Below are 144,179 nucleotides of genomic sequence, written 5' to 3' on the forward strand. Positions count from 1 at the left end.
AAAAATGAGGTTTCCCCATAAACCTCCTACAAGAAAATATAGGCAGTACATTCTTTGACATCAGCCTTAGAAGAATCTTTTTGAATACCATGTATACTGTGGCAAGGGAAACAAAAGAAAAAATAAACAAATGGGACCTTCATCAGACTAAAGAGCTTCTGCAAGGCAAAGGAAACCATGATCAAAGACAACCCACCAACTGGGAGAAAATATTTGCAAATCATATATTTGACAAGGAGTTACTTTCCAAAATATATAAAGAACTCAACTCAACAACAAAAAACACACAACCCGATTGGAAGATGGGCAGAGGATATGAACAGACATTTTTCCAAAGAAGCTATACAGATGGCCAACAGGCACATGGAAAGATGTTCAACATCACTAATTATTAGGGAAGTGCAAATCAAAACTACAATGAGATATCACCTCATTCCCGTCAGAATGGCTATAATTACCAAGACAAAAACACAACAAATGTTGGAGAGGATGTGGAGAAAAGGGAACCCTCATACACTGCTGGTGGGAATGCAAACTGGTGCAGCCACTATGGAAAACAGTATGGAAATTCCCCAAAAAACTAAAAATAGAAATACCATATGACCCAGCTTGAAATCAACAATTCAAAGAGATTTATGCACCCCTGTGTTTATTGCAGCATTATTCACAACAGCCAAGACTGGAAGCAACCTAAGTATCCAGCAACTGAGGAATGGATAAAGAAGATGTGGTATATATATATACAATGGAATACTCCTCAGCCATGGAAAAAAGACAAAATCGTCTCATTTGCAACAACATGGATGGACCTTGAGGGTATTACATTAAGCAAAATAAGCCAGAGGAAGGCAAACACTGTATCATTTCATTAATATGTGGAAGATAAACAAATCCATGGACAAAAAGAACAGATTAGTGGTTGCCAGAGGGGAAGGGGATAGCGGGGTCAGCAAAAGGGGTAAAGGGGCAAATACATATGGTGACTGACAAATAATAATGCACAATTGAAATTTCACAATGTTATGAACTATTATGACTTCAATGAAGTAAAAAAATGGGGTTTCCTATGACAGCACAGATGTTCTGAATTAACCATTCATTCAGTTCTTCACTCATTCTCAACACATCCATTAAGTACCAAACATTGATATTTAAAATGAGCAGCACCCTGTTTCTGCCTATAGGGAGATTACAGCAGAGCACAAAAACATAAGGGAGGTTAGCAACAGCTTCTCAGAAGAGATGACAAGCCAACAGTGGCAAGGTAGTGTAGTGGTGAAGAACTCATAGTAAAGTTAGGCTGCTTGCATTGGAATCATGATTCAACCGTTGACCTGCTGGATGAACTGGGGTCAGTTACTTATTTATTTGGACTTCATCTGTAAAATGGAGGTAATAATGGTATCTGCTTCACAGGGTTTTTATGAGCATAAAGTAAGCTATTATTTGTAAAGCACCTAACTGGTGCCTAACACATACTTAACATAATGTAAGTGTTTTGTTTCTTTAGAAACATGCAGGAGAAAAATAAATGTGTAGTATTTTAGAAATCAGGGTGAGTGCCAACACAGTACTTGGCATACAGCAGATATTCAATAAAATGTTTTCAAACCAATGAATCTATTGTTTGTCAATGTTTTGTCTTAACAAAGCACACATACCTTTGAAATTGGTAGATAGAGTTCATGTTTCATTCAAGAAATATTTCTTGAGCACTGACTATATGATGCACTGTGCAGTACACTAGAGATAAGAACTAAATTAGAAATAATCTTACCAAGGAAGAAATCACATTCCAATGGGGAAAACTGACATGCAAACCAAAGAAACATAAAACTTTATCAAATGAAGGTTTGTCTTTAGATCAGGTTGGTGGACAGAGTAAAATCATTTGGCAATAATCCTTCCATAATACTACTGAAATAAAATTATAGGAGAAAGAGAGAGAGAGAAACTCATGATAGGTAAGACTATATTACACACTTAGCTCAAGAATAGCCAAGCCATGAAATTAACATATAACTTCCCTGAGGCCAGTGATACCCTAGGGATATCCGGCAGAGAAATAAGTCTTTGCAGGGACATTACTCAACACTGTCCAAATATGTAAATATGTAAACCTCTTTTAAAGATGAGCTCACGTGTGGAAAAAAAAAATAAGTGAACAAACCACCTTGACCTTTAGTCAGCAAAGGCAAGGGGAATTTTCAACATTAGAATCACAAAATTAAATTAAAATATTATCAAATTGAATATAGCAATCTGCATTGCAAACTACCTTATATAGGGTAGGCTATATGCCAGAAACACAAGGCTGGTATGATAATAGAAAATGTGTTAAACTAACTCAGAACTTTAATAGATTTTTTAAAAAACTATATAGTTTTCTAAGCAGATTTAAAAAAGTTATAAAATTCATCATCAAATTTCTGATAAAAACTCTTAAACTAGGAATAAAGGAAACTTTTGCTATTTAAAGATTGTCTACCATAACTCTACAACAAATGTCATTCTCATTTGAAACATTTAAACAATAACTTTTGATATTATGACAAGACAAGCGTGCCTCCTATTACCACTTATAGCAAGCAGTTCTGGAAGTCCTAATCAGAAAAATAAGGCATGTAATACAAGTAAAAATTTATGAGAATTAGAATTAAAAAACTTTCTCTGTCATTTTTCATGGATATTTTATGAGTGTTAATACATAGAAAATAAAAGGTCATCTAGAAATGATTAGAATCAGTATGAGGAGTTAGCAAAGTTGTTTTCAAAATCAAAATATAAAAATCAATAGTTCCCTCTATAACCCTGAGGAACAATTAGAAAATGAATATTTAGCAACAAAATTCAAGTTGTCTAGGAATGTCATACATATAACATGTAAAAATACAAAATTTTATGGGGAAAAATAGAAGATGTTATTGAAGGACTTAATGAAGTTCTGAATAGATGAATGAATCCTCCAGGTTTATGGAGCTTTTCTCATAATGTTAATCTTGAATGTTATGTGAGGAGTAAAGTAAAGAAACAAAAAGTACGAAGGCACTTTGTTAGGAGTTAATGGAAAACAGCAAAGTTGATAATATAAGAGATGATCCTAGAATACCAGGGTGAAAAATAATATTGCAAGCCATTAGCCAATTGTCCTGGAGCAACAGTTGCTGCTTTTTAGTTTTTCTCTAGCTCTCACACTGTGAGAAAAGTCCTGATCAAAATATCTGCAGTTTATAAAGGCTTCTTCTAGGTAGGATGATGTTAAACAAAAAACAAAACACCTGCTAAGTCTACTACTGGAAATAGTGAGAAAATTTAAAGAAACTGGAAAATATTGGAAATTTAAGTGGTCCCATTTCCCAGATTGAATTGGTAGGAAAAGTGATTTATTACGTTTTTCCATCCCCTTATACCTCTTTCTTCTTTCGAAATAGTTGCAAATTTGAAATTTGATCAGGACATCGGGAAAAAAAAGACTTAGATGAGATCTCTACAGTCAAGTAAAACCAAGGATAGAGGCAAGTCTCCAGAAAATTTACAACTGTAAAAAGTGTAATTTTATTTAATTACCCAGAACATTGCCTCAGTTCTATGCTTTTGAATATGATTTTGAGACAGTTCCTTTTCCAACTTTTGTCTGAAACTAAAGAGGAAAACACAAAAATTGAAATAACATTTAAATAGAGTTTAATGGAAAAAGTAAAATAATGTTCCAAATTTATTTTCTTAGAGTGAATTTGTGCTTGGTCTATGTGAATATAAAAATGCAATTACATAAATTTTATATTTTTAAAATTTCAACTTAGGTAAGTTTTTAAAATTAATCTCATTGAAAATATTGAAAATCATTTTTATTGAGAGTATTTTAAGATAATTATTATTTTGATGTTGTTTTATATTTAGTCTTTCCTTAGGATTTGTTTCATAGTCCGTGGTTTAGAAATGACACCATCACGTGAATCCAAAGTAAAGTAGGCAGTAGCATTAACTGAAGAACTTAATATTAAAAACTTAAAAACACACAAACACAAATAGTTAATATTTTATTTAAAAAGCATGGAGTTTGAACTGACAATCTTGATGAAGTTATTTGTTAAGACCTAACTAAACCAAAGTTAATTTTGTGAAGCCACTGCCCATAAAATAAATGCTAAACTTTCAGTTCCAGACTTCAAAAGTAATCTGAAAATTCTTTTACATTTTTACTTGTATTTTTTCCAAAGGTTTTTATACTTAAGTATTAGAGCATTTTGGTAAATAACTATCAATGGTTTTATAATTACTTTACTTTCTAGTGTTACATGTACAGGTTTTTCTAATATATAAAAAAGTCATTCCCTCTTGTATCACGAAGTATATCTAAAGGAGGTACACACCCCAAATTATTTGGAAGAAGCCATTTGATCTAATCTCTGTATTGATTTTTCTGTATGGCTCAAGAAGATATTGCTTTAGACAAACACATATTTTTATGGACACCAGCACTCTGTTATTATCACTCATGCTTATAACTAGGCTCAGTTTCAAGATGAATATCAAAGATTCTTAAAAGGATTTTATAAAGACATTATACTTTTTAAAAATTTACACCCAGCTTCTGGCCCAAAGGACAAAATAAAACTTGGGAGATATGATATCTAATGTGATTTCCAAAAAGACACCACAGCCATTTTGATGGGCATATTCAGTAACTTTTATTTGTCTATAAGTAAACAACCAAAGTTGGCTTGTGTTAGACTAAAATCCAGTAAATATTCTTATGAAAAATCTCATTTTCTTTGTTTCTGCTCTTATTTTTACAGTTTTGAATTTGTTAAAAAATTATCATTTTCCAAATCTTATTTTGTTTTCATTTCCAAATGACTTTTACCACAAAATCTAGATACTATACATTTTAGTTGTAGAGAATATACATGTAAACACATAATTATAAACGATGTTTACATAGATACCCACCCTCCATAAACATGCACATATCTGCACATATCTGGCCTAAACCCACACCTATATCCACACACGCTTAACACACATATCCCCATATCCTGACCCCATGTCTCCACACAGTCACACACCCACATACATGGAGCTTCTGAACCTGGTAAACCAGAAATTATATTTTTGCTGTGTTGTCATCTGTCCTCACTCTAAAATTCACATAAGCAAAGAAAAAGAAAAAAGAAAAAAAAGAAACTAGGAGAGCTTATCAATGCCTCATTATAATTAGGTCATCAGAAAAATTATATACAGACTAAATTCTCTGGCAAATTTCCCCCCTAAACTTTCATTTCAACCATATTCCCAGGCGATATTTATGAGACAGCTGTCAGAGTAAGTATGAACAAATGGAAAAAACTCAGTTTGCTCTAAAGAGAATTAGACTAAGAAACACAACATTTAGGGCAGAATATTCCAGTGTACTAATAAGATTTATAAAATATTGTGTTATCAAGAAATCAAACCTTTTCTTACAAATGTAATTAGAATACAGGTCATATGTACACCACAAAAATTTCTGCAAAAATCTAGAGTGATGAATTATCTTGTATTTCTTCTTTACCCTCTCTTAATCCACAACAATTTTGTCATCTATTATTTATTAATTCTCTATACTTTATTAATTATTACAAAATCAAAAATAATGTTAAGATATAACATAGCCTTTATTCAAATTATGTGTATAATAAAGAAAATGTCTGATCGGGGATGAATAAAAGGCAATGAAAAATTAAAGACTATCTTCTCAGTTGTGTAAATGTCACCAGATACATGTGAAAAAATGTAAGTTCTAGTTTTCAAAAGTGTTTTCAGACCATTCAAAGTCTATTGCTTTCATTTTCAAGTTATATCATTTTAGTCTGTGTTACTATATTCAAAGGTTTAAATTCCTCACTTCACTTCTATGACCACCATAGGATATTAAGAGTACTTTAATTCAAAGTCTGATGAAATAATTTTTTGCTCATTGAAAGTCTGAGCACTCTGTATTTTTTAATCAAAATTGGAAAAAAAAAAGTAGATGATAAGAAAACACTTCAACTTCTTGTCCTGGATCTGGATCTCTTGCAAGAATCATATATATAAAAGCAGATGCAGGAACATTATCAGGAACAAACTCTGAAACACCTATACAATTATATAAACCATGAACAATAATTTAAATTGAAACAGTCTTCTGATATTTCTTGCTTCATATTGGCGCCATAAGTTGGCATGCCATAAGTATTTCTCCCTATAGCAGTTTTCGTTTTTTTTTTAATTTTTTTTTTTCGGACGTACATATTTCAAATTCTGTATACATTACATCATGTTCACCACCCGAACACTAATTATAGTGCATCCCCTCACATGTGACCCTAATCACCCCTTTTGCCATCCCCCCTCCCCTCTTACCCAATGGTAACTACCAGTCCAATCTCCAATGCCATGTGTTTTTTTTTTTTTGTCATTTTTATCTTCTACTTATGAGTGAGATCATATGGTATTTGACTTTCTCCCTCTGACTTATTTCACTCAGCATAATACCCTCAAGGTCCATCCATGTTGTCACAAATGGCTGGATTTCATCATTTCTTATGGCTGAGTAGTAGTCCATCGTGTATAAATACCACATCTTCTTTATCCATTCATCCCTTGATGGGCACCTAGGTTGCTTCCAAGTCTTGGCTGTTGTGTATAATGCTGCAATGAGCATAGGGGCGCAAGTAGCTTTATGCCTTTGTGTTTTCAAGTTCTTTGGATAAATACCCAGCAGTAGAATAGCTGGATCATATGGTAGATCTATCCTTAATTTTCTGAGGATACTCCCAATTGCTTTCCATAGTGGCTGCACCAGTTTTCACTGCCACCAGCAGTGAACAAGTGCTCCCTTCTCTCCACACCCTCTCCAAAATTTGTTGTTTCCTGTCTTGTTAATTATAGCCATTCTGACTGGAGTGAGGTGATCCTCATTGTAGTTTTGATTTGCATTTCCCTGATAGCTAATGATGTTGAGCATCTTTTCATATGCCTGTTGGCCATCTGTATATCTTCTTTGGAGAAATTTCTGTTCAGATCGTTTGCCTATTTTCTAATTGGATTGTTGGGGTTTTTTTGTTGAGCTGTATGAGTTCTTTGTATATTTTGGATATTAACCCCTTATCTGATATGTGGTTTGCAAATATCTTCTCACAATTGTTAGGTTGTCTTTCCGTTTTGTTGATGGTTTCCTTTGCTGTGCAGAAACTTTTTAGTTTGATGTAGTCCCATTTGTTCATTTTTTCTTTTGTTTCCCTTGCATGGTCAGACATGGGACTTGAAAATATGCTGCTCAGATGAATGTCATAGAGCGTACTGCCTATGTTTTCTTCTAGAAGTCTCATGGTTTCGGGTCTTACATTCAAGTCTTTAATCCATTTTGAGTTGATTTTTGTACATGGTGTAAGGGAATGGTCTACTTTCATTCTTTTGAATGTGGCTGTCCAGTTATCCTAACACCATTTATTGAAGAGACTCTCCTTTCTCCATCGTATGCTCTTGGCACCCTTGTCGAATATTAGCTGTCCATAAACGTGTGGGTTTGCTTCTGGGCTCTCAATTTTGTTCCATTGATCTGTGTGTCTGTTTTTGTGCCAGTATCATGCTGTTTTGGTTACTATGGCTTTGTAGTATAATTTGAAATTGGGGAGTGTGATACATCCAGCTTTGTTCTTTTTTCTCGGGAATCCTTTGGCTATGTGGCTATATGTTGTTCCATATAAATTTTAGGATTCTTTGTTCTATTTCTGTAAAAACTGTTGTTGGAACTTTGATAGGGATTGCGTTGGATCTATAGATTGCTTTAGGAAGTATGGACATTTTAATGATGTTAATTCTTCCAATCCAAGAGCATGGACTATTTTTCCACATCTTTGTGTCTTCTTCGATTTCTTTCAACAATGTCTTATAGTTTTCAGTGTACAGGTCTTTCACCTCATTTGTTAAGTATATTCCTAGGTATTTTATTCTTTTTGATGCAATTGTATATGGGGTTGTATTCTTAATTTCTCTTTCTGCTACTTAGTTGTTAGTGTATAGAAACGCAACTGATTTTTGCACATTGATTTTGTATCCCGCAACTTGACTGTATTCCTTTATTATTCCTAAAAGTTTTTTAGTGGACTCTTTAGGGTTTTCTAGGTATAAAATCATGTCATCTGCAAAGAGTGATAGTTTCTCTTCTTCTTTTCCAATGTGGATCCCTTTTATTTCTTTTTCTTGCCTGATTGCTCTGGCTAGGACTTCCAATACTATGTTAAATAAGAGTGGTGACAGTGGGCATCCTTGTCTGGTTCCTGTTCTTAGAGGGATAGCTTTCAGTTTTCTCCATTGAGAATGATATTTGCTGTGGGTTTGTCATATATGGCCTTTATAATGTTGAGGTATTTTCCTTCTATACCCATTTTATTTTGTTTTTATTATAAATGGATGCTGTATCTTGTCAAATGCTTTCTCTGCATCTATTGAGATGATCATGTGATTTTTATTCTTCATTTTGTTAATGTGGTGTATCACGTTGATAGATTTGTGGATGTTGAACCATCCCTGCATCCCCGGAATGAAACCCACTTGATCATGATGTATGATCTTTTTAATGTATTGTTGTATTCATTTTGCTAGTATTTTGTTGAGGATTTTTGCATTAATGTTCATCAGTGATATTGGCCTGTAATTTTCTTTTTTTATGTTGTCCTTGTCTGATTTTGATATCAGGATAATGTTTGCGTCGTAGAAGGAATTAGGAAGCCTCCCATTCTCTTCAATTTTTTGGAATAGTTTGAGAAGGATAGGTATTAGGTCTTCTTTGAATGTTTGGTAGAATTCACCAGGGAAGCCATCTGGTCCTGGACTTTTATTTTTTGGGAGGTTTTTGATTGCTGCTTTGATCTCCTTACTGGTGATTGGTCTATTCTAATTTTCTACATCTTCTTGGTCTAGTTTTGGAAGGTTGTATGTTTCTAAGAATTTATCCATTTCCTCTAGATTATCCAATTTGTTGGCGTATAGCTTTTCATAGTATTCCCTTATTATCTTTTTTATTTCTGAGGTGTCCGTTGTAATCTCTCCTGTTTCATTTCTGATTTTATTTATTTGAGCCTTCTCTCTTTTTTTCTTGGTGAGTCTAGCTAAGGGTTTGTCAATTTTGTTTATCGTTTCGAAGAACCAGCTCTTGGTTTCATTAATTTTTTCTATTTTTTTTTAGTCTCTCTCATTTATTTCAGCTTTGATTTTTATTATTTCCTTCCTTCTGCTGATTTTGGGCTTTGTTTGTTGTTCTTTTTCCAGTACTTTTAGGTGCACTTTTAGATTGTCTATTTGGAATTTTTCTTCCTTGTTAGGTAGGCCTGAATTGCTATAAACTTCCCTCGTAGAACCACTTTTGCTGTATCCCACAGATTTTGGCACGTCGTGTTTTCATCTTCATTTGTCTCCAGGAATTTTTTTGTTTCTTCTTTGATTTCTTCATTGACCCAATCATTGTTCAGTAGCATTTTGTTAATCTCCACATTTTTATGGCTTTTCTGGTTCTCTTTCTGTAGTTGATTTCCAGTTTCATACCTTTGTGGTCAGAAAAGATGCATGGTATTATTTTGATCTTCTTAAATTTATTGAGACTTATTTTGTGACCTAATATGTGATCAACCCTAGAGAATGTTCCATAGGCATTTGAAAAGAATGCGTATTCTGTGGTTTTTGGATGAAATGTTCTGTATATATCTACTAAGTCCATCTGGTCTAATGTGTCCTTTAAGGCGAGTGTTTCCTTACTGATCTTCTGTTTGGATGATCTATCCATTGGTTTAAGTGGAGTGTTAAAGTCCCCTACTATTACTGTGTTACTGTCTATTTCTCCTCTTATGTCTGTTAATAATTGCTTTATATATTTAGGTGCTCCTATGTTGGGTGCATAGATATTTACAAGTGTTATATTTTCTTGTTGGATTGTTCCCTTGATCATTATATAGTGCTCGTCTTTGTCTCTCATTACAGTTTTTTATTTAAAGTCTATTTTGTCTGATATAAGTATTGCTACCCCTGCTTTCTTTTCTTTTATAGCAGTTTTCTTAATGGTACTTATTTCAGGGAAAAAAAAGATCACAAATTATTAGTCCCATTAAATATCCATTTTAAGAGAGCCATCATAATAATATCAGTTTACTATTTCCACAATTAAATTTTGGACTGGTATGTGGAATGGGATAAAATTGCTCAGTGTCTGGCAGAAAGTCAATGGTCATTAAGATGTGATTTCAACTTTGACTGTTTTTTTTTAGAAGAGCTGAAACTTTTTTTTTTTTGCTGAGGAAATTGGCCCTGAGCTAACATCTACTGCCAATCTTCCTCCTTTTTTTTCTCCCCCAAACCCCAGTACTAGTTGTATATCCTAGTTGTAGGTCATTCTTTCCTTTATGTGGGGTGCCACCACACCATGGCTTGATGAGCAGTGCATAGGTCCGTGCCCAGGATCTGAACCTGCAAACCCTGGATCAACAAAGTGGAGCATGCAAACTTAACCACTCAGCCATGGGGCTGGCCGCTGACTCTTTTATTTCAGATAATTGAAGCTTTTTATCTCTTTTCACATTATAGGGCACAGGTTGTGAAATTAGCAAGAAATGTTTTTGAATTTCTGATCTACTAATTATCTCATCTGTACAACGGGGATAAAGTATATTTTCAACCTTAGAGTAGTTCTAAGGATTAAATAAAATATTATACATAATACATCTCACAAGAGCCCAATAAATGTTACTTTCCTTTCTCCAACCACTGTTCCTATTTTCTTTTCAATGTCACCAGTTGTGATTCTGTTTCACCTCAAAATCAAATAACACAAATGTACACACATTTAAATCATAAATAGTTTCTTCACCTGTTGTGTGATTTTACAGATGATATTCTTTTTTAAAAAAAAGGATTCCTGCTTTATGTACACTTGAATCTTGGATACCAAGTACAGCGAATATTGTACTATAATCTAGACTAGGTAGTCCTGCAAAAGTCTCATATAGTTTGACTATTTCTAAGAATTATGCAACTGTTTTTGTGTGAACAGGTGTTACTTATTTTGAACCTTTGTTTCAAACTGAACATATGTAAACAGATTCCCTAATTTAGTGGTTTGCTCTAGTTCCTTAAGTCAACTAGGTAATTTAACGCAGTAAGTGAGTTGTATACGTATGTGTCACGTTAGCCTCCTGAAAATAGTGTCAATACCTTGTTTTGGGTAACCTCAAAGAGACCCACAGATTTACCTTATTTTTGATAGAAAGTGATATTTTCTTTTCTGCTATTCCTCTGTCCCAAGGACCGTAAACCCACATGTTAGAAGGGAAAGATATCTTGATCTTGATGCTGCATAAGCAGCTTATGCTGGTTCAGCCAAGTCTGTGGTGGAATTTATGTTGGAATAACCTCCTTGGGATCCATGTGTATCTTTTTAAAGCTTCTATAATCTGGGGGAGACCAAAAGGAGATTACAAAGAACATCAGTTAAATTGTCTCAAAATGATCCAAAAGATAATCTTTTCACAAATACCAGACCTATAAGCTGGTTCATTGCCAAGGTCTACCTAGGATACTTTCCTTTCCTAAGCTTAACCTCTGTGAACACGTCCCTTTATCACAAATTGTTATTTCAGCTAAATTTATTATTACACATGCCAGAAGATACGTTTTGGTTCAAAGTAAGAAGCCTGTGTGTGGGTGTTTTGGAACTTTTGAGTTTCCAAAGGAGTAGTGTTTCTTAAAAGTGGAGAAGGGGTCTGGTCCTGTGGCCGAGTGGTTAAGTTCATGTGCTTTGCTTCAGTGGCCCAGGGTTTTGCAGGTTCAGATCCTGAGCACAGATGTGTCACTGCTCACCAAGCCATGCTGAGGTGGCATCCCACAGAGCACAACCAGAAAGACCTACAACCAGAATATACAACTATGTACTGGGGGGCTTTGGGGAGAAGAAGGAAAAAAAAAAGAAGAAGAAGATTGGCAACAGATGTTAGCTCAGGTGCCAATCTTTAAAAACAAAAAAAATTGTTAGAGTAAGAAGGCCCTACCTGAGGTTGACAAAAAAAAAAAAAATGTGGAGAAGGGATAATGCTGGTGGTGAGAAATGGACAGAGAGCAGTGATGGACAGGAATCCAGAAAAAAAACCAAAAACCTATTTAACAAAGTTTGCCTTGTTCCATTTGCCCTCAACTTTACTTTTCTCTCATTATCTCCCAGTTACGTGGGTAGTTTCTCTTAAAAGAAACAGCAAGAAAAAGAAAAGGAGCTGAAACAGAGAAGGTAGAAAGAGTAGTTAGTGTTTTAAAATGACAGGTAAGCAAGTAAGTTTAGAAATAAATGGATGGAAAAGAGTGGAGAGACTAACTAGCAGAACAGTTGTAATTGGTGAGCTCGAGTTAACCCAATCAAATTTAAATCAAGGCAACTTGTGTTTTCTGAGATTCTACAATGTGCAAAGTCTCTAGTACACTGAAATGTTTAAAAGCTTTTACTTTCAGTAGGTCTTCACGAAAAACACAAAAACACACAAGGGTGAAATCTGGGAATGGTATATGAGGTTGTGGTTTGTATAGCATTAATGAGAAGAACATACTTCATTATCTTATATACATGGGTATACTGATTCCAATTAATACATTACAAATGTTTTACTTAAAAAATGAAATACAATCGACAAAATTTTAATTTATACCAAACTTTTAGGAATACATCTATTTTACTCATACTGAAGGATACCTCCATATATTAGTTTACATATCTATTCTGTTATAGTTGATATAATTGGAAACCTATTATAAGCAAGTACTCTTTTGGAAGCAAGAATATCAGATGAAATAATTACATACTATTAAGAGTAATGGTGATTCTCATTCAAAAAGTTGAAATTTTTTAACCAAAGCTACAGTTTTGAGAAAGATTAAAGAAATTAACAGTAGAGAACATTTATTAAAAGTGTTGGGAAATAAAGAATAATTTCTTGCAATCATACAAAAAAAGAGATAATAATGGTTATATATAATGGTGTGTGTTTGTAATTGTCTGTTAATATCACATATACAACAAAATTAAGGAAACGGGTTTTATAGTTTGTATTATCCCATGCTTACTATTTTTTGAAAGGATAACTTTTAATAGCTAGATAGCATTTTATCAAATGGATAGACTGTCTTTTAACCAATTTCCTATTGTTAGACATTTTGGTTATTTCAAACATTATGCTACTACAAATTTTGCACATAAATATTGACCATATCTCCAATAATTCTGTAAAGATGAACTCTAAGAAACAGACATACTAGAATAAAGATTATATTCATTTTAGTACTCTCTATAAATGCTTACCAAAATTATATTTTGGGTGGTTATTCAAAATCCCACTTTATGAAAGTGTTCATTTCTTAATATTTTAGTCAACACTGCTTTTTTCCCTTATTATTTTTAAACCTTGCTCAATTTAGTAGTTGAAAATTATATTTTATTGTTTAGATTTTCATCTATTTGACAATTTGTGAGGCTACTTGTTAATTTCATATTTTGCAGATAAACCTAAAATAATTTTGTCATTGCTTGTCTCCAATATGCCAAGCAAAGAAATAATTATTTGAACGTTAATGTAAATTATACTAACTCTATTATTTTTTCTTTTTAGGAGTATATCTCTCATTTTAGCCAGTTCTTTTATCTACTTTTCTTTTATATAACTAAAAAAACAAAAAAACACTAGAACTACAATTCCAAGTTTTATTTTAAAATTTTCCTACTCTATCATTGTTTCATGAATGTTATCAATAAAATTGACCTGTAATATATCTGCTCCTGTTGAAAAACTTGAGTCACATGCAATAGCATTAACTACATTCTCCACCAAAACTATAAACATATAGGTACTGGTATTAATTCCAAAATCTCTGGCCTCAATTTCCAAAGAGTAGATTTTAGGGTTATTTGGGTTGATGAGATTCAAAGGCTGAAAAAGACTGATTATGCCTGGGACTAATGAAAATAAATAAAATGAAGAAAAATTACTGAACTCAAATAATTAAGTATATGTTAATTTATTCATATTGATATTTTAATTCACTTGATATACATTATTAGTGAATGAAAAAAGTGATGTTTAGCAATTCTATATTCACTGAAAATATTTCTTTAAAAATGCCTGCTTGCTTATGTTTTCCTTTAAAATATAATTAAATATTAAAAATGGTTTCATCACATTTTCTTCCAAGTCTCTAAATTGTCACTTATACCAAACATAGGTAGCATCTTTATTTTTAAAAGCGCCAGACACAAATCACTATCTTGGATTTAATTATAATAGTAAAGAGTTATTAATGTTTCTGAGCCTGAAAAAACTAACCAAACCATATTAAAATCCTAATCATGTATTGCTTCTGCCATCCAACCTCACTCAAAGTTATTGTATACAAAGATGAAAAATGAGCTCGAGTGTCAAACTTAGGAAAATTTGTAAAGATGGAGATGACTGTTCATCCCTGGCACCACCAAGGGAGATTCATACTTGGCTGGGAGGGTGGAAACACAGCAGCTGCCATTTCATTTCTTGTATATGTTTTTGCTGGTCCACTGTTTCCCTATTGATGTGAAGTAGCAGCTGCGTCTGCTCTAGCTCTAGATCCTCTTTCAGCTTCTCTGACTCCTAGACCAGGTATGTGTGCTCAGCCTTGTGATGAAAGGCTCAGCTTCTATAGGACACCCACAACACCAAAGTCTGAGGCAACAAGAACTGACAAGGGTTTTAGTCTATCCTCATGGAATCCATGCCTACTTATGTGTTCCAGTCTACCCTTAATCTTCCCCACTTTTCGTCTATCTTCCCATCCTGACTTCCTGCTTTGTGGACTCCAAGCTCCAGCATCAGACACAGAGACAATAGCCTTGCAGTGACTGCTTAACCAGCTCTCACAGTTGTGTTCCTGGTAGTTTTTTTCCACTGATTGAATGCTGACCAATTAAATCAGGTACTGTGGTGGGCCATAGGAAAACAATATTTCAGAAGAGTAATCCTACCTTAATCCATGGGCAGAAATCTGTCCATACCAAATATCCAAAATCAAATTATTCAAGAAAAGTCTCAATTTCCACAAATGAAATTAAGGAGATTAAGTCAAATATATATGACTTACTTGTCCTATAGTTTACAAGCACTTGTATTCACTGTCTCTGAAAGATGATAGCCAGTTATAAAAATAAGGTACTATGACACTCATTATTTCACAAGAATGTCATTTTAACAAATAGAAAAATACCAATTGTCAAGTGCCACATATTTTTGCTATGTTTCCTTCTCCATATTTAATTTAATTTATAAAGTGTAGTTTTACCATCCCAAGTTATGCGGAGATTAGCCAGTGAATGTTTAACCAAAGTAGGCTAGAAGTTTGCATTTAAAACTTACAAGGGTCCAAACCAAACATTTCCTGCTAAGTTTTAAAGGAATGAGTGATGCTGCTATCTTCATCTCGATCTGTTGCTTTTATTCTTCCTGTAATTTCTCCAACAGGTTTTTTTCAGTCACATTAACAGAATTCAGAGGAAATGGTCTAAAGAAAAAAAATATGGTGAAAAATGTTGAAAATGCAAAATTCATATGCACTTATCTGTCGAGTTATGATAACTTGCAAAGAATCCTTTGGATTTGTGATAATATCACCTTTATCTTGTTAAGAATTTAAAAACTTTACAGTATATTATTAGGCAATACATATATATCTTTATAATATGTTTCCTGTTATGTTTTTTGGCTTTCTTAAATTAGATATATCTTTTTATTTCTCTTCTAGGCAGTTAAAAGAAACATAAATGCTTTCTTAGTTAACTAGGTTTGTCATATATTTCAAAATAGCTTCATTTTGTATATCATTAAATTTCACTCAAAAGTCTTTGTAGCTTGGCCGTATGCCTAAATATAGAATAAATTGAACGAAAAAGATAATGAGCAAATTCCAGATTGAATCATAAACCCTAAATACAATACACTGAAACTATTCACAAAGTGGGGAGTTTGATGTTAACCCCCAGAAACAGGACTATGAGTTATGCTTTGCCGTCAAGGACAGGAGGTAATTTCTGAAGAGTTGAGAAAGCCATCAGATGTCAAGTATTTTCCTCATCAGCCTGTCACACATCTCACCCTTTAGATATCATTCACACATATCAGTAGGTGTCCTTCTGGAAAAGAAAAACAAACCACTGCTGAGACAGTGAGGTATCTACTCTAAATCTCTCTTAAGCAAACATTCAATAAGCCCTTACAATGTGCAAAAATCCAAGCTGTAGAGGGGCTGACAATGATTGTACCAAACTTAAATCTCTCGGATGGGTACCAGCATATCAAATGTCAAAAAATGAATTGGTTATTTACGTGGTGGAATATGTCTTAAAGAACTTAGTAGAGGTTTGGTTGAATGTGTGAATCAAGGGTCAGAAGTAAGGGGCCAAACTGCTTAATATGTGGCTCATATGCATAATCTCCAATTTTTTCTGCCTAATTTTAACCTCATATTGTAGTCCTAAGACTGAAATTGCTTAAAAGGTAAGTATCATTAACTCCTCCACCATCCTGTAACATTCAACATACCCAATTAAAATTGAAATAGAAATCATTGGCTTCTTCTACCATTTATGTTATTTTAGGCTAGAAAGTTGAGATCCTCTTTAATTTTTAATGCTTCTTTCTTGCAAGGATATTTTCAGAAGCAAATTCTCTATTTTTTTCTATCAATTCTTACATTCTCCCCTTTATGGCTATTTTCTCGATAATACATGTGGAGGATTTCTGAAAATAGGAATGTTTTAACAGGAATAAAAAATAATTTATCCCTTTATTTCTCAAATTTCATACTTTGTTTCTCTGTGGACAGATTGTCTCAATAGCCTTCTAGCTGCCTTCTTTCTAGTCAGTTGTTCCTGGTTACACATCCTTCATTTTTCACTCAGAAAAATCTTCCCCAAAATGCTTTCCTTAAATTATCTTTCTTATGGAATTATCAGAAATTATTCTTCTTGCTACTATATTAATTTCAAATTCATCTATATGATTTATAACTGATCTTACCTTGTCTACAAATGTATTTTGCCATTCTAAGTGGGGCAGGATATGAACATTCACATAGTTTCAATATGAAAACTTGACTGTTTTAAGTTTCTTCCATTACTTTTGTGTTTAGAAAAATTTAAATTTTAATGATTTAATTTTCCCTGATTAGACAGCCATTTACATTTTTTTTTTTTTACCTTAAACTTCTTTAGATAGATCTAAAAAGTTAAGGTGTGATTTCTATGCTTTGAGTAACACACAAAGACTGGATCTAGACTTGGTTAACTGTACTAATTCTCATAAATGAATCACAAAATATTACTCTTCCATTAAAGTAATAATGTGTTTAATTTTTCAGGCAGAGTTCAAAGCTATAAAAATTCCCTATCACTTTCTGTAGAATAATTAGTAAATATATTAATTAAATGATAGCCAGCATCAAAGTCAAAGAGATCTTTGCCTTTCAAGCTAACAATGACACTTATCGAATCCACTGCAAAAGAATTTGCTCCTTTGTTTCGTCCAGATAACTGTGTCTCAATGGAGTACTAGAAAAATAAAATATATTACTCACACCTAAATAAATGAAAAGATCTATTATATGGAAGATTATTATGATACAATAATAGAGCAAATATGTAGAAAGTTCTCTATTTTCACAGTGATCAATTTCAGTCTTTCTTTATTATCTAGCTTGTATTGAAACCACTGGCATATACTGATGCAGAGTATAGGAAAAATAAAAGTTGGTTAGCCTATTAACATGACCAAAAGATTTGCTATTATTTTATAGATAGCAAAATATAGGTACATGACTATACATATTTTTCTAAGAGAATTTAAAAAACTACTTAATTCTGATTCTGCAAATTAATACAACTCTGAAAGAATGTACAAAATAAACTCACTGTAACTAAGTTTGAATTTTAAGAAACAAAAGGATTATAATGATATAAACTAATTTCAAATGTTAATGCAGTTTATAACTTATCTTACTTCTTGATTCCACATTTTATTTCTTTGCCACTACCTCTGAGAAGAGGTTAGATCAGATAAATCTCTTCTGAAAAGCATCTGAAAAAAATGTAGTTTAAAATGAAGTAAAATTTGATTAAAGAAAAGTTAAATTATACCTGCGTATTGTTTTAAATGTCTGAGGGGCCAGCCTGGTGGCTTAGTGGTTAATTTTGCGCACTCCACTTCAGTGACCTGGGGTTTGCGGGTTCGGATCCCGGGGTGGACCTACATACTGCTCAGCAAAAGCCATGCTGTAGCATGTCCCATATGCAAAATAAAGGAAGATTGGCACAGATGTTAGCTCAGGGCCAATCTTCCTCACCAATAAAAGAACCAAAATAAAATTAAAAACCTGATATCTATCTAGCCTCTAACAATGGAACCATTTCCAAAACACTAAATTTTAAAACTATCACCTTCTGGGTCCATATCACGTTCCTGCAAATGACAGAACTGGTAATAACTATTTTCAACTGGACAATAAATTAATTCTTAATCTATTGGAATGACATCATCTAATAGGAAAGTTCTCATCTTTCTTAATTTCATGTTAATTTCATATTGATGTCTACAACAAAATACTTTTGAGCAGGGATTTTGAGTAATTTGACTGACAATAGCACATATATCACTGAAGGTTAACTATGTAAATCAAGGGCAAGAGGGATTAAGTGACTTCTCCAGGATCACACACTAGTTAGTAGCAAAGCCATAAATTTATCCAAAATCACCTGACAGCTCCATTACTTCACCCTCATTTGGCGCTCCATTACTGCATACTGTGAGTTACTAAATTAGAAGTAGTAAAGTCTTTCAATACATATTTAAAAAGAATAGCTGCAGAGCAAGCTTGCTGACTTTTCTATTCCAATGTACCTCAATTCTCGAGATAGAGCTTTATAGGTTCTTTTTATTTTGCAAAATTTCTAGGACACTTTATAACGATGAATCAATTATGAGAGTAGTCTCTTACTGTTAGATATGTAGTAATTAGGATACTGAAATATCAAAAGTTATAATCACATTCACATGTATTATTGAAATGCTAGAAAACTGAAAGAGTTCTGAATAGAATCCAAAAGGCAAAAAGGCTCAGTTTTTGGCTCAGCATTAACATCTTCTTCCCAGCTACCTATCCATTAGAAGTCATTGCATAATTTTTTTGTACATATCAAGAAAATATCTTTTTCTTGGGCCAGCCCAGTGGTGCACTGGTTAAGTTCGCCTGCTCTGTTTCGGTGGCTCATGATTCACCAGTTCAGATCCAGGGCACGGACTTACACACTGCTGATCAAGCCATGCTGTGTCAGGCGTTCCACATATAAAGTAGAGGAAGATGGGTACCGATGTTAGCTCAGGGCAAGTCTTCCTCAGCAAAACGAGGACGATTGGTGGTGGATGTTAACTCAGAGCTAATCTTCCTCAAAAAAAAAAAAGACAAGAAAATGTTTTCTTAAAAATGCTATTTTCAACATTAATACAAATATGGTTGTCAACTTCATTAGATTCTCTTTAATTATCAAATTAAATATCTTAACTACTCTCAAAAAATATCTCTGAAGCATAGTGTTGTATGCTGAAGTGATATACTCATCTCACACAGTAATTGTACCAATCAGCAGTCTATCACCATTTGCAGAGTATTCGTCTGTGGCTGTCATTCTATAAATGGACTGAAATAATGGATAGTTCTCATCAATTTCCAAGCCAGCTGTGAAGCAAAAATCAACACATTGTATCAAAAATTAAAGTACATGATGCAATCGTTAGCTCTTTATATAATAAAAACAGAGCAGTAATAATTTTAGATTGGATTGTGGAGATGAGATAATATAGATAAGATAGCTGTCTATTTTTTTTCTCATTTTTGTTTTTTTTCCTTTGGCTTCCTATCATCTTTCCTTTCCTTACAGGGTATCTTTTCCTTACTTCCCGGCTCTGTCTGTGGCAACTATAGCTTAAAGAAAAAGAGCATGACACACACCCTGACAGACCCCCATGGGGAGCCAGCAGAGTAGCTTCACAAAAGATTCTGTACTCCAATTTCTAGACCTGATGGGACTATGTGTAGAGGAACTCTTTCTTATAGAAACGCATTTGTGGACAACTGATTGACTTCCAACTTTCACACATCTCCTAACATCTCCCTGTAACCTTGACTATAGGTAAAAAATCTAAACTTCAGTACAACATGGATGGAGTGACCTCAGGGAAAACTCAGATTAACTGTTTTATTTGTTTTCTGGTGCTTTGTCTGTCTCTCAGTCTGTATGTGTGCATGTTTCATTACAGCCCATGGAGTATAAGTTTGAAATACGGTTTAACTTAAATTGACATAATAAGACCTTTAAAAATTTTCCCTTTTGAACACACATGAATTTGTGGGCCAAATTTATACGTATTACAATAAATTTAAACTTTTACAAGTTGCCCAACTAAATTCAATTGATCTTTGTTTTTCTAAAATAGTTACATTTAAAGTGAATAACCAAGAGATTTTTGGGTAGGTGAAGATAATAAGATGATGAAGATAATGGCAGTTGCCTAGAAACGTGTCTTCCAATATTTTCTCCAAAAACAATACAGAAAAAAGGACAAGAAATAAGATTACACAAAAGCTTGTCCTCAGCATAACTTGAAGAAAGAACATGACCATGACATGACTTCATAATAACTTCAAGTAAACTTTTTAAAAAGGAAAAGAAACAAGCTTAACAAATCCTGGCATATAATGTCCCAAGTTTCCATCCCACCATGAGGCCTTTCGTCAAGCAAAGGGTAACCCAGAACAATTATCGGTAACAGAAAAAGAGAAAGTGAATTACAGGCCTGTGATTGATGTAAAATTACTGCCGGAAAGAGTCAGTCAAAAGTGTAAAAAAAAAACCCCAAAACTTCCATTATGTTGAAAGTACCCTGCGTAGTACTGTGGGGAGATACACAAGTGAAAAAAGCAAGTTTCAAATCCTCCAATTTATTATTTTTCTTAAAGGCAAATACACAGAAACAAAGCATTTTAAGATAAATATCTTTAAGCAGAACAATGAATGAAGTAAAATGTGTACTAGAGATACACTGGCATTTATAACTTGTTTTTGACTCAGATAATCAGAAAGTTGGCCTTAAAGGTTTTTTTCATTTTCCAACATTTAGATAAATGTCATATTTTATGACTCTTCGTAAGTATAAGCTTGAATTATTGATTGCAAAGAAAATTAATAGAGGAATAAATGTATTGGATCCTCAGTACTCTTAAGCAAGTCTCTGTTCTATTAAATAGAAATTCTTTAACTTTCTACAACAATTATTTCAAACCTTACCCTTTTCCCCCAACCTCTCACCACTTGCATTCTATCTCATTTCCCATTGAGGCTCTCTCTTCTTACTGCATAGAGTATATAGAAACCATTAGACTAGTCATAGCTCACCTTTTTGCATAAGCTATACAACCCCACTTACATCTGCACATTTTCCCCTCCTTTTATAGTAAAAGGAGAGAACTTGTTGTCATTAATGATAATCCCTGTCCACTGGGAGTGTTTCTACTTTCTCAGGAACTTGACTCTAACTCTATTTCCCATTTTCCAATACTCCCTCACTATTGTCTACTTTCCATTAACACATGCTCGGATGGCTTCCATTTTTAAAAATAGCAGCCTGACCCAAGCACACTTTAACTGTGGTCCTGAAGGGTCCTTAACAAATTAAAAATTCCTTCATGCTTTAAGTTTTCTCCTTTCAGATTGTACTTGCAGCTCTAGTCTCCAAAAAAGTGCTACTGAATTGAGGGTACCAGTTTATTTGGATGTGTGACTGAAAGAAATGTTCTTACCATCGCGGCAATTAAAATACAATATTTTGAAAACATGCATATTGTCCCTTGACTTGAAAAATCTCTCTCCTACCCTTCAGGACCAGAGTTTTGTATATTTCTTCACCTCTCGCTCAGTCTTTAGTCCACTCAACCAGATGTTCTGCCCCCCTAAAAAACACCAAAACTTCTCCCCCAAAGCCATCAAAGCCTCCATGTTGCCAGACCCAATCAACAATCAGTGTCCATCTTATTTGACTTCTCTTCAACATTGTACACAGTAGAAGCTTGATTTTTCTCTTGTCAGAAAAAAAGATCAACACGAATCTATAGGATTTGCTCTAAAACTTTTAAGTGCCTCTGGAAAAATTGCCTGGGAAAATCAAACTTGGCAATGTTTCTGAATAGCCATTAAGTTCTCTGATAAGACAAAATCCTTATTATAGCTTTTCAAATCTTAACCAACAACTTCATAATATTCTGCAGTCTCCTTTAGTTAGCATCCTATTTTGTCATCTTTGAGGGCATATCTTCTACCACCTCATATCCTGGACAGAGCCAGCGCTGGGAATGGAAAACATGAAGGACTCAAGGACCCTCAGTGTGACACAGAAAGGGGCCCAGGAAAGCTTGGGAGAGATGATGTGGAGTCTTATCCCTTGATCAAGAGAGAAAGAAAAGAAAACCAGGAAAGGATTCTAGTTACTCATTCCCATCGATAGCCAATATCATTATTGAAAGTGTGCGTGTTTGTGTGCACATGCGGATGTGTTTGCTTTGAAAAGTAAGTGCATATGGTTATCAGAGAACACTGCCTTTAATAGTGAAAATTAGAAAAAAGAATGCTTTTGTGTCAACATAATAGAGTATACATTATATTTCTGAATGTAATCAATGCCTTCTCTACAGCTTTAAAAAAATGAATGTGATATTGAGTACTATATAATATAGAAAAATCCTAGTTTATTTTTATAATCAACCTAAAAGCTATTTCATATGGCAGTTTAATTAAATGAATTATTGGTTTTGGTTTATATGGCCAAAATTTCAAAATGGTAATTTTGAAATTCTTTTATATATTAAAAGAAATTTATAGTTTACATTCATGATTTTCCAAGTCAAGGGATAATAATGCATGTTTTCAAAATATTGTATTTTAATTGCCGTGATGATAAGAACATTTCTTTCAGTCACACATCCAAATAAACTGGTACCCTCAATTCAGTAGCACTTTTTTGGAGACTAGAGCTGCAAGTACAATCTGAAAGGAGAAAACTTAGAGAATGAAGGAATTTTTAATTTGTTAAATACTATAAAAACAAATTGAAAATGTAAATATAGGTATATAAATGTTTAGAAGACAGATGAGTAGATTATATTGATAGATGATTGATTGATTCCACCTGGGCTTTGATCCCATCTCTCTCTCTCTCTCATATGTTCATATGTCTTCAAACATCCAGTCAAACGAATTCTCTCCATTTGTTTGTAAAATTCCCCAAGTCTCCCTTTAAAACCAAATAAACCAGACAAAACTCTTTCAATGCAATATAGTTCTGCCACTGCCTTCCATCCAGTTTTACACATAAATTTCTAAAAAAGTAATTTCTATTTTCACAATCTCACTCCTCAATCTGCTCCATTCTGGCTTCCACCCCTCTATCACCAATAAAATAACTCTCAGTAGACTCATTAGTTATCATTATCTCCCTATCACTTACTAAATGTAATGGACATTTTAATGCCTCCTTTTACATGATTGTGGAATTCAGGTCTACTAACCACTGGCACTCTCTTTTAGCACCCTTTTCCAATGCCATTCAGGACATAACACTCTCTTTTTTCTACTACCATTTAAGCTGCTCCTTAGTCTCCTTGGCAGGCTGACCTTCTTCCCCATGTCATTAAGCAGGCCTCAAGATTTGGCCCTATGCCCGTCTTTCTTCTAATTTTCTATTCTCTGAGTAATCTCATTCAAGTCCATGGTTTCAGTTACAAAACATTTTTACCTTTAAGCATGACCTCTGAGCTCAACTGCTTACTTAAATCTCTCCTTTAATATAACAAAGGCATATCAAACACATGTTCAAAAGTGAACTCAAAATTTTCATGTCTAAGTTTTATCTATTTCTAGATTTTTCTATCTTACTGAGTATCTACAAACAAGTTACACAAATCAGAAACTCAGAACCCTCCTTTCTTCCTTTATATTTAATTCAATACCAGATTCATTTAATACTTAAATATCTCAAGACTATCCTTTTATCTTTATTTCTATTACCTTCCTAAACCAAACTATACCTGTCTTTGCTTGGATTACTGAAATAATCTGATAACTAGTCTTCCTCTCTCTACTCCATGAGTCTTCAAACTACCACCCATGAACCAAATCCAGACTGCTGCCTGTTTTTGTGTGGTCTGTGAGTTAAGAATGGTTTCTACATTTTTGTTTTTTTAAGAATGATTTTTACACTTTATCATTTAAATGATTAAAAAATCAGAAAAAGGAATATTTTCTGGCATGAAACATATGGAATTCAAATTTCAGTGTTTATAAAGTGTTAGCAGAACACATACACACCCACTTATTTACATATTGTCTATTGCTTTCTTGCTATGCTGGCAGAGTTGAGTAATGGAGACAGAGACCATGTACGGTGCTTTTATCACTTCGTATACTATAAATTGCAGCAATCTGGTCATAACAGCATTCTGAGTACCGTATTATTTTTTTGTTACCATGCCTATCCATCATGGCTAAACAAGAAAAGAGAGACTTGGTCTTTGAATGCTGTGCTTATAAGGCATGCTGGAGTATGGATTACTTTGTTATTGAATTATGTGACAAAGCATTGTGTTTATTATACAAGGCACTATAGTTGAGATAAAAGAATATGACATACATCGGAATTATAAGACTAAGTACTCAGCACAGTATTACCCATTTACAGGAAAACAATGATCAGGAAAAATAGAAAATGGAAAACAAAATCCCTGATGACAAATTTTATTCACAAAAATAAATCAAAATGAGGTTGCAACCAAAATAAGATTCTGAGTGGCTCATTTGATAGCAAAGTAAGGAAGACGATTCACTGATGTTGAGTTATTTAAACCTTCCACCCAATAAAGGGAAATATAACCCCCAAAAGAGAAACGTCATTCTTCTCATTAGATCTCTATTGCAAAATTATAAACAATTGTTACTATTATTATATTAAAATTTTGTCAATAGAAACTTATAGAAATTTGTTTCCTCCATTGTTATATAAGTACTACATTAAATAATATTCTTGATTTCACCTTTTGGCCTTCAAAAACCAAAATATTTACTATCTGGTGCTTTACCACATCTGTTGACACCTATTCTACCTTTGTCCCCTTCAAATTTTTCTGTACACTCAGCCAGATGGATTTATTTAATCCTCCCATCTACTTAAAATACTTCCAAGGATTCCCACTACCCTTAGGGCAAAGACCAACATTCTTAAAATACCCATATTATCTTTCAATAATCATTTTGGATCATATTACTTAGTTCTCTCTCCTTTTGAATCACACTAGACTTTCATTTCTTCTACTCACCATGCTCTACCCTGTCTCAAGGCATTTGTACATACAGTTCCTTCTACATGAAACATTGTTCCCTTTCTTCTTGCTTATTTACTCATATCAGAGTTGGGATCTAAAGTAAATTGTCAGTTCTTTAGAGAAAAATCTTCCCTTATGTCTCTGACTTGGTCAGTCCTCACACACAAACATACATTGTTTACTTTCATAATATGAACATATCCTTTGAACCTTCAGGGTATTAAAAATAAATTACTCTTTGTGGCATTTTCACAAGTAAAGGTTTTAATTTATGTATTAAGTCGTCAAAGCCTTTTATCTATTTTTTCTCTACTGCTTCACTTTTCCTACAATAAGTCTTCTGAAGAATCTCTATTGCTGTTTTTAAAGTATTTGCTCTCCAATCTCTTACCTGATAATTTTCACACGATAAACTTTTTTTCCAAAGTATTCCATAGAGACGTTGTTTTGTTATATACATAAATATCTGCACATATTTTTGTATATTTACATAAACATATATTATATACATATTAAAAATCACCGAACATCTCCAACTGGAGAAATATGTCTGGCGTCTTTCATTATAGACAGCTGTTAAAAGCAAGCCATAGGAAAATGATATATCTTACCTGTCTGTGCCTGAAGAAAACTGGGGATCAGCAGTACAGTTTGAAGGTTCCGGAACATCAATAATATTAGTAGTCAGAACATGTCTTGTGAGACCTCCTGTATCAACTATGAGTAGAAACTTTCTGGCATCAGTTTCATAATTAAAAATTTTGGTAGATGTGATTAGACTAGAACCTAGTGAAGAGACAATACGTAAATTATAATTACTATAAGTATATAGAAGCATACCTTTTGAGTCTTGAAAGATTTTGGAATTACATATTTTAATTCTTTTATAAAGAACCTAAATGGGGCTGCTCTGATGGTGTAGTGGTCGAGTTACTGGGCTCTGCTTCAGCAGCCCAAGATTCTCAGATTTGGATCCCAGGCAAGGACCTAGCACTGCTCGTCAAGTCACGCTCCGGCAGCATCCCACCTAAAATGGAGGAGGATCTGCTGCAGATGTTAGCTCAGCAACAAACTTCCTTAGGCAAATAGAGGAAGATATTAACTCAAGGCCAATCCTCCCCACACACACAAAAAAGGACCTAAGTGGGAAATGACATGATCTACCTAAAGTCACACAATTAGCAAGCATCATATGACTCTTTAATTGAAGGGGAAAAAAAAACAGGAATAAAAGTAGTCCCGATTCTTTTGTAGCTATCTCACAAGGAAAAGATTTAAAATCTGAAAATAAATAGCTAACACTAATAGTTGAAATAGTTGACTTATTTTCTTTTTAAAATGTTTCACGATTTAGACTTCTAATTTTAGTAAACTGTATTTTGCTTTCAAACGTTTTCATTGAAATTCTTTCTAAAGATTACAGGGACCATCAGTGACAAAGATCATATTGTAATCAAATAAACTTCATCACGAAAGTGTCCCTGTTGTCAAAGGAGGTATACTGCCTCCAAAAAGGTACTTTTATATGCTACTTACTGCAACACAACCATTTTCCATGCCAAGCTAGCCTAAGACTTGGGTGTAAAATAATTAGCTGTTTTAAGTGAAGATAAGAAAACAAAGAACAAATGAAGGAAAGAAAAACACAAGCACTGAAAAAAACAATATTTTTAAATTTTCTTATCATTGTGGGCAAGATTAGTCCTGTTGAATCTAGGCGTTTTTAAGAAATTATCAATTTTTAATAAAGAATATCTTTTAAAATTAATGAAATACTTGGGGTATTCTTAGAAAGTCTTGAAACACAAAAGATACTGAAATAGAGGAAGAAAAGATTATTCTTAATTACGAGAAAGTCACTGTTATCAATAGACAACTCTTTTAAAAAATATACGCTAACTAATTTTAACTAATGGGTTTAATATAGACAAAAAATTAAGCCTCTCTGTAACAAATAAATTTCCATTGTTTTTGTAGTTTCTTTTTCAATTTTATGGAATAATGAGTTAAGCAAAATCAGATCATAACAAGAAACAAGAACCCAATGATGAACTTCTTTCAAATTGAGGTGTAGCTTATATATTTCTTCCAAATAGGATAACAAACAATCTCAAACTGTGACATTGGATCAAACCTAGTGGGAATAGTAATAGGTTTAACCCATTGAGTGGTTGTTTACTATAATGTCTCCTAATAGGTCTCCTCCAGTCAGATTAATGGAACTAAAACTTGATTGAATAATCCTGTGAGTCTACCCCGATTCCTCTGGACCAAACAAAAATTTTTTTACCCCTTTATCTTTGGGTGTCAAGGATACAAGGGAGGAAGAGTCCCAGTATAAGTATTGACAATGTTTCAAATAACTGTGGTTTAATAGAATCAGTTGGATTCATCCAGGGGCTAGAGATTGCTAACTAACTTTCAGAGATGTTAACATGTACTTTCCTTTGGAAAAGACGTGAACAAACTTTTGGAATTCAGCCTTATGAGTGAACCCAGACAAAAACAGCAGAAGAATCATTCAGCCAACCCACAGAATTATGAGAAATAAAACTTAGTGTTGTTTTAAGCCATGATATTTGGGAATGGTTTGTTACATAGCATCAGAAAATTAATATAAGAAGCATGCAGATTTGAAAAGCTGGGTGAAGAATTAGAAATACAACTAAGAATCTATTAATGCAAGAACACACACAGAGATATAAAATCACGTGGGAAAACAACTGAATCAGGCATAATCTTTGTGCTCATTAGATTCAAGTAGCTAAATAAAATTGCTAAAGAGTGATTTAAAAATACATAAGAGTTTCATTCTACCTAATGTTGGGAGCAGGATGGATGCTGAAATTACTTCCTGGAGGGAATTTTTTCTGAGCTAATGCCTAAAAGATGTTAAGGGGTTGGTCAGATGAAAAGGAATAGAGGAAGAATAGAACATGATATGTACAAAGGCCCACAGGCAGTAGACAATTTTGCATTAGGAGTTGTATATTTTGACTGAAATATACAGCATGTAATGGAGAGTAGTAACTTTTGAGACTGGAAAGATAAACAGGAGCCACATCTTGAAGAGATTTGTGTGTCAGCTTAAAGAGTGTGGATTTAACCTTAAGGAAAATAGGAAGCTATCAAAGAGTTATAAGTGGTAGGACATTCATAGATGATAGATAGTATCAAAGAATTATAATGATGTGATCCTATTTGTACTTTAATAAAATTACCAAGTCAGCAAAGAGAAAATTGTGGAAGAAGTCTGGAGGCAAGGAGACAAATGAAGAAGTAGATGCAACAATCTAGAGGAAAGGTAATTAAAAGTAACTTGAAATAGTGGTAGTGGAGATGAGATAAATATACCATAATTTAGAATCCATAGAATTTGGTGATTGATCAGAGGTGGAAGATGTGACAAAAGGAGTCAGTAGTGCACACCTGTCAACATAGTTTTCTGAATGGTAGATGGCAGCAAATTTACCACACATGATGGTGTCCTTGATGTCCTGCAAAATAGTAGATGATGATTAAAGGGGTTGAGGATTATGTGCCATACTTCTTGGCTGTTTCTGCTCCTAAAGAGGATTGCTTTATATAACTTACTCAAAGGTTAAAGTAGAAGTAGATTTTGGGAGAACATAACCAGTCCAGATTTGAATAATCAAATTTAAAATAATTTTTAAATTTCTGTAAAGTAGATATATTGGTCTGGAGTTTAGTCACAGTGTTAACCATTGTATATATATTCAGGATCATCAGAATATATGTCATAATTGTAGTCAAAGGATAGATGAGATTGCTCAGGTCAAACATGCAGAGTAGGAAGAGAAGGAAATCTAAATAGCCCTGAAAAACACAAACATTTACAGAATAAATAGAGGAAGAATATATGTCAAAAAAGAAGAGCAAAGAGGAGAAGGAGGAAGAGAAGGAATCAGGAGGGGTAGGAGAAGGATGACAACAAGGAGGTGGAGATGGGGAAAACCAGCAGAATATAGTCTCATCAAAGGATGAGAGTGTTTCAAAAAAGTATGGAATGTTACCAAATGTTCTAAATGTTAAAAGGGGATTATATGAGATGAGGGCCAAAATATGGTATTGTATTTAACAATAAAGAAGATTGTCATATATGGTGACTTGTCTTGGTGGCATCATCTGTCAATATTCATACTGAACTTTGTTCAAGAATAAACAGAAGATGCAGGAGTAGAAAAAGTGATGCAAGTATTCTTTAAAGATGTTTGATCAGTTAGAGCAGAAGTGAGACATTCTATAAAAAGTCAAAAGGAAAACAGTCAAAGGAGAGGGACGTCAGTCAAGAGTGGATTTTATTAAGATAGGAAAGACTTAAAAGGCTACTTAAAATTTAATAGAAGGGAACCAGCAGAAAAGAAAAAAATATATAGGAAAAAGGGTATAATCAATGCAGCAAGATCTCTGAAGAGGGGGAAAAATGGAACGCAGAAGAAAGTTGAAGGGAATGGAAATAGGTGAAAGAAAACCTACATCTTCTTTTGTAACAAGAGAGCAGAAAGAAAGAGTAGATTGCAAAGAATCAACTGTCTATAGGTAACAATGGAAGGAAATTCCCTCCTGATTGCTTATATGTTTCCTCAAATATGTGAGTTGAGTTCATCTGGCAAGAGAAAAAATTTTAGAAAAGTAGGAAATTTGAGAAGAGACTGAAAGAAAATTTAAATAGCTAAGTTCACAAACGAAAGAAAGATCTGACTAGAGCAATTTTGAAGGATCACCAGAAAGTACATTGGACCAAGTAAAACTTAGAGTCAATATTCTGGTCCATGTGATTTTCTCTAACAAATATCATTAGCTCAGGTAAAATAGGATACATCAACTATTGGATTTGTCTCATGTTGGAGTTTTCCTGGTTAAATTTGTAGAGGAACAACAAGGCATCTGAGGATATTGTCAAGTAGGGGTTGAAAGATGAATCACAATGATATATAGGGAAGTAAAGAGAAGAGAGGTATGATAGAAAGAAAGTCAATGGATTTGTGATCTTTGTGATGTTGACAAAACAGTATAGTAGGTATAACTGAATAAAAGAGCACAGGAGTGAGATGTTTGAGATGAAGAGTGCAGAAGTGCAATTATTCCAGGTGTTGATGAAGTTCTGGCTGTGGCCATGGGAGTGGATTTTAAAGTCACAGGGATTTAAGTACAGGGATTTACACTACATAAGCTAGAGGGTTTGATCATGTAGTATGCTGAATGGCCCATAATGTGAATATTGACTTAACCTAAAAGATGGTGGCAGGACTTGAACTAGGGAGAAACACTGGAAGTGATATATTCAAGTCCCCAGGGCTTGAGGGGGAGTGATTAGTATATTTGCTAAGGAGCCAAATATTCTGAGCTCCAAATGAGCAGGAGAGTTTCCAAAGAGGATCAGAGTAATGGTCAGGAATTAGCTTGGGGAGTGAGAAGAATGTTGACTTCCCACTTCCTGAGATATGAGATGTGTGGGTGAATGAGTAACATCAGTTTGAGGCATGCTGTGGCTGTCCCACAGTACAACAAATTTCAGTTAAAGCAAGTGGTAAAGAAATGTTACAATAGAGCTTGAGAAAGCAAGAGATTTATTTGTTTATTTCTCACATAATGGGGATTTCACAGACCGTAATTGAAAGCTATAGGAAAGCAAGAAAAGTGTGAGGTTCTGCCAGGAGAGAGGAAGCTTTGAGCAGTATGGCAATGAGAATAGAGAAGAGGATAAATACAAATTTGAAGGAGATTTCATCTTATGCAATTACCAAGGATAACAGGGATTTGAGAAATAGGGAATTTAGCGGGCACACAATCTCCATATAATTTGATTCAGATATTTCCACATTATTAAGGAAGTGGTATGCAAAGAGGATGGGGGATTCTTCTGGGATTTGGTCAAGATCTGTGGTATCACTCCTAGCAGAGGTCAAATAGGTAAAAAAATGCCTTGAGTCCAAATGGCAGGCAATCAGGGAGCCTGAAGAGATCGGTGTTATTATAGTCTGACTACAAGGAATCAGTAACTCTCCCACCAAAGGAAGTCTTCCAGTATCTTGACCCTCATCATGAGGAAACAGAGGGTGTAGGGTTGCTCGGATATTATTCAGAATGTGGAGGTTTAGCCTAGTCCTAGTTACTGAGAGGAATGGCAGCAGGAGAGTCAACAGAGCTTAGAATCAACTTCAGGGGAAAGGGTTTGGGTGTGTTCTCAGAGTGTGGGACTGCACTGAACCACAAGCCAAGCATTCAAGTGAAGTCACACTGGGCAGCAAACGAGACAAAAAATGGTCTATTTCTGTCTTCAAGACCATTTTCTTAAATTTATAAAAATCACAATGGCAATATTTTAACATTTCCCGAGGACACTACACAAATAAATACACTCACATTTTGACAGTAATCTGAAATGTAGATAACAGCTATTCTATCTTAGGTCTCAGTTTAGAATTAACATCTAGTCAATCATATATAACTATAGAAATCATAACCTGAGTAAAAAGTATCCTGGTAAGAAAATAGGTGGACCCTGTTTCACAGGAATTCAGAAACATCGTTTGTATTTGTAACTGGTGGTGGCTGGATTATTGATTGTGAACACAAAGGTTTTTTGGACTTTGGTTTTAACTGAGAGACACTGTTCCACTTTTTCTTTTAACATACTGAGGACTTTCTATGCAAACCACCTGGTTAGGCACAGGGTGCTACGGGAAGCAAAGCACAGTAAATATTCCTTGACTCAAGTGCCTAATTTATTAATTCTTCCTTTTTGGACAAATTTCAATTTACTTGGCCAGAGTTTTTTCAAAACTTTTTTCTTGAAATTAGTACAAAAATATGTATTCTGGATCATCTTTCCTATTATTCAAAGAACTTCTTTTTCTCTGAAAAGAATGGAGTGACCTTAAGCGAAATTAATGAACAAAAATTTATTTTTTCAGGAAGCATCTGTGGCAACGTTGGGATATCACGAATGTGGAGCAGGCTAGGAACACGAAGCTCCTTTAGAAATTACGTGTTTATGTAACTATCTGCAGAAGGTTTTGACCAGGAAATCCAACATAACACTTGGGTTTAATTAAATACATTTCTTCAAGGTCTGAATCTTAAAAATGATATATATAAAATAAATAAAAATATAATGCTAAAACTTATTTACTTGCATTGATGATAAATTCATTTATTTTATTCAGAAAGCGGTAGGCATCTGTTTTTCCAGCTGCATCCTTACCATAAGCTCAACTTACTTATGTACTAGGAAGCATGTTTTCAGGCAAATTCACTGGGTTAATTAACATCTGAATTTCTGTTGCAATGTGTGAAAACACTGGAGAGATAACACAAAGAAACGTCTTAAGTAAAATCAAGTTAAAATATAAAATGAATAGCTTTATCAATAATCATTTCATGTATTTGTCTCTATAAATTATTACATGCATAAGTAGAACTGTACTTTTGAGAGAAGTTTCATTTAAAATTGTCATTTTTTTTAAATTCACATTTCAATATTGTTTTTTCTGTTATGCTGTGCAGAACAAACTTGAAAGAAAGAACAAGTTGAGATCCCAACTTTACTACATCTTTATTTCATCCTTTCACTAACAACTCCTATGTAGAACGGTTATTTCAGTCAAGACTAGTTTCATTAATTTCCTGTTTTAGTTTATTGATCATTTCAGTCAAATCACATATTTGCATGTTATATTTTTAATGTAAAAGTTTGTTGTTTTATAATTTAAAATGCTAGTTTAAAAAATCAGTAAAACTTCCTTTCCACTTTAATTTACTTAATTATTTTCATTGCTTTTCTTTCTACTGAAAAGAAAAGAGTTTCTGTTTTTGGTTAAGTTGTGACTCATTGTAAATTACATTATGCTGCACCTCTAGAGCAAAAAGTAGAAATAGGCATATCCTGTAACTCACTCCAAGAGTATGTAGTATGACTAAAAAGCAATATAAATAATATAAAAATAGCTCAATTTTAAAAAATTGTCCTAAATGAATAAATAACATTTCATATGATATTTTGTTATATAACAGAGAAAGATTTTTACAGCAAATTGCTCTAAGTAAAGAGGATCCTGAAGGGAAAAAAATATTTCAAAAGTAGAGTCCTGTTTGAAATAATCCAATATTAAGTGCTTAGTTTTTATTCTTTATTTAAACATGCACACACACAAACACACAAAAACTCACACAAAGTGGTAGAGTGAGGATGAAAAAATAGGAGAGAGTAGTAATCAATGAATTAAAAAGATCTCATCAGGGATTCAAATTCCTTAACTATCACTTAAATAAGTTTTTTCAAAACAAAGAAAACATCAAAAGTTAAACAAATCTGTGTGTATTAATAAAATATTAAAGATCTTCATAGCTAGACTAGCTTCCCTAATACCTGTAGCAATGCTACTAACAATGCCTGGTTTTGGCTATTTATACAAATTCTATCTTTGCTCAAATTAAGCCAAGAGGTCAATAACATTGAGGGCAATTGTGTTATTTTGTTTAATTGAGTGATTATGCACATAGGTCATATTTCAGCTTCTGTGTCTTTTTCCCCTATATATGTGGTAAGAAGATTACCAGAAAAGCCAGGATAATTATATAACATAAATTTAAATTATAAGCATTTCCTGTTGATATAGGGTATTCTTTGGAGAATTTTTGGCAAGCAGTCTAGGTGATTTGTTGTTTAATTCTCGTTTACCTAAGAAAGCTGCTCTGTAATGGGATAAAGACTTATTTTTAACAAGACTCTATATATATTTGCAAACTCTCAGACAATTCAGTCAACACTTATTTTTGAGTGCTACGAACTATGTACTCATACTCTCTTGATTGCTGAGGAGCTCAAGAGGTGAGCAAGAGCCGTTCTTAGGTAGTTTATAACCTAGCAAAGATAATGGATGGATTAAAATAACTATACCACAGCAGAGTGGGTGATGTTTCAGTAAAATAATATAAAATTTCAGAAGAAGGAAGAGACACTTCCAAAAAGGAAAAAAGAGAGAAATTTTCAAGGAATTGGTGGTTTTTATAAAATGAGGCTTTAAAGTGCAGAAGTTTTTTGATAATCACATCTTATTAGTAAAATTGTTTTCAGTGGGTCCCTCAACATATGTGCTTTTACATATTTATAAGTTATTCATTTGTAACACTGGATAATGTGTTTATAAAATATAAACAAAAATTAGAATAAATTTAAAAGGATGATATAAAGATGGAAAACATTGTATCTAATTAGTTATGCATAATTAGTGTATTGCAAAATGGTATAAATTTGCTACAGCAAAATGTTTTTCTCTCTTTAAAATATTACAACTAGGGAGTGACATCAGCATTGTGGTGAAGTGAGTTATTCCCTTTGTCTCTCCCCCACTAAGTTACAACTAAATAGACAATGATTAACCAATGGGGGATTCCCTACACAGCACAATAGGGTGCCTGAGAGATCCACATAGGCATACATCTGAAGATGTGTGGACTGGATCCCCCAGAACAGTGGAACTAGGTGAGCAGACCCTCCCCCCTCCCCAGAGGCAGAAACACAGGTCATGGGTCCTCAGAAAGCTGCCAAGAGGAAGCAGGCACAGCTTGGCATGCACATGAACACTTTCTGAGTAGCGGCCCAGACCACGGGAGCACCCACCATGCTGCAGTGGCCCTGCCCATGGGAACATTCCCCACTGAGTGATGGTGGTTCACTCCCCAGGAAGGAGGCCTGCTCACAAAAGGCAACAGCTCAGTTGAACCACCCACGAGCACAGAACCAGCTGATGTGTGAACGGAAGTGCCCCTCCTGTCTAGCACAGCTGCCCAGCTGGTCCCCTGCTAAGTGCAGTTGTCCCAACTGCGTAAGAGTGACACACCAGTAGAGCAGAGAGGCCCCACCTGTGCGTGTGTGTGAGACCTGCCAAGTGGCTGCAGCCAGTGCCCTACCCAGAAGAGCCCTACAGGCACAACTTTCAGCAGATGGGGTGGGATCAAAACACAGCTCCTCCCATAGCCCCAGTGGTGGCAGGTGGAATCTGTGACCTGATACTACCACAAATATGTTGGTAAAGGATCAATTCATCAAATACCATGAAGAAATACAGTAACACATCAGATCAGGAGGAAAACTACAAGTATCAGGAACCAATCCTGAGGTAACAGAAATTTACAATCTAAATGATAAAGAATTCAAAATAGTTGTCATTTAGAATTCAAAAAGAAAAATCAATGAAGTACAAGAACTCAGAAAGACAGTTCAATGAGCTCAGAAATAAAACTAATGAGCAGAAGAAATACTTCACCAAAGAGACTGAAGCTCTAAAAGAAGACAAATGGAAATTCTGGATGTGAAGAACACAATGAATGAGATAAAATATAGTCTAGAAACCATAAAGAATAGAACTGATTCTGTGTAGGACAGAATTAGTGATTTAGAGGACAGAAATATAGGAATCCTTCAGGTAGAGGAGGAAAGAGAACTAAGATTTTAAAAATATGAAGATATTCTTCTAGAAATATCTGACTCAATTAGGAAAAGCAACATGAGGAGTATAGGTATTTCAGAGGGAGAAGTGAGGGTGAAAAGAGCAGAGAGTCTGTTCAAAGAAATAATAGCTTAGAATTTCCCAAAACCGAGGAAAGAACTGGAATTATAAGTACATGAAACCAATAGAATTCCCAATTACATCAGTGTAAAAAGACCTTCTCCAAGGCATATAATAGTAAGACTGGCAAAAATCATTGAAAAAAAATATTAAGTGCAGCAAGAGAGAAGAAAATAACCTACAAAGGAACCCCTATCAAGCTTTCAGCAGATTTCTCAGCAGAAACCTTACAGGCTAGGAGAGAATGGAATTTTATATTTAAAATACTGAAAGATGAAAACTTTCAACCAAGAATACTCTATGCAGCAAATCTATCCTTCAGGTATGATATGTAAATGAAAGCTTTCCCAGATAATAAAAACAAAAGCTGAGGGAGCTCATACCCACTACACCTGCCTCAGAAGAAACACTGACAGGAGCCCTCACATCTGAAACTAAAAAGCAAAAGTTTACAGAACCTTGAGTAAGGAGACAAATAGAATCAGGAAATTGCAGCAGTATATCAGAATAGGTTAGTAAACACTTAGTAATAACATAAAAGATAAAAGCAAAGAAAACATCAAAAATAACTATAAACACTTCAATTTAGTCACAAACTCACAACACAAAGCAGAAAATTTGTGACAACAATAACCCAGAAGGGGAAGAGAAAAGGGATGGAACTCGATTAGGCTAATGGAAATAAGAGGCTATCAGAAAATAGACTACTGTATCTATGAGATCTTTTATACAAACCAGATGGTAACAACTAAAACAAAACAAAACAAAAACAGAGCAGAGCCCCAAATCATAAATAAAGAGAAAACTATCAAGAAAACCACCAAACCAAAATCGCAGTCAGAAATACAAGGGAAAAGAAATAATGGAAATATAGAACAACCAAAAAACAAGAGATGAAATGGCAGAATTAAGTCCTCATGTATCAATAATCACTCTAAATGCAAATGGATTGAATTCTCCAACCAAAAGACAAGACTCGACAATATGCTGCCTCCAGGAAACACATCTCAGCTTTAAAGATAGAAATACGCTCACAGTGAAGAGATGGAAGATGATGCACCAAGCAAATGGGAAGCAAAAGAAAGCAAATGTTGCATATTTATATCAGAAAAAAACAGATTTCAAGATAAAAAGACAATGAGAGACAAAGAGGGGTAGTATATAGCGATAAAAGGGACATCCCACCAAGAGGACATAATGCATTAATATATATGGAACTAACAAATGTGCACCAAAGTATATAAGGCAGTATTAACAGACCTAAAGGGTGAAATTGACAGCAGCACAGTGATAGTAGGGGAATTCAACAGCCAAATTACATCAATGAATAGATTGTCCTGACAAAAACTCAACAAGGAAACAGTGATCTTAAATGAAACACTAGATCAGATGGACTTAATAGATATATGGAGAACATTCCATTCAAACACAGCAGAACACAACTGCTTCTCAAGTGCACATGGAACATTCTCAAAGATAGACCGTATGTTGGGAAACAAGGTAAACCTCAATAAAATTAAGAAGATTGAAATCACATCAAGCATCCTTTCAGACCACAGTACCATGAAACTAGAAATCAACTACAAGAAAAAAGCTGGGGAAATCACAAACATGTGGAGACTAAACAACATGCTACTGAATAGTCATTGGATCAATGAGGAAATCAAAGGAGAAATCAAAAAATACCTGGAGACAAATGACATGGAAAAACTCAACATACCAATTCTTATGGGATTCAGCAAAAGCAGTTTTAAGAGAGAAATTTAGAGCAATACAGGCCCACATCAACAAGCAAGGAAAATCTCAAATAAATAATCTTAATCTACACCTAATAGAACTAGAAAAAATGAACAAATGAAGCCAAAAGTCAGCAGAAGGAGGGAAATAATAGAATTTAGAGCAGAAATAAATGAAATAGAGACTAAAAATACAATAGAAAGGATCACTGAAACTAAGAGCTGGTTATTTGAGAAGACCAAATTAGCAAACTCTTAGTCAGATTCACTAAGAAAAAAGAGAGAAAGCTCAAATAAATAAAACTAAAAATGAAAGAGGAGATATTACAATGGATACTGCAGAAATACAAGGATTATAGGAGAATACTATGGAAAACTATACGCCAACAAATTGTATAATCTAGAAGAAATGGATAAATTCTTAGACTCATACAACCTCTCAAAACAGAATTAAGAAGAAATAGAGAATCTGAATAGACCAATCACAAGTAGAGACTGAAACAGTATTCAAGCACCTCTCAAAAAACAAAATTCCAGGGCCAGATGACTTCTCTGCAGAATTCTATCAAACATTCAAAGAAGATTTAATACCTATCCTTCTCAAACTATTCCAAAAAATTAAAGAAGGTGGAATGCTTCCTAACTAATTCCATGAGGCCAACATTATCTTGATACCAAAACCAGACAAGTATAACACAAAGAAGGAAAATTACAGGCCAATATTGCTGATGAATATAGATGAAAAAACCTCAATGAAATATTACCAAATCAAATACAGCTATATATTCAAAGGATAATACATCATGATCAAGTAGGATTTATACCACGGACACAGAGATGGTTCAACATCTGTAAATCAATCAATGTGATACACCACATTAGCAAAATGAGGAATAAAAATGATAAGATCATCTCAATAGATGCAGAGAAAGCATTTGAGAAGGTCCAACACCCATTTATGATAAAAACTCTAAACAAAATGGATATAGAAGGAAAGTATCTCAGCATAATAAAGGCCATATATGACAAACATGCAGCCAACATCATGCTTAAACACTGAAAAACAGAAAGCCATCCCTCTGAGAACAAGAAAAAGACAAGGGTGCCCACTTTTGCCACTCCAATTTAGCATGATACTGGAAGATTTGGCCAGAGCAAATAAGCAAGTAAAAGAAATCAAAGGAACCCAAATTGGAAGGGAAGAAATGAAACGTTCACTGTTTGCAGATAACGTGGTTCTATATATAGAAAACCCTGAAGAATCCATCAGAAAATTAATAGCAAAAATACTTAAAAGTATTGAGCAATGACAGCTATAAAATGTCCTTAATCCTTGATGTCAATTAAACTTTACTTCAAACTTTTCTTCATTAGAAGATATCACATTTTACATTTTTATCAGTTAGTTAAAAATCTGCCGAGGCTTTTGATGTGGAAAAATTTTAAACTGATTAGTAAATTCTGTTTCCCAATACAAATGGGCTCACATAAGAATTTTTGTAGGTGATGCACTTGGAACGGTTTGAATCACAAAATGATGGAAATGTTTCCAAATTCGTCTCTCCATAGCACGACTTTTTTTCAGAAAGCAGTTGCTTTCTTATTTATGGCTAAACGCCACGTTTGTCTTTAAGGGACTGATAGAGTACTTTTTATAATTATTATCTTCTATGAATCACATGCATATTACAGAAATGGTAAACAAATTGGGAAGACCTATCCTTCTGTAAGGCAAAAATATGAAACTCATCTTTAAATTTGACAGTTCTTTAAATACTGTGCCACTTAATAACAAATAAATATGTATAGTAAAAAGTGTTTTCATCACTTTTCCCTATCTCTTTTCAAAGCATTATGATCTTAAAGATCAGTTTCCTCATCCCAGCCCCCAAAGTAGCCACTACTTTCCACCTCTGGCTTAAACTTCTCCATCTTTGCTGTAATAATTTGCCTATGGATAGTGTAAATGAATGTACTTCACATATGATGCTATTTCTGTAAACTAATTCTTGAGTCCTCTGTTTAGTTTTAATTCTGATCAAAACAGCCATTTTATCAGAGGGCTTCCTCAGATTTTTTACCTTTTTTTTTTTTTTTTTACTTAGAGTAGTCATTTTTTTTATGAGAGCACTTTTTCTTTAGTGAACTTTTTGTTTAGTGGTTCAAAATAAGTGATTCTTCAAATTTTTCATTATTAAAATAGAATCTAACAAATACCATACGCTAAGGCATGTTTAAAATCTGCACTTTCATCCAACTGTAGTGCATATTTCTCACACTAAATTTGTTCTAAGAATTGATTAGAACTACTACTATACTACTAACAATCTAATAAAATAATTGATTATAATTAATAATCTAATAAATGAATAGTTCTAATTGTTTATTTAAATCTTTAACATTTCTCCATTTTTCTACTGTATGAATAACAATTATTTCTTCAATCAAATATGGACTTTTGAATTTGTTATTATATATTTATTGCTGAACTCGTAAAATTTTGTCAGGTTCCAAATGTACCCCTAATTTGCAGCATTGCTAAAAGTATAGCATAATTTTGACCTCATGTTCTAGGTGAAAAATTTTAACATTTTACTAACTGTGATGTCTTCAAGTTATCATGAGCTAATCTTTCCAAAAAAATATGCTCTTAAGTTAAAATTCATCATTAATAACAGGTAATATGGGGGCCGGCCCTGTGGTCAAGTGGTTAAATTCGTGGCTCTGGTTAGGCAACCTGGAGTTTTGCCAGTTCCGATCCTGGGCGCAGACATGGCACCACTCATCAGGCCATACTGAGGAGACATCTCACATAGCACAACAGGAGGCACTTACAACTAGAATATACAACTATGTACTGGGGGCTTTTAGGAGAAGAATAAAGAAAAAGAAGATTGGAAACAGTTGCTAGCTCAGGTGCCAACCTTTAGAAAAGTAAATTATACATGTAAATCCATACTTCGTATATTTTTTTCTGAATAATACTGATTTTTTTTTGGCTGACTTCTTGGTATGGCGGATCAATTTTTAGCTCCTATACTAGCAGTGGGAATGGCATGGCCAATGTCATTTCTTGCCACTCACCATTTTTTCCTTCATTCTTGTCTTATTGAATTTAAATTTCTTTTTTATTTAGTTTAAACAAGATAATATAGTACCTAAGTCCACTTCAGGTTCATTTACATAGAGTACAAATGATTGCAACATGCCGGACATGAACAAACATGGGAAAAAGCCGTTGTTCATACAGTGGATTCTCACTTTGCCCTCCACATGGCATGTGACTGTTCGACATGAAGACCTGCTAAGAATGCCACTGCCTACATGAATATTAAAGCTTAATTTCTCTTTTGTATGTTACATTAAAAAAAGCGCAAATAGGAATTCTCATATTTCCTTCCAGCACCACAGTAGATTATTTTCCACATTCCCTCATGTGTGAGAATCACACTTTGAAGAACGTGACCTTAATTTACTTAATTTATATAAAATACTCCACCAGTATATGTTTGCTGGTTTATTCATTAATTTATATATCCGTATAATAAAGGGAAGAGGAAAAGGGGATAAGGAGACATCCATGGAGGGGCTAGTAGGAGCAAAAGTAATACAGTGGGAAAACATTTTTGTGTAATGAAATCCACAGCAGTTTCTCATTATTTGCCTTTGAGTAATGCTGTGACGTGACTACAAATGCATTTCAGAAAGGTTAGTATAAAGGGACGCTGAGAGTTTACTAGCAAGTTTAGAAAGTGGAGGGCGGAATGGTAAAAAGATTTTTGTAACTATGTGAGAAGTAATGAGTACTCAAAATAGGATGTTATCAGGAACATAGAAAGATACACTTTATACTTATGGAACAATATGTGGTATATGGAATATATATTTATATTATAAACAATCATATGTGTATACATACTTGACAAGGATAAGGTAGTCTTTGCTTTACACAGTATTGCAGGGCTATAAAAATGCCTGTGTAAGCTGAAATAATGCAAATCAATCTTAATAATTAGTAAGAAAAATTAAGATTAATCCAGTACTTTTAAAGTTTTTGTCAAAATATTAAAAACTGTCTTACTATAGGTTAGAAATAGATAGGGAATTTTAAAAATGTAAACATATTTATTTAATACATTGTAATTTAAGTGAGAATTAAAATGTTTTATTTCTTTATAAAAAGACAACAGTAGTTTGAACAGTGCTTGCCTTCTTCTCAACATATAACATAAGATACGGAGCAAGGAGCTTTTCTGTGCCTTGACAAATTGTCCTATTCCTTTCTAGGTTTGGATCAGCTTCCTATAGTCTATCCTTTGCACTCTCAGTATTGTGAAATATTTTTGAGATTTCCTTTAACATGAAGGGTTTTTTTTGACATTGTCACTTCCTCTGGGACATCTTCATCCTTTTTATTACAGCCATTTCCTTCATTTATGTTGAGAAGTCACCTTCACTAAGTTTCTCTGACTGCATAACTAGAGTTTTGGAAATGACAGCAGTGTCCGCATTCCCACAATCAGCTATTTCTTCTAATTGCATTTATGTTCAACTGGAATCCTGTGATGTTATTTGCACAGTGCAGTATGTTTCTGCCTTACTGCATGCACCGTTCCTTTCTTCCTGGGTGCTCTCATGATTTCAAATGCATGCTTTATGTCATATTTCATCCAAAGTTTACCTAAGGATATTGCACCATCTCCAGTTGTTGTGTCAATAGTCGAAAAATCCATCTAAGGGTATAGGCTTTACAAGTTGAAATAATTCTTTGATCTATTTACTGGAATAATGAAGTTTTGATTGGTGATAAAAAGAAAATTTTCACACTTTCATTCATGATCCTAAGAGAATCAGGATGACTTGGAATACTATCCAGCAGCAGAAGTCCTTTAAAAGTTAACTTATTTTGCTAATAGTATCTCTCTACCACTGAGATGAAACAAGGGTATATATGATTCAAAGTTACAGTGCTAGAAAAATGCTTTGACTGTGGCCTTTAAATGTGGTATCAAAATCTACCAAGGAGTGAATATTTCTATAATTTGACTAAAAATCAATTCCACACTGACTTATTACTCATCTAATGAAATGTAAAGACTTCTATACAACTCTGGAAGTGAAATAGAACTTGGCTTAGATTACCCATGTCAAGTTCTAGGAAATGTTTGCATTTCAAGGCTGCCATGGGAATCCAGGTATTTAAGATGAAAATGGTGATTGGTTATGCTCCCTCGCATATCCTCAAGCACAGTTTCCTCTTGAGTGAAATGCTGGGAGACATTTCTCTCTGGGTTTTTTGCATTTCTGTAGATCTTGTGAATTTAGGCCCTGACCACCTTCATTCTAGACTGTCTTTTCAAGAATTTTTGTTATAAAAAACATTCCTCAGAAATAAAGATAGTATGTTTCTCTAGAAAAAGTGGCTGATTTGTTTACCTTACAATACAGATGGCCCCTGACTTATGATGCTCAACTTAATGATTTTTCAACTTTTCGATAGTACAAAAGCAATATGTATTCACTAAAAACTGTACATTTAACTTTTCTATTTTCCCTTGCTAGCAATCTGTGATACAATACTTTCTCATGGTGCTGGGTAGTGGCAGCAAGCCATAGCTCCCAGTCAACCATGCGATCATGAGGGTAAACAACTGATATACTTAAAACCATTCTGTACCTACAGAACCATTCTGCTTTTCATTTTCAATACATTACTCAGTAAACTACATGAGATATTCAACACTTTATCATAAAATAGGCTTTGTGTTTGATGATTTTGACCAACTGTAGGATAACGTAAGTGTTCTGAGTGCTTTCAAGGTAGGCTAGGCTAAGCTGTGATGTTTGGGAGGTTAGATGTATTAAATGCATTTTCAACTTACTATATTTTCAACCTACAACCTACACACTTATGACATAACCCCATCATAAGTCAAGGAAGATATTTATAATAAAGATAAAGTCTCCCTCCAAGGCAAAATTCAGGTAGACTTAATGCCCTTTATTTATGATCTTTTAAGATTCAAGTTTCCTAAACTCAAAGATTCTCTTCTCTAACTTAACTCATCATGTGGCACTCTTTGCATTACTCTTTGGGATACAAAACTTAAAGAACAAGTGTGAATGCTGACACTCCAGCTTCCACAATTCCCTTGAGCAATAATGTCCCTTGTCTCTGGCCCAAGAATCTCATGTCTTCTACCAGCAACTATGAAGTTGTGAGAAGAAAACCTTGGAGTTTGCATGCAAGGCAAAATCTCAGACCCTTCACAAGTTCTTGCCATGAGAAACCTCAATATATTTTTCTATTCACCAAAACAGACCTCAGCGCATAAACCAAAGCAAGTTCAAAATCTTTAGAAGAGAAAATATTTCAGTTGTGTGCTATGCCTTAATCAGAAAATGCTACAGACACAAAAATGCACCAAATTTTCAGAGAAGTAGTATAGCAAAGCACTTTCAATCAAAGATACCTGATTCAAATAAAAACTGTTTCATCTATGGATGTCACTTAACCTTCCTACACATCATTATCCTTACTTATAATATACAGAAAGTTACAATAACTACCTCAGAGTTGTAATGAGGAGTATATGAGGTAACGCATAAAAGAAACAAGCACGATATGGACATACAAGAAGCACTCAACAAATATTTTATATTGCTTTAGAGTTACTTAGGAGACCTCATTAAATAACTCAAACACTAGAATGAAATCTTGTAGATCTTCATATTGTACACCCCATGGGATTGTGAGTTCAATATTTTCAGAAGTAACCTATCCTATTCTGAGTTCTGTTCTACATCAACACTAGCAGTAAGATTTCTATGTAATGTTATCAAGATTAACCTGAAGAATTAAATCATCTTTATACTTGTATCTACAGGAATCTCTTATGAACAGCTGGTAACTGTAGAAAGTTACCTGAATAGTGCAATCTATCCTCCATATCCACCATCAGGTAGTCCTAATTTACAAACCTGACTATATCAGTTTTCTACTAAAATATTTTCCTCCCAAATGAGAGACCAAATAACTTAGTATTTCACATTTCACTCAATTTCCCCCTCATATACCACACATCTAGTAAAATCAAGGCTTTTTCATATTCTCTTCAATACCTCCATTTTTATAGATATGATTCTGTGCCCAGAAATGCCTCTCTTTCATTTCTTCCTTGTGAAATCTTACTCATTCTTCAGGAACCATATCACATATCACTTCCTCAGTGAAGCCATTCATGAATTTCTCAGGATAGTCAGTCACTCACTTTACTATCATCTAAAAGAGTTCTGTATGCATTCTATTATGGTACATATAATGTGGAATGTAAAGACTTGCTTATGTGAGTGTTTCCCTATTGTTTAATTCATGTTTGTGTTTTCAGTGCTCAGGACAATGAAAGGCTTACTATTTATCTGTTTGGTCTTTGAATGAATGAATAAACAAAAGACTGTGTCTACCATGATATTATTGATAAAGTTCTATTATGAGAATTCACTTCCCTTGCATCTTAAGGAGGTATATTACCATAGAATCTTACATTAAAATCCAAAACTGTCTGGCAGGCACATCCTGCCAAATATGCTGCTGCCGCAGTCTCTTTGAACTGACCATTCTCTCTGCCTGGAACACTCTTCCCTTGGATGTTCACAAGTCTTGATCCATTGTTTCTTTCAAGTTTTTGCTCAGTTACTACTTTCTTACTGAGGTTTACCTGCACGATTTTATTTAAATAGTAACTCTTCATTCTCCCCTTTCCTGTCTTTATTTTTTTCCATAGTATTTTTCATCCTTTAACCTACTATGCAATTGTTTAAAGTACACTATCTATTGTTGATTTTCACTCACTGCAATGTGAACCATATGAGGACAGAGATGTATTTTTGTTTTCGTCAAAGAGGCATCTCCAGTAACTGGAAGAATAGCAGGTTTAATGATTATTTGAAATAATTACCATAAGGAGCAAACTATGACAAAGATTTTTACATAGCCTTCTTTCTGAATTCAGCATCCTATAAAAACTGATTCAGAGAGAAGTGCAAGTATTTGACTTATGATATTGAAATGGATTTTGTAATTCCTCCAATACAGATTTCATAGTTCCTTGTAGGACCTGCATAGATAGATAGATAGATAGATCAATCGATAGATAGATTTATATGTTTATATTGCTTTTTTCTCTCAGTGATTATCTGTTAGTCAGTCTTTTCTAGAATATAGTTTAATATATGAAATAGCTATAGTTTTTAAAAGCATCTTTGAAAGTCAAGAAATAAGATAAGCAACAGAAGGGCATGCTGAAAACAGTCAATTAATTTGTGTGTTCTGGCTAAGCAGGGAAGAACAGAGGGGAGTAGGGGAAGGAAAGAGGAGGACTAGCTTTGTTACTCATTCTGTGAGTCACTGGTTGCGTGGCTGAAAAATACAGATCTTTTGTGAGTGACTCAAGTTTTTTGAACCAAAGGCTTAAGTAACCCTTGGAGGAAATGGGAGTTTATAACTGGTTTCTGAATTTTTGTTTAATCTTATAACTAGGACAGATCCATTGATACACCAATTCCCTCATATAAGATATCAAACTAATAGATAGATGTAAGTTTACAAAGTAGTAGTCTCTTTTTACCCCATTGATATGTTTATTTAGGACTACACAATATTTTAATAGGACTAAGAGATCATCCAGGTATTTGCTTATTGTTTGGTTGGTTGGTGGATTTTTAAGTTAAACATCACTAAACCTGTAATTCTTTTTTAGGTGTTACAATCTCAAGTGTTCTCCAGAATGTAGTTATTTTTTTCAAATGCACATCTGCAAATTTCTGAGATGCGATGTCCTGAACTCACTCAATATCTGCAAGAGAAGGTTGATTGGTTCCGAGTAGAGTACAATTATCTTGAGGTGTATGTTACACTTACATAATCATGGTAAGATTGTTATTCTGAAAACTCCCAAAACACTTGAAAGAGCCTCAATTTAAAAAAAAAACCTGCTAATATACCTTTGATAGAAAAGATGTACAGTTAAAAGTCACCCCATTTTGGGCTTTGCTTTTCCTGAAGAGAGTGTTTATGTTGACAGATGAATGGAGAACGAAGGGGAAAAAATCAAAGGCAAATAATTTTTTTCTTTTCTAAAATGTTCTTTTAAAAGTTTCCTTGTTTACGCAGTTTAGACAAGTAGTCAGGCCTTGAATTCTTAAAATTATCTACCAGTGTATGGACCATGCCCAATCAGCCTGTGATGAAATGAAAATTGGAAAAGATTTTCTGACATTTAAATAAACAGCTTTAAAGAGTCAAAATTAATTATACCAACCCCTCAAGTTCTTGAGGTTGTGATAACAGAAGAATTCACGAATACATTAAAACATATGAATGCCTTCTTGGTTAATTTGGTGTCACACAAATAGGTGATGAATCTAATAGAAGATCATGAGGCATTAGGGTATTCTTCGGAGCTAGAGAGAATATAATATTCACTTCCAATATTTCCTTTTGTACATAAGAAGCCAAGATCATGAGTGGATATATTGGACATTTCATTCCATTCTTGGAGAACTCCATTTCTATACATCATTTGACAAAGGAGAGAACTGGAAGACTGCTCATCACTTAATACCTCTGTTATTTATGGCTTCTCCAAACCTTTCTTCTTTCTAAAAATGAAGATAACATTTTCCTCACAGGTTTTAAAAATTATTATATATGACGTATATAACATACATGACATTTCTTTGCTCATAGAGTTATTAAATATGTTCAACTCCATCACTTTTCTCTGTATATTGAATGAAAACTGTCTCTTTATCTTCCACTTCATCATCTCAGATTTGTTCTCTGGAGCTACATTAAACAAGCCTCATTACAATTCTTTTTATTTTTTTGTGATCTTGAAAGTGAGTATCATTTTTTTTAACTTAATTATTTAATCATCCTATTCTCTAAGTTAAACATCACTAAACCTGTAATTCTTTTTTAGGTGTTACAATCTCAAGTGTTCTCCAGAATGTAGTTATTTTTTTCAAATGCACATCTGCAAATTTCTGAGATGCGATGTCCTGAACTCACTCAATATCTGCAAGAGAAGGTTGATTGGTTCCGAGTAGAGTACAATTATCTTGAGGTGTATGTTACACTTACATAATCATGGTAAGATTGCAATGACATTTATTTTCTAATAACTTTTGTTATATTCTTCTATATTTTAGAACAAAATGACTGTTAATAATTGTATTCAGAGAAACGTAGGTTTCAATACTGACTGCATAGCCACAAATCCTACAATGTATCCCATAATATCTATTATATTATTTTAGGAAATGCTAATTTTGTTTAAGCCTCTTTGGTCTTTTTTGTAAAACAAGCATAATAATATCCATCATATAGTTTGTGTTAATTATAGTGTCTCTGGCACATGGAACACACATTAATTAATAGTGATATTAGCAGAAAATTATCATGTCATAATTTTATTTTCATTATCAACATTATAGGGTTCTAAGAAGCCACATGTCTTTTAGCTAATTTACCCTTTTCCTTCATGAAAGGAACTAATCTTGAAATTATCATTTTGAAATACTCCCTCTCTTCTTTAGCCACACGAATTTTAAGCTGTGAAGTCTTTTTCTTGAAGGTGGGGAAGTCCATACTTCTAATGTATAGGAAATATCTTTGATCACACTCTCTGTTTTCTACCTTGATCATCACGCACATTAAAATGACATGGTCACTTTTCCCCAAATAGCATTAACCTTACACTATCCTTGTTCTTTCAGATTTAAATCCAAAACATCAGTTTTGCTAGTCACTTCTTTTAGTTTCTTGAGAGAAAAAATAGTTTCTAAGGCAGAATAAAAATATAATAAGTGCTATCACTTAATAAAGTAAAATTTATATTTGCTATCTGGATTATCGAATTCCCATATCACAAATAGTTCTTGTCTTGTGACTCAGGTTTGTGATCTTTGTCATGACATGTAGCACATTCTTCAACTTTGTGTTTTAAATGACCAACACGTTTATTTTAATGCCAGGCAGCCTATGGTATATTTGTTTTTTCCCCTTCTCCTTAGATCTTTACCAAAAGTTTTCTGCACCATCCTATAGCTTTTTATATACATGGATATTTTCTTGATATAAAGTATAGTCACATTTGCTTCTTTTGAGAAAAATATGCCCTTTATTTGAAATACTACAGGTATAAGCCCAGTGTGACCAATGTTAGTAACTTTTCCAATATTTATTTGTAGAAACACATAGATATCTGAAACACACTTTCTGTTAAATACTTCTGTGATTATTGGTAAAATGACCTTCCACTCTTGTTGGCCAGGGATAGTCCAGGTTCACACCTACTCTCCCAGCATAATTACCAAATGTCCTTTCACTCTCAAAACACTACCATTTTAGAGGATAAATTATATAGTTCCTCTGATTGAGAATATCAATCTACTTAAAATTTTATAGCATATTGATATACTGTCAAAAAAACAATACAAACAAGATATTTTCAGTCAGGTTATACTCTAGATAAGCATATATACGATTTCACAACTAATTACATATATCGTCTTTAAAACATACATTTTAAAAAATTTTTCTTGCTTCTGTGTTCTGATTCAAAAAAGTAAAATATCATATTAAATTTAGTGCAAACATTTGAAGGCAAGTAGCTATTGGACTCATTCACTAATATGTTCACTCAACGAATAGTTAATTAGTAATGCATGCATATACTGGTGGTACTGTGACAGCTGTCATAGTATACAAGATGATTATTATGGCATCTATGAACTCCAAAGTGTATTTGAGTAGAATAACCAAACACACATATAAATAACATGCTAATAAATATAGATGTGATAATATGATCAATGTTCATATTTATCAATATTATGTGTTCTATCAGGTATTGTTCATTCTTGCAAATCCATATCTTTTGGTTTCCACCACTCCCAATAGCATCTTCTGCTCAAGCCATATGAAACTTTTTCAGGTTTTCCCAACTGTACGCTGCCATTTTAAACCACCTAGGCTTTCTATTTACAGTTCTTTCTCTGTTTTTTCTCCCTAGCAAGCTCCCAGTTATCATTAAATACAATTCCTAGATAGAGTGACTTACTCCTCCCATTATTAATGTGCCTACTGAAAAGCATTTTAATTGCTTGTTAATATGTCTCTTTGCTATATCAAAGTATGAGCACCTTGAAGTCAAGCGTAATTTATTTTCCTCTTTGTGCTGTGTGAACTGCATATAATATGGAATTCACTGAATAATGTAATAATGAATGAATGTATGAATTACATGAATGAATAAATAACTGAAAGAGTGATTGAACCACTAAATGTGTAACAGTTATTAAATCTGGAACACAATCAACCATGGAGAATGCAGTCTATTTCCCAACCATAAAAAGAACTGAGGAGCCAAGCAGACCTTAGAAACCTTTGTTTTTTTCTCTTTAAAAAGTGAATAAATGACAATAATTAAAAACCTGGAGGTTGTGCATCAAAATCCAAATTCCTAACTTACCTTGGAAAATCGTAAGATTTGGCAACACATAGTATGCATTTCTACATGACAACCGTTGGCTCAAAGTTCGATGGTAGCTGCCTGCTTTAGTCTGGCACATAGAGTCCCTGTCCCTCTCTTCTTATGTACAGAATTCTCGCACTCACTACTACTGCATGAATTTGACCCTGGGATTCAATTTTAACTTGAACATCACTATTCTCAGTCAAAAGGAGCGACACACATTGTAGGGAGGGGAGAAAGAATGAAGAAATGTGTAAAGATGAGGCTCATATAATAAAAATGAAAAGAATGAAGAAGGCCTGTTCTGAATCTTAAAAGAAGCAATATAGTTCAGTGCTTAAGAGCCTGAACCTTGGATCTAGAGATCTGACCTGGAATCTTGCTAGACTGGACAAACTGCTTAACTTCTCTGAGTTTGTTTCCTTATCTGAAAAATAGGAGTGATAATTATATTATTTCAGATCTACCTCTTCGATTTATTTTAGGGATTAAGTGTGACAATTGATATGCAGGCTTGGTTGAGATAAAGAATTTAGTTATGCCTAGACATATGCAGACATTTATAATAGACTAAGATAAGTACCTGAGCACTACAGAGAGAGGAGCTGCAGGCAGAAAATAAAGGAGATGTCTTATGAGGGTCTCTAAGAGACAAAAGGTAACACAAGCAGAAATGCTTGTGAAGAGTGGTGCAATATGCCACCCCAAAATATGCCACTTTAGCATAAGGATTATCTTGAGCTAAAGACATTTCAAAAACAGCAGATGAAAGAAGGCAACTCTGACCTCTCCTTTTGTTTCTGAAAGCAGGAGATAAAACTCTTATGTGAAAGATTCCTTCCCTATACCAGGAGGAAAGAAACATTCTTGTCACCAGAGGTGAGGAGTCGAGGCCAAAAGAAAACTGTACAAACAGATCATGTTAAAATCACTTTTATCTGCAGCCAGCTGGTTGGCATAGTGGTTAATTTTGCATGCTCTGCTTTGGTAGCTGAGGAGTCATCAATTCAGATCCTTAGTGCAGACCTATGCGTCATGCATCTAGCCATGCTGAGGCAGCATCACACATAGAAGAACTAGAAGGATGTGCCACTAGGATATACATCTATGTACTGGGACTTTGGATAGAAAAAAAATAAGGAAGATTCGCAACAGATGTTATTTCAGGGCCAGTCTTCTTCACCAAAAAAAAATTAGTTTTATCCTGGGGCTGGCCCTATGGCCTATTGGTTATGTTAGCTGCACTCCACTCTGGTGACCTGGGTTCAGTTCCCAGGAGTGGACCTAACCACTTGTCAGTGGCCATGCTGTAGTGGCAAGCTATATACAAAATAGAGGAAGATTGGCAACAGATGTTAGCTCAGGGCTAATCTTCCTCAAACGAAAAGAGGAGGATTGGCGACAGATGTCAGCTCAGGGTGAATCTTCCTCAGCAAAAACCCCCCAAACAAACAAAAAACAAACCTGTTATCTTCCTTTAGTCTTCCCATATATTTTAGTTATTTTTCCACAATTGCTATGCTTTTTTTTTATTGAGTTAATGATAGGTTACAATCTTGTGAAATTTCAGTTGTACATTAATGTTTGTCAGTCATGGTGTAGGTGCACCACTTCACCCTTTGTGCTCACCCCCCACCCCACCTTTCCCCTGGTATCCACTAAACTGTTCATAGTCCATAATTTTAAATTCCTCATATGAGTGGAGTCATACACAGATTATCCTTCTCTCGCTGCCTTATTTCACTTAACATAATTCCCTCAAGGTTAATCCATGTTGCTGCAAATGGGACGATTTTGTTCTGTTTTACAGCTGAGTAGTTTTCCATTGTATATATGTACCACATCTTCTTTATCCATTCATCTGTTGATGGGCACTTAGGTTGCTTCCATGTCTTGGCTATTGTAAATAATGCTGCAATGAACATTGAGGTGCATAGGACTTTTGGGATTGCTGACTTCAAGCTCTTTGGATAAATACCCAGTAGTGGGATGGCGGGATCATATGGTAGTTCTATTTTTAATTTTTTGAGGAACCTCCATACTGTTTGCCATAGTGGCTGCACCACTTTGCATTCCCACCAGCAGTGTATGAGGGTTCCTTTTTCTCCGCAACCTCTCCAACATTTGTTACTATTAGTTTTAGATATTTTTGTCATTCTAATGGGTGTAGGGTGATATCTTAGTGTACTTTTGATTTGCATTTCCCTGATGATCAGCGATGATGAGCATCTTTTCATGTGCCTGTTGGCCATCTGTATATCTTCTTTGGAGAAATGTCTGTTCATGTCTCCAGCCCCTGTTTTGATTGGGTTGTTTGATGTTTTGTTATTGAGTTGCGAGAGTTCTTTATATGTTATGGATATTAAGCCTTTGTCAGATATATGACTTGCAAATATTTTTTCCCAGTTAGTGGGGTTGTTTTGTTTCAATCCTGTTTTCATTTGCCTCAAAGAAGCTCTTTAGTCTGATGAAGTCCCATTTGTTTATTGTTTCTATTGTTTCCCTTCTCTGAGAAGGCATGGTGTCCGAAAAGATCCTTTTAATACTGATGTCAAAGAGTGAACTGCCTACGTTTTCTTCTAGAAGCCTTATGGTTTCAGGTCTCACCTTTAGGTCTTTGATCCATTTTGAGTTTACTTTGGTGAATGGTGAAAAAGAATGGTCAATTTTCATTCTTTTACATGTGGCTTTCCAGTTTTCCCAGCACCATTTGTTGAAAAGACTTTCTTTTCTCCATTGTAGGCCCTCAGCTCCTTTGTCAAAGATAAGGTGTCCATAGGTGTGTGGTTTTATTTCTGGGCTTTCAATTCTGTTCCATTGATCTGTGCACCTGTTTTTGTACCAGTACCATGCTGTTTTGATTACTGTAGCTTTGTAGTATGTTTTAAAGTCAGGGATTGTGATGCCTCCCGTTTTGTTCTTTTTTCTCAGGATTGCTTTAGAAATTTGGGGTCTTTTGTTGCCCCATATGAATTTTAGGATTCTTTGTTCTAATTCTCTAAAGAATGTCATTGGGATTCTGATTGGGATGGCATTGAATCTGTACATTGCTTTAGGTAGAACAGACATTTTAACTATGTTTATTCTTCCAATCCAGGTACATGGAATGTCTTTCCATCTCCTTATGTCGTCATCCAATTCTCTCAGAAAAGCCTTCTAATTTTCATTGTATAGGTCCTTCACTTCCTTAGTTAAATTTACCCCAAGGTATTTTATTCTTTTTGTTGTGATTGTGAATGGCATTGTGTTCTTGAGTTCTTTTTCTGTTGGTTCATTACTGGAGTATAGAAATGCTACCAATTTATTCAAATTGATTTTATACCCTGCAACTTTGTTGCAGTTGTTAATTACTTCTAACAGTTTTCCAATGGATTCTTTGGGGTTTTCTATATATAAGGTCATGTCGACTGCAAACAGCAAGAGTTTCACTTCTTCCCTCCCTATTTGGATTCCTTTTATTCCTTTTTCTTGCCTTATTGCTCTGGCCAGGACCTCCAGTACTATGTTAAATAAGAGTGGTGATAGAGGGCATCCTTGTCTCATTCCTGTTTTCAGGGGGATGGCGTTCAGTTTTTGCCTATTGAGTATGATGTTGGCTATGGGTTTGTCATATATGGCCTTTATTATGTTGAGGTAGTTTCCTTCTATGCCCATTTTGTTCAGAGTTTTTATCATAAATGGCTGTTGGATCTTGTCAAATGCCTTCTCTGCATCTATTGAGATGATCATGTGGTTTTTCTTCCTCAGTTTGTTGATGTGGTGTATCACGTTGATTGATTTGCGGATGTTGAACCATCCCTGTGTCCCTGGTATGAATCCTACCTGATCATGATGTATGATCTTTTTGCTGAATTGCTGAATTCTGGTTGCCAAAATTTTGTTGAGAATTTTTGCATCTATGTTCATCAGTGATATTGGCCTGTAGTTCTCTTTTTTCATGGTGTCCTTGTCAGGTTTTGGTATCAGCGTGATGTTGGCCTCATAGAATGTGTTAGGAAGTGTTCCATCTTCCCTAATTTTTTGAAATAGCTTGAAAAGGATAGGTATTAAATCCTCTCTGAAAGTTTTGTAGAATTCCCCAGGAAAGCCATGTGGTCCTGGGGCTTTATTCTTTGGGATGTTTTTGATTGCTATTTCAATATCTTTCCTTGTGATTGGTCTGTTCAAATTGTCTGCTTCTTCTTGAGTGAGCTTTGGGAGATTGTAGGAGTCCAAGAATTTATCCATTTCCTCTAGGTTATCCATTCTGTTGGCGTATAGTTTTTTGTAGTATTCTCTTATAATCTGTTGTATTTCTGCAGAGTCTGTTGTTATTTCTTCTCGCTCATTTCTGATTTTGTTTATTTGAGCCTTCTCTCTTTTTTTCTTTGTAAGTCTGGCTAGTGGTTTGTCAATTTTATTTATCTTCTCAAAAAACCAGCTCTTTGTTTCATTGATCCTTTCTACTGCCTTTTTCGTTTCAATAGTATTTATTTCTGCTCTGATTTTTATTATTTCTCTCCTTCTGCTGACTTTGGGCTTCATTTGTTCTTTTTTCTCTAGTTCAGTTAGGGGTACTTTAAGGTTGCTTATTTGGGATTTTGCTTGTTTATTAAGATGTGCTTGTATTGCGATGAATTTTCCTCTTAATACAGCTTTTGCTGTATCCCATATGAGTTGGTATGGCATGTTATCATTTTCATTTGTTTCCAGGTATTTTTTTATTTCTTCTTTAATTTCTTCAATGATCCATTGCTTGTTCAGTAGTGTATTGTTTACTCTCCACATCTTTGTGCCTTTCTCAGCTTTTCTCTTGTAATTAATTTCTAGCCTTGTAGCATTATGATCGGAGATGATGCTTGTTGTTATTTCAATTTTTTTAAATTTGTAGAGGCTTGCCTTGTTTCCCATCATATGGTCTATCCTTGAGAATGTTCCATGTGCACTTGAGAAGAATGTGCATTCAGCTCTTTCAGGGTGAAGTGATCTATATATGTCTATTAAGTCCAATTGTTTTAGTTTTTCATTTAGCTCTACTATTTCCTTGTTGATTTTCTGTCTGGATGATCTGTCCATTGATGTGAGTGGGGTGTTGAGGTCCCCTACTACTATTGTTTTGTTTTTAACATCTTCCTCTAGGTCTGTTAATAGTCGCTTTATGAATCTTGGTGCTCCTGTGTTGGGTGCATAGATATTTATAAGTGTTATTTCTTCTTGATGAAGTGTCCCTTTGATCATTATATATTGTCCCTCTGTGTCTCTCTTTACCTGTCTTATTTTGAAATCCACTTGGTCTGATATAAGAATTGCAGCACCTGCCTTTTTTTCCTTGCTATTAGCTTGAAGTATTGTCCTCCACCCCTTCACCCTGAGTCTGTGTTTGTTCTTGGGGCTGAGGTGTGTTTGCTGGAGGCAACAAATTGTTGGATCTTATTCTTTAATCCATTTTGCCACTCTGTGTCTTTTTATTGGAGAGTTCAATCCGTTTACATTGAGAGTGATTATTGATGCATGTGGACTTAATGCTGTCAATCTGTCGCTCATTATCTTGTTTTCCTGCGTTTCTTTTCCTGTGTGCTTTAGACTATCCATTTAATACTGCAATTTCTTATGCTGGGTTTCTTAGATTTTTCCTTATTTATGATTTGTGACTCTGTTCTGTACTTTATTTTACTGTCTACCTTGAAGTTTGTATTTATAATCTCATGTATAATATAGTCTATTCTCTGGTGGTCTCTTACTTACTTGACCAATACTGATTTAGACCCTTTGCTCTTCCCCTCCTAAATAATTATTTTCCGTTTTTATTCTAACTCGTCTTATGAATTTGTAGTTAGAGTGATAAGATCGTCCTTGCTTTGGTAGTTTCCTTACCTTCACCCTAATGCTATAGTTGAATATTTGCTATCCTGTTCTGGTTCTATCCATTGGTCTCCCTAGTCTGTGGATTGTGTCCCCTTTCTCCCTTTTTTCTTTTTTCAGGTATGAGAGCCTTCTTGATGATTTCTTGTATTGGAGGGCTTTTAGTTACAAATTCCCTTAAATTTTGTTTGTCTGGAAAAGATTTAATTTCTCCCTCATATCTGAAGTAAATTCTTGCTGGATAGAGTATTCTTGGCTGAAGATTTTTATCTTTTAAAGCTTTGAATATGTCACTCCATTCTCTCCTAGCTTGTAAGGTTTCTGTAGAGAAATCCACTGACAGTCTGATAGGGGCTCCTTTATAGGTTATTCTCTCTTTTTTTTTTTTTTTTTACTTCCCTGAGTATTCTTTCCTTATCTTTCCTTCTTGCCAATTTTACTACTATGTGCCTTGCAGTAGGTCTTTTTACATTGACAAATCTAGGTGATCTGAAATCTTCCTCTACACACATTTCTCCGTCAATCCCTAGATTTGGGAAGTTCTCTTCAATGATTTCGTTAAGCACACTTTCTGCTCCATTTTCCTTTTCCACATTCTTGGGAATTCCTATGATCCTTATGTTCTTACTCCTCATTGAATCCATTATCTCTCAGAGATTTTCCTCATTTTTTAAAATTCTTAGTTCTCTTTCTTCCTCTGTCTGGAGCCATTCAGCCTGTCTATCTTCAATTATGTTAATTTTCTCTTCTATAGTGTCTACACGGGCATTCAGAGAATCTGTATTCTGTTTTATCTGGTCCATTGTGTTTTTCATCTCTAGTAATTCTGTTTGATTCTTCTTTATGATTTCAATCTCTTTTGTGAATTAACTCCAGAACTCGGCTTGTTTCTCTATCTTTCTCTCTACCTCATTGAGTTTTTTGATTATAGCTGCTCTGAACTCATTATCACTTCATTTACCGAATTCCAAGTCCTCAGGACTTAATTCTATGATTTTATTGTTTTCCTTCTGGTCTGGGGCTTTTATAAATTGCTGGATGGTAGAGGAGCAGTTTTTTCGCATGGTGGTAGAATTCGGTTGCAGTTACAGCCTGTCACCACTAGATGGGGGTTGAGATCTGCGTGTTATGAGCTCTCCACCTTGGGGCAAGATGGCTGCACCCACTGGCTTTGCTGGGAGGGAGGGGCTGTTACTCTCACACGCGGGTCTGGATTCAGATCAGTTCTGTTCTCTGGTCTCCCGAGGCCCTTGGTTTATGGTCCCCATGGACGGAAGCTTTCCCCCCGTCAGAGGGTTTCCACTGAATGAGCAACAGGAGTCCTGGATGATCCCGGTCATGTGGCCCCTCCCCGGCTCCTTCCCAACCCACGCAGCAGCGATTGCAGACTCTAGGGGAGGGAGCAATGTTCTCTCCTACCATTCCAGTGCCTCTGAGGCTGTAAGTAGGGTTTATGATCTCCGCCTTCTTGGTATTGTAGGTCTCTAACATGCTGGCATTATGTTTATTCTCTGAAATTCAGTTCTTGCAATCTTTTGTTGTATTTTAGAGGGGAGAGAATCCCGGGTCTGCTCACCTGGCCGTTTTGCTCCGCCCCTTCTCTGCTATGCTTTTTTTCAACCTAGTATATAATGTATAAGTGCGTGGCTCTGTTAGCTTTTGGGTCTTCATTTTCCTATGGGAGCTCCCATATACATGTAAAAAATGTATGTTTTCCTCTTATTACTCCATCTTATGTCCACTTAATTCTCAGGCCCAGGTGGAGATCCTAAGAAGGTGGAGTAAAATTTTACTTCCCCTACACATAGATCTACCTCTAACAGCCATTTTCCTATTTTGCAACAGAACATTGTGTAAATTTGACAGCCCAAAGATCTGTACTGTCTTGTCTTTCAAATGTGCACAGAATGTTTAGACACAGCAGAATCCAGCAGATGATTCATCAAGAGATGGTGGTATATGTAGTAGGGAGTGATACATGATGAGTGGAGACAGTGGTACCCAGCAGCTGCTTAGCAGATAAAAGGTTGTGTGGCAGCAGTAGGTGTGTTCATGACTGTCTTGAGATATTTTCAGAAGGATACTTGAGGATTAATTTACAGGTAGCCGATATCCTTTGTGAAAAGGAGAGGCTAAGTCTAGTGACATTTGTTATGAAATAGCATGATCCTGTTCTGACATTTGCATTATATGTATAATGAAATATAAAATATTGTGTTTAAATATTTGAAGAATGTTCTATTTAACTCCACTCCCAAGATTAGCAGAGATAACTTTGCATTCACCAAAACTCATATTCTATTTTTCTTGGTACACAGCTAGAGGACATTTTTGATCCTTCTTTTCGTTAAATGTGGCCAATGATATGTGGAAGTGCAGTACACAGTTCCAGGCCTGGCACATAAAAATCTCCACCATGATCATGTAACTCTCTCTGATTATTAGAGACTGAATGACCTTCAGCAGTCTTTCAGCCCTACAACTGGGAAAGCCACATGATTGAAAGAACCTGGGCCCCTGAAAGACAGATGGAAAGCAGCCCACTAACCAAAAACATCTGCATTAGGCTTGAGTGAAACAGAAATTTCTATTGTGTTAAGCCACTGGTGTTTTGGGGTTACCTACCTTAACAAATAAACCTAGTCAACCAAATAGTCTGAAATTCTATTTACATCTTTTTGGCTGGTTATCTATCTCTCTGAGTCAATGTAAATAAGAAAAAGCATAACCTAAAATAGCTAAAACCAGAAATCATAAGTAGCCTTCATTCACAAGTAAGTAGCTCTGTCTTACCACCACCATTATTTCAATCATTGCATTGTCCACCTGAGAACTATCGAAAGTACTGTCTGTCATATTCTGTTCCCTGTCTGGAAGAAAGTAGACATGTTCAAACTTCCATGGTCCTTCCAGCAATATTGCTAAAACATCACCACATACTCACAAATCTGTACTTTCATTCCTAAAATAGGGTGTTGACCTCAGATGAAAACAGTTCTAGGCTACATCTACATGGGTGACCATGTGTGGCATAAAATAGATTTTCCAGCATGTGTTTATTTGGCAATGACTTAAAAGTACAACCAGATGTTTTCACAGAGAACAGCTCTTTTAGCCACAAATGTTTCCAATTTAAATACATTTGTTTTGACTCTATTTTGCTGCAGATGGAAAACATCCATTTTTGTTCTTTCCAGTGGGGATAGACAGTGAAAGCTGGCAAATCTCATAGAGAATGATTACCAGTGTAGACAAAACTTCAGTGAAAGCTCTGTTTCTATAAAGAGAATTTTTAAAAGACAATTTTGCATTTTTAACAGATTGGCCCTTTCAAGAACATTTTTTCTCCTGTAATTTGTACCATAGTCTTAGACATCTGTAGGTGTTTGATCCAAGGGAACTAACTTACTTTGAAGTGATAAGTCAGATGGATCTATTCAGAATGACAGCACAGCTTCTGGGTGTGCCATCAACAGCTACTGCACATAGATATTTAAGAACTTCTTATCAAAATGTGTGTTACATAGAAGTTCTTTATCAAATTTACTTTCAATTCACAGATTGAAAAATAACAGGGATGTCAAATATCACATAAAAATAGAAGAGATTTTCTTATTTTCTCAAGAACAAACTAATGTATACATGACAGAGTATAAAATGATCTTGGCAAGAGTATAGATGTCTGTTTTAAGAAACTAGGAGTTTTAACTCACAAAATATACGATTTTCCTTAACCAAATTATTCTTAACACTTGCTGTTATAGTTTAACTCTATGATTTGTGAGAAGCTTCTTGAAAGACAAGATGTTTTAAAATGTTATTCCATGTCTTAGGTATTTAAATGAGTAAAAAAATCCAAATACTGTTTTGAGCAGCAAAATTATAATCATTATTTTTCCCCTGAAAAAGTGTGCTATCAATCAGAATATAATACTTCCATAGACTGAACACTTTGATATACAAATGTGTTTTCAAAAATATAAAGCCTTTAAAAGGAGATAAAACTGCTGGCATAAATATTGATTTTTATGTTAGTCATTAGATTAATGCAAGAACCATTGTTTGTTTTTCTCCCTATGTCTTCCCATTTCAAGTGTTTTCATTTAAGGTGTCATTCTTTGTGGAAAGTATCCATATCTATGCTATTCAGATTTTTCTTCCAGATAGCAATAATCTTTGTTAGATATCTTTTTCTTATTCTCTTCTATCATTGATTCTTCAATAGAATTTTAGCAAATTCAAACAAATGTTATGTTCCTAAAAATACTTTTCATCCTGTGTTAACTACTTAAGTTTCTGCCACCCAATATGTGATCACTTTGGCTTCATTTACAGGATATTGGTCTCACAAATAGCTACTGGTTGGGGAAAACCTGGGATTCTCCTAGATTCTAGTTAAGGAGAAGAACGCTGAGATCTTGGCCCTGGTCCAAAAGCTCAATGGCTTTCCCAGCTTGATATCACTGGGGAAAAACTTATTTTGCCAGATCACAGAGCTAGACAGGGCTCGGAGAATGTGAAGTAGTTATAGATTGTTTGAATGATCCACTGGAATTGACTGTTGGCTGGGGAAAATATGGATTAAAAGGCACTTTGCAGCAGCAGAGTGAAATGAATGTTCAGAAATTATCTGGTGTTATCTGGAAAAGCAAAAGCAATACTTGTCCATTTGTTTGCAAATTACGGTAATAAATAGAAAACATGATCACTTTACTACCACCGCAATCTGACATACTGTGTATGAGGGGAGTTTTGATGGAAGAATAAAAGATAAGAATATCTCTTCGTTTCACTCAAACTAAATAGGTGATTTTATACTACATTTAATTAAGAACTTCTACATCTCTATTAATTTTTGGAAAATTTACTTAATGTTATTATAAAGCACTGTCAGTAGGAATGTTGTATATTATCATAAAATATTATTTATCATTTTTAAATCTGTTGACAACTACTGGAATATCTACCTTGAGTTCAGGAATAGTTTTGTGTTTGTTTCATGATAGAACGACTTAATACCTATGTCTATTTAAAAATATTATTTGGCATATTTTCTTTTTTTGTCTAAAATTTTAAATTGACTAGCATAAAGTTTTTATAATATTCTTGGCTTATCTCTTTTTCTAGTTTTATTGACATAGAATTGATGTAATATTGTATAAGTTTACAGTATACAATGTGTTGATTTGCTACACTTGTATATTACAAAATGATTACCACTATAGAGTTAGCTAAAACCTCCATCAGCTCACCTAAACCATTTCTTTTGTGTGCTGTTTGTTGTGTTGTAGCAACTTTCAAGTAGGTGTATAATACAGTTTAGTTATCTATAATCACCATGCTATACATTAGATCCTCAGAACTTGTTCATCTTATAAGTGGAAGTTTGTTCCCTTTGACAAACATCTCCCCATTTCCCTCAACCTCTAGCCCTAGTAACCATCATTCTACTCTCTGTTTTTATACATTTGGCTCTTTTAGATTCCACATATAAATGAGATCATACAGTATTTGTCTTCCTCTGTCTGTCTTATTTCACTTAGAATAATGCCCTCTGGTTTCATCTATGTTGTCCTAAATGATAGGATTTTCTTCTTTCTCACGGTTGAATAATATTCCATTATATATATATATATATATACATATATATATATATATATATATACACCACATCCTCTAATGAACACTTAGATTATTTTCATATCTTGTCTATTGTGAATAACGCTGCAATGATCACGGCAATGCATATATTTTTTTGAGATCCTGATTTCATTTCTTTGGATATATACCCAGAAATGAGAGTGCTGAATTATATGGTACTTCTATTTTTAATTTTTTGAGGAAACTTCACACAGTTTTTTATAGTGGCTGCACCAATTTACAATCCCACCAACACTGCACTAGGGTTCCCTTTTCTGCACATCCTTGACACTTATCTCTTTTCTTTTTCGCGATAACCATTCTAACAGGTATGAGGTGATATCACACCGTGGTTTTGATTTGAATTTCCCTGATGATTAGTGATGTTGAACATCTTTTCATGTAGCTATTGATCATTTGGATGTCTTCTTTAGAAAAACGTCTATTTGGTTCCTATTCCCATTTTTAAAAAACATTATTTCATTTTTTTGCTGAGTTTTATGAATTCTTCACATATTTTAGATACTAACCCTTTATCAGATATATCACTTGCAAATATACTTTCCCATTCAGTAAGTTGCCTTTTCATCTTGATTGTTTCCTTTGCTGTGCAGAGCTTTTTAATTTGATATAGTTCTACTTAATTGAGTTTTGCTTTTGTTGCTTGTGCTTTTGGTGTCATATCTAAAAAATCATTGGCAAGACCAATGTCAAGGAGCTTTTTTCCTATGTTTTCTTCTGGGAGTTTTACAGTCTCAGTTCTTCTTTTTAAGTCTGTAACTTATTTGGATTAAGTTGGATGTAAGATAGAGGGCTAATTTCATTATTTTTGTCTGTGGTTATCCAATTTTCATACTACCATTTATTAAAGAGACTATCCTTTTCCCGTTGAGTATTCTTGGCTCCCTTGTTAAAAATTAGTTGACTCTATATGGAGGAATTTATATCTGGGCTTTGGATTCTGTTCCATTAGTCTATGAGTCTATTTTATGCTAGTATCATACTGTTTTGATAACTATAGCTTTAAAGTATAGTTTGAAATCAGAAAAGTGCTGCTTCCAATTTTGTTCTTTTCAGGCATGCTTTGGCCATGGACAGCCTTTTGCGTCTCCATGCAAATTTTAGGATTTTTTTTTTTATTTCTGTGAAAAATGTCATTGGAATTTGATAGGGATTATATTGAATCTATAGATGACATTGAATAGTATGGATATTTTAACAGTTTTAATTCTTCCAATCTGTATGTTCATGGGATATCTTTCCATTTGTTTGTGTCTTCAATTTCTTTCATCAAAGTCTTGTAGTTTTTGGTGTAGATATTTCACTTCCTTGATGAAATCCATCCTAATTGTTTTTATTACTTTTGATGGCATTGAAGATGGAATTATTTTCTTTATTTATTTTTGAGATAGTTCATTGTTAGTGTACAGAAATGCAATTGATTTCTGTATGTCAATTTTTTATCCTGTAACACTGAATTCATTGATTAGTTCTAACAGTATTTTGGTGAAGTCTTCAGAATAGTCTACATATAAGATCAAATCATCTGAAAACAAAAGCAATTTTACTTCCTCCTTCCTGATTTAGATGCCTTTTATTTCTTTATCTTACCTTATTACCCTTGCAAGAACTTCCAGTGGTGAAAGTGGTGAGCATGGGCACCCTTGTCTTGTTTCTGAACTTAGAGGAAAAGCTTTCAGCCTTTCGTCATTGACTGTGATGTTAGTTGAGGGCTTGTCCTATATGGCCTTTATTATGTTGAGCTATGTTCTTATTATACCCAATTTGCTGAGAGTTTTTATCAAGAAAGGATTCCGTGTTTTGTTAAATGCTTTTTCTGCATCTATTGAGATGGTCATATACTTTTATCCTTCATCCTATTCTATCCTTTCTCCTATTCTGTTAATGCAGTATATCACATTTATTGAATTGCACATGTTGAACCATTCTTACATCCTAGGATAAATTGCATTTGATCACTGTGTATGAGCCTTTGTAATGTGGTGTTGAATTTGGTCTGCTGGGATTTTGTTGAGATTTTTTTGCATCTACAGTATATTCATCAAAGATATTGGTCTGTAGGTTTCTTGTATTGTCATCTAGCTTTGATAGCAGGGTAACACTGGCCTTGTAAAATGAGTTTAGGAGTGTTTCCTTTTTAATTTTTGGAAGAATTTGAGAAGGATTGGTGTTAATTCTTCTTCAAATGTTTGGGAAAATTCACTAGTGAAGCCATCTGGTCTTGGACCTTTTCCTGTTGGGAGGTTTTTGATTACCAATTCAATCTTTATTCATTATTAGACTGTTCACATTTCCTATTTCTTTATGATTATGTCTTGGTAGGTTGTATATTTCTAGGAATTTATTTCTTCTATGTTGTCCAATTTGTTAATGTATAATTGCTCATAATAGTCTCTTGTGATCCTGTGCATTTCTCTGGTATCAGCTGTAATCTCTCTTTCTTTTCTGATTTTATTTATTTGAGTCTTCTTTGTTTTCTCTTAGTCTAGCTAAAATGTCTGTCAATTTTGTTCACCTTTTCAAAAAACCAACTCTAAGCTTCATTAATATTTTCTATTGTTTTTCTGGCCTCTCTTTCATTTATTTCTGCTCTGGTATTTATCTCCTTCATTCTGCTACTTTGGGCTAAGTTTATTCTTTTTCTAGTTCCCTTAGGTGCAAAATTAGGTTGTTTACTTGATATCTTTCGTTTTTCTTAGTGTATGCATTTATTGCTATAAATTTCTCTCTTAGAACTGCTTTTGCAGCGTCTCATACATTTTAGTAGATTGTGTTTCCATTTTCACTTGTTTCAAGATTTTTTTTTATTCTCTTTGATTTTTTCTTTGACCCATTTGTTGTTCAGGAGTATATTGCTTAATTTCCACATATTTGTGAATTTTTCAGCTTTCCTTCTGTTATCAATTTCTAGTGTCATACCATTGTGGTTGCATAAGACATTTTGTATGATTTCTAGCTTCTTAAATTTGCTAAGAATTTTTTTGTGACCTGTCACATGATCCATGCTGGAGAATCTTCCATGTGGACTTGAGAAGAATACATATTCACTGCTGTTGGATGAAATGTTCTATACACATCTGTCAGGTCCATTTAGCCTAAAGAATAGTTCAAAGTCCAAAGTTTCGGTGTTGATTTTCTGTCTGTATCATCTACCCATTGTTGAATGTGGAGTACTGGAGCCCCCTATGATTATTGTACTGTTATCGATATCTCCCTCTGGATCTGTTAGCATTTGTTTACTATATTTAGGCACTTCAATATTAGGTGCATAATATATTTATGATTGTTGTTTCCTCTTGATAAATTGACCTGTTCATCATTATATAATGACCTTCTTTGTCTGTTGTTACTGTTTTTGGCTAAAGGATATTTTGTCTGGTATAAGTATTGCTCCCCCTGCACTCTTTTCCCATTTGCATGGAATATCTCTTTCCGTCCCTTCACTTTGAGCCTATGCATGTCCTCAAAGCTGAAGTAATTCTCTTGTAGGCAGCGTATAGGTGAGTCTTCTTTTTTTAAATCCAGCCATCCACTCTATGCCTTTTGATTGGAGGATTCAATTCATTTACATTTAGAGCAATTATTGATATATGAGGACTTGCTAATGCTATCTTACTAATTGCCATCTTATTATCAATTGTTTTTTGATTGTTTTGTAGTTCCCTTTTTCCTTTCTTCCTTTCTTGTGCCTGTCTTTGTGAATTGATAATTTTCCATAATTGTGTGATTTGATTCCTTTTTCTTTATCTTTTGTGAGTCTACTATAGGTTTTTGCTTTTTGGTTATCATGAGGCTTACATAAGACATCTTACAGATATAACAGTCTATTTTACGCTAATAATAACTTAACTTCAATCACATACAAAAACGCTACCTTTTAGTGTCCTCTTCTTTTATGTTTTTGATGTCACAATTTACCTCATTTTATATGATGTATTCATTAACAAATTATTTTAGCTATAGTTTTTAATACTCTTCGGACTTGCAAATATAAAGTTACTTTTCTGTGAATTAAATTTTTCTAGAATGTTTACTTTCCTTATTTCATATTCACTTAAGAATAAACTGAGATGCATTTTAGTGTTTTTGAATCTATATATAATTTTCATTTATTCTTATAAATGTATTTGTGTCTTTTTTAAATAAGAAATTCAGGGGACCCAATTGATATTTTATAGTTACAAATGTATTCAGAGTGTAAGTAAATGGTACTTTAATGATTATCTGCATTACAATAATCTCCAAAGAATACAGATGTTGAAAATCAATGTTCCATGCTTTATGAAAATGAAAGAATTTTGGGAATTTCAAGTAAGAATAAATTTGTGACATCATTTTCCACTATACTCTATTTAGAAAGCTGTTGTTAAAATATATCGTGCAAAAAGATTATGATGATGCATCCATAAACAATAGTTTATTTTCATAAATTACCTCATGAACCTATGGGGAATTACTTGGCTCTACATATGGTATATGGTGAACAATACTGAGCAATCAAATTAGAAGATCTTGATTCAGGAAATTGAGTAAGCTTAAGGAAGTTAAAACTTCCTATAACAACTCAATGTTAATCCATGAAAAATATGGTCCTATGAAATCAAAACACTTGTCTTTGAAATTTATTTAATAAACCTTTAACACAATTTATTAAAATCTGTTGAAATTAAAATCCCTATTTCTTTCACCACAAAGAATTACTTAAAATTCAATATATTATGAGCCATGAACCAAAAAATATAAAGTAGTAAGTATAAAGTAAAATAAATGAGCTCCTAACAAAAAAGGATAATTGAGTAAAATTTGATAAACAATAAACTCTTTATGACTAACCTCCTTAGTCATTGATTTATACCTATATTTGGTGAAATTAAGGATAAGTCAGTAAAACAATTAGTTATTTAGTAGTAACCTTGGCATATTAATCATATTATATTATCTCCTCTGCCTCTAAATGGAAACCAAGGAACTTATATCCTTGAAATTCAGATTTAGCCTAGGCTCTGTATGTCCCCATTTAACTATAATTCTTTCTCCTCTATCAAAACTTTACCCTACCACCTACTTCCAGAAAGAACAAAAATAACAACCATTTTAAAAATATATTCTCAGATTAATGTACATGACGTTCTGTTTTTGTTTTGTTCTACATTGGTAAGAATTAGTCAACTGTAAATCTGTATCAATTTATAGTGAGTATGATAATTACTAGAATTTTAAGGCAAATAGGGAGCTAGATGATAACTTATAATTACATATTGGTTTATAATTAAAACTATAAAATCTTGACATTAGGCTGTAGGTTAATTAGAAGTTAATGCAAGTAGCACAACCAGAGGCACTCACAGAAGAAGAAAAAGAAGAAAAATAAAAGAAGATTGGCAACAAATGTTACTTCAGGTGACAATATTTTAAAAAAATATTAACCCAAGTAATATTCTCTCTGTATGCAAATAGTCCAAATGACTCTGGACTCTAAGAGCAAGTTGTCTAGGAAACAATGTACTTAATCTTTTATAACAGCCTCAAAAGTCACACAGCATTACTTCTGCCATACTCTATTGGTCAAAGTGGTCGTGGCCCACTCAGATTCCAGAGAAGGGGAAATAGACCCAACTTCTTCATGGGAGAAATGTCAAAGAATGTACTGCCATCTTTTAAAATGCATCAGTATGCCTTCTGACCATAAATTATTTATTAACCTCCCATAAGCAAATGCACTTTTTCCCTTCCAAGACCCTTCAAGAGATTTATCCAATGCACATAGGATCAAGCTCATGGTCAAGGATGTCAATTTAAATTAGGTCCAGTTACAGATGGAGCTCTTTTGGTGCAATTCTTTAGTTACAGTTTCTCTTGACCTGCCCCTGCCTCCTGCCACCACCACCATCACATCCAATATTCAATGGTGAAACAGCATAGGTGTATTATTCAGGGCTCTCCAGAGAAACAGAACCAATAGGAGATGTATATGGAATTTGGAATTGACTCACACAGTTATGGAGGCCAAGAATTCCCACAGTCTGCCACCTGCAAGCTGGAGAACCAGGAAAGCCAGAGGTGTAATTCAATCCCAGTCTGAAGGTCAGAGATTGGGGGGGCCAATAGTGTAAAGTCTTGGTCTGAGTCTAAAAGCCCAAGAATCAGGGGTGCTGGTGTACAAAGGAAGGAAAAGATGGATGCCTCAGCTCAAGCAGAGAGTAAAATTCATCCATCCTCCACCGTTTTGTTCTATTCAGACCTTCAATAGATTAGATGATGTCCAAGAGCATTGGTGAGAGCACTCGTCTTTACTCAGTTTGCTAATTCAAATGCTAATCTCTTCTAAAGATACGCTCACAGACATACTCAAAAGTAATGTTTTACTACCTATTTAGGCATCCCTTAGCCCAGTCAAGTTGACAAATAAATTAACCATCACAATGGGATTACCTCAATAGAAATTATTTTCAAAAGTAAATCTTAAAGTACATCTTAAAAGTTCTCATAACAAGAAAAAGAGATTGTGACTGTGTGATGATAGATGTTAACTAGACTTATTGTGATGATCATTTTGCAAATCGTGTTATACACTTGAAACTAATGTAATATTATATGTCAACTATATCTCAAGAAAAGAAAAAAGGAGAGGAGAAGAGAAAATACACAAAGTTATCTATAGCAATTCTGCAAACCAGGCACATCCACAAGCTATTTATTTGATTAGCATCTAGTCCTGTTCCCTGAAAATGATTCTGTATAGCATGTGGCTCCACCCTGCTCATGTTCACATTTGAATTTACTGCCAATAGTAGTTTAGGGATATAAAGACCACTTCTTATTTTATACTGTGTCTATCTCTTTCAGTGCAGGCTAGTATAATTTCTTTAAAAACACTGTCTTTCTTAATCCATAGTTTGTAATTCAATTCATTAGACAAAAGCCCTAACTACAAATATCTTCCACTTAAACCTTTCACTACCTTAAGTTTCACAACTTTGAGACTGTTGTATGAGAAAACCCTAATGATTCTTAGAAATCCTGTTAGTTAACAGTATATACAAGGCCTACCTGTAAGATTCTTAGAAGAGCTTATGTGTTTCTGAAATATCTATGAGAAAGCACCTTAAACTTTTCTGGAACTTCAACAAAGGGTTTCTCTCTCAAACGTTGGCTTCATTTTTACCCTGAGACCATGGTTTCCTGGCAGTGCTGTGGATTTAGTTTTTTCCTGAGGTCTTTCTTACTTTGAGACCACTTTTCAGATTAGAAAGACTGTCAGAGTTCCATTTCTTTGAGCTTCCAATGACATTTCCCCCAATTCTTTCCTACTTTTTATATACAAATTCTTCAAAATCTGGGAGGCTTCCATGTATGTGGTCCCTAACCTAGCATGTCATAAATTTTTTATGAAACTCCCAAAATTTGGTTGTACTCTCAAATTATGTCCTGGTTTCCCATTTTTAAAAATAAGATATCACCAAATCTTAATAGCAAAAGACAATCATTCTATTTTACTCATGGTTCTATGGGTCAAGATTTTAAATAGAGCATGGTGAGGGTGGCTTGCCTCTGAATCACAATATTCAGGATCTTAGCTGGAAAGCCATAACAGCTGAGAATAAATCAAATGACTAGAGATTGGAATAATTTGGAGGTTTCTTTGCTCATCTGTCTGGGACGGGGGGCTAGGAGGACTCAATGCCTTGGTTCAGCTAAAATTATTGAACAGAACAGCTGCATAGGCTTTTCCATTTGGCTTGAGCACTCTCAGTTCAAGGGATTTTTATTATAGTCAGACTTCTTATATGATGACGTGTATCTAAGAGTGACTGTTCCAGCAAAAGGTGAAAACTACATAGCCAGTTATTATCTAAATTTGGAAGTCATATAGAGTAACTTATGTTATAATCTTTTGGATGAGGTAGTCAAAGTCTGGATAGATTCAAAAGGAAAAGTTAGAATCCATCTCTCAATGGGTGAAGTATCAAAAAATACAGGACCATGTTCTAAAATTACCATAATAATATATAAATATTAAGCAAATAATAATGACTTTATATTTGATAATATGGGATAATATTTTAAGGGCTCTACATATTATTTTTCACGTATTTCCTTCATATATTTATTATTTAAAAACTCCAATCTAGATTTTTTATATGAATATTAATTTTAAGGTGGATATTTATTTAGTTTATATTTGGTTTGAATAGGTTATGAAACACAGTCTCTAGTACAAAATTGATCCAAATGTGAATATCTGAAGTAAAGGCAATTGAAATATAATTATGTAGGTTATCAGCATATGGATTAGCAAATTTATTAGAAAGCAAATTAACTTAAAAAATTGAAAAGATTGAAAATATATTGCCTTTTCTTTTTATTGGTTTTTACAATTATTTAATGTATATTCTTCTCTCTTAGCACTCTAATTTATTCAACCATTCTAATTATTTTATATTATATTGACAATCAAAAAAATTAGAAATTTTAAAAACAAATTTTAGACAAAAATAGCTAGGTGTTTCACAGCACTCTTCTAATTAAAATATCTTATTGAAGGCATTAGAGAACTAGAATTTCAAGACCAAATACAGAAATGGTGAAAAGATGAATAAGTTGACAAGATTTTTTCTCTCTCCTTAAAGCAAGTTTTTATTCTGAAAGCTGAAAGTAAGAAGCTAAGTAACTAAGCAAATCTTTCAGCAGAATTAGAGTCTATGAAAGAAAAGGATACTAATAAATCCAACAGATTTTCAGATGGGACTCTGTTAAACTATATCACAGGAATCAGAGTATAACAGAAATTTACCAGGTTTCACAAGGACCAAAGCACAGATTTGAAATATTTTGCACAATAAAAAATATTACAAAACAAGAAACATAAAAGAACATTTACAAACTAGAAAATTTAAAAATGCAATAAGTGTAACTAAGAAATTAATAAATGAGATTAGACAAAGTTGAAGAGAGACTTAGTGAAATGGAAGATAAAGCTGAAGAATATATCAACCTTAAAGTTATAAATGGATTTAAGTGTGGAAATCACACACACAAAACAACTATTAAGCAAACATATGGAAGAGTTTGTAAAAAGTATAATATATGTGATATTGCTATTACAGAATAGGACAAAAGATAAAATTGGTAAGGAAGAATATTTGAAGAGATAATGACCAAGAATTTTCCAAAGCTGACAAAAGTTATTAAGTCACAGATTTAAGTAGCACTACATGAACCCAAGAAAGGTAAATAAAGGAGAAAAAAATCGTCTATGGTATCACCCACTTTGGCTTAAAATTAAATACAAAGAGAAAATTTTAAGGTAGTCAGGAAAAAAATACATATTAGCATCAAAGGGGCAATAAAAGTCTAATCTCTGACCTCTCAATAAGAATACAGTTATGTGCCACACAATGACATTTCAGTCAAAGATAGACTGCATGTATGACAGTAGTTTCATAAGATTAAATGGAGCTGAAAATTTTCTACTGCCTAGTGATGCCATTGCCAGTGTAACATTGTAGCACAACGCATTATTCATATGTTTGTGGTAACACGAGTATAAACAAATCTATTGCACTGCCAGTCATACAAAAGTATAGCACATACAATTATGTGCAGTGCATAATAATTGATAATGATAATAAATGACTATGTTACTGTCTTATGTATTTACTATACTATGCTTCTTATCACTATTTTAGGGTACTCTTTTTACTTATAAACAAAATCTTACTGCAAAACAGTATGCCGTATTATGCCAGCAGCAGCCTCATATACCTCATATTAACCCCATCTCTTGATTGCACTATTTTCTCTTGTGTTTGATTTAATCTTATATTGTTTGTTAGTCATGGCCCCTAAGCATACAAAATCGACTGCTACTGTTGCCAGTAACAGGTTACATTGAGTGATCTACCTGGAAACAAAATTAAAAGTGATTAAGGACTACGATGGTGAAAAATAAGTGATGATTATTTCTCACCAGTCAGGCATGTCCCATTCCATCATAGCTATGATCTTGAAGAACAAGAACAAAGTGACAGAAGCAGTTAAAGGAGCTGTTTCATTGAAGGCAATGAGACTAACAAAAATTTGAGGAGGGCCTATATGAGACATGAGGAAACTTCTAATGAACTGTATTGAAGACCAGACACAGAAGTGTATCTCTAGCAAAAAAAGTTTGTGATGTTGAAACAAAAGGCTGAATCTGACCATAATTTTGAATTTATTGTTAGCTCTGGGTGGTTTAAATGACTCAACAATTATTTATTGCATAATATGAAAGTGAGAAAGTGAGTGGTGAGTCTGTGAATGCTGATGTAAAGGTAGCTGAAGAATTTTTAGAAACTCTAGCTAAGCTGAGTGTGGAGGAAAATTTTGCTTACTGTTGATAAGGCTCCTGGACATCATTCTTTTATTGATGATCTTCATCCCAATATCAAAGCCATGTTTCTCTCTCCAAAAACCATCTCTTTGATACAACCAATGGATCAAGAAGTTATAGCAGTTTTTAAGGCCTACTACCTGAGAAGGACCTTTGCCCAGGCTACTCCTGCAATTGAAAAAGACATTGAGAAGATCCTGATGTAACTCTGGAAGGATTACAACATCTATGACTGCATCAAGAATCTTGCTTAGGCTTCGGGTGATGCCACCAAGAAGTATATTAATGTCATCTGGAAGAAGACACTCAAGGAATCTATCCATGACTTCAAAGTGTTTACCAAGGATAAGGAGGTTCCAAAAATCAACAAGGCTGTGGTGGAGATGGCAAACAACTTTAACCTGGGTGTGAATGAGGATAGTATTGAGGAGTTCCTAGAGGTGATTCCTGAGAAATTGACTGGCGGAAAATTGTTGGGAGTGGAACAGGAATGCATAGCTGAAGGAGAAGCAAGAGAAAAGGAAATAGTAGGAGAAGAAAAGGAATAAGAACCCTCAAGAAGATTCACAGTGAAGTGTTTAGCAGAAGACTTTGTGCATGACAAGCTCCTTAAAAAGTTTGAGGAGAGTGATGTCAGCATGATGGTGGAGTGAGTCACTCCCTTTCTCTCTCCCCTCTAAGTTACAACCAATCAGACATCCAGTGACCAATAAGGGAGTCCGTGTATAGCACACCAGAATGCCTGAGTAATCCATGCATCTATACAGCTGAAGGTGAGTGTACTGGACTTCTGGGAGGCAGTGGAGCTAGGTGAGCAGCCCCCCTTCCCCAGTGATGGCAATCCAAAACATGGTTCTCAAAACAGCATAGAAGCCAGTGACCACAGGCTGCAACGGCAAACACATCATTTATGACATGGTTCTTGCCCCTCCCAGTGGTGGTGGGTGGTGCACATGTCCTGGGGCTTCAGGATGCAGAGCAGAGCAAGCAACCTGGTCCCCTTGCCCTCTCCTAGAAGTAGTGCCAGTCTTTCCAGCAGTGGAGACTACATACAATGTGTAAATTTCCCTGACAGATGCAGGGTGGCCCTGATCTGAAGTTTCAGAGCAGACCACCATTGTGTGCCAGTACTGGTGACCAGAGGCTGTGATCCCAGCCCCCCTCAGAAGTGGTAAGTGGCACACATGTCCTGAGGACATTCAAGATGCAGCAGTGACAGTGACTCAGCCCCCTCCTCCTCTCCTGGCAGTGGTGCTTATCTCTCTAGCAGTGGGTACAGGAACAAAAATGCAGATTTCACCAGCGGGAGAAGAGTTCCCTGGTCTGATGTCTCAAAAAGCACACTGGTGGGCACCAGTGATCAGAGACTGCAGGGCCAGAAATAACACTTTCAGCTTAGCCCCTTCTCCTCCCTCAGCAGTGGCAGGTGTCACTTGCAACCTGAGGCTTCAGGATCCAGCAGAACCTGAGACCTGGCCCTCAGTGGCAGTACCACCGTCACGAGCTCTACCAGCAGTGGGGGCTGCATACAATAACCTGGGCCCCTGACAGCAGTAGTAACACCTATGAACCCAGCACCCCTGTAAGTGGTGCTGCCAGCAACCCCAGATAACACAGGAGTAGCAGCACAGATGGTGCACAGGGCAGCAGAACCTGAGCTCATGGAGAGCAAGAGGGGGAACAGACCCAGGTGACCATGGAAGTAGCAGTAGTGCTCACAGCCTGGGGACCCTGGTGGTAACACCTAAGACTGCAGCAACATTGAAAACAGCCAGGCACCAGCACATCAGAGGCACAAGCAGCACAAAGAGGGTACAGACAATTCCTCCAGCAGAAGCAGCAGAGGGTGGAAAGTGCAGGCTCTCAAATACAACAAGAAACAGCTCAGAACTAAAGTAACAAAGTCTGTACCTAAATAAGAAAAGTGGTTACTACCACAAATGCACTGGCAGAGGATCAATTCAGCAAACACCAGGAAGAATTAAAGTAGCACAAGAGAACAGGAGAATGACAGTCCTCCAGAAACCAAACCTGAAGTCACAGAAGATTACAATCCGACTAATGGAATTCAAAATAGGTGTCATAAAGAAACTCAATGAATTATTGGTAAACTCAGACAGAGAGTTCAATGAGCTCAGGAATAAAATTAATGAACAGAAGGACTATTTCACCAAAGAGATTGAAGTGCTTAAAAAAGTCCAGAAATTCTAGATATAAAGAACACAATTAATGAGATAAAAAATAATGTAGAAAGCATAAAAAATAGAGTAGAACTTATGGAGGAGAGAATCAGTGAGCTGGAAGATAGAAACCTAGAAATGATCCAGATGGAGGAGGAGAGAGAACTAAGATTTTTTAAAAAGGAAGAAATTCTTCAAGAAAGATCCAAGTGAATTAGGAAAAGTAACATAAGGATTATAGATATTCCAAAGGGAGAAGAGAGGGAAAAAGGAGCAGAGAGGGTCTTTAAAGAAATAATAGCTGAGAACTTCCTGAACCTTGGACAGGAACTGGACATGTATGTACAAAGAGCTAATAGAATGCCTAATTACCTCGATGAAAAAAGACCTTCTCAGAGGCATATAATATTAAAACTGTCAAAAGTCAATGCCAATTAAAAATATTAATGACAACAAGATAGAAGAAAATAACCTACAAAGGAACTCCCATCAGGCTTTCAGCAGATTTCTCAGAAGAAAATTTATAGGCTAGGAGAGTGTGGAAAGATATATTCAGAAAAAGACAAAAACTATAAGCCAAGAATACTCTAACCAGTGAAATTATCCTTCAGATATGATGAAGAAATAAAACCTTTTCCAGATAAACAAAAGCAGAGGGAGTTCATAGCCCCTAGAGCTGCCTTACAAGAAATGATGAAGGGAGACCTCCTGCCTGAAACAAAAGGCAAATATTTACAAGCTTTCAGTAAGGAAATAAACAGATAGATAGAATCAGAAGATTGCAGCCCTATATCAGAATAGATTAGAAAAAAATTATAAAATTAAGGAAGAAGGGAAAGAAAGCATCAAAAATAATTATAACCACTTCAATTTGGTCACAACACAAAAAAGAATAATTTGTGACAACAAAAACATAGAAGGGAAAGAGGAAAAGGATGAACCTTACATAGGCTAATGCAAATAAGAGGCTATCAGAAAATGGACTATCTCATCTATGAGATCTTTTATACAAATCTCATAGCAACCTCAAAACAGAAAATCAGAGTGGAGTCACAAATCATAAATAAAGAGAAAACTGAGAAAACCATCACAGAAAACCACCAAAATGAAATGTCAGTCAGAAATACAAGAGAAAAGAAACAACAGAAATATAGAACAACATGAAAACAAAAGATAAAATGGCAGTATTAAGCCCTCAGACATCAGCAATCACACTAAAAGTAAATGGATTGAGCTCCCCAATCAAAAGACACAGAGTGGCTGGGTGATTAGAAAACAAGACCCAACAATATGCTGCATCCAGGAAACACAGTCAGCTCTAAAGACATAGACTCAGAGTGAAGGGATGGAAGATGATACTCCAAGGAAATTGCAAGCAAAAGAAAGTGAGTGTAGCCATACGTAGACAAAGTAGACTTCAAGATAAAAAAGTTAATGGATACAAAGATGGCTATTCCATAATGATAAAAGAGACATTCCACCAAGAAGACAGACCTAAGGGAGAAATTGACAGCAACGCAATAACAGTAGTGGACCTTAACACTCCACTTATGACAATGGATAGATTATCCAGACAGAAAGTCAACAAGAAAACAGTGGCTTTAAATAAAACACTAGATCAGATGGACTTAATAGATATAAATAGAACATTCCATTCAAAAACAACAGAATATACATTCTTCTCAAGTGCACATGGAACATTCTCAAAGATACATCCTATGTTGGGAAACAAAACAAGCCTCAATAAATTTAAGAAAATTGAATTAATATCAAGCATATTTTCTAACCACAATGCTATGAAACCAGAAATCAACTACAAGAACAAAGCTGGGAAAGTCACAAATATGTGAAGACTAAGCAACATGGTATTGAACAAATGTTGTATCAATGAAAAAATCAAGGGAGAAGTAAAAAAATACCTAAAGACAAATGGCAATGAAAACACAACATAGGAATTCTTATGGGATGCCACAAAAACAGTAAAAGGGATATTTACAGCAATTGAGGCCTACCTCAAGAAACAAGAAAAATCTCGGGCTGGCCCCGTGGCCGAGTGGTTAAGTTTGCGTGCTCCACTGCAGGCGGCCCAGTGTTTCATCGGTTCGAATCCTGGGCGCGGACATGGCACGGCTCATCAGACCACGCTGAGGCAGCGTCCCACATGCCACAACTAGAGGAACCCACAACGAAGAATACACAACTATGTACAGGGGGGCTTTGGGGAGAAAAAGGAAAAAATAAAATCTTTAAAAAAAAACAAGAAAAATCTCAAATAAGCAAGTTTACCCTACAACTAAAAGAACTAGAAAAAGAAGAACAAGTGAAGCCCAAAGTCAGTAGGCAGGAAAAAAATTAAAATCAGAGCAGAAATAAATGAAATAGAGACTAAAAAAAAGTAGAAAGGATTAATGAAACTAAGAGCTGGTTCTTTGAGAATATAAACAAAAGTGATACAACTTTAGCAAGGCTCATTAGCAAAAAAAGTGAGAAGATTCAAATAAATAAAATCAGAAATGAAAGAGGAGGGGCCGGCCCCATGGTTGAGTGGTTAAGTCTATGCGCTCCACTTTGGTGACCCAGGGTTTCACCAGTTTGGATCCTGGGCACCGACACAACACTGCTCATCAAGCCAAACTGAGGTGGCATCCCACATAGCACAACCAGAAGGACCTGCAACTAGAATGTGCAACTATGTACTGGGGGATTTTGGGGAGAAGAAGAAGAAGAAAAAAAGAAGACTGGCAACAGATGTTAGCTCAGGTGCCAATATTTTTCAAAAAAAGAAATGAAAAAGGAAAAATTACAATGGATACCACAGTAATACAAAATATTATGAGACTACTATGAGAAGCTATACACCAACAAACTGGAAAACCCAGAAGAAATGGATAAATTCTTAGACTCATACAACCTCCCCAAACTGAATCAAGGAGAAATAGAGAATCTGAATAACCCAATCACAAGTAAAGAGATTGAAACAGTAATAAAAAACAACCCAAAAGACAAAGTCCAGGACTAGATGGTTTCTCTGGATAATTCTACCAAACATTCAAAGATTAATAACCATCCTTCTCAAACTATTCCAAAAAATTGAAGAAGACAGAATGTTTCCTAAGTCAATCTATGAGGTCAACATCACCCTGATACCAAAACCAGACAAGGACAACACAAAGAAGGAAAATTACAGGGCAATATTGCTGAAGAACATAGAAGCAAAAATTCTCAACAAAATATTGGCAAACTGAATACAGCAATACATTAAAAGGATCATGCACCATGATCAAGTGGGATTTATACCAGGGACACAGGGATGGTTCAACATCCACAAGTCAATGTGTTACACCACATCAACAAAATGAGGAATAAAATCACATGATGATCTCAATAGATGCAGAGAAAGCATTTGACAAGATACAGTACCCATCTATGATAAAAATTCTAAATAAAATGTATATAGAAGGAAAATACACCAACATAATAAAGGCCATATGTGACAAGTCCACAGCCAATATCATACTCAATGGTGAAAACCTGAGAGCCATTCCTCTGAGAACAGCAGCAAGACAAGTATGCCTTGTCTTGCCACTCTTATTAAACACAGTACTGGAAGTTTTAGCCAGAGAAATTAGGCAAAAAAAAAGAAAAAAAAGAAATAAAAGGGAACCAAACTGGAAAGGAAGAAGTGAAACTCTCCTATTTGTGGATGACATGAGTCTATATACAGAGAACCCAAAGAGTCCACCAAAAAAACTATTAGATTTAACCAACAAATACAGTAAAGTTGCAATGTACAAAATCAAAGTACAAAAATTGGTTAAATTTCTATACACTAAAAACAAACTAGCAGAAGGAGAAGTCAAGAATACAATACCATTTACAATCACAGAAAAGAAATAAAATTCCTAGTAATAAATTTACCCAAGGAGGTGAAATACCTATACACTGAAAACTATAAGACATATTGAAAGAAATCAAAGAGGGCATAAAGAAAGGGAAAGATATCCCATGCTCATGGATTGGAAGAATAAACATAGTTAAAATGTCCATATTACCTATAGCAATCTATAGATTTAATGCAATCCCAATCAGAATCCCAATGACATTCTCCATGGAAATAGAACAAAGAATCCTAAAATTTATAAGGAATAACAAAAGACCCTGCAGAGCCAAACTGTCCAGAGAAAAAAGAACAAAGTTGGAGGTATCACACTCCCTGAATTCAAAATATACCACAAATCTATAGTAATCAAAACAGCATGGTACTGGTAGATAAACAAACACACAGATCAATGGAACAGAATTGAGAGCCCAGAAACAAAACCACACATCTATGAACAGCTAATCTTTGATAAAGGAATCAAGAACATAAAATGGAGAAAGGAAATTCTCTTCCACAAATGGCGTTATGAAAACTGGGCAGCCACATGGAAAAGAATGAAAGTAGACCATTATATTACACTATACACAAAAATTAATCAAAATGGATTAAAGACTGGAAGTTAGGACCCGACACCATAAAGCTCCTAGAAGAAAATATAGACAATACACTATTTAACATCAGTCTTAGCAGCATCTTTTTTAATACCATGTCTACTCAGGGAAACAAAAGAAAAATAAACAAATGGGACTATATCAGATAAAAAGTCTTCTGCAAAGCAAAGCAATCAACAAAAGAAAAAGACAACCTACCAAATGAGAAAAAATATTTGCCAATCATATGTCTGACAAGTGGTTAATTTCCAAAATATATAAAGAACTCATATAACTCAACAACAAAAAATGAACAGCTCAATCAAAAAATGGGTAAAGGATATGAACAGGCATTCTTCCAAAGAAGATATACAGATGGCCAAGCACATGAAAATATGTCTAGCATCACTAATTATTAGGGACGTGCAAATCAAAACTGCTATGAGATATCACCTCACGCCCATCAGCATGGTTATAACTAACAAGGTTGGAGACGATATAGAGTAAAGGGAGCCCTCACACACTGCTGGTGGGAATGCAAACTGGTGCTGCCACTATGGAAAGCAGTATAGATTTTTCTCCAAACTCCAAAACTAAAAATAGAGGGGCCAGCCCAGTGGCACAGCAGTTAAGTTCCAATGCTCTGCTTTGGTGGCCCGGGGTTCACTGGTTATGATCCCAGGTGCAGACCTATGCACCGCTTGTCAGGCCATGCTGTGGCAGGTGTCCCACATATAAAGTGGAGGAGGATGGGCATGGATGTTAGCTCAGGGCCAGTCTTCCTCAGCAAAAAGAGGAGGATTGGCAGCAGACGTTGGCTTAGGGCTAATCTTCCTCAAAAAAAAAAAAAGAAAAAAGAAAAAAAAGAAAAATAGAAATACCATATGATTCAGCTATTCCACCATTGGGTATTTATCCAAAGAATATGAAATCAACAATTTAAAAAGATTTATGCACCCCTGTGTTCATCAGAGCATTATTCACAATAGCCAAGACATGGAAGCAACCCAAGTGCCCATCAACTGACTAATGGATAAAGAAGATGTAGTGTATATATATATATATATATATACATGCAATGGAATACTGCCTAGCCATAAAAAAAGACAAAATCATGCCATTTGTGACAGCATCAATGGATCTTGAGGGTATTATGCTAAGTGAAATAAGTCAGACAGAGAAATACAAATACTATATGATTTTACTTATATGTGGAAGATAAACAGATAAGGAGAACAGATTAATGGTTACCAGAGGAAAAGGGGGTGTGGAAAGGGCAAAGGGGGTAAAGGGACACATGTGGATGGTGGCAGATAAAAAGTAGACTATTAGTGCTGAAAAAAATTAAAAATTAAAAACAAATTAAAATTAAATTAAAAAACCAAAAAGTTTTCACTAATATAGAGGAATGTTTGTGTTGCATTATCTCTATGCAAGCAAATCTATGCCGGAAAAAACAAACCAAGCAAACCACCACGGCCATATTTCTGAAAAATATTGACATCTCTTTAAGAGCCTCACCAGGTCCTTCATGAGGTGTTCCAGATGAAAACATTGTTATCATAGGAGATGACAGCTCCTTGTATATTATTGTTCCAAAGACCTTTCAATGGGACAAGATGTGGAGGTGGAAGATAGTGATATTGATGATCCTGACTCTGCGTAGGCCTAGGCTAATGGGTATGACTGTATCTTAGTTTTGAACAAAAAGTTTAAAAAGTAAAAAAATTAAAAATGTTTACGTTGGAATAAAGTTTATAGAATAAGGATATAAATTAACGTTTTTTTATACAACTGTATAATATGTTTGTGTTTTAAGCCAAGCGTTGTTACAAAAGACTCAAAAAGTCTAAAAATTTTAAAAAATTTATAAAGCACAGCAGTTACAGTAAGCTATGGTTAACTTATTGTTGAAGAAAGACTTTTATTTTTGCTGAGGAAGATTTGCCCTGAGCTAACATTTTTTTTTTTGAGGAAGATTATCCCTGAGCTAACATCCGCTGCCAATCCTCCTCTTTTTGCTGAGGAAGACTGGCCCTGAGCTAACATCCCTGCCCATCTTCATCTGCTTTATATGTGGGATGTCTGCCACAGCATGGCTTGCCAAGTGGTGCCACGTCTGCATCCGAGATCCAAACCGGCGAATCCTGGGCCCCCGAAGGGGAACATGCAAACTTAACAGCTGCGCCACCAGGCCAGCCCCTGAGCTAACTTTTATTGCCAATCTTCTTTTTGCTTGAGGAACGTACGGCCTGAGCTAACATCTCTGCCAATCTTCCTCTATTTTGTACGTGGGTCACTGCCACAGCATGGCCACGGATGAGTTGTGGCATGCCTGGGAACTGAACTTGAGCCACAGAAGTGGAGCATACTGAACTTAACCACTAGGCCATGGGGCTGGCCCCAAGAAAAATATTTTTTATCTATTTGGTGTAGCCTAGGTGTACAGTGTTTATAAAGATTGCAGTAGTATACCGTAAAATCTTAGGCTTTCCCATTCACTCACCACTCACTCACTGACTCAGAGCAACTTCCAGTCCTACAAGATTCATTCATGATAAGTGCCCTATACTGGTATATCCTTTGTTATCTTTTATATTGTATTTTTACTGTATCTTTTCTATGTTAGATACACAGATACTTACCACTGTATTACAATTGCCTAGAATATTCAGTACAGCAACATGCTGTACAGGTATATAGCCTAGGCGCAATGAAATTGCCTAACAATGCATTTCTCAGAACATATCCCCATCATTAAATGACACATGACTGTAATGGACACCACAGGAAGATGGAATTATTGCATTTTTAAAATGCTGAAAAAGAATTCCAAACTAAACATGCAAATCCATAAAGCTTTTGTAAGAAAACATAGGAGAATTACTTCATGAATTTTTGAGTAAGCATTTTTTTTTTGCAGATTATAAAAAACCCAACAATAAAAAATTTATAAATGAACTTCATCAAAATTATAAATATCTATTCATCAAAAGATATCATTAGCTAAATAAATAGACAAGCTACGGATTATTAGAAAATGTTCATTACATGTACATCTGACAAAGATTTTTAAGGATAACACATTAAAAATACCCCTAATTGTAATAAAAAAAAAAAGACAAACAACACATCTAGAAGTGGATAAAAGACTTGAACAGACATTTTGCAAAAGATTTTTGATTGGCCAAAAGGTCATGAAAATGTGCTATCAACATAAGCATTAGATAAATGGAAATGAAAACCACACTGAGATTCCATTTTTACATTTTAAAGGGAAAAAAAAGACTGACATTATTGAATGCTGGAAGATGTGGAGCAGCTAGAATTCCATACATTGTGTGGGAGTAAAATATGATACAACACCTTTGAAAAACTGATTTGCAGTTTCCTATAAAGTTAAACATATATTTATCCATGACCCAATAATCCATTCCTGGGTATTTAACCAACAAAGTTATATGTCCACACAAAGACTTGTACTAAAACATTCATAGTGGTCTTATTCATAATAGCCATAAACTGGACAGAATCCAAATGTCAATTAGCAGAAAATGGATAAGTTGTGATATATTCATATAGTGGAACAAAATTAAGTGATAAAAATGAATAAACTACTCATATATACAACAACATGGATGCATTTCAATATAATTACCTTGAGAGAAACAGAGCAAATACAGAAGACTATGTACTGTACAATTCTGCTTATATTAAGTCCAATAACAGGTGAAATTAATCTAAGGTGATAGAAATAAGAAATTTGTTGTATTCAAGGGTAGAAGTGGGAGAGGTATGAGAGGTGACTAGGAAAGGATACAAAAGAATAGAAAGTTGAGTATAAAATGTTGTTAAAACTCAAGGAACACGTCACTAAAGATGTAGGCATTTTGTTATGTATGTATTATGAATGAATAGACACTGCATTCTAGGAATGCAAGCTTCGTTTAAAAGACCATCAATATAATTCACTATATTAAGAGGATAGAAAAAAACCTCATATATAGTAGGTGCAGAAATGGAATTTGATAACATTCATATTCATGATATGTCTTTGTAAACTAGGAATATAAAGAAATTTTCTATAAAAACCGATAGAAAACATAAACTTGATGAAATTAATTTAATTAATTAATAATTAGTAATGAAAGCTTTCCCTTTGAGCTTGGGAATGAGGGAGTACTATCTGATATCATTGCTTCTATTTAACAGTTTACTTGATGTTTTCCTACCCAATTCAGTAAGTTTCCTTACTGAAATAAAAGAAAAATAATGAAAAAGAAGAAATATACCTGTCACTATTCCAGATGACATGAATTTGCAGAAGAAAAACAAACAGAATCTATACCAAATTATTAAAATAAATAAATTTAGCAAGTTCACATTATAGAAAATTAATTTATTCCCACAAACCAGCACAATTAGAAGCTGAAAAAAGTTTAAAGTCCTATAATAATTTCATCAAAATCATAAGATACCTTGGAATGCATCTAATCAAAGTTTTGAAGAGTCCACAGAGAAAACAACAAATCATTAGAGGGATATTTTAGATTCTAGAATTAATATTGAAATGCAAAAAGCCAAAAATAGAGAAGAAAATATTGAAGGAAAAAGTTAGAGTCCTTAGTCCATGGCACATCAAATATGATTATAAAGACATAATAAGTAAGATTTTTGTTATATTGTTATAATATTAGACAGCTAAAACTATACAGTATTATAGAATCCAAAAATCGATACACATAAGACAAAAGTGGACTGAAGAACAGTGGGGGAAAGGATAATCTTCTCAGTAAACAACCTAAGTATCTATTAATAATAGAATAGATCAAAATATTAGATGTATTCATATAATAAAAAACTATACAATGTACTGGTTCTGAAAGAGTGGTTGAGGGAATCCTAGTGGTCCCTATGGCTCTTACAGGTGGTCTACAGAGGCAAAACTGTTTCATAATACTAAGATGTTATTGACTGCCTGCCCTCTTATTCTCTGACAAGTGTTCAGAGTACTATTCCACTTATATGAAGTCCAAGAACAGATGAAACTAATCTAAAGTGACAGAAATAAGACATTGTTGTATCCAGGGTGCAAGTGGGAGAGGTATGAGGAGTGACAGACTAACACAGTTTCAAGTCCACATTCTAACTTACCTTTAAGAAATTACCATACGTGGAGTTTTCTGTAGTGTCAAGAAAGAATATCCACAATTACCTGTAAAAGATATTGACAACCTTCCCTTTCCAACTACGTATTTTCATGAGACTATATCTCCTTCAAAGTATTTAACCAAACAACATATAGCAACAGATTGAATACAGAAGCTGATATAAAAATTCACCTTTCTTCTATCAATACAAATATTAAAGAGATTTGAAAAAATTTAAACAATGCCAATTTTCTCACATTTTTCGTTAGGAAAATATAGTTATTTATACATGTTTATTTTGTGATAATCTGTTCTTCTGTACACTTATGTATACTTTCATGTGTGTATACTTCAATAAACACTTTATTAAAATGTAGAAATCTTTAATTGGGGGTAATGACTTTATGTCATAGGGAGGATTTTCTAGTTCTTTTTCCATTAAAATATCACTGATTTTTAGACTATAATTTTTAAACAATTATTTATTACCATTTTCAAGAAATGAACAGGACCTTTACTTCTAAGATTAGAAACATCAACTTCATTTCCTCTTCATTACTCCTCTTTTCCATATTTAAACAGAGGTTGAGATTACAAAATATTACTAAAGCTCTCACAATTTTTCATGATAATTATTTGGCTGTCCTTTAGCCATTCTGTTATCTGAATTAATAACATAAAGCAATCAAACAGATATTTTTTCAAATTCAATTTTAGACTGGTTGAACAAATTGATCCCACTCAAGATGATTGCCAACTGTGGAGATATTATTTCAATACAATCAAAGATTAGCAATGGAACACACAAAAATATCTTTTGAGTTTTCCAGGTCCTTGTTCAAAGATGGTCAAGGAGAATAAGCTGGGGTCTTGGAGAAAAAGGAAAGATGAATTGTTACTGGGAAGGAAGAACAAATATTTATTATCCTCTATTTGTACAGGAGCTATCCATAGTTACATTAATGCTGTCAATAATGCTGTGAAATAGATGATTTTTTTCTTGGAATTTAATATCAAGGAGGCTTTCGTATAACTATCAATGATCTAGCCAGAGGGCAGACACAAGTCTGTCTCTTGCCAAAGTTGGTGGCCTTCCAATTCATCATAAATGCATCATAATCATCGGAAGTGATTTAAAGATGGTAAATCTCTAATAACGGCACAGTTATTACTTTGTAGTCACTAGAGTGGTAGGCTTAGAGAAGTAGCAAACAGGTTGACTCTGCCTGAAGAAAAAATATTCAATAAGTTGGCCAATATTGGGCATCTTTGGTCCCACTAAAATAATCCACAGAATAAGACATATGAGACCTAATATTCTAGAAGATATTTCCTTAGTCAAAATCCTGTCTATCTGCATATAATCACATTTCAACAAATTTATCCTTTGGATGAATTAATTCTTTATGGTAAGTGGTTCTTCACTTGAGTCTCCTGATTTGGACACACTTATAAGGGTCACATAACATATTTCATTTTTAATTTTGCAGGAACTTTAGCAGTCATATTAAAGAATTAGACTTGGAAAATAAAAATAGGAAAACTTTGTGGTTTTTTTCTTTATACTTTCAACATTTTCTCTCAGGATTCAGTATTAATTTTCACTTAACAGCAATCTCAAAAGTATGCCTCTTGGTCAATTCCCTAGAGAAAATGGTAAACCAGTAAAAACAGAGACAGTACAATCATTTTTGGCAAGAGAGCATAACTTATTTGAACACATCAGAAAGTATCAATAAAATATAGTGATGAACAAGATAAATGGAAATGTGATACACTGTATAGCTATGGATTAAAGAGTGTCTCTTCTTCTAATATACATGTCAATGTAGCAAGGAGATGGTGTATAGCTCTCTGGTGTCTATCAGGCCATGGAGTCATCCTGGGAAGATATAGTACAGATGATGTCAAGATCCACAAATGGAACACTGTAAACAAACAGAGGGATTTATGTCTTTGAGGATTTCAAGAGCCAATATTTCAATTGGAGAATTATAGTGTTTAGCCTTGTGGATTGTCACAGAGTCAAGATTTTAAAAATACCTTCATTGAAGCAGTCACTTATGAAATACTTAACTCCTTGATTTAAAAAACTATAGAAAAAGAAAAAAGGAAAATGCCAGATAGTGTACTCCATTCCGCAGAACTTCAAGTAATAGGAAAATTAACTGGGTTGTCCGAGATAATATTTATGTGATAGGTAAGCCCTCAACCAATTGATTTCTATCCAAATGATTATTAATAGTTCATATTATGTTAAATTTTTCTCCATTTCAAATTTTTAAATGTGAAAATATTTATTAATCTTATCTGTGGAAAGTAGTGTATTTAAATATATAGATCGATAAGTAATGTTTAGCAGACTCCAATTTCCTTTTGAATATTACAGTACCACCACCCATAGGACAAATGATATTTTATTAAAACCAAAGAAAGAACAAATAATAAGTATAAAGAGTGTCCCATTTATCACACCATTTAAAAAAATCTAAGCCTGAAAATACATCTTCAGATAAGACTTATCAAACATTTCAATATGAGTGAGAGGGAATATCTATAATGTTTGTTCACTGAAAGAACACTGCAGTTAAACCATCTTGCTTCTAGCTGCTAGGAACATCCTCATTTATATACATATTTTCCTAAGGCAATATATAACACATATGTTTGTTCAGTTTAAAATAGAAACCCTTATTAAGGGCTCATTACTTACCTCACTACTGAGCTAAGCATTTAAGGAAAGAAAGATGAATAAGATACCATCCCTACCTGAAGAGAATTAGTTTCATGGGGAAATAAAGAGGCAAAAATAATTTAAATCTATTATGGTAATTTAGATGAGAAAGATTTGAATTGAGGAAATATATTTAACTAAATCTAAAAAATTCAGAAAACTCCTCTCTGAGGAAGTAACGTCAGAGCTGAGTTCTTATGTTATATCACATGTTCTAACCAAAGTAGAAATGAAAAGAAATTCCTTCCAGGAATGGGAAACAGCACAAACAAAAGCACTAAACTATGAAATGGCACAGTACATGTGCTCCTCTGTGCGTGTGTGTGTGTGAAAAAGAGAATCAGTCCAACTAATGAGTGAAGTGTGAGGAAGGGCATGACAGAGGATGCAACCTAAATAGCAGATCATGATGACCTTGTTAAGTGATGATTTTTTTAAAGGGATGATATAATCAGATTTGTGTTTTAGACATCAATTTGAATGTGTTGCAAAGTTTTGAGGGGTACAAGCCAATGCACAAATCACATGAGACTCTGTTGCAGTTACTTAGGTGATGGGTAATAAGGATCCAAGCTAAATCAATATAAACACAAACGGTAAAAAAGGTGACAACTTTTCCTAACATATGCAAGTGATGAAATGAGTAAGACTCGATACTTCATTAGATGTGGCTAGTAAGAGCGAGGTGTAGCCTAAGTGGTTCCCCAAGTCCCTATCTTGGGTGTTATATAGATGGAGGTGCCATTAAGTGAGATGCAAAATGAAGGAAGAATATCTGAATGATGATCTGAGTTTGGGTTACATGTGAGACATCTAAGTGGTTATTCACTAGGTAATATATGTAAATATTTTTTGAAGGTCAGAATAGAGATGAGGTCAAGAAGTAAATATCTGGCATAAAAATGAGCATAGGGTTGGGGCTAGCCTGGTCATGTAGTGGTTAAGTTCATGCACTTTGCTTTGGTGGCCTGGGGTTCACAGGTTTGGATCCTAGGCATGGGCCTAGACCTGCTCATCAAGCCATGCTGTGGCAGCATCCCACATAAAATAGAGGAAGATTGGCACAGGTGTTAGGTCAGCCACAATCTTCCTCAAGCAAAAAGAGGAAGATTGGCAACAGATGTTAGCTTAGGGCCAATCTTCCTCACAAAAAAAAAAAAAAATCAGTATAAGGTTGTTAGTTAAAATCTGGAGTATAAGTAAGAAGGACCATAGAAGAAAACAAAGAAGCAAAAAAGCCACTATTAAAGGGGTTGGCTCTGTGGCATAGTGCTTAAGTTCATGCACTCCACTTCAAGGGCCTGGAGTTTGCCCCTGGTTCGGATCCTGGGCTTGAACTTACTGCTTATCAAGCCTGTATATAAAGTACAGGAAGATGATCACAGATGATAGATCAGGCTAATCTTCCTCAAAAAAAAAAAAAGCCACTATTTAAGAAGAAGTCCTAGTAAGATGACAGCACAATGGAGAATGGGAAAATATGATTTAAAAAATAGAAGAAATTAGGAGAAAGATTGTCAAAAAGCTAAGGAAATAGAGTTCAACCATTGAATTTGATGTCTTAGAAGTCATTAGTTAGGTTCCTTCGTCAAGATATTTGTATGGTGAATGGGAAGGATCCTCTAAAAAGGAAGAGAAGATGAGAGAAAGGAAGAGAGAAAGAGGGAACAGCACTTAGAATTGAAAAGTGGAAAAAAGTTGTTTAGAACAGTAGGAACTTGAACAATGGAACTGATAGAGAAAAGAGCAGATCATCAATGGTTTGTGCTCCCTGAGAAGAAAGGACATAGAATCTTAGAGCTTAGAAGCAAGAATTGGCCTTCATGGGGAAGGCCCCTCAACTTCTGAGGATAGATCAGAAAATATTACAGTAGAACAATGTAGATAAATATGGGATGGGATTAAAGTTGAGTCATTTGTGATTGCGCATCTCATTTTCTTAAAGGAAAACAGAAGGGGAAATTGTAGAGATCAAAGAGAATAAGTTTGTGTAGAGGGCTTAAATGAAGCAATGAAAAGTATGACAAGGGAAATAGAAAATAAGAAAGGTAAAGAAACAGACAGACTGTAGTGGATGTTACTTCTCTATTATACATTTTTAGTTAGGACATTTGATTCCAATGTCAAATTCAGCATACAAGTTTAGCATATTCCATCCATCCAAAGGATAATTTCACATGACTAATATGTATATATATATATATTATACTAATAGTAATAATATATATATATATATAAATAAATGAAAAGAACTGTAATGGTGTTAGAAAACATAAAAGGGAACCCTAAGCAAGCCAGAAATTATGAGCAATGCTAGAAGATGTAAAACAAATGGAATTGAACTACAGGAGAAATGGAAGGAATACTTCAGCTCAAAACCTAAACTAAGAGCAACAGGGCCTTTAAGAAGCTTCAGGTTGGGAGTCAATAAACTCAAAATCTTTGGGAAGGCCTTAGGCTAATCATCAGAGTTTAGAAGCAAACTTCATTCTGGAGAGCAGAACCAGATGGGCTGGGTGGATTTGGCCCTCAGCCTACAATCCAAGAACTGCTCTGGAAGCAAAATGAGCCATCTGCTAACCAAGTTATGCAAATATGGGGGTTGCAGAATAAGGAATCTGCAAAGCAGACCTGGAAGTAGCTATAGAGTCTAGACTACTACACATAAGGCTGTATAAAAGCAGAGTCCCACTGGAGAGCAAAATACACTGAAACCCTCAAATGCCAGGTGTAAATATCTTCCTGTTTCAATAAAGGTGGAGACTCTGGCCTTTCTGCTAGCTGCAGACTCACACACACTACACTGAATCCTGACTGTGACAGCAAGTGCTGATGTAGAGCCCTCAGCTACACTCTATTAAAGAACAGGTCTGTTGGAGAGATTTATCTAAATCCAGGCAGACGAAAACCCCACCAGCTACCTAGGTAATTAACCTAACCATTCATTTTCAAATATGAACAAGCTGCCATGGGTCATCAGATAAAGAAAAGAAAAAGTCTGAATGAAAATGATCAAGATAAAGAAATTGACCTGGAAAACAAAAATAATTCAAGGAAGAGAAAAGAAACTTGTTTCAAATTTGTGGTTAGTATAACCACAGACAGATAATTAAGATAATATTTAACATTAATTAAGGGCTTATTATGTGCTGGCCATAATAGTTCAGACACTATTATTATTTTTAGTTTACATGAGGCCCAATACAAGTTTTAGAATTTGGATTTGAACACAGATTTTTTGATATATTGGGTTCTCAATCTATGTTCACATAACACCCCTTAGACAAAAATAGGCTACTGTGAAAAAATAATGCTTCAAATAACCAGAAATATTACTGGAAATTAAAAGTATGATTGAAATTAAAATAAGAAAAAGAGTAATGAATTATACAGTAAAATGAATCAAGTTGGTGATGTACAAGGTAATATCTAGTCATCCTCACAAAAATAAATAAAAGAGACAAAGACATGCAATATATCCGAGAAAATGTGGAAGAGATGGAGGATAAATCAAGAAGTTTCAGAAGTCCAGAGACAATGTAGAGGAGGAAATATTCAAATAAATACTCCTGAATCCGAGTGATTCAGTTGTTAGTAAAATTAATGAAAATAACCCACACTAGACAATTATAAAAGTATCTTTCCCAATCCACACTTCTGACTCCTTACTCCAAATCCCAGAATTATTTCTTTTTATGTTTCTTTTGAAATACATATACATAATTATCACTTTGAAAGTGAATAGTTAGTCAAAGATTTTGTCAAACATCTTCAATTTAGCCATTAAAATTAATAAATGATACAGTAAGTTAAACATATAGAAAAAGTCAAGGAAGCATAGCAATACTTCCTTCCTAATATAAAACTTACCAAAAAATAACAAGTTTATTTTCAAAATCAGGGAACAACCAGTGATGAAACAGCAGCAGGAGTGAACATTTCATTACGCAATATTTTATTTGGAAAGATCAAATGTCAAAAGATGAAGACTGAATGACTCATAAGATATTCTCATTAAAGAAGGTTATTTTATAGAGGAATCTTCTTATAGCTACAAAAGTATAAATTTTCCTGGAAGTTCAAAGTGAATGTTTTGATGCAGGTAGTATATAAGCACAGTTGAAGCTAAAAATACCTGGTTTGAGAGGGATTAGATGTACGTAGAGAAAGATACTTTCTTCTAAAAGAAGATATGGGCTTCAGTTGATTGAAAAAAAAGTCATTCAGATAAGATCAATTTAAATATATCAGAAACACTTTTATTATAAGAAAATTTTAGATGTGAGCACTGTAATGAGATTAGAAAAATTTATTTTTATTGAATTATAGATTTGGTGTCCACTTAAAATGTGAATAAAATCAATGGATAAAAAGGGAAATATTTGTAACTTATAATGAACATTGCTTTTAACTAGCATTTTTGGATCTATGATACTTAATGAAGCTTACTTGGGATGGTAGAATATGAAATGTAAAAAAGTGAAAAAAAGATAGCAAACCTTGGAATGTCTTTTTTTTCTTTTGTAATGCATTTTGACAATGCTATGCATTTCCAGTTAATGGTTTTAGTATAATGATCATTGCTTAGCTCCATTATTTCATTAGGGATGTAAATGATGGCTTTTAAAAATTCTGTCATTATTTCTGAGCTCATTAGCTGGACTTCTATAAAGAAATTTTCCTCATCAACTATTTGGTTACTATAAAATACAGTTTTTACAGAAATCCAGAATAAATTTGTCATATTTACCTTGACACATTATTTTAGTAGTAGTGTTGGCTAACTACAGCCCATGGGCCATATATGGCTCAAGGCCTCTTTATGTATGATACATAAGCTAAAATTGTTCAACTTGTATTAATAAGAACAAAGAAGAACATGCAACAGAGACAGTATGTAGACTTATTGAAGAAGAAGGAGAAAGAAGAAGAAAAAGAAAGAGAAGGAGAAGGAACAAATTGGATATGGACCTCAAATCCTAAAATATTTATATGTGGTCTTTTACAGAAAGTTTGCCAACCCCTGGTTTAGAATAGTTTGGACAAACTTCTAACAGTAAAGATAACCAATAAGTAATTTTTAAAAAATATATTCATGGACTTTAACATAACTTGTGGTTTCAATCATTGCAGTTATTATTTTCTTTAGTACTATACCTTCCCTGAATTTTAGGCCAATGGGAACACTCTCAAGTGGTTTCCTGGTTTTGCTTAGTTTTGTTTTGTAATTTTAATTGGACTCCAGTGATATTTGATAGCTTCCTTTGTTTCTGACACAAGATGTTCCAGGACCATCTTGTAATTTTCTTGCCTCAGACCTAGAACCAATGATTTCTTCAAGGAGTCCTGGTTCCTTTTAGTAAGAAAACATATTCAGAAACCCAGATCTGGGTGTTAGAAATGCTAATTGCTACTGAATTGTCTTTGCTGATAGACTACGTTGTTATTTTTCTATCCCTTTTCAATGAATGGAGCTTGGTAAGACATATTTATTTTAGAAATATGAAAATAAACTATTAAATCTTTTTGATATTTCCAAATCACCTTTAAGAGTATATTTATCTTAATTCATTTGATTTTATATTATATCACTTTTATTTTATGCTGAATTCTTAATTCATAATATTAAAACAATTTCTTATTTGCTTTATCTATTATATGTTACAAAATAACATTAATGAAAACAGTTAAAAATTATGTGACTTTGTTTTATGTGTATATTTCTGCTTAAAGACACCTCATTTAATATACATATTGTTGATTCATTAACATTGAACTCATGGCCAACAACACTCTCACTTATTTCTGAAAGAAGCTTATCTGACTTATAGACACATTTTCTCTGTAAGGCACATCAAAGCCTGCTTGCCCTTAGGAACACTAGACAGCACTTTAGGTGTATACTTGGAGTTCATTTTGAACAACAAAATCATCAAAAAAAAAAAAACAAAAAATGTGAAAAACGTGGCACTAAAGAGATTGTAAAGAGGACGCTTGTTTATAGTAACAGATCTGAAACAAAGCAGAGCATTGCCTTATTTGATCTTCACTGGGGACTTGTATATCAGGCAGCTCAAATTTTTTGCCATTCTGTGCATCTCCATGAACGACTATGAAACATCTCTGCGTACTGATTTTGGGGTTACAAATAAATTTTAGCAAGTAGATGGATTCTCAAATATGGAATCTGCGAATACTGAAGATTGGCTATATGTGAAATATTAATAGTAATGTTTAGAAAGGACAGAGATACAATGCTTAAGAGTAGGGAAATGTTATATCAGGTTGACTCCTAGCTTAGGAGTTTTAACTAGAGAAATTTGGGCGTGAGATAGGAAGATTAAAGATTTTAAGCTGAAGAGCAATAAGACTGTATTTTAATTTTATAATGATCATTCTGTTTATGTGTGGTGGAGAGACAGAATTGATGAGAAAGAAGTTGGAGACTGATCAGGAGCTATAGTGCTAATCCTGGTAAGAAATAGCAAGGCCTATAGCAAGGAAGCAGCAATGGCATGATGTGAAGGGGTGAACAAGGTGACTGATTCAGGGTGAAGGATAAATGAGAAGGAGCAATCAAAGTTGACTCTCTGGGTGATGGAGGTGCTATGTACTGAGAAAAGAATGAAAGGAGAAGGAGCCAGTTTCAAGAAGGAAAAAACAGAGAATTAAGTTTAGCCAGTATAGGGAAGGAAAGAATTTTTCTCTACTCTCTTAGGGCTTAATAATTAAACTGACGTAAAACAGATTAACAAGAGAAAACCATGTAAATTTTAATTAATTTTTTACATATACAGGGGAACCTTCACCAGAAAATTGAAGAACCAAAGAAGCAGAGGTGCTTCTACTGAGTTGAACAAAGAGGAGTAAATCTTGAAAAGGTGACAGGGCAAAGGGGCTTGAGCTGGGGTAGTTAAATAGGAAGATAAAGGTTATTTTAACAAAGCTTGTACAGACTTCTCTTGGTCTCAACTTCCCATCCTTGGTGATAAGAAATTTTTTTTTTTTCCTTCTGGTATAGGGAGAACATCTTTAACATGGGAATTTCATTTGCTTTTGAGCAAAAGAAGGAAGGTCAGAGTGTCTTTCCTGATCTGCTGTTTCTCAAATACTATTAACTCAAAATAGTCAATACCAGAGTGGCATATTTTTGAATGGTATGTTCTAAACTCCTTCACCAGGTTGAGTTTTAGTTGCCTATAAGATCTCCATGTGTAGATTTCCAGAAATATTTAGACATCTGAATCAGCTTTTAGACAAAATTTAAGTAATGACAAGGGATCTGAGAGATGAATTTAAAAACAAAACAAACGAAGAAAAAAACAAAATAAGACTAAGAAGTAGAAGGAGGTAGAAAAATATGTGAAAGAAACTATCATAATAAAAAAAACGATATAATGGTAAGAAGTAAATGGAGAGTGTTTTCACGGAAGCTAAACAAGAGAGAGTTTCAAGAAAGAGGTGGATAATGCTAATTATGGCAAAGAAGTGAAGCAAGTTAAACACAAGAAATTCAACAATTAAGAAGGACTTGGTGACTCTACCAAGGAGAATTTCACTGTAATGAAAGCCAGAATGATTTAGATTGAGAGGGAAACATGGTAAGAAATTCTAAACAGGCTATTTATGATCAAGCATACAAATTCAGGCTTGTCAAGGTTCAAGTCTCAATTCTCCCACCAAAAAACTGTGTAACTTTGGGAATTTATTTAGTGTCTCTGTGTTTTTGTCGTCTACACAATAGGTTTGATAATAGTACTTAAATTACAGGGTATTGCTCTGAAGGAGAAATGCATGCCAGGTCCTTAAAGCATTACCTGTCACAACATAAGCACTTAATAAACTTTCAAAAAGATACACTCTGAGCACACATTTTTATAATAAACTTACTGTTAAAACAAATACAATAATCAAAGAAAGCATCTATATAATTTAAATCTATCATAGAAGAAGCAAGACATATAAACTCTACAAATATCTTTAAAAATTGGGGGAGTCCTTATTTACCATTAAGCAAAAACAGACTGCAGAAAATTTAATTATGCTATATACTTCGATTTCACAAAACCAATGTTTATTTTTAACTTTGAAATCATACTCCCTTCAAATACACTTTATAATATTTCTTGTAAATTTAAATGCTTTAGCATTTATCATTTTAAAATGCATTCTGTGCCGTACATTATAATGTTTTACATCTCAGTTTTGCTTAGGCTTAAAACATTTAAAAATTTCTAAATTAAAAAAATAGTAAGGAAGATGAAAAATTGAACCTTTATTTTATTTAATTTCCAGTTTAACCAAAATGTTATGCTTTATTTATACATCCTTTAACATCGTGAAGTGTTGAAAATTTGCTTAATGCTGTGGTGTTCTTGGACGCTGCACTTCCATGAAACTGCAATGTTTTAAGTGTGAAAGCTTTAGAGTTTCAAGTTTGATTTGGCATGAATACTTTTCTTTGGCAAACCATCGACCTCAAAGACATACATGACTATTTCTGGTTTCTTATGGTTTTGAGCCTCTTTGGGGGAAAAATATTGGCTTAACATGGCTAAAAATATCTTTGTGGGGTGCTGGCAGGTAGAAAGGGAAATAGACAAGAAAAGACTGACTACATGAAGGATTCTCAAAAGATGTCCCAGGAGGGGAAAAAAAAGTCATTCTGTTAAGCATGTTAAAAAAATTACCCATATTGGGTACAGTTCAAATTTGACAAATTGTGCTTGGTGTTTATTTTAGCTAGATTTACCTTGGTATTAATCCCAGTTATTCAGTTTTCTATTTCTAGAACTTAGAGTTGTCTTTACACTCAGCATAATACCCTCAAGGTCCATCCGTGTTGTCATAAATGTCTGGATTTAATCCTTCCTTATGGCTGAGTACTATTCCGTAGTGTATGAATACCACATCTTCTTTATCCATTCATCCTTTGAGAGACACTCGGATTGCTTCCAAGTCTTGGCTATCGTGTATAACGCTGCAATGAACATAGGGGTGCAGGTATCTTTATGCCTTTGCATTATCAAGTTCTTTGGATAAATATTCACCAGTGGACTAGCTGGATCATATGGTAGATCTGTTCTTAATTTTCTGAGGAAACTCCATACTGCTTTCCGTAGTGGCTGCACCGGTTTACACTCCCACCAGCAGTATACAAGTGTTCCCTTCTCTCCACATCCTGTCCAACATGTGTTGTTTCTTGTCTTGTTAATTATAGCCATTCTGACCAGAGTGAGGTGATGTCTCATTGTAGTTTTGAATTGTATTTCCCTGATAGCTAATGATGTTGAGCATCTTTTCATATGCCTGTTGGCCATCCGTATATCTTCTTTGGAGAAATCTCTCTTCAGATCTTTTGCCCAGTTTTAATTGGGTTGTTAGATTTTTGTTGTTGAACTGTATGAGTTCTTTGTATATTTTGGATATTAACCCCTTATCTGATATATGGTTTGCAAACACCTTCTCCCAATTGTTACGTTGTCTTTTTGTTTTGTTGATGGTTTCCTTTGCTGTGCAGAAGCTTTTTAGTTTGATGTAGCCCCATTATTCACTTTTTCTTTTGTTTCCCTTGCCCAGTCAGACATGGGACTTGAAAATATGCTGCTCAGACCCATGTCAAAGAGCGTACTGCCTATGTTTTCTTCTAGAAGTTTGATGGTTTCAGGTCTTACATCCAAGTCTTTAATCCATTTTGAGTTGATTTTTGTGCATGGTGTAAGATAATGGTCTACTTTCATTCTTTTGCATGTGGCTGTCCAGTTTTCCCAACACCATTTCTTGAAGAGACTCTCCTTTCTCCATCGTATGCTCTTGGCTCCCTTGTTGAATATTAGCTGTCCATAAATGTGTGGGTTTATTTCTGGGCTCTCAATTCTGTTCCCTTGATCTCTGTATCTGTTTTTGTGCCAGTACCATGATGTTTTGGTTACTATGGCTTTGTAATATATTTTGAAATCAGGGAGTGTAACACCTCCAGCTTTGTTCTTTTTTCTCAGGAATCCTTTGGCTATTCAAGTTCTTTTCTTGTTCCATATAAATTTTAGGATTTTTTGTTCTATTTCTGTGAAAAATGTGTTGGAACTTTCATAGGGATTGCTTTAAGTCTATAGCTTGCTTTAGGAAGTATGGACATTTTAACTATGTTAATTCTTCCAATCCAAGAACATGGAATATCTTTCCATTACTTTGTGTCTTCATTGATTTCTTTCAACAGTGTTTTATAGTTTTCAGTGTACAGATCTTTCACCTTTAGTTAAGTTTATTCCTAGGTATTTTATTCTTTTTGATGCAATGGTAAATGGGATTGTATTCTTAATTTCTCTTTCTGCTACTTCGTTCTAAGTGTGTAGAAATGCAACCGACTTTTGTATGTTGATTATTGTATCCTGCGACTTGACTATATTCATTTATTATTTCTAAAATTTCTTAGTGGATTCTTTAGGGTTATCGATATATAAAATCATGTCATCTGCAAAGAGTGACAGTTTCCCGTCTTCTTTTCCAATACGGATTCCATTTATTTCATTGTCTTGCCTGATTGCTCTGCTAAGACTTCAAATACTATGCTAAATAAGAATGGTGACAGTGGGCATCCTTGTCTGGTTCCTGTTCTTAAAGGGATAGCTTTCGCTTTTTCTTTGTTGAGAATGATATTTGCTGTGGGTTTGTCATATACAGCATGTATTAGGTTGAAGTATTTTCCTTCTATACCCATTTTATTTAGAGTTTTTATCATAAATGGATGCTGTATCTTGTCAAATGCTTTCTCTGAATCTATCGAGACAATCATGTGATTTTTATTCTTCATTTTGTTAATGTGGTGTATCACGTTGATAGATTTGCTGACGTTGAGCCATCCCTGCATCCATGGAATGAAACTCACTTGATCATGATGTTTGATCTTTTTAATGTATTGTTGTATTCGATTTGCTAGTATTTTGTTGAGGATTTTTGCATCGATGTTCATCAATGATATTGGCCTGTAATTTTCTTTTTTTAGTGTTGTCCTTGTCTGGTTTCAGCATCAGGATAATGTTGGCTTCATAGAATGAGTTAGGAAGCTTCCCCTCCTCTTCAATTTTTTGCAAGAGTTTGAGAAGGATAGGTATTAAGTCTTCTTTGAATGTTTGGTGGAATTCACCACGCATCTTTTCTGACCAAAAAGATATGAAACTAGAAATCAACTACAGGAAGAAAACCAGAAAAGCCACAAAAATGTGAAGATTAAACAAAATGCTACTGAAGAATGATTGAGTCAATGAAGAAATCAAAGGAGAAATCAAGAAATTCCTGGAGACAAATGAAAATGAAAATACAACATGCCAAAATCTATGGGATACAGCAAAAGCGGTTCTAAGAAGGAAGTTTATAGCAATTCAGGCCTACCTCAACAAAGAAGAAAAATCCCAAATAAACAATCTAACAGTGCATCTAAATGTACTGGAAAAAGAAGAACAAACAAATCCCAAAATCAGCAGAAGGAAGGAAATAATAAACATCAGAGCTGAAATAAATGAAATAGAGACTAAAAAAACAATAGAAAAAATTAATGAAAGTGCTGGTTCTTTGAAAAGATAAACAAAATTGACAAACCCTTAGCTAGACTCACCAAGAGAAAAAGAGAGAAGGCTGAAATAAATAAAACCAGAAATGAAAGCAGAGAAATTACAATGGACACCTCAGAAATACAAAAGATAATAAGAGAATACTATGAAAAGCTATACACCAACAAACTGGATAACCTAGAAGAAATGGATAAATTCTTAGAAACTTCCAAAACTGGTCCAAGAAGAAGTAGAGAATTTGAATAGACCAATCACCATAAGGAGATCGAAACAGCAATCAAAAACCTTCCAAAAAATAAAAGTCCAGGACCAGATGGCTTCCCTGGTGAATTCTACCAAACATTCAAAGAAGGCATAATACCTATCCTTCTCAAACTCTTGCAAAAAATTGAAGAGGAGGGGAAGCTTCCTAACTCATTCTATGAAGCCAACATTATCCTGATGCTGAAACCAGACAAGGACAACACAAAAAAAGAAACTTACAGGGCAGTATCACTGATGAACATCGATGAAAAAATCCTCAACAAAATACTAGCAAATCGAATACAACAATACATTAAAAAGATCAAACATCATGATCAAGTGGGTTTCATTCTATGGATGCAGGGATGGTTCAACATCGGCAAATCTATCAACATGATACACCACATTGACAAAATGAAGAATAAAAATCACATGATCATCTCAATAGATTCAGAGAAAGCATTTGACAAGATACAGCATCCATTTATGATAAAAACTCTAAATAAAATGGGTATAGAAGGAAAATACCTCTACATAATGAAGGCCATATATGACAAACCCACAGTGAATGTCATTCTTAATGGAGAAAAACTGAAAGCTATCCCTTTAAGAGCAAGAGCCAGACGAAGATGCCCACTTTCACCACTCTTATTTAACATAGTATTGGAAGCCCTAGCCAGAGCAATCAGGCAAGAAAAAGAAATAAAAGGGATTCACATTGGAAAAGAAGAAGTGAAATTGTCACTCTTTGCAGATGACACGATTTTATATCTACTATAGTTTTCTATGGGTGCAACAAGTGTAGCTTAGACTGGATAATGGCAGCAGAGACGTTGAAAGATGGATAGCCTTGAGAGCTACCTCAGGATTTAGAATTCCAAATGATTAGCTATTGGTTAGATTTGGGTAAGGAACATATATGAAAAATTCATAGGTTACTATCATAAACAACTTTGATTACTAGATTATGGGAAATACAAACATTTTACCCAGAAGGGCATATATACTAACCTATGCATATAAACGTGGATATTGTTTTCATACTTCATGGAGCTAACAACTGCATAAAGTACATGCAGGGGACACTCAGGACTCAGAGATCTCAAATTAAGAAATTCTGCCCTATCTATCCTCTGTATCATAGATTATATAGAAGTTAGCTCTCCTGCTGGTGGAGTGAAGTTTCAATGCTTAGATCACCAGAAATTAGTTTAGATAGTGAAAGCAGTATTGAAGGTAAGTTGAAGTCTGGATCCAATTCAATAGCAGAAAACACCTAATGTGAGAATAGTGAATGCAAGAACCAAAGTCCAAAGAGAAAATTCCATATTTAAACTAGAAAGCAAAACTTAGAAATCAAATGTCATGCATAATTCCAGAAGTTGTGTAACTGCTGTGGCAGATACCCATGAAAGCACATAGCTGGATGCTCATAGGTTTTTTTCAATTACTCTTACAGGTAACACATATTTAGCCTCATGCCATAAATTTATAATCACTTTACAAAATTTGTCTAAAAAGTTACTAAAAATCTGTCTCTTTTCTATTTCTGCTACCACTGCCCTATTTCACTAGACTGTAAGTTCCATGTGGCCGAGATAGTTGCCTGTTTTGTTCACATCTGTATCTCCAGCATTTAACACTATGGTAGTGCCTCAATAATATTTGTCAAAAACATTCATCAACTCCCTGCCTTCTCTGTTTTTATTATAAGCTAACAAAATAGATCCTGGACAGTCACATTTTAACTATATATCCTGATAGGGCCCAGGGAACAAGACACAAATGAATGCATTTTTTTGTCTTCCAGCTATGATGGAGTAGCTTGTAAGAGACAAATTCTGTTGCTAAGAATAACTATAAAAACTACATGAAAAATTTTTTAAATAGTTGTTAGGAGGATTTAAAAGAGAACTAAGGCAGACAGGACTTGAGGGGCTAAGCTGTTGAGACAGGAAAACACATTAAATTACCCCCAAATTCTTCACTGATTTTCAATCCAAACTACTTGCATATGTTTAATTTATGCAGGCTGATCAGTAGCTCAGCACTTTTGAAAGTCAGAAGTGGGTAGGTAGGCAAAAAATGGAGTTGAGTACTATAAGTTAGCCCTACAAGTTATAACTACAAGTTACAACTGAAGGACTGCGGTCACAGAGAAACAAAAGAAGCTATTGGGAAATGAACATGGAATTCTATAATGCTTTATCTGGAGGTGTTTCCTAATCCCTATATTGCATATGGAAAGTGGCCAGAAAGCCAAACCTAAAGCAGCAGAGTCTAAAAATCTAAGCAAATCTTTAGCAGTGACACAGTACTAGGGAGACAAAAACTGGAGCTCAAAGACTAAAAAGAAGGAAGTTACCTGGAACACAACCGAGGGCTACAGTTGAGACTTTTGAAGGACTCACCATAAGAGGAAAGACAAACAAGGTCACCCTTTACAAGTGCTGAAATATAGCCTCAAGTCAATTGATATTAATCTGTACTTATTCTAATAAAATGCCAGACAAACTAAATCTTCCCTGAAATAAGGTTACAGAACTCAGAGAATAAATCATTTTTATACACAATCGCTATTAAATCAACAATTACAGACATATCAGGAAGATCGATCAGTCAAAAAACAAGAAAAAGACCATGAAATAAAGTCATTGGAAAGGTGACCCATATATTGTAGTTTTCCAACATGAATTCCAAAAACCTAATGTGTTTAAGAAAATGGATTTTAAAAACTATAAAACTTCACCACAGAACTTCAGACCATTAGAAAGAATCTAATGGAAATTCTAGAATTGAAAAGTATGATAACTTTAAATAAGTCAATAACTAGGTTAACGGCCAACTACTGCAGAAAGAAGAGTAATAAACTGGAAGACTGATCATTAGAAATTGTTCAAACTGAAGAAAAAAGGGAAACAGAAAAAACCTTGTTCAAACTGAGGCAAAAGATAGAAAACAAGTAAAAGTTTAAGAGAGATTTGGATCACAGTAAAAAGTTTTCACATATAGTTGACTGGAACTCTAGAAAAAAAGAAAAAATAGAGGAGAAAAGTCAATATTTGAAAAGTTACTGGCCAAAAATATTTCAAAAACTAAATTAGAGCATCAAGCCACACAGTCAAAAAGCTCTACAAACATCAAACAGGACAAATGCAAGAATGCCATACCTAGCTACATCCTAGTAAAAGGCTGAAATCCGAAAACTAAGAGAAAATATCAAAAGCATCCATTATCTTTAATGGGCCAATAATAAGATTCACATTTCAATAGAAACAATAAAAGACAAAAAAATTTTGACATTTCAAAATGATAAACTAGCAACCTAGGACTATACAAATAGGGTCCCACAGAATAAGAAGGGGAACTGTTGGTAGCTGGGGGCTCTTGGCACAAGCACTGACGTGCTTCCCATGTGAAGGAAGAAGGAGCAGAGGTTGGATTTGGTGGGAGGAGGCTGTCTCAGTCACCATAGTCTGCATAGACCCTCACTCCTCTATCTGCCCTAATATACTGGCCACAGAGGGCCCACCTGGGACCGGGTTCTGGCACTAGCAAAGAAGGTACAGTGAGTCCTCATCTAGTTGTTCACTGAGAAGAGACAGTCTCCCTCTGTCCCCCATTTTCCATAAGCATGGCATCCCTTGAATTGCCTCCTGGAGGAGACCCCTTTCTCTACCAGCTTCCATAAGAGAGGAGATACTGTCCTCACTGAAGAAGTTTCTCTAGGTGGGATCACTCTGGCTGGAGGAATGGAAGAAGTCAATCCATACTGCCTCCTCGGGCAGGAATGACAAGAACTGCAGATTCGTCAAGCAGAATGGCCCCTGAATACTAATTCTCACTTTGCCAGGTTCAGAACTTAGTATAATCTGCTCTCTATACAGCTCAACCATTCATCTTTACTTTCTCTGCCTACATTGATCCCAGCATGCAGGCAATCCCAGTGTCACCAGTAACAGCACCCAGCCCTGGCACAGTTTTAGCGTTGTGTCCTCTACTCCTTCTAGCCACACATCTCTGTTCATTGCCCACTCTAGTGCATCAGGATTGTGACCATCCAAGAGGACCAAATGCCAACTATCTCTATTTTCAACATTTCCTGCTTTCTGCATGAAAAACTCATCCGTCCCCTCAAGAACACTGACTAAAACTTATTTCAGAAGTATCCAACAATGTGGTGTCTAGTGGTGACATGGGATAGTCTATTGTTTACAGAGATTAAGAATCCAGCAACCTTCGCCTGTCTGTCTTTCACATAGGGTATGGTAGCAAAGATTTTAAAGCATGACAACAACTGCTGTTAGCTTAATGCTGTTGAGGATCAGCTGTCTGATGTGGAACAAGCATTAAGAACCGAATATATGGTTAAAATTCAGGTGCTTCAAGGATACAGACATCATCCTCATTGACAACTTGTCTCTGTAGTTATAGTCTGGTCAAGGCTGAGACAGCTGTATCAGCGGGAATATAGTGTTCTATGAGAAGAGGCCTAGTTTGAATATGTGGACTGCCAAATCCTGTTTGGATAAAGCTTAAAAATGTGGAAATTCATTAATCTGTACATTTGGTAAGCATTTTGATCCACTTTTACGATTCTTATGGAAAAGAATATAGTCTATCTGTATACCATGAAGATTTATCAGAGAGTTACCCTTAGCAATCTATATTCAGCAGCTTCTCTCAGCTTCTTAAAGAATCAAATGGAAGGTGACATCAGCATCGTAGTGGAGTGAGTTGTTCCCTTTGTCTCTCCCTTCTAAGTTACAACTGGTAGGACATCCATTGGCCAATAAAGGACTCTCTGCATGGCATACCAGAACACCTGAGAGATCCATGAATCTATACATCTGAAGGTGGGTGGTTTGGACTTCCTAGAAGTTGTGCTACCAGGGGAACAGTGGTGGCAGCTCCTGAGACTGGAGGTTCCAGGATCTGTGGCTGTGCCTGCAAACAGAGGCCCCAGGAACTGAGTACTGCCCATGAACAGAGGAGCCAGGAACCCAGGCAGCCCACACTCCTGAAATAACCAGGAACTTCTGCAGGACCCATGACTGGAGGCTCTAGGAACCATGAAGATACCTGTGACCCAGCCTTCTCCCCCTCCTCTGGTAGAGGTGCCTTTGACCTCAGCCCTCTCAACAGTAAGGGAGCATCCAAAATCCCAGTACTCCTGGCAGCAGTGGCAGTGCCTGTGACCTGAGGTTCCAGGAATTGTGCCAGTGTCCAAGACCAGAGGCTGCAGGAACCACAGCAGCATTAGTGACTCAGCCCCTCCACCTCCCCAAGCAGTGGTGGGTGGTGCCCATGACCTGAAGCTCCAGGAACCACAGTGGTGCCCAGGACCCAGCCCTCACCCCTCCCCCAGTGGCAGCACCTCTGACACCAGCCCTTCCAGCAGTGGGGTCTGTATAAAAGACCCTGGGCTCCCAGCAGCAGCAGTGGTGCCTATGACCTGAGGTTCCAGGAACTGCGCTGGCGCCTGAGACCAGAGGCTTTAGGAACACCAGCAGCACTCATGATCCAAGTACCCCTCCCCCATAGCAGTGGTTGTGTGGCCTATGACTCTAGCCAATCTGGTAGAAGCAGTGACACCCACAAACTCAGCACTCCTGGCAGTGATAGTCCCAGCACTTCCAGAAAACCTAGGAGCAGCATTGCAGGTGGCACAAGTGACTGCAACATCTGAGCCCATGGAGAGTCCTCAGACAGCCAGGTAACAGTGAAAGCAAAGACCACGACCCTGCTCCCCTATGCTGCAGTGGTGCCTGCAACTTCAACGCCCTCACCTGTAGCAGCGGTGCCTGCAGACCCAACAAATCCAGACGTGGTGGAGGAGCCCATTACCATGGCTCCTGTCCCACTCTCCCCCTCCCCCGAATTCAGTCAGGGAACCCACAACCCAGATGACCCTGGAAGCAGCAGAGGTGTTTGCCAGCCCAGTGACCCCAGTGGCAACACTTACAACTGCAGCAACATCAGAAACAGCAAGGCAATAGCATCCTCAGAGGCACAAGCAGTAAAAGGACACTGATGACACCTCTGGCTGAGGCAATGGAGGGTCAAAAGTGCAGGCTCTCAAATACAACCAGAGGCAGCTCAGAATAAAAGTAAACAAAGCCTCACGCAAATAAGACAAGTGTTTGCTACCACAAAGGCACAGCAGTGGAAAAATTCATTAAGCACCATGAAAAACTGCAGTAACACAGTATAACAAAAAGAAAATTGCAACTCTCTAGAAACCAAACTTGAAGTCACAGAAAATTATGATCTAACTGACAGATAATTCAAAGCAGCTGTCATGAAGAAACTCAATGAGTTACAGGAAAACTCAGACAGTTGAACGAGCTAAACAATAAAGTTAATAAACAGAAGGAGTACTTTACCTAAGAGACTGAAACTCTAAAAAAGAGCCAAACAGAAATTTTGGAGCTGAAGAACACAATAAATGAGATGAAGATAAAGTAGAAAGCAGTGGAAATAGAGTAGACTATATGGAAGAGAGAATTAGTGAGCTCGAAGATAGAAATCTATAAATAATTCAGGTGGAAGAGAAGGGAGAACAAAGATTTTAAAAACTGCAGAAATTCTATAAGAAATATCCTTCAATTAGGAAAAGCAACATAAGGATAATGAGTATTCCAGAAGGAATACAGACAGAGGGAAGGGAACAGTGAGCTTATTTAAAGAAGTAGTAGCTTAGAACTTTCCAAACATGGGGAAAGAACTGGATATACAAGTACATGAAGCTAATAGAATGCTTAATTATCTTAACACAAAAAGACTTTCTTCAAGGCATATTATATTAAAACTGTCAAAATTCAATGATAAAGAAAGAATATTAATGGTGGCCAGAGAGAAAAAACTAATAACCTACAAAGGAAGCTCCATTAGATTATCAGCAGATTTCTCAGCAGAAACTCTACAGGTCAGGAGAGAGTAGAATGATATATTCAAAATATTGAAAGACAAAAAGTGTCAGCCAAGAATATTCTATTCCACAAAGTTATCTTTCAAATATGAAAGAGAAATAAAGGCTTACCCAGACAAACAAAAGCTGAGAGAGTTCGTTGCTACTGTATCTGCTTTACAAGAAATCTTGACAAGTACTCTTCTACCTGAAACAAAAAGGCAAAGGTATACAAAGCTTTAAACAAGGTGATAGATAGACAGATAAAATCAGAAAATTGCAGCTGTATACCAGAATAGATTAGTAAACACATAATTATAACTTAAAGGCTAAAGAGAAAGAAAGCATTAAAAAGAACTATAACCATTTTAATTTGGTAATAAACTCACAATACAAAAAAGGAATAATTTGTGACAACAAAAACATAGACAGGGAGAAGAAAAGAATGGAACCTGCATAGACAAAAGGAGATAAGATGTTATCAGCAGACAAAGGCTGTCTCATCTGAGATCCTTTATACAAATCTCATGGTAATCACAAAACAAAAAATTCAGAGCAGAGTCGTGAAACATAAAAAAGAGAGGAAACCAAGAAACACATCACAGGAAACCACCAAATTGCAATGACAGGCAAAAACACAAAGAAAAAGAAGCAATGGAAATATAGAACAACAAGAAAGCAAAAGATAAAATGTCAATATGAAGTCTTCATATAGCAATAATCACCCTAAATGTAAATGTATTTAATTCACAAGTCAAACGACACAGAGTGGCTGAATGGGTTAAAAAATAAAACCCAACAATATATTGTCTCCATAAGACCCATGTTATCTCTAAAGACAAACATAGGCTTAGGGTGAAGAGATGGAAGATGATACTCCAAGCAAATGGCAACCAAAAGAGAGCAGGTGTACCCATACATATATCAGAAAAAATAGACTTCAAGCTAAAAAAGATAACAAGAGGCAAAGATGGACGTTATATAATGATAAAAAGAACATTCCACCAAGAAGATGTAACATTTATTAATATACATGCACCTAACACAGAAGCACCAAAGTATATAAAGCAACTATTAACAAACCTAAAGGGAAAAATTGACAACAACAAAATAATAGTAGGAGATTTTAATACCTCATTTAAATCAATGAATAGGTCATCCAAACAGAGAATCAACAAGAAAACATCAGCCTTAAACAAAATACTAGATCAGATGGACTTAATAGATATATATACAGAAAACATTTCATCCAAAAGCAGTGAAATATACATTCTTCTCAAGTTCATATGAAATATTCTCAAAGATAGACCATATATTGGGAAATAAAAACAAGTCTCAATAAATTTAAGAACATCGAAACCATATCAAGCATCTTTTCCAATCACGATGGTATGAAACTAGATGGAAATCAACTACAAGAAGAAAGCTGGAAAAGTCACAAATATGTGGAGACTAAACAACATGCTACTGAGCAACAATTGGATCAACAAAAAATCAAGGGAGAAATCAAAAAATAACTGGAGACAGATGAATATGAAAATGCAACACACCAAAATCTCTGGGATAAATCAAAAGCAATACTAAGAGGAGGATGTATAGCAGTACAGGCCTACCTCAAAAAATAACACAAATCTCAAATAAACAATCTGATACTACATCTAAAAGAACTAGAAATAGAAGATCAAATGAAACCCAAAGTCTGTAGAAGGAAGGAAATAATGAAAATCAGAGCAGAAAGAAATGAAGAAGAGATTAAGAAGACAATATAAAAGATCAGTGAAACTAAGATCTAGTTCTTTGAAAAAATAAACCAAATTGACAAACCCTTAGGTAGACTCACTAAGAAAAAAAGAGAGGCCCAGCCCTAATGGCCAAGTGGTTAAAGTTTGGTGCTCCACTTCAGCAGCCAAGATTTGGTTCCCTGGAGTAGTACCACACCATAGTCCATCAGTGGCCATGCTGTGGTGGCAGCTCACATAAAAAACAAACAAACAAACAAAGAGGAAGATTGGCAGCAGATGTTAACTCAGGGCAAATCTTTCCCAGGAAAAAAAGAAAAAAAGGAGAGAGAGAAGGCTCAAATAAATAAAAGCAGAAATGAAAGACACCACAGAAATACAGAGGATTAAAGAGAATGCTATGAAAAGCTATACACTAACAAATTGGATAACCTAGAAAAATAGATAAATTCTTAGAATCATGCAACCTCCCAAAACTGAATCATGAAGAAATAGAGAATCTGAATAGACCAATCACAAGTAAAGAGATTGAAACGGTAATAAAAAATCTGCCAAAAAACAAAAGTCCAGGACCGGATGACTTCTCTGGTGAATTCCAGACATTCAACAAATATTTAATACTTAGCTTCCTCAAACTTCTCCAAAGAATTAAAGAGTATGAGATTCTTCCTAACTCAGTTTACAATGACAACATTACTATGACTTACCGTGATATCAAAATCAGAAAAGGACAACACAAAAAACAAAAATTACAGGCACATATTGCTGATGAACATTCATGTAAAAATTCTTAAGAAAATATTAGTAAATCAAAGACAACAATATATTAAAAGGATCATACACCATGATCAAGAAGGATTTATTCCAGGGATTCTGGGAAGGTTCAATATTCACAAATCAATCAATGTGATACACCACATTAACAAAATGAAGAATAAATCTCACAATATTATCTCAATAGATGCAGAGAAAGTACTTGACAAGATTCAACATCCATTTATGATAAAAATTCTCAATAAAATGGTATAGAAAAAAAATACCTCAACATAATAAAGGCCCTTTATGACAAACCCACAACTAACATCATACTCAATGGTTAAAAACTGAAAGTTAGCCCTTTAATAAAAGGAATAAAACAAATATGCCTCCTCTTGCCACTCTTATTCAACATAGCATTGGAAGTCCTAGCCAGAGCAATTAGGCAAGAAAAAGAAATAAAAGGGATCCAAATTGGAATGGAAGAAGTAAAAATCTCACTATTTGTGGATGACATGATTTTATATATAGAAAACCCTAAAGAGTCTACCAAGAAACTATTAGAAATAATTAATGAATACAGTAAAGTTGCAAGGTAGAAAATCAACATACAAAAATCAGGTGTCTTTCTATACACTAATAATGAATAGCAAAAAGAGAAATCAAGAATACAATCCCATTTACAGTCACAACAAAAAGAATAAAATACCTAGGAATAAATGTAAGTAAGGGGCTGAAAGACCTATACACTGAAAACTATAGGACATTATTGAAAGAAATCAAAGAAAATTTAAATAAATGGAGAGATATTCCATGTTTATGAATTGGAAGAATAAACATAGTTAAAATGTCCATATTACCTAAAGCAATCTACAGACTCAATGCAATCCCAATCAGAATCCCAATGACATTCTCATGGAAATAGAACAAAGAACCCTAAAATTTATATGGAACAACAAGAGACTCTGAATAGCCAAAGCAATCCTGAGAAAAAAAGAACTAAGCCAGAAGTATCACCCTCCCTGAATTCAAAATGTACTTCAAATCTATAGTAAACAAAAACAGTATGGCTCTGACACAAAAACAGACACACAAATCAATGGAACAGAATTGGGAGACCAGAAATAAACCCACACATCTATGGAGAGCTAATTTTTGATGAAAGAGGCCAGAACATACAATAGAGAAAGGAAAGTCTCTTCAATAAATGGTGTTGGGAAAACTGGACCACAGTAAAAGTAGACCATTATCTTACACTATACATAAAAATGAACTCAAAATGGATTAAAGATTTTAATGTAAGACTTGAAACCATAAAACTCCCAGAAGAAAATATAGGCAGTACACTCTTTGACATCAGTCTTAGCAGTGTCTTTTTGAATATGTCTCTTCAGGAAAGAGAAACAAAAGAAAAAATAAACAAATGGGACTACATCACACTAAAAAGCTTCTGGATGGCAAAGGAAACCATCAACAAAACAAAAAAGCTACCTACCAATTGGGAGAAGTTACTTGCAAATCATATATCCAATAAAGGGTTAATATTCAAAATATGTAAAGAACACCAACAACTCAACAACAAAATAACAACCCAATCAAATACGAGCAGAGGATCTGAGCAGACATTTTTCCAAAGAAGATGTATAGATGGCAACAAGCACATGAAAAGATATTCAACATCACTAATTATTTGGGAAATTCAAATCAAAACTACAATGAGATATCACCTCACACACATCAGAATGGCTGTTATTATAAAGACAAGAAATAAGTGTTGGAGAGGTTGTGGAGAAATAGGAATCCTCATACACTGGTGGTGGGAATGTAAATTGGTACAGCCACTATGCAAAACAGTACAGAGATTACTGAAAAAATTAAAATAGAACTGTCATATGATCCAGCTATTTTCCTTCTGAATATTTATCCAAAGAAACATGAAAACACTAATTTGAAAAGATGTGTGCACCCCTATGTTCACTGCAGCATTATCCACAATAGCCAGGACTTGGAAACAACTTAAGTGCCTATCAATGGATGAATTGATAAAGATGTGGTATATATATATATACATATATATATATACATATATATATGTGTGTGTGTGTATACAATGGAATACTACTCAGCCATAAAAAAGAGAAAATCTTGCCATTTGCGACAACATAGATGGACCTTGAGGGTATGATGCAAGCGTAATAAGTCAGAGGGAAAAAGACGATTATCATATGATTTCACTCATGTTGGGAAGATAAACAAATAAACACATAGATTCAGAGAACAGATTGGTGGTTACCAGAGGGGAAGAGAGTAAGGGCAGAGTGACAAGGGTAAAGGGGCATGCGTGTATGGTGACTGATGGCAACTAGACTTTTGGTGGTGAACACGATGCAGTCTATACAGAAGTCAAAATACAATCATGTACACCTGAAATTTATATGGTGTTATTAGCCAGGGTTATCTCAATTTAAAAAAGAAAGGAAGTAAGAAATTAACTTGGAATGTTAACCAAAAAAATGATCAAAAATTATTCATCCTAACATGCTAGTGTCAAAATATGTATGTACATGGCAAAAATCAATGCACAAGTAAATAAACACATATTTTGTGAGTAGAAAAAAAGAATTAGATATGTTTCCATAATGTTACTGATATGGATGTCATTAGCATGTTACTGGGAGGAGGTGCTTCAGATACAATATTTTCGATAGGACATTCATTCTGTTCAGATATATCCTCCTTAAACAATGCAGATACTCTTGAGATCAGCATGAAATGATCAGTGCTAGTGAGCTGCTCTTAGTTTAGATATCAATTAGCGCTTAATAAAAAGTGCTGATCCATGCACAAGGAACATAGCAGGGAGATAATAAGAACACTTTGAGAATTTCAGAAACATGCTACCCTTGTATCCGTGAGCTCACCTCTAAGCCAATTGCCACTAGGAAGCTAGATTCTTCATCTCACTTTCTTAGGACTCTCAAAGGAATAGAAGCTCTTATTATGACCAAAGATTGGTTTCTCAGGGCAACTCAGGCAAATGAAGTTGCAGAGGATTCCTACCATAATGGTCAGTTTTGGACCTACAAAATGGAGCTATAGATACCTCTGTCATCAAGATGGACATTCTGTGCCTTCTATTATGGTTTGAACACAAGGTCATACCTAAGATCTGGTTTACAAAGAAAAATATAACATTAAACTCATTGCTGTTTCTATCAATTACTAAAAAGAGTTAAAAATTTTCTTAAACTATTTTCATTAGAAACAGACACAGGAACATTTTGAAAGTGTATATGTTTGATTGCTGTTGTAACAGGTGATTTTTAAAGATGTTATATAAGATAGACCCAAGAGAAAAGATTAGAATGTGTTGCTTCTCTGTTCTAGTTTTATTGTGAGGTAAGATCTGTTAAGTGTGAGATTCCCTCTGAGCAGGGTTTCCCTTGGTAGAAGTCTTCAGTCTCACATACTTGTTGATAGCATGTGTTAGGAAGAATTTAGGTCAGGAATCAATTATGTAAACTGAGTGAGAACCTTCAACTTTAATGCTGAGTTGACTTTTTTTTGTGTGAACAGAATAAGTAAAGGCTAAATATATGTCAGAAGAAATGTGCCCTGCATGAAGCAGGCTGCAGTCTTCATTTGGACCTTATGAGCAAGTATCACATTATTATGAAATATCAGCATACAGTATAAAGAACAATTTTATTGCTGATTCCTGAATATAAATTTTCTCTTTTGGGGGCCAGCCCAATGGCATAGAGGTTGAGCTCACATACTCTGCTTCGGTGGCCCAGGGTTTGCCAGTTTGGAACCTAGGTGTGGACCTGTGTACTACTCATCAAGCCATGCTGACATGGCACCCCACATACAGAACAGAGGAAGATTGGCATAGATGTTAGCTCAGCAACAATCTTCCTCCCCCCAAAAATAATAATAAATAAATAAATAGTCTCTTTTGTTTTCAGTAGACGAATGGAATGATAATGCTTTCTTCCAAAGAGAAAATAGTAACTATTTTAGCAATAGGATTTATCTTTTTTTCAGCAGTTAAGTATGTGGGGTTACGTGAAAATGCTCCAGGAAAGGATAGTGCCTGGCAAAGTTCTTTGAAGTAGATCTAGATCTGGATCCACTTTGAAATAGGACATTGTAACTTTAGAAATAATTACATGTGAAAATTTATTGCAGATATTTTTATACATTTGAAAATAGTTATCTGTCTCATATTCTATGTTATTAAAAATATACCCTTGTGATAGAAAACGGAAGGCAAAATAAAGATGTCTTCAGGAAAGAAAAAGAAAAACAGAAAATTTGGTTTAAGCAGACCTCTTCTAACAGAGCTCTTCAGGCAGAGGAAAACTCACCTGTGATGGAAGCATAAAAATTTAGGAAGGAATAAGAAACACCAGAAAGGGGAAATAGGTACCCAAATCTGCATTAATAATAATTGCATAAAACAATATCAATATGAGTCAATATATCTGAAAAACAAGCACAAAAGACAAGAGGAAGTAAAAGGAGATCCAACTGATCTAAGGTCCTTGTATTCTCTTAGAAATGATGAAGCTACCAATATATATCACACTGTTGTAAGTCAAGGATATATTTGGCTTTCCCCAGTGTAACCACCAAAGCAAATATTGAGAATTGAGAAATGTATAATGCATAGCTATCAGAGGGAAGAGAAACAAGGTAATTAAAAGAAAACCATTAATCTAAGATGAATAAAGAAGGGAGACAAAAAAGAGCAAAGAAAAAATGATGCAAGGAGATAAAAATAGTAAAATGATTGTTGTAAAACTAAATGTATCACTCATTGCATTGCAAGTAAATAGATTAAAAAGTCCAATGAAAATGCAAGATTGTCAGATTTCATTAACAAATCAACAACTATTTTCTGTATACGAGAAATACACATTAAATCTAAAGATACTGAAAGATTTAAAATTAAAAAAAATATTTTAAAACTTGCCGTGCAAACATTACATACAACTATTTGTGGAAAGAAACATTACTAGAGATGGCAATGGATATGCAGCAATGATAAAAGAGTCAATTCACCAAGAAGATATAAAATTTTAAATGTTTGCAGCTAATAACATAGTAACAAAATATGTAAAACAAAAGTGAGTGTAATTATAAAAATACACAGAAAAGTCAACAATTATTGTGGGAACTTTTAATAGATATTTCAAATAACTGATAGAACATGTAGAAAAATAAATCAGTGAAGATACAGATTGAATAACAATATTAACTAGCCATAATTGACATGTATAGAATATCATGTCCAATAGTTGTAGCAAAATCAGTATTTTCAAGAGCAGATGGGGCATTTACCAAAATGCTGGAGGCAAATCTATATACATTTCCAAGGGTGTAAGTAATATAGAGTATATCTGTAAGCCAATTGAATTAAACAAGAAAACAGTAGGAACAAGACGATAATGAAAATCTTACATAAACTTTTCAAGTATTGTAGAAAAGAGGGAAAACTCTCCGTCTTGCTTTATGAGATAAGCATAAGCACAATACCACAACCTAATAAGGATATCACAAGAAAGGGAAAGTATGAATCCATCTTTCTCATAAGCATCATCACAAAAGTTCAAAATAAATATCTGCTAATTGAATCCAGATATGTATATGATAATTTCTCAATAGTAAGAAGTAAGTAAAGAGTATATTCCTAATCTGAGATAAGGCATCTGTAATACAAAAACCTACAGAAAATACACACATTTACATATTTGTTTTCAAAAACAAAGATATACATTTATGCAATATTGGAAGTATCTCCCAGATCTCAAGTTTAGAAATGAGACAAAGATAGCCTTTATCATCATTTCTATTAATCACTGTTCTGGCAATTTTGTCCAGTAAAATAAGGAAGGGAAACAATAAAACTGTCATTATTTATAGTCAACATGATTGTATAGATAAAAAAATCTAAAATAATCTATACAGTGTACTTTTACACTACTTTTCAGTGAATCCAATTTTACTATTAGATTTAGTAAATTAGAAAGATTGATGATATAAGATTAATATAAAAGTCAAATATATTATTTATATTATGTATCAAAGATATCTGTAAACAATTAGAGCATAAACTTAAAAAGTGATAGCATATATATAATATCAATAAGATATTTATAATACTCAACACTGAACATTACTGAAGAAAATTAATTACCTAGAATATATAATGGTAATAGAAGTACTTAATAATTAGAAAAATGTCCACATTTCTTTCCTGACCCATGGAATAAGGATTATTATGATCAGAAACAAAAGTGGCAACCCTTGGAACCACTCCCACCCCTACTCCAGTCAACACTGAATCAAAAAACAAAAGCAATTCCATGTCTTTAGATTGTGCAGGCCAGGATTTTAGACTGTACCCAATTCCCACATGAGCTATAAAGCACTGTGAGTGAAGATCTAGTTTCGATTGTTAGTGCCAGACTTGTTAGGCAATGCTAGACTAGCCATTCCAAATTCCACTCTGCATTTTAATCTGAAAGGAAGTGCAGGAGCTAAACCTTTCATGTGACTTGTCCACAGGATTTTAAAGTTCACCTTCCACCTTATGGTTTCAATTTGGCCTTGGATTTGTTAATTACATGAATTCCGATAATATCCTAGAAATCAGAGACATTTAGGTTTCAGCTTCACACAGAGAAACATTATAGCTTTTATCAATGAATGCAAAGAACGTAGTTCTATATTATAAGGAAATATACAATCTTCTTGTGTTAAAATAGAACTGAAAGAAATTATCCAAACTCATATACCAGAAGGTAAACAAGGCTGTGATGAAACTCTGTGCCTAGGAATCAGGTTTTCTCAAAGAGAAAATGTAGTGGTTTATAAAAGATGCTTCAATGAGAAAGGAGCAGTTGATGAATAAGAGACAAAAAGAAAGAGAGAGAGAGATTGAGAGACAGAGAGGGAAAGGAGGAAAGGTGGATGGAAGGAGGGGAGAGGAAGGAAGACAGGGTGATTCAATTGGAAGACAAGAGATAATTTGGCAAAAGATTGATATCCGAAGTTTAGACTAGAGATTTAAACTGCAAAAATGATGTATTGAAGAGAAAAGTTGATGCTTTCAGATCTAATTACTCTTAAAGAAATAAATAGAGGAAAATGCATTAGCTGTTACTGGATTATATTGAGGCCTCGATGGAGCAAATTCTGAAAGAACAGATTGGATCATTCCTCCAAAGCACGTTAAGATCCAGAAAATTATTGAGAAGTGCCTGTTAAATCTTAATAGTAAGAATAATTAGGAAATTATGTTAAAGAATGAGACATCCAGACCACATGTGTACAGAAAACAATTCACTAACTCAAAAGGGGAAGAACGGGAATATTGGAATAAAAAACTCAAAGGATTGGTAACTGATTTTCAAGATGATATTGTAGGTGGAGTTCCAGACACTGCCTGTGCCTAAAAGATGTATGAAATTAGGCATCTAAGAGAATGTCCAGAAAGACACACACGTTGAAGCATAGGGGATAGAGATGGAAAGACAAAAACAGGCATGGGTAATGTTCTAATGGGAGGATATGTCCTGGGTGTGATACTTCCAAATCAAGAACTTCAAGATGGACACAATTTATTTGGACAGTGGGTATGTAGGGGCACTAGCCTCTGTGCCCTTTAAGCTATGCATCCTTGAAGTCCCTTGTCTGGGCTACCTACCAGCACCCATGATGATAACAGTCCTGGGCTCAACCAACCCAGCTATTTCTCATGGGATAGTTAGCACAAAGACCATCACACTCTGAGGGAACATGGAGGCCCTCTGGGGGGAGCTCTGGTCCTTGGAATGCACGTCGTACAAGGACAATCCCCCTTGCCAAGTATGCAGGCTTTGTTCCTCTGCCTATTTAAGTAAGCTTCTCTCAGGGGGCGGCAGCGGTGTACAATTCCGGCCAGCCAGCCACCACTGGACTTTCCCTGTAAGTATCTCCCAATAAACCCATATATCTTGTTGGCCATCTCTGGGTCTTTTCTTCAGTATCTCAGCAACCTATCCCACGCTGCTCACCCAACTGGATGTGTGGCAGAACAGGGTGGTTTGGGGAGTCCCTGAACGAAGTTTTACTATTTATCCTGTGGAAGACAACACAAAGCAACTAATAGAAGATTATGAAACTAGAGGGCAGGGCAGATATTGGGGCAAGAAAAAAATGGAAGGAAAATGAAAGAAGTGTTCTGACCCAGTTTTAGTCCAAGTGTACCAAAGATGGAAAGGAAACAACTGGAACTTGTACACACTCGGCTAAACCTTCCTAAAAAGGATAAATAAAGAGTATAGAGATATTGAATACTAGAGGCATAACCAACTCCTGCTAAAAAATAATATAGCAGATAGAATGCTGTTCAAGACCTTAAAGCTACATAAGCCTTTCAAAAGCTGAAGAATGACAATGCCTTGAGGAGCATAATTAGTGCCACTGGTTCTGACTTGAACAATAGGGCCCACACTTCAGTCATCAGCTGCAGCTTCAGTTCAGAAATCTCATGAGAACAAATATACAACTGAAACAAATGTGGAGATGAGGGATAAACCTTCCCCAGGAGTCAGGAATCAGCTGAAAGCCTGTAGAAGACATGTCATCCTTAAAGGCCATACCTAACTCAGCATTAGAAGGAACATATCAAGTAAGAGAGTTTGAATGTACTGGACAGGCACATTTAGTGCAGGCTGGCCAAAATGACATTCCCTCAGAGGGAAGAGAGTATGCATCAATGGCTTTTACCTCTGACAGGAAAATGCACAATGACAAATGGACCACTTGAAAAGGCCAAAACAGATTTTCTGCATTTGCTCTCAATATGTGAGATACCACTGCATCTCCATTTTATATTTTGGAACCATTCTGGAGTCCTATATTTGCCTGAAATAATTGCTTTAGGAGCTAGGGTTTGACATTTTTGTTCTTTTGTTTTTTTAATGTGGTGGGTTAGGGGCCAGTGTGGTGATTATCTCATTTATTCTGTTAATTCTTGAGACTAATTAGGACTCTGAAGTACAGGAGGAACCACACTGATTCCCATGCAAGAGAACCCAGGCTACTAATGCTTAGAGGCACTCACGTCTATGCAGACACTGAGAACATCTTTGACTGGGACTGAACAGAATAAAAAATCAGGGAGAATGAGTTTTAGACTTCAATTTCTTTGAACTTTACCTCACATGGTCAAAAGAATTTGATTTTCTTCTTTAGCCATTCCTACTCTTTGAACTAGCAATTGGAAACTTGGCCAAAGTCAACCACCTAGGGCTCCAGAAAACTGGCCAAAAATAATTTCTACTCTTGCATGTTTGTGATAGGAAAAGTTTGGTAAAGCATAAATAGTCAACAATAAGATATTAGTCGAAAGAATAACGTCCAGCAGTGGGAATTTATATATTGCAAATATAAATTCTCCAATATATATGTAGGTTTATATAGCTGCACGCATAATACAGTTTTGTAAAGATGATAGATACATAGATAGATAAAGTAGACAGATATCATCAATGATTCCTTTTTTTCCCTGATATTTCAAGACTTCAGGCAGAAGCACACTGTTTTGAGAGGACTGGAATTTTTCTCTGCTCAAACAAAAGTTTAAAAATTGATTCTTTTATTTCTGTTTTTCTTATCTGCCTATTTTTTTATTTGTGTGAACAGGATGAAGCAAATTTATTTTCTTTTAAAAGATGACCAACTGGCCATGCTTGTTTTTCCAGTGTTTCCCTAGTACAAACTTAGAAAAGGTAAGATAGCTGACTGAAAATGAATTTAATACAACAATAATGACGGTAATTGCTAACATTTATTAAAGCACTTAAGTGCCAGATGCTATTCTAAGGGCTTTACAAATACTAAGGTATCAAATCTTCATCAAACCAACATGAGGTTTGACTCTGTTATTCAGAGGTTAAGTACCTTGTCCAAGGTCATGCAGTTGTTTCTGAGAAAATGATTGTTAGAGTGGCAACACTATCTTTGGTTTGAGCAGAACTTGATAAAAGACATTGCTATTTTCAGAGCCTGCGTGGACATTTATAACAGTGTTGTTCTATGTTTCTTTATTTTTTAGTATTTTGTCACAATACAGAAAAATCACCTAGGGTGGTTTGAATTTGCACTTAGTCTAACAAATGATTACTAGTTCTGGGATCTTAGCAAACTTATGAATTTGATATTCATTCATTCTTCATTGCTTATGTGCAAGAAAGTATTCTAAGCACTGAGGATATGGTCACGAAGAGACACAGCAAGGTCTCTGCTGTCCTGGAGACTACACTCTAGTGAGGGAAATGTATGTTAATCAGGCAAACATAATAATAAGTAACATAATTTTAGATAGTTAAGACTTTGTAGCCTCAATTTTCTTTTTTTATGAATTAAGAAAAATGCTACCTATTTCATGACTGTTGCAATTATATAAGATAATATGTGGAAAGCATTTAATCCAGTAAAAATTATAGCTCTAGTATGGCTACTATAGAAATATGTATTAAATTTTTGTTTGAATCTTTCTGTATATAGTTTTTTCTGCTTATAAAGCAACACATGTGTACTTTAATAAGATTTAAACACTGTAACTCTCTTTCTTAAGTATTACACAATAAGAATCTTAGCTTATCTTTGAAAATCTAGGCTCTCAGTATCCTCATGGTTAGCAATATCCTATTGTGTGTTCAAAATCTTTCCCTTCATTAGTAGCTTTAAGGAATTTAAGATAAATGTTTGCATAAGAAAGAGTTTTTTATTGAAATGATCCCAAATCAACATATGCTTTATTGTTTGCAATATTCCCCCTAGGAAGTAGAATGAATAATAAATTGCCAGCCAGATGTAGAACTTATTTAAGTACTTAACAAAGAGTTTATATTTGAGGCATTTAGCCGTAACCATTCTTCAGCTGTGTTTTTGTTTTAAGACATTTTTTTTCTAACTCCATGCATACAGAGAGCTACAAACATTTACCATCTACTTTCACTCTCTCATTTTTTTTAGCTCTAAAAGAATTCAGTAGTAAGAGAGTATGTAGTTAAAACATGGCAAAGAAAACAACAAATTTTTCTCTAATCTGATAAATGGCATTGCTCACAGGATACTACCTATAGATCAATGGTGGGTTGTTTACTAATAGAAAAATACAGTGAACTGTAAGATATTTCTAGAGGCACTTTATCTTGGTCAAAATTAGACAAAGTACTATAAGTTTATACATTATAAATAAGCAGATAATTTTATTGTTCATTTTTTAAAGACAGATATACTTATGGTTTTAATTTAACAGCCTTTTTTATAGCAGTTAGCATGTGCCAGACAATGTTTTAAGCAATTTACAAATATTAATTAATTAATACATGGTAAGAACCTAATGAGGAAGATTCTAACATAGCCCCTATTTTACAGATAAGGAAACTGAGGCAAGAGAAATAAATAAATTTCCCAAGGTTGCACAGCTAGTATGTGGCTGTAGGGGAGGAAGATATTTCCTCTACCCTCTCTGGGTTCGTCTGGCCAGAGAACGAATTAAATTCACATGAGACAGAATTACAGGAGAAAATTAAACAAAGCTTTATAACATGTATACATGGGAGAGGCTCAGGCAAGCTGAGCAACTCACCAAAATGGCTAAAGCCCCCACCTTAAATATCATATCCAGCTAAAGACAAAGGAGGTGGGTGGGGGGAGTCAGTTACAGGAGGTTACCAGAAACAAGAATAAGATTATTATGCAGATTTAAGTCCTAGCCTTTGGCATTGATTAAGAGTTTCTAGAGATAAGGTCATCTGCCCTTCTTCCTGGTACAGAGAGGGAGACATCTTTACAGATGGAGATTTCCTTTACAACGTAAATGTCTCCTAACAAAGGGTAAGTAAATTCTACTTTTCAATTGCTTTCCTGTCTGCAAAGTAACCAGCCATAAATAATCATCATGCCAAAGAGACATATCTTAGGGTGGCCAATTCCAGGTCCCCACATGGCTGAGTCAGATTGAGCACCAGCAGATGGGCTTCTGAATCAAGGTTCTTAACCACAGCCCTCTGCTGCCTCTTACTTGAAAACCATGCAGACGAGGTCACTTCTGGGTAGTAAAGTTGAAGTCAAAGCTGGTTTTGTTTAATGTTATAAATCCCTGAACTTTTGCTATTTCTTTTTAAAAATATCATTCTTTCCTTGAGGCCTACCTGGCGGCATAGTGGTTATGTTTGCACCCTCTGCTTAGGTGGCCTGGGGTTTGCTGGTTTGGATCCCAGGAGAGGACCTATGCACTATTTACCAAGCCATGCTGTGGCAGGTGTCCCACATATTAAAAAAAATAGAGGAGGATGGGCACAGATGTCAGCTCAAGGCCAATCTTCCTCTGCAAAAAGAGGAGGATAGGCAGTGGATGTTAACTCAGGGCTAATTTTCCTCAAAAAAAAATTATTATTTCCAATAGTAAGTAATAGTATTCTAAGATAATTCTTATACTTCTCAACAACTATCATTTGATCTATGTAGTTACTGAACTTGGTATGATTGTGCAAAGCAGAATGGATTGTTATTTTCCAGGGAGCAAAAGATATAGCCACAAAATCAGAATGCTCAGATATGTTTTACAAGAATTTTCTACACTCTTTGAAAGACTAGAATGCAAGAATTTTATATGTAACACCAAATACAAAATGCATTTTGTGAAAGTTGGCAAATATTCTCTCAGAGACTCACATAGGTTATAGAGTGCATGTTACCAGTGCCCCGGCTTCTTGTCATCCCCCAGGATAGAAATCAAGAGAGACAACTAGCAAGAGTGAGATGATAGAAAATTTATGAGCTTGTGTACAAGAGAGTCAATCATGAAAATGGAAAAAGGGAGAGAGAGAGAAGCGAGTGGCTACCTGAATAGCCATACTGCAGGGTTCTCATCAGGTTAGGGCAGGGGATATGTCTTCCATCATGGCATGTAGCAGTGGGCTGTGCTTGCACCTGTGCTCCAGCACAAAATACTACTTCATGTGTTTCATGTATTATTAGCATGCCAGCTCTCCACCCCAGGTGTGATTTTTATCATGGTAATGAGGCAAAAGGTCACTTTCAGCCAGCTCCTGGGTCCTAGGGCACATGCATAAACTTGAGAAAGTCCTGAGGCTATTCAACATGCATCTTGGTGGTCTCTATCTGATTCTCCTAGCTTGCAGATTGGTTAGGGGACTTATCTTGTTATGCCAGGGGACTTGCAGCTTCAATGGCAGACAACCCTATTTCATTAGGCTTGTTCCTGTCTCATGCAGACAACTGTAATTGTAAGCTAATTTATTTCACTAATATTGTATCCAAAAGAAGATCGTATACACTTTGGTATTGACATTTAAAGTTCAAGTTTTTCTCTTTATTAATTTTGTGGCTCATCATAGTTTCCTAGCAGAATTTAGCTATGATGCGTAAACTTTCAGCCATAATATAGTGAGACCAATTGCTTATATTAGACACAAAGTGTTTTTTAGCCTGGTGCACACACGAGTTAGTTGAAAACTCAGAAAAGAGGAAAATAAAAAAATGTCATAGAAAAGAAAGGGCATATTTCAGCTAATTAATAAAGGAAAATCCAAGGATTACTGAATAAGTTACGTTTCACACCGAATCTGGATAATTTTGCCATTCTAAATAGGAATGAAATTACTACTAGCTGTTAAGACCTTTGTTACCAGACCCTAAGGGACCAGTGACCCGCAAGTGGGTCTTTTTGCCCGAAGCTGCTTTCACCAAAAGAATGAGACCGGGTTCAGAATAGCAGAGCAGAAACTTTACTCATTGATCAATTAATGGAGGAGGCAGAGCTCATGCTATAAAACAGCTTCTCCTCAAAGGGAAGGTGAGCAGCGTTCTTGTGGGATGTGAAGGAGGAGAGGTCTCCATGTCATCGTTCAGTGCTGGAGCATTTGGGGCATTTGCAGATCTTCCCTTGTTGCACAGATCTTCCCTTCTTGTACACGGCACCTTTTGCACCTGTTTCCTTTTGTGCTTGGCACCCCATCACCATCTTGGATGTTTCTGGTTTGGACTGGTTCTGCCCTTTGACCACATTGCATTGTTCTGCATTGGTTTCTATAAGCAAGTGTGACTTAAAAACAAAGCGTTAGACATAGAAAATGTTTTAGGGACTTCCCTGGGTGACACCTTGGTATTCTTAGCGTAGTAATATAGATAAACCATTAATCATATGCCATTATTTCCCCAATTAGGGCCATAACACTCTGCTATATCATAATTATATCCTATAAGATTGGCCCTTAATTAGGTCAACCACTTGCCAAATCACAAAGTCTCCAGACTTGACTGACAAAACTGAATAGCTCTCCAAAGGTACTTGGAAGTTTAATCTTGAGTTCCTTTTACTTAATGTTTGTTAAAAATTCATCATTATTGAACAGTAACTGATGAATCCACATTCCATTCCCTTTTTTAAATCTGACCCTGGATTAAATCTAGAATATAGATGACCAGATAGCCTACATGGATCTTTTTAGGTGCATTTTCCCTTTGGAAAAGCTTTCCCTGAAATATTTCTTATTCAATAGTATTTGTTTAGATTTAAAAATGTTGTGAGGAATGACACTCATCACTACAAGGATTTTGAGGACATTGTTCATTACTTTAAACTGTGTCTTCTTTATTAGAACACTTAGAACAAATTCATTCTAGTTTTGGGATCAAGAAAGCTCTGCTGCTTCTGAGTAGTTTTTGACACTGTAAACTATATGGCTTCCTATGTTTGTTAGGAAGCTTAAAAAAATGGATGCCTCCATTTATCATGGTAGTATGTTTTTGAGACAGAGTTTTGAATATATTTTATGTGGGTCTCAGCTATCAGCTAGGAGCGCCTGGGGCACTGTTGTGGGTCTGTACTACTTGTCGTGAGCCCCAACAAATATTTCCCTAGTGGGAGACAATGTTGTGTCTGGACAAGCCCCTGTAGTTCTTATTATGACTGCAAGATGCACCTCAGCAACAATCATCAGGAAACTTTCAAAAAACAAGTTTTATTACTCACAAATCCTGGAGGTTACACAGTATTCCCAGGGCCACAGAGCAAAGTTTATGGGTAGAGAGAGTGTGGACGTGGGGTTCTGCTGTTATTGGGATCAAGGGTTAAGTGACTAGGATTTTGTGGGTTCACTCAATTAGTGAATTTAAAACATAAGAGCAGGAATTAAAGTATGGGAAGGGAAAAGCAAGGTCATTCAAGTGGTCAGTTATCTTACCTCCAGACTTGACTGACAAAACTGAATAGCTCTCCAAAGGTACTTGGAAGTTTAATCTTCCAAGTCAGAGTTTTCTAAAAGGGGAACTTCATGGGCGAGGCAACCTGGTTCTTTAGTTGTAGAGATGGCAATATGTTTATTTGAGATGGAGGTCTTTGAAATGGATGCCTTGGTAATCAAAACCTTAATGTCATGCATTTACATTACAATCAAAAAAGGTAATTTTAGGCATTTACACTACATTATACTAACCTCATCTTTGCTCAGTATTACTTTGCTATCATTTTTTTCCTTTGGAATTCTCTCTCATGCACTCTTTTTTTTTCCCCCCTGTGTGGAGTGGGTCAGCCCCTCCAGGGGGAGATATGACAAATATAGTCTCTATTATAGGAGTGGCAATCGTAGAAATTTCCAGCCCCAGTTATGATGATGGCAATGGCTGTGGAGCAAGCTAACCAGGGAGAGCAAGGTCCTCAATAGGGCTTCATGAAAAAAGGAAACAGAGAGAGACCTTGGTGATTCAGTCTCTTCTGTAACCCAATCTGGGGACAAAAGAGGGAGTCCCAGTGGAGCCTGTCTGTGATAGACGCAGGAGGCTTGGGGTGGCCTCTAGCTTCTGGGCCTGGTTTCATCCCCTGCCCTTCCTTGAACTCACCCAGTAGATGCTATGTTGTTTATCATAAATGAAGGCAATGACTTCAGCCAGCACAGCTAGACTAGCTGCTGGAAGCTGGGTGTGTCTGAGGCTCTCATATGGATCCATTATCACTTCCCCTACTCTGTTCTTCACAAGGGGACTGACCCCTGCAGGCCTCACTTCCTAGCTCCTCTTAGTTTGTCTCCCACTATCACCAGCCTATGGGAGGCACTTTGGAAGATTGGATGGAGCAGAGGATGGGAAAGGCTAGACAACTTCTCCCCATTTCTCTCTTTCTCAAGAGATGCAGTCAGTGACTGCTTCTTCCTTGTGGCCCTGTTCTTTGCCAGCCAAGCCATGCTACGTTTAGCTCCTATGAGGAAGTAATAGTCCTTATGACATGCCACTAACCCGGCCTCATCACCACATCCCTTGAGCTGAGGATAACAGTTGCATCCTACTGTTGCTAATTTCTATGTCGCCTCACTGTCCCCTTTGTGGCCTCTCCCTCGTTTATTGCCTGTGTAAACAATTTCTTCTATTAAATTCACTTTATTAAAACCTGATTAGAGCAGTTTCTGTTTTCCTGTTTAGATCCTAACAGTTATCTTGCTGAATTCTATATATTTCCATATCAGGTATCTTACATTCTTTTCTAACACAGTAGAGTTTGGATAGACAGGGGGAGAGAGAAAGGAGGAAGACAGAGAGAGAGAGACAGACACAGACAGAGAGAGACTATGTAAATATTCTAAGTTTATACTAGTTCTAAAAAGATTACTAAGATATAATTGCTTTCAAAGTTGCATTTCTCAGACTCTTTGCAATTCATTCAGGTTTTTAAATTTATTTTTGCTTGCTTTGTATTCTTTTTAAGATTGCTTTGAGTGAATGTTAAGTAATCTCATTTATGAAAAGAAACAATTAACTGCTTTTTGCATAATTCTGAAAGTAGCCGCAATCTTTTAATACTTTCCATTTCGTATTTGGATTTATTTAAAAGATTCTTCAGCCTTGCTTAAAATAACATTTCTTACTTACATACTATTACTCTTTGAGTCAGTTCAAATATTATGTTCAAAAATCTGATTTTTTCAAAGAAAGAAACACTTGTTTTCTTTATAATGTCATTAATATTAGTCACTCCTAGGATTTTCTGATATTAACATGTAGGGAGAATGATGGTGATGTTATAAATCTGTTTAACGTTACAGCAACTCAACAGCCGTCTTATTCCATATGTATTCCAGATATTTTTCCAGGATCCTTTAAAGAGACATACTTGTATTATTATGTACACACAATTTTAATGTTTGTTAGGAGTTGGCTTTTTTTAATTTATCATTTTTTTAAACATTTCTTTCTGACATGCCATATGTCAAGAAAAGACACGTGACGTGTGAATTGTAGCTCTTCAATAGCAGATGAATGTCCATGGGAGACCTCAGGTTTCCTGTTGTTAAATATTTATGTGACATTCACACCACAAACTAAACTCTCAAGAGGCAGCACTGATTTTTCCCTTCACACAAATCTTTATATAATAAATATATTGAAGAAGGCAGCTACTCTCCATTTGGCAAATACTAATTATCAATAGAAAAATCAGCAATCATTACTAATTATAATTTTAAACATTGAGACAAAGACTCTCTCCTCCCTTAAAAAAAAGCTAAAGTTTCACAGATTGGTAATTATGATTACTGTTAATAAATATGTATTACATTGCAGTATTGGTTTCTTTTTTCATAATACATTCATTTCTTTCAACTCAATATACTTATGATGTATACTCCACTGACTTCCAATAAGATTTTAGTAGGAATAAATTTAAGTATACAGGAAAAGGGGAAAACATTAGGAAATTTAAAAATACATTAAAGACCACAGATATAGGAGTTGTCAAGCCGCAGATAAACTAATTACCAATATTAAGTGATAAATAATGCTAATCCATTTCCTGAAAATTAAGGCCAAAGAAGGCAAACAAATATTGTGTCACTCGCAAAGTATGCCAACTCACATGTAAATATATATTTTTCCCCAGAATTCAACAGGGAATTTACCCTCCATGACATTTAACAATACAGTAGAAAAATACCCTTAACTGCAAAAAACAATCTTGAAATTAATTTTAATTATTCCAATAATATCAGTTAGTTAAAATTTTCCAAAAGATGCAGAGTCACTGTTTTAGTGGTCCAGACACTTTTTTAAAAATATACTCTTACTTAATACTGGAATAGAACTTGGAAAATGTATTCTAGTGGATAGGAAAAATGTCCATTAGGTGGTTCTTAAGTGTCTGTGTTTTAAAAGAGCCTGTGGCAGGTGTTAGATAGTAGTCAAAATGTGATTGAATCCTCTGATAAGTATATTTCACTCAAATATGTAGCTAAAATGAAATTTGTATGCTTTATATAGCAGAAGCAAGGGAGGGAAAGTCGTCATCATCATACTTTAGATTTTTAAGAATTGGGTATTTAATTTCAAAGACAATTCAGAGTTGATGCAGAACACTTGTGAAATACAACAATTTTTGATTAAGTGGAATTGAAACTGAGACGCTTTTCCAGGCATCAGTCAGTCACCAAGCCAATTTCAACATGAATCCACTTCCAAAATGCAATAAGTGTGAAGGGTGATGCTTTGTGGTTGTATTTTCCTAGAGGCAAGTCATCTACTAACTCACTAAAAGAACTAGTAAGTGATTATGGATTAAATAGTAAAAAGATATGAGGAAATGGCCATTTGACAATCATTTAAGGTTGGGATTATATCTGGGTGTAACTGATGTGGTAGTGTCAGCATAAAAGGGCATTAGTAAAGATTAAAAGAACAAACAAAAATTTGTGCAGAAAGAGAGGAAAAGAATGAGAACGTTAGAATCAATGTTTAAAGTATCATCTTGATAAATTATCTTCTTTGGCTAACTCTGGAGAGTAGTTCAAGGGACTTCTGGTTATTGTAACACAGCAGAAGATAATAACTAGCTTATAATGTTTCCAAGAGTAATTTTAGTTTAAACCCAAGGCTTAGTTTAACTGCCAAAAAGTACCTTGTTCTATCAAGCTCTAAGTCCTAACTGGTTTGAAGGACTAAGAGAAAGTAGACCAATCAATGAGGTTGCATAAAACTCCTTTTGAAACTATATTTACTTATAATTTACATGTAATACACTTGCAATTTTCCTCTTCCAAGATTTCTATTTTGTTGTTTTTGTTTTTTGTTTTTAAAGATTGGCACCTGAGCTAACATCTGTTGCCAATCTTTTCTTCTTCTTCTTCTCCTTCTCCTTCTTTTCACCAAAACCCCCCAGTATGTAGTTGTGTATTCTAGTTGCAGATCCTTCTAGTTGTGCTGTGGGATGCCACCTCAGCATGGCCTGATGAGTGGTGCTAGGTCCATGCCCAGGACCCAAACCAGCAAAGCCCTGAGCTCTGAATCAGAGCCTGTGAACTTAACCACTTGGCGGCAGGGCCAGCCCCTCTATTTATGGATAATTAATTGGAAGTAATTTATGGATACTAAATACAAGGATACTAAATGGGAGTAATTTATGGATACTTAATACCTACTGAGAGTGTGGTTATTCAAAGTATGGAGGCAGAATGATAAGAAAAAACAATTGTGGAAAATTCTTCTCCACAATTTAAATCATAACTATGAAATGCATGATTGTGCTAAGAAATATATTTCATAATTTTGAAATAGTCATATTACTTAAAGTCATCTATTGTGTGTTTCCATTCTATGAAAACTGGGACCAAAACTAAAATACAATACCAGATACAAACTCTTATTCAAAAATTGCAGTCTTCCAAAGGACAAAGATAAGGCAAATTGATACCTTTAATCTTGATATCAACTATGGAAATTGGTTAGGAAGTAAGACGGCTTAATTTACCCAAGAAAACCTCTAAAGTGGAAGTTAGTGTTCACATGTACAGTACAGAATCCTTACATTTCAAATTTCTAACAAAATTTAACTCTAATTCTAAAGTAAACTTTGAAGTTAATTAAAGATAAAATGTATATCTTTGAGCCAAAAGTGAAAGAGTTAAAAACAACTATAAGAATTTGGAAGTCAAACTTGGTGACTTGCATTTTCTGAAAGGGGAGAAAAATGATTTCTTGATACTTAGAGTCACAAAAGTATATATAATAGTTTAAGGCAATTTAGTTTAATTTACCGCTTGATTTACCATATGATTTAGTTAAATATATACACATATGTATTTTATATTCATTTGCAAAAAGAAAATAATTTTTGCGCAACTATGGTAATGTTCTCTTTTGCTCTAACAAAGAAAAAAAAAGGAAAGAAGGAAGAGAAGGAGGAAGGAAGGAAGGAAAGAAATTTGAATGCTCAAGTTGTTTCACTAATAGAAACAACTTGAAAACACACTATGTTTTATTATATATCAGCCTAGTATTTGCGCAAGGGAAAAATTTGTTACTAAAAATATCCCAAAGGGTGAGCATTATAAGAATTAAAAAATAAAAGCCAATTTGGTCTGCAATTCAATCAGGGAAGTCAGAGCAGTGAGCTAATTGGAACAAGGGTGGGTGACAAATTGGCGTAACAATTTTCAATTTTAAAATATGCACTTCTATTCCTCATAATGAAGAAATATTTATTTGCTGCCTTCTTCACTGTTAGGATTTATCTTTATCTCTTCTTTCATAGATTTCTTTTTGTTTCCTGCAGTCCCTTCTGAAAGAGAACAAAAACTCCACTCTTGAATTGCCTTCCTCCATTAGGAGCCAAGATCTACTCTAAGAACTTTCTGGGAAGCTCCCTATTGTTGGGACCTAAGTTAAAATCTAGCAAATGCATTTATCAATTGCTACAAAAACAAGATATTGATGTTGATAAGTTTAATACCCTATGCTACAACATTAGCACCACTTCCTTAATCATGTTAATGGCGTAGACTGGACATTATTTCAATAACCACCTTAATTCTAAGGCCAAAAGAACTTAATTTATAAAATAGCCCTCCCTGTATTTACAGCAGATAAATGTGCAGCATAGTTGCATTTGCACTTGATTCAAAACTACATTGCATTATATACCATTCTTTAGAGAGAATTTTACTTTTAGATTTATTTTTTGGAAAAAATCAAACAGCTGCTTTTAGTTTAAATAGTTTACTCTTGCTAAAAGCGATGGCAGTCCAGAAACATTTTTCTCTCAAGGTTTATCTCCACTTGTTAAAGTACAGATAAGAGACTGCCAGATTTTCTGCTTCAAAAGAGCTAAGAACAAATGTAGCCACAGACACTGCTCATTTATCACTAGCATGTATGATTTTACAGAACAAAGTAAAAATACATTTATTCTGCTTATAAGGAGGATATATTTGAATTAGACCAAGGAGGAAACATTAGATATTTAATTTCAAAAGATAGTAGCACAATTTTTGTACAAGAGGAGAGAATAATTCATAACTAATACAATAATGAAATTTTAAAGGTAAAGATAAATTAGTTTTGAACTTCACTAGACTTAGGTATTTTTAAGGGTTTTTGGAGAAAATGGAATGTTTTAAAACAGTCACTCATCTTTATTCTAGTGCTCAGGATTGAAACATAGTGATTTTTCTATCCAAGAAGATTTGCAAATATTTTTGATGCCTACAGAGTATCCTTTTCTATTCAGCCACTAACATTTATACGCATTTAAACAAATAAATTATTTAGAATTATTAATTATTATAAACAAAATAACTATTGGAAATTATTCTGTAGGTAGAATAACCTAGGCACGATGCTAAGCACAGAAGATTAAAAGAGAGCAAATAAAGAATTCCAGAGGGAGAAGATACAAAAAAATACAAGTAATCAGAATGTACTGCAAGAGGAATTATGGGAGAACAATGAGTGATCAATGTATGGATAAGGCAAGATTCATGGAAAGGAGGATATTAGACCTGGGACTTGAAGAATAATTAGAATTATTCCAAATAGGGAATGAGAAAGGGAAAAGCATTCTATTTAAGGGGCATAAGCAAAGGCATGGGGATGATAAAAGGATATTAGGAGTTTGGGGACAGAAATATATTTACTGTACATTAAGAGGTGCTGAAATGGACTGGTAGGAAACAACATAAGAGGTAGAGACTTGGCCAGATAATGAAGAAAATTTAGTTGAAGCTTTAGCAAAATTGCATGGTACATTTCTGTCATGACAAATAGGTCATGATGGCTAAAATATCTTTGGGTAACCAAGGAAAAAAGAGGCAGATAAACAGACTGGAGAGATATGTATGTAACAAATTGAGAAGGGTTTTGCATATCACATTATGCTAAAAAGTTTGTATTTAACTTCAGTCAATGAAGGACCACTGAATTTAAACTGGGAAATAATTTGATGAAATCTTTCATTTGAGAAAACTGCAATGATGCTGTGTAGTATAAGAATATGAAGGAACTGAATTTGAATTGCAAAAGACAAGTGTCATGTTAATTTTACCTTCGCATCACTGTTCTTCCGCCTTTTAGTAAAAGTACCATTTCCTTTTTTCTCACTCTGGGAGTGAGGAGCATCCTATCCTCCCTAGCTAGGTTAATTATAGCATCCTTTATCCCTGGCTACAGTTAAATAACCAGCGATGGGTATGTATGCTTAACAAAGGAAATTAGAGTTTCCCCTGGGACTATGTTTTTCCATAAATTTCCCCTTTTTTGAGTAAGTTAGCTAGATTAAAGATTCTGACACAACTAAACGAATTCTAATATAACCAGTTAAGAAAGCATTTCAATATCTAAGGTGAGAATTCAAGCCTGAAATACTACGGAATGTACAAGACATTAACACTAAAGACCAACCCAATAGGTAATTCACAAAACTTGTTTACCATGATTTGGGACAAAGAGAGTATTATTAAAAATGATGCTAAGTTTTCAATTTAGAAAAATTAAATGATTTATAATTAAAATGGAGACTAAAGAAGCAGAGCAAATAAGGGTGGCCTGGGAAAACAGTAAGCATAACTGACGTATGTTGTATCTAATGTCCTAAAGGACATAAAGACAAGAAGTGAGGGGAGGGAGGAGTGGAGTTAACATTTAGTGTTTCAAATAGTTATGGAAAGGTTAAATACAACGGAGTCTGAAATGAAGGCATTGAGTTTGATAATTAGCAAGGCATGGTTGAGTATTCCAAGAACAATTTAAGTGAAACAATAAAGTGAATGTAAGAGAAAGTACAATCTGCTTAAATCATTAAGGGCTATTATTATATTCTATATAGCTACACACATATATGTTTTGAAAGGTGGGGATACATATGCTTTTACTCATTCATTTGTTCAATAGTTATTTATTGCCTGCTTTTTGCCATGTTTATTGTTAGGGGTGGAGATAGAGCCTCTGATCATAGTCTAGTGAAGGGGATAACGTGCACGTATACATGAAAAACACTAAAAATGATAGAGGAAAATATTAAATAATATAAATGACAGATTATGATAGAAGTAGAAATAACCAGCTCTACCTATCATTAAGTTTCCTGAAAGATAACATATGAATTGAGTTTTAAAGTATAAATATAAATTTTTCGTTTAGATAAGCAAAAATTGACCACTCAGTCAAAGAAACAAACCAACCAACCAGCAAAACCAACTTACCTGAATGTACAATGTTGTAGAGTTGAATGGGATATAATCAAGAAATTTCATCAGCTTGATTTTGCTGGAACACAAATTGTGCTGTGGAAGTTGTAATCAGTGAGGTTGGGGACAAAAACAGAGTCCAGATCATGAAGAGCTTTGTACATTACTAAGATTGGGATTTGTCCTATAGAGGAGATTAGGAGTGGAAGATGCTTAAGGGAAGAGGCTACAAGATCAGATTTTTGTTTAGAAAGATAACTCAGAGGTCAGTAAGGAGATAAAAAGAAGTAGAGAATGAGGCTGGGGTAAAAAGACAGTCCAGGTCACACATTTTTCCAACTTTAGTCATTTCCATAAGAAGTCATCGGGATTTTCTGCACATCAATGTGTTACCTATACATATCTTTACTTAATGCTTTACTTTGTATCAACTTGCTTTAAAATTCAAACCTATTCATTCAGAAAGAAAACTTACATTATCTTAAAATAAATAACTTTATTTTTATGATTGATTCTTATATACTATCTAAAATAATCTTCTGTTCTACTAGTGGTATGTGAACAATTTGGAAAACAATACCTTTTGTCATTATCAGCAGTAACAACAGGGAGAGGAAAAACTTGAGAGACACCAAGAGAGAGACTCACTAACGCCTAGTAACTGATTGAGTGATAGCAGTACTATTAGCTAACTTTATATTAGACACTTAATATATACTGAACACAATTGTTAGCACTTCACCCAAAAACTACTATTACTGTCTCCATTTTATGGAATTATACACACTTTATAGGTGGAAAATGAGGCATGGAGTCTAGTAGGATGATTCTCAGGTTTCTCATCTTATTGGTTTTCTCTAAAGACTCAGGTGGATAAAATAAAGAAAAATTTAATATCATTGTAAATATGCCAACATTTATTGAACACTTTATTATAATGAGATTTTGATGATATTTAGTGATATTAAATCCAGGCACAAATATTGAATAACCATATTCTACCCTGCTTATAAACACTAACCTCTTGTCTTCCACTACCATGTGAATTTCCCTGTGGAATTATTCTTAAAGAATGGCAGCAAATTGAGGATTAAAGTGCCCATTGAGACAGCATTCCCTAATCCCAAGGGAAAACTGGTGAAACTGAGGTGGAATGTATATCTTGGGCATTCTCCTTTCTGCTGATCTGCCTTTTTTTTTTCCTCCCATTCATTTGGTGAATAAATATCGGGTACATATACTGTGACAAGTACAAGGATTACAGGATTGAGCATATACTTCTCTACCCTACTGGAGTTTATATTCTATGGAGAGAAGAGAGAGAATGAACAAGTAAGTTAAATTTTTAGTATGTTGGATGGTCATAAGTGGCATGAAGGAATAAATAAAGAGGGAAAAAATGACAGAGAAAGCCAGAAGGATGGGAATGCAGTTTGTAATAGGGTAAACGAGAGAAGGCCTCTCTGAGAGCTTTGCACTTTGACAAAGACCTGAAGGATGGAAGACATGAAATAATTGAAGTAAAAGGAGTCTCTGCAAAGGTGGAAAATGAGAGCTGGAAGGCTCAGCTAGGATCTTATCCATGCAGCTGCCTACAAAGAGGAAGTAAAAGAGAAGGATCAAACAATGGCAACCACCCTTTAAGTTATTGTGACTCCATTTGCTGGTTATTGTGGTTTATGATATATCCAAGCTCTGATCAGGCAGACCAGGAACTAGCTCTTCCTTGAGGAAATGCTAGGAATGGCTATAGCAGAGGCAGGCTTGGCATGAGAAAAGGGCAAAAGTGTTCTCCCCAGTGCTAGTCTTAGATTATTTATAGGTGACTAGAAGATCTTTGAACAAATAATTCTAGTTCATGTCCAGACTGTGTTCAAAGGATTACTTTTCCAAACTGACTTCCCTGTGTTACCATCATGTATGCATATACTTTACTTAATTCATCGCTGAAATAAAGCCAATACTATGCTTAACTACAACAGTTATTTTCTAGTATGTTATGGGAAAATTGAAGGTAGGAAGTTTAAACACCATAATAATGCAATTAATCACTATTCTTTTTAGAGTTCTCTCACTTAAATGTAACCTTATTTTTTAAAAAAGTGTTGTTTCAGTTTATAGAAATCAATACCTCATTGGAAAAGAATTTTTTGATACCATAAATATGCATTCAAGCAGTAAAGTTGCTCATAAGAGGAAAACAACCTCCAAATATAGCATATGATTGAAACGAAATTCTTATATCTCCCACTGGAAAGATTCTGTTTCTAAAATCATAAGAAGAGAGTGTTTATAAAAATGAATCAAAAACCGCTCAAATATCAGCAAAATCCAGTGGAAGAGACTCTAGCTTGCTTTTCCAATGTTGGCTTTCCCAGAACTAGAAAATTATAATTGGAGAAGGTACAGCTAGCATGAAGCCACAGAAGGTTCTGGTGCCTTTAAAAAGAGGCCAGGGGAGTCTTCCCTTGGATCTTTTGTTGCCCAACAAAACGATATAGATTATTTGAACCTAATAGTAAATTCTGGCAATATCTCTTGGCTGCTTTGAATTGTGCTATAGTGAAAAGAGACAACTATGTTGCCACAGCCCGGTTCCTTTACTGGTTAGGGAACAACACCACCAATCTGTGGGTTGTCATACCGTAGTGGCTGTATATTGCTGTGATGCTGAAAGCTATTCCACAGGCATTTCAAATACCAGCAGGGTCACCCATGGGTGGACAGGTTTCAGAGGAGCTTCCAGAGTAGACAGACTAGGAAGAAGGACCTGGCCACCCACTTCTGAAAATCTGGCCATGAAAACCCTATTAATAGCAGTGGAGCAGCATTGTCTGATACAGCTCCAGAAGATGAAAGGATGGTGCAAAAAAGATCAGGAAGGGTTCAGCTTTGCTGGACACAGGGTAGCTAGGAGTCAGAATCAACTGTAGGCACCACCACTAACAAGTATTCCATGGTATTTATTTGGCTCTCAATTCTTGAGCACTGACTGTTTGCTAGCCAATGGGCTAGACTGTGGGGAAGATAAACAGAAGCCTCAAACACAAATCTGACTTTCCATAAGTTTGTGTTCTAGTGGAAAATAGAAACATAATTGTACTATGTTATGATATATACTTTGGTAAAGGCCTGTCTAAATTTGCTTTAGTAGCTCACAGGAGGAAGTAATTATTCTCTCTGAGGAAGTCTAGGAGGGTTTCCCAGAGTTAGTGACAATTTAATGGGATGTGAAATATGAATATAAGTTCACAGTTTGTAGAAGTGAGGTGGGGTAGCATGTGAGAAGGCATATGCAAAGTTGTGCAAAAACATGTCAGGTTTGCTGAATGAAAATTAGTTCTGCATGATGATGGTATTGAGAAGCAGAGGACAAAAGAGTTTGAATGGTTTTTTTTTTTTTTGGGGTGGGGGGAGATTAGCCCTAAGCTAACATCTGCCACCAATCCTCCTCTTTTTGTTGAGGAAGACTGGCCCTGAGCTAACATCTGTGCCCATCTTCCTCCACTTTATATGTGAGACACCTGCCACAGTGTGGCTTGCCAAGCGGTGCCATGTCTGCACCCGGGCTGCAAACCCACAAACCCGGGGCCGCTGAGGCAGAATGTGCGAACTTAACCACTGTGCCACCGGGCTGGCCTTATGAATGGTTTTTAAACATTGTCCATGATCTAAGACTAGATCCTTTATGGAATTTGAAACCATTGGAGGTCTTTAAGTTGGATTATTAAATTTCACTTTTAGAAAGATAAATTGTGAAGCAATGTAAAACAATATTCTTTATTACAAACACTTAAGTGACATTAAATGGTTTAATGGATGGAATAAAGGCTATGTACTTATACAGACATGTCCAAATACTACCACAACCATTTATCACTTTTATTTTTCAAATTTTAGAACCATTTTTCCCTCCCTTTTGTAAAATGATGACAATAAATCTAACTTGCATGATAGCTGGACAAAATTCACACAGCATCAGGCACATGGTAGATGTTCAGTAAATATTTTATCACCGATGGCTTTTATTCACAGGGTTATTATAAAAATAATTTATACATTTAAAATTCCTAATACAAACCCTGGTACATATGAAGCACAACTTTTCATTTCCCTTTCTCTTTATTTTTAAACTGAAATAAGTGGGTTTTTTGGTGGTTATTTTCACAAGAACAGGAAAAAAACACCTCATTTGGAAGCGCCATAAGGAAATCTTGGGGATTAAGCAGTGTGAATAAAAAAAGTGATAATAAAGTTATGTGATATCCATTCACATGCAAAAATAATAGATTCCAAATGAAATACTGACCTCTATACATAGAACTAAAATATAGAATGACTTCAGATATAGGGGAGAGAAACGGTTTATAAATGTGGTCATGGGAAGAGGCACATGGTATAGTGTTGAGAGTACAACTTACAAAACAATATCTGTAAGTTGACCACATTTTAGAAAACAAGAGTATATTATTATATTAATAGAATACTGTTTGAAAGATATATGCCAAACCATTAATATCCTTTCTGCGATTTTGCCTTATATTGTTATATTCTTCTGCATTCTTTGCATTTTTATAGTCATAGGCAAGAATTACATTTTTATTATAAATACAAAACTGGGTAATACACACACACACCCCTCAACAAGCTATTTATTTATTTTACACTAAGATAATACACAAAAGATAGCATGAAGAACAAAGCACTACTTCTTTTCACAAGGGACTCTGCTGACAAAAATGCAAAGCGGAAGTGATGACTTTACCTTAATGAAGATAAAGCTGACATTGCAAAAGTCCAGGGGAGGGTAATTGAAGAGACATGCAGAGGTGTTCCTCCACTCATTTATGGTTACTGACTACAAACACTGCTGCTGAGCATGGACAGCAGAGACAACCTGTGAGGCTTACAATTCAGTAAATAAAGATAAATCTCCTCTTTTATTCTACACAGAATTAGACACAAAAGGGGTCAGGGACCGAGGTGATAAATAGCATAAAATTAAAATTCCCACCTACAGCCACACAGGATATGTTTTCAGAACTCCAGCTAGAGTTAAGAAAGAAAGTTTCCATCATTTTCAAATAATAAATTGAAGATATGAGATTATGAAATGGATTAATAAGGAGTTATAAAGAGTCTCATTCTGAGTTGCACAAAAAAATGTTGGCGATGTTGAGGGGAAAAATACTATTTTTCATGTAGATGAGAACTCAAATTTTCTCTGTTAAACACTTTATGAACATTTTACATTTGTGTATATTATGTTTTCTGCTTAGATAATGACAAGGCTGAGAAGGAACGTTTGGAAAAACATAAACTAAATTTACCTGTTAATCCAATACATCAAATTTAATTTCTTTTCTCCCTCGATTGAATCTTGTCTTTCTAAGATCAACCATAACACACTCTAACTGCCAAATCCTATAGGCTCTATTTTTCCTGTATTAAATGTGGGTGTGTGCATACATGATAGAATAATAAAATTTAGTAAAAAGTTGCAAGAATAATTTAAAATCACATCCTTGTCCTTCTTTTTATGATTACAGATGTTGCCATTTTGATTTCTTGCCATCTCATAGGTTTTTCTTTTTCACTTTTATTTTCACTATGCTATATATATATTTAGAGAGAGAGAGACGGATCACAAGTACAAGAATTTTACACGTATCTCAGCAATGTAGCATATTATAATAGCAGCAAAATATATCTATGAGCTTGTATTATAATTTACATCATTCTAAAGCTGGATATTTAGATTGTTTCAGCATTTAAGTATTATAAAATTGCTATGCTAAACATATTTGCATGCTTTTTTTCTCTGTACATATAATTGTTTCCTTAGGTTAGATGAATTAGCCTTCTTGGCCTTGCTCTCAAGAATCAATAATAGTACTTAAAATAAATAAGTCTCTGACACCACTTACCATGGACCAAACCAGAGTTGCCCATGAGTGGCATGTCAACTCTAAATCAGCACCCCTTCATTTGGAGTGTCTGCCTTTCTGAATTTTAATTTTGGCTTCATACATGTAGCTGATCCTGAACCTATTAATCTCAGGTCTGTGTCCCATGAGCAATAAGCCAATCATTGAGACATTGGTACTTGGAAGTAGAGAAAGGTTTATTTGAATTAGCCAAAACAAGAAGGCAGGAGAGTAGGTTCTCCTAGATCAACTTTAACAAAAGAAAAAAGCAGGGAGTCTTTAAAGGACTGCAGGGCTTGGAAGGTGAAGTTTTGGGGAAACAAAGGGGAAGTCCATGTTTCTTTCACTTCAGACAAGACCTTGAGCAACTAGACTTCTTGGTGCCAGTGGCAGCTGGGGTCAGGTCTTCTGGTGGTCATCTTTTGCTTTAAAGCATTCTTTTTCTTCTGCAAAACAAACTCATAAATCTGAGTCAGCGGTCTGGTCAAACAAGATTAACAAAATTAACAAGCTATAATTATGCGTGGGCTGCAAAGAAAGGATTTGAGCTCAAGAAGTGGATCTAATGGGGATTGAGGTTATTTATCTAGGATTTATGTGGGTACTTCTTTTCATCTGTGGTTGTGCTGGGAACAAAGTTGAAAGGCAACTATGTTCTTATTGAATATTTACAGTAACCCTCAGGTACCTGGCCTCAAAACCATCATTTGTTTTCTCATTACATAGAATCTTTTTTTTTCAGTTTTATTAAGGTATAATTGACAAATAAAATTGTAATAGAATCTTAATGCTTATTGTGTGCTGCTCTTACTGACTGACCTTCGTGTAAGGGTCTTAGTGTGCCTTAGTTGCAATCTTCTGAAGCATAATTATATAAATCAAGATAAGCTAGATTATGTCATGGTAATAAACAAGATGAATATCCTAGTGGTTTTCAAGCCAAAAGTTTTCTTCCTTTTCACTGCACATGTCCCTTGCTAGTGGAGAGTGCATTAAAAAGGCCATCTTCAGAGCTAGACAGATTTGTATTCAAATTCTAGCACTTCTTGGAAGCTATAGCAGGAGAAAGTGTCCCTGTTGTACTATATGAAGAAACCAAAACACATGAAGCCAAAAAACAAACTACTAATGATGCTCCAATGACATTTAAATTTTCATAAATTGTTGATGGGAACTTAAATTCATGCAACCCTATTTTCAAGATTTAAGAATATGTTTGAAGAGCTTCAGGAATAATGATCTCAGTATCCCATGATTCTCTTTCTGAGGCTTTAAATAGGTAGAGATTTCAACTTGTTTATCTGGTGAATCTGTCTGTGTCAATAAAAATAGCTAGAACTTTTCTTTTTTTTGAAAAATTGGGAAAATGTATTTTAAATGGTATGATTTTAATTTTGTTATATGGAGTATGTAAAATTTATTTGGGGGGCCAAAGGTAACAGACAGTTACAATAACAGACAGTTATTTTGGTAGATTATGTTATTATCCACAAATGTTCCTCCCCTCCCTGGGGGAGTACTACACTGTCTGTCTCATAACTTAGATTTCACCTCGTGACGTACTCTCATCAGTGAACTGAATGTAGAAATGATATGTGTTGCCTCTAGGCAGCAACTTTAAGTCCTCTCTGCAATGATGACTGACAGTGGTCTGGACTGAGAGCTTCCTACTACATTTAGAAGAAATCCAAACTCCTAACCAGGGCCTGCAAAGCTCTCCATATGTGATCTGGCTCCTGTCTACCTCCAAACCTCATCTTGTGCTACTCTCCAAACTCTCCTCCAGACACTCAGGCCTCCTTGTTGCTCTCATTCTTCAACCATATGCCACTTCATATACTCTTTTCTTCATTCCCTCCCCCATTGAGTATGCCTTTTTCCTCCTGGTGTTTTCTGACTCTACTCAAATATGATCTTCATGAAGAGAGAGTTCTTTTCTGACCATAGACCTTATAGCTGAGGCTCTTCTTCTGATTTATTTCTCTACTCTTTTATTTCTCACTCCTAGAACCATTGTTTTTCTGTTTTTAAAATTTATTTACATGTTTACTGCTTGGCTCATTCACAGCTGTGTTCTTAGTGCTTAGAAAAGTATCCAACACAAGACATCTGTTCAATAAATATGTGCAGGTTAAATTAATTAGCAAATGTTGTAATTTAGAGCAGGGCCAAGTTTCACATCCTTGAATAAATGGTTTGTTGTCTTGGTGCAAGGAATTTCCATAAATATCAACAAACAGAAAATGAATTAACTCTTTGAAATGTATACTTAAAAATCAGGAAGACAGAACATACGAATACAGCAACAACACTAGCATGCCTGTCAAAATAGATGTTTTAGCTATTTCATCCTGATATTATAAAAGAATGAGAATAAAGTGCATGTCATGGTAGAGCAAGATGAAAAATCCATGGTAAAAAGCACAGAATGGATGTGATCACTTTAGTAGCTATCATCATGCCTAGTTCCTAACATTATATTAACTTGTAAGTGAAATGAAGATATACAGATTATTGTGAAGATTAAATTAGAAATGTATATTCATTCCTTAGTACAGTGTCTGCCATATAGGAAGCACTTAATTAATATTAGCTGTTTTATATTATTTCTAATAAATATCCTTTAAATTTTGAGTCTATAAAACATTATTATTTGGAAGTATATTACCTAATCGTAAATATTTTCCAAATGAAATGTCTGTTTAATAATGAGAAAGTAGGCATTACATTAGATATACACTTTAACTTAAAACTCCACCATTATAAAATAAAACTGTCTTCCTCGTAAGTATGTAGACTCCATATAAGAAATTCCTATGGTATATCAAGTTTTCATGGTATTTTTTTGTGTATTGCATTCTTTATTGCAGGAATACAAATATGTTTAATTTAAATTGAAACAGTTGCTAGGACTTGTATAAAAAGTACTACTCCACTTTCCTGTATAAAATCTAACTCCTTCATACTTATCCAGTATATCATCAAATCACAAGTGTTACCTGAAGTACTTATGATGAGAAATTAAATACAATTTGTCTTCCTAATTTTAAGAAGATATTGTTTAGATTTTTTCTTGTCTTTTAAAAAAGTCACTGATTGTGCATTTTCTTCCCACAAGTACAAAAAATTGATTAAAATAAAAGTATACTTAGTAAAAAAGTAAAATACCTTAAAAAATGAAATTTCAGGGGCTGGCCCAGTGGCATAGCAGTTAAGTGAGCATGTTCCGCTTTGGCGGCCTGAGATTCGCTGGTTCGGATCCCGGGTGTGGACGTGGCACCGCTTGGCAAGCCATGCTGTGGCAGGCGTCCCATGTATAAAGTAGAGGAAGATAGGCATGGATGTTAGCTCAGGGCCAGTCTTCCTCAGCAGAAAGAGGAGGATTGGCAGATGTTAGCTCAGGGCTAAGCTTCCTCGAAAAAAAAATGGTGAAATTTAAGAAAAATGACCAGATGAAAATAGTAGAAAATTAATATAAAAGGACAATTTTGGGAATATGAACTTTCTTTAGCAGATATTCCCATTCTCATTATGAATAACTAGGAATACTTATTTGAACTCCTTACAAATACCTAATTGTCCCTAATGTAACCTGACCTTGTCATTTAACTTCGATAATTATATCAATATTTTTTCTAAGTAAGAATTATAAGTATTAGTTTGTTATTTTTCCACCCTCCCCATCTGAACCCTACTACACAAGGAAGAGAGAGCTATATACTAGGTATTCTCCTGCAAATTATGAACAGTTCTTCAGAATTCATATTCATAGTTGAGAAGAATGGAAAGGAAGGTTTAAATGTTTTCTTTAGAAAAGTAAATCTCTATTGCAGTTTGCTAGTATTCCCACAAATCCATTTTCCAATTCTTCCTTCGTAATAGAATCCCCATTATTTAGTTAGGTGCATGGAGCCTGAAACACCACACATTCTAGACATTCTTTCAGCTAGGTTTGACCATGTGACTAAGTTATGGCCAACGATCTCCCGGGAAGTGTTCTTAGCAGCAAGCTGCCCTTCCTTCCTTCCTCTTTCCTGCTGTCTGGAATATGGATGTGGTGATGGAATCTTGAGCAGCCATTTTGGACATGAAATTGAGCTGAGTGCTGAGAATAAATCAGCAATAAAGTAGAAGGAGTCTGAGTCTCTGATTATTTCCTGAATTTACCATGCCAACTCTGGACTCCTACCTCTACATTGCCTTTATATGAAAGAGAAATAAAATTGTTATTTTGAATTTTTTTCAATTGTAGCCAATTTTAACTGGTAAACCCACACCCATGGCATTTTCTTTTATATTAATAAACAAAAGACTTACTATCAAAATACTTAATCTTGCAAACCACAACAAAACCCACAAAAGTGTAGACAGATTCCCTTAATATCACACAAGTGATGTTAAGTACTTAATTGGAGCAGAAATTAGAGTGAGCCAAACAACTGTTGATTAACTATAAATCAAAATTAAAATCAAACAAATCCAAGGTCATGATAATCTTAAAAGGCATTTATGTGTACAGTGTTCTAAATTCCATTTCACAGAAGGGAAAGCAAAATTATCAGAATATGGCTCAATGATAACTTTTCCCCCTGAAATTGTGAGCAGGTTAGGTGACATTTGATGTGGAAACTGATGCTCCAAAGAAGAGAGACCAACTGTGAGAACAATGTTGCATGGGTTTTATATGCCACAGTTGTTCAAGATCTAGGGGGGTGGCCTGGTTACCAACTGCGGAGCTGAGATCCTGTAGCTGCAGGGAAAGTAGGTTCTTTAACGATATCCATCTCAAGAGAGATGGAACAGATCTAAAGTGGCAGTAGTGCTCTTTTATTTAAAGAATAGTGTGGAACAGCTTGGGGACAGGACCCCTGGGCAGTAAAGAGCTGCTGCATGGGGACAGGACCCATGGGCAGGAGGAGCTGCTGCTGCAAACGTGGGTTGAGGGTAGGGCTAAATTTAAGGCATAGGTATGTGAGTTATCTCTTTACAAGACAAAGGTAAGAGTATGTAAAAACGTTGTTAAAATGGTATCAGTGCAGGTGGGGTCTGGTTATTGGGTGGTCTTATAACTTTTAGATAAGAATCAAACCGGATTAAGTAAATGCCAGAAGCCACCATCTTAAATATTATCTTCAGCTAAAGGCAAAGGAGGATGTTGGGGGGGGGGGAGGGTCAGTTACATGAGGTTACCAGACAGTAAACAACTTAAGTCCTTGCCTTCCCCATTTAGAGTTTCCAGAGATAAGGCCATACCCACTTCCTCCTGCTGAAGAGAGGGAGACACCCCCCACAGATGGAGACTTCCTTCACAAATGCAAATGTCTCTCATCAAAGGGCAAGCCAATTCCACTCCTCAGAGCCTCCTTCTCATCCACAGTTTTTAAAAGTAACCAGCCTAAAATAATCCTCATCAACTGGACTAAGGTGGGCTTTTGTTACGTTTTCAGACATGTGAACGTCCTGATCATGCTCATGATTTTCCAAGGTACATAGAAATAGAGTTTGAAGATTCAAGCTGATGAATTAAGATAGCTGAGGAATGTATAAATTATGTGCATAATATGGGGAACTATAAGTACTATTTAATAAGCCCTTAATCCCAGTGTATAACCTTGCAGTATTTGGGAAACTTAGAGCTAGAGTTTCAAGTTCATCTACCCACAGATTGCCCAACTGTAGAATGTTGTGACACCTGTATGAGGAACCGAAAACAAAGCCAATACTCTAAGGCTGCTTTAAAAAATAAAATCACCTCTCTAAGTGAGGAACTTTTGCAGATTTCTGAATTGGTTAGACCCTGAAGGTTTATTTCTTCAAGGGTTGGGAGGGGTTGTCCACACTCATCATTCCATTTTATGCTACTGCTTTTTAGCATGTGCTTTTGCTGCACTTCAATTCCATTTCTGCAAAAAAAAATACTAATCCCCTGGCTTGTCCTTCTGGCTTGGAAGGCTTCTTCCCAGTCAGGGATGGGGTCAGGCCACAAACTGAGCTAGGGAAGGAAAACAAATGACATCCACCTTGGCGTGCTCCTTCTGGAGGAGTTTGCTAGATCTCTACCTGGAATTGGTGTTTTCTGCTAGGCCTTTGTCCAGATCCCTTTAGGCTGTAAAGTAGATTGGGCTTCACTTTTGTTTGGGCAACATTGTAAGTTTTTGCTAACTATTCATTCTTTTAAAATTCTTTTTAAGTACTGCAGTTCTTTTACAGTTTGATGAAATTTCAATATTATGTACTTTATATTCTCAGTTTAGAAATAAGTAAATAATAAAACCAAGATTTTGAATTAAAAAAAAGAGTAAATTTTGTTTCCAGGACTGGCTCTCCCTCTAGCTGCATGACCCTAGGTAAGTCATTACACTTTTCTCTTCTCTTTCTTTTGTTTGAAAATCAAAGAGGTGATTTTCTGAGACAAGTATTTCCAGGACTGCAGTGGTCCTATGTAACTGATTATAATTTCCTTGGAAAGTGTTCCCCTCTTTCATAAAATATCCTCGGGTATCTGCAATAAAGAGCAGGCAATGTTACTACTTTACTTTGTTTCTGAATAAATTCTGAGCTTTCCGCTCCCCCCCCACCCTTCGGGGCCCCTTTGAATTCTTACTACCACATGTTTCTCTACAGTTCTTACTATTTCTGTCTCACGAGTCTGTTGCTTTTCTTTGTCAATAGCTATATCCCCCTCCCCCATCAAAGATAAAGAAACTTGCCGGGGGCCAGCCCAGTGGCACAGCTGT

The sequence above is a fragment of the Equus asinus genome, chromosome 1 (genome assembly GCF_041296235.1).
Source record: "Equus asinus isolate D_3611 breed Donkey chromosome 1, EquAss-T2T_v2, whole genome shotgun sequence".
NCBI classification, from domain to species: domain Eukaryota; kingdom Metazoa; phylum Chordata; class Mammalia; order Perissodactyla; family Equidae; genus Equus; species Equus asinus.